The 142,565-nt window shown below is 46.3% G+C and overlaps 3 protein-coding genes and 3 long non-coding RNA genes across 11 annotated transcripts; 4 read left to right on the forward strand and 2 right to left on the reverse strand.

Annotated features, from left to right (window-relative positions):
- Positions 1-1,432: 1,432 nt before the first annotated feature.
- On the reverse strand, positions 1,433-44,302 carry Stx6 (syntaxin 6). 4 transcript variants are annotated; one of them, XM_005319734.5, is made up of 8 exons: positions 44,016-44,301; positions 35,394-35,563; positions 32,282-32,376; positions 24,822-24,884; positions 21,132-21,257; positions 19,612-19,718; positions 15,100-15,194; positions 1,433-7,000 (listed from the first exon to the last, which is right to left on the reverse strand). In XM_005319734.5, exons 1-8 carry the CDS (start codon positions 44,048-44,050, stop codon positions 6,924-6,926), a joined length of 768 nt encoding a protein of 255 aa, XP_005319791.2. In that variant the 5' UTR covers positions 44,051-44,301; the 3' UTR covers positions 1,433-6,923. The 4 variants fall into 4 exon arrangements, with proteins under 4 accessions (XP_005319791.2, XP_021578268.2, XP_077878557.1 ...); XM_021722593.3 differs by lacking the exon at positions 1,433-7,000 and adding an exon at positions 7,007-7,998; XM_078022431.1 differs by lacking the exon at positions 1,433-7,000 and adding an exon at positions 8,008-8,765 and having other exon boundaries at positions 44,016-44,302.
- A 13,922-nt stretch (positions 44,303-58,224) lies between these two features.
- Positions 58,225-80,076, forward strand: LOC101972633 (major histocompatibility complex class I-related gene protein). 2 transcript variants are annotated; one of them, XM_078022433.1, is made up of 6 exons: positions 58,225-58,383; positions 69,942-70,122; positions 70,864-71,139; positions 73,723-73,998; positions 74,648-74,752; positions 75,978-80,076. In XM_078022433.1, the coding sequence occupies exons 2-6, from the start codon at positions 70,020-70,022 to the stop codon at positions 76,034-76,036; spliced, it is 819 nt and encodes a 272-aa protein (XP_077878559.1). In that variant the 5' UTR covers positions 58,225-58,383; positions 69,942-70,019; the 3' UTR covers positions 76,037-80,076. The 2 variants fall into 2 exon arrangements, with proteins under 2 accessions (XP_077878559.1, XP_005319790.2); XM_005319733.5 differs by lacking the exon at positions 58,225-58,383 and having other exon boundaries at positions 69,942-70,202.
- Positions 80,077-85,083: 5,007 nt separating this feature from the next.
- On the reverse strand, positions 85,084-91,707 carry LOC144367134 (uncharacterized). Its single transcript, XR_013426418.1, has 2 exons — positions 87,346-91,707; positions 85,084-86,771 (listed from the first exon to the last, which is right to left on the reverse strand). It is a non-coding gene; the product is annotated as an uncharacterized LOC144367134 (long non-coding RNA).
- A 9,189-nt stretch (positions 91,708-100,896) lies between these two features.
- Positions 100,897-103,022, forward strand: Ier5 (immediate early response 5). Its single transcript, XM_021722592.3, has one exon. The coding sequence runs from the start codon at positions 101,127-101,129 to the stop codon at positions 102,057-102,059; it is 933 nt and encodes a 310-aa protein (XP_021578267.2). The 5' UTR covers positions 100,897-101,126; the 3' UTR covers positions 102,060-103,022.
- A 13,223-nt stretch (positions 103,023-116,245) lies between these two features.
- Positions 116,246-125,989, forward strand: LOC120887416 (uncharacterized). 2 transcript variants are annotated; one of them, XR_013426420.1, is made up of 3 exons: positions 116,264-117,380; positions 117,503-123,907; positions 124,370-125,989. It is a non-coding gene; the product is annotated as an uncharacterized LOC120887416 (long non-coding RNA). The 2 variants fall into 2 exon arrangements; XR_013426419.1 differs by having other exon boundaries at positions 116,246-123,907.
- A 1,392-nt stretch (positions 125,990-127,381) lies between these two features.
- Positions 127,382-131,269, forward strand: LOC144367136 (uncharacterized). The gene is made up of 2 exons (XR_013426421.1): positions 127,382-127,675; positions 128,872-131,269. It is a non-coding gene; the product is annotated as an uncharacterized LOC144367136 (long non-coding RNA).
- Positions 131,270-142,565: the final 11,296 nt, after the last annotated feature.

A 142,565-nucleotide genomic window follows, 5' to 3' on the forward strand; every position in this document is an offset into this window, starting at 1 on the left:
CCTGAGGAAGGGGCTGCTGGGACTGGCTCGGATACTCAGCCTGTAAAGCCAGGGCTTAACAGCTGCCTGCCAGTCCTGGAGGGTATTGCCGGCTGTCCTGTGGATGCCTGGCCACCCGCTGAGCCTGCCTTTGTCTCAGCCTTCTGCAACCTGGGCTCAGGCCCCTACCCACAATGTGGAACTGCCCTGAGGGCTCTGGCCTGGTGCCAGGCCTGGGGAGCGGACTGCTTTGCTCTGGGGTGCCCGCATCCCCAGCTACAGCTGTGAGAAAAAGGCAAGCCGGCATGCCCCAGGCCACAATGGAGGCACCAAGGCAGGAGGCCCCATTCTACTGGGGACAGAAAGGCTTCCCTGGAGAGCCAGCTCCATGCCCTGTGGCCCCCAAGCTCACCAGCCTCCCCCTGCTCCAGAGTTAACTAGGAACAAGGAATGCTGGCAGGAGCCGAGCTTCTGGCAGCCTTCAGATGCCAGTTTTGGTTCTCATCCTGGGCACCCAAGACGTCTCTAGGCTTTTCTGGGTTTATACAATAGAGTTTGGCTCACTTATTTTGCTTAAATCTAGCCAAATAAATAAAAGCTTCAAAACGTGTTATCAGTTAGGATGACTTGCCCAAGATCCTGGACCAGGTCAGCAGATTTCCTGACTCTACAATGGGCTTAAAAAAATTGAGACATGGTCAAGTCCAAGGTAACTGGTATCCATGCTATATCCCGGCACTGCTGAGTTCTACGCCTTAATCCTCCACTAATGTGCACAGCAGCTTTGATGCCTCCTCCCCCTCGGCTCTGTGCAACCACTGCTCAAGTTAGAAGGATGGCTGAGAACCGCCCCCACCACTGAAATCAGTCTCAAGGAGGAAAAGGTCAGACCTGGGTTCCAAGTCTCTCTTGTGCTTACTGTTGTTTCGGAGTTACTTCACACCTTACTTTTCAGGTGTAAAACAGGTCTCCACAGTTGTGTACCTCATAGGTTGTGAGAATTAAGGGGAAACTATAGCCTTGCTGAAAAGACCTGCCAGGCCACCAAGTGCCACCCAGAGGTACTAGCTCTTTAGATAGAAAATCTGAGAAACTAGCTCCTAAAAAAGACTGACGAGCTCCTCCCAGAGGCCAGCAGTCCAGTAAGGGGGAAAGGGGACCTGAGTCTCTTTTGTTCTAGTCTCTGTGCTCCCCACACTTTGTCCTACAGAAACCCCATTCTGGCACATCTTGAATGTGTGGTGTGGCTGGAGTCCCAAGCTTGGCCAGAGGAAGCAGAGTTCCTACTTCCCATCTTCCTGCAGCTGCCCACTGCCTGACCCCGCAGACAAGTGGGAGTTCATCAATGGGGGCAGGAGAACAGGGGCCTGTGCTTGGATATGCAAAAAAAAAAAAAAAAAAAACAAAACTAAGAACAAAAATGAGAAACAACGACAGAACACCTGAGACAAAGTTTAAGGTCTCTCCATTTTTCTTTAATACTGAACAGTATTTTTCATACAGTTGTAACATGATCTCAAGAGAAGTAAGAAATATTACCGATAGACTTCGGGGTGTAAAAATATCACTCTTAAGGGTGGCTAGTTGAGTTTTTGTTTTGTTTTACCCAAGTATATTTTTTCAAGTTTTCAAGTTTGCAGTGTCATAAATTTTAGGATTACAATCAAAGCTGTAGATGTTTTATTTTGCAGGGATGCTTTCCTGTAGCCTGAAGTCCGAGATCCTGTGGCAGTGGTTCTCAAACTCAAGCATGCACTGGAACCCTCTGGACAGCTTGTTAAGACAGTACTGACCTCCAGACTTGCCGATTCAGCAGGTCAGAGAGGGGTCTGGGAATGTGCATTCTAACAAGTTCCTGGGTGATGCTGTAGCCACCCTGGTCCCATACCACCTCAGAGGGCCACATATAAAGGAAACAAATCTAGCTGTGGTCAAGGCTGGGTAAACTTCCAGCCTCTGGCTCTGGCCCCTTCTCACCATCTCAAGGGAAGCTGCTCAGGTGTCTGCAGTTCTAACCTGACCCCATTCCCTTAGTGTGCACCTTCCAGTTACTTAAAATTAAAATGCTGCAAGGTTATTTATGCGTGGATAATATATAATGATTGATTTCTGCTGAGCTTTGCCTATCTCTAAATCATACTTATTTCTAATAACAAATAAGCCAAGGAAAAGCCCATTTCCACTTATAAACTTGGAACCCTTCATCATTTAGAGCTGGGGTCCCTTGGTCCTCCCCTCAGTGGCTTCTCGGCCCCCTCACCCTGGGTACTCTCTCAAGTCTGTCCGTGGAGAGCTGGGCCCACTCTTGGCCAGTTACAAAGTCATCGCAGGAGCTTAAAAGCAGTTCCAAAAGCTTCTCTGGGGTCCTGGCTGTCCTCCCCTCATCCCAGAGGACAGGATACGCACTGTTTGCTGGGGATAGAGACATTGGCCTCTCCCAAGCTGGACCTCAGCTCGGGGACACACCTCCCACTCACAAACGGCATCTCAGCGGGATCTACATTCTGTGGAGCTGGGCAAACAGCCCTGGGCTTGATCCCACCCCAGGGCTGCAGCTGCCACCGAGGCCAAGGAGCAGGGCCTGAGAGCAAACAAGGAAGCTGACTGGCCTTATTTTAACATCCCCTGAATAACCAATGTCTCGGAGTCTGACAGCTCGTGACCTTAAAAGAAAATCTAATACCATGCACTGTTCTCAGGAAGGTCTGGCTACAGTCGGCAAACCAGGGCCAGGAGACGTTCACGTGAAGCCCAAGCAACAGGCAGGCGTTCAGGACAACGCGGTCTCAGCACAGTGAACATCTACGCAGCCACAGGGAGGGCATCTCTGGACAAAGGTCACATCCAGAGGAAAAGAGCACCACATGTTAGTTTATGGCAGAGGGAAAACAAGTTTTTTCCTCTCCAACCACTTCCCCAACAGCTGAATTAGTGAAGAGACCGCAGTATACAAAGAGCTCCCAAATATGTCTAGGTCACTACAACCTAGCCTCGGTGCCACTGGAACTTTCAGAGCTTCTGTATTCAAAAGGAGAAAAAAAATCACATAGTCTACAGCGAAGTGATGTGCACAAGTCAGTATCCAATGACCTCTGTCACCAAAGTCCACCTCAAGTGCCGTAACTTGTTCCACAAGCTGTGCGGGCGCCCGGTGGCCAAGTCCAGAATGCAGTGCACCCCCATGCACACTGGGGTGAGCTGTTATTGTTCATCTGCAACAAGATCACACTCAGTGATCCCGGGTCCCTCTGAGTTGACCCTCTAGAGGGTACAAGGCAGGTCTGCTCTGTTGGCATTTCTCTGCCTGAGTCACCAAGCACCAGGCACAAGGCTCACTCAGAGCTGCCTGGGGCTGAGGGGCAGCTCTACTCCCTATAACACTCTTGCTTTTTGGACCCAACACCAGAGGCAGTTCCCAGTGAGCATTGCCAACAAAACAGGTGACAGTGGCGCCCATGTTTACAAACAGCTGACCAATGTGGCCACACCAGAATCAGACCATTGAAGCATATTTTCTGAAGGGCAACTGGACGTTAAAAGACCACCTCCTCTTACCAGGCTATCCGGGGATTCAACTTGCCCGACTGGGAAGGAAGGCCCAGGAGGAGCAAGGTGCCTGGCAAGGCCTCTCATCGGGTCCCATCTTTAGTGCCCCCTCCACGGCAATGGAGGGGGAGATACATCTGAGAGGCCTTTGGTTCACCTTCTCTCTAGGCAAAGAACATTCCTTTGGGAAAAAAATATTCTTGAAAACTTGGGAGGGAAAGAAATGCCGGTGAGAAAAAGAGAACTACAGGCTGCACATGCCATGTTTTAGCGCGTGGTTTCCAGACAGCCACTTGTTTTGCTTACAAATTCACCTTGTGGTACCAGGTGGAGCTGAGCAGTGCACCATCCACACAGCTGAAATGCAACTCAGGGTCGTCATTTGATTTCTTGATCTTCATATGCTCCAAATTCTTCAAAAAAGTAACAGGCAATAGATGTCCCTCTGGTCTCACTTTATAGCCAGGGAAATTACCAAAAGAAAAATCTTGGCTCCACCACCTTTACTTACAGAAGGTAAAATACTTAACAGAGACAGATTTCTGTTGGAGTTAGACTCGATTTCTTTTCACAGCCCTTAATCTCACGAGGTGAGAAGGCATGGAAGTTGCCAAGTTGTTGGCTACCAGACCCATCAGTCTGTTTAACTCTGGCTAAGAGCAGAGAATAATGGGCAAGTTACCAAGTTTCCCCCCTTCAGCTCTGGTGTGAATTCTGAAGTTGTGCAAGATCCTCATGTAACACACACACACACACACAGACACACACACACACACCACTGCAATTCCATTTGCCACACAGTCCAAAGCAAACGTAGCACTGTGATTTTTCACAGTCCTCACAAAGACAGGAACACAAATTAGAGGACTAGAAACTGAAGGTGTTTTGGTTTTCCAGCTGGACTCACCCTCGGGCCAACTCTCGGTGGTCCATTCCCACCTGGCCTCCAGACCGCTCACGTAAATGTTCTTCTCACAAACATAGATGTTTATGAGCTCTCTGAGCTCCTTCGTGTGGAGGCTGAAGGGAAAGAGCCCGGGCTGCCAGCAGGAGGCACTCACAAGCAGTGAGGGTGTCCCTATCGCTCCCTTCCCCCGCCTCCCGACCCTGGGACAGAGTGAAGGGAACACTCTGCCCTTCACTGCCAGTGCAGGGGTCTGTGTGGGGGCCCTTCCAAGGAAGGCTGTTCTGCGGGGACTCTCAGCCCGCACAGCAGGGTCAGGCTGGCTCTAGGTCAGTCTAAGGTGGGGGTGGGAGTGCCCTGCAGGGGGAACCTGTATTTAAGTTGATTCTCCCTCTCCACGTTCCCTACTCAGCTTCACCCCAACACATCTCAGCCACCGTTCGGCAATCACCTTCCAACAGCGAGATCAAAATGCCAATGCAAAAGAATGGAACAACATGCTGCCCGGGGCCACCACGCTTGGCCCTAAACTAACGGGAGTGTCTTACTCATTAAATGACCAGGCGTGTTCTACACAGGCCTTACTGTACTGACCAGGGTCTGGTGACAGCAGGAGAATAGCAAGGCTTTTGAACAGGGGACCTTGTCATTCTCTGAGGTGCTACTTCTCATAATGAGGAGTGAGCAGAACGGTGCTTAAACAAGGTCCCACTTATTTTTAACACAAGACTTCTTAATGCAAACCTAAGGACCATCCCTGGTCTAAGTTTATAGAAGACTATCTGAATAAGTCTTAAAACTTTTAAAACATAAATAACCAGATATCCTACCTTTGAAGCCCTTTGTAACAGTCTCTTTTTTTCCTAATTTAAAAAGAAATAACTTATTTATATATCAAAATTTGAGTTGAGTGTAAACATGGATGCCAACCACCCTTTCAGTTTTATAAATTTGCTTTTAGCTTTCATTAACAGGCAGATTTCCTTACCTACCATGCTCCTAAACAAGATAGAATATCCTTCTTTAAAAATTGTTACAAATATTTATTAAAAAGTGCAATTCAAAAGTTAGCTGGGCAAGCGCACTTGTTGCAAAAAATCACAAAAAAGGGGAACCTCCCCCCCCAAAACCAATCCACAAGAAATACACACAAAACAAGAAAAGTAAGAAAAAAGTTAGGGTGCCGAGGAAAGCACAAAAAGACAAGGAAAGGAGGAGGCCAGGCTTCAACTCTGCCCGGGTGCTACTGCTCTTTCCAAGTGCAAAGGCAGCGGCGCCCAGAGGCCAGCAGCCCCTGGGGCCCAGCTGCAGCTCTGGGTCCAGCTGTTACTGGAACATCAGCTTATGCATCGGGGAAGCTATAAAAAATATCCTATATACATGTGCGCATTCGAGGCTTTTAAAGCCATCAGAAGCTTGAAGTGTAGTGTCTCAGCAGCTTCAGCTACTTAAGCTCAATTAAAGCATCTATCATTACATTTGGATTGGCTCAGTTATTAGAATGGATGATCCAGTCAAGCTGACATCTTCAGGAAGAAAAGAGTCAGGTTCACTTACCCGTCTCGCCATTACTCACAGGGTAAGGGAAATCTGGCCCAGAAATAGCCTTTTTGGGTCAAGATGGTTTCTGCGTAAATGTAATAAATGTACTAACCACTCCAACCCCATCCCCCAATGGAGAGTGCCACCAGAATAAAATAAGTGTCAGTGAGGACAAGCCAGCATCCTAATCCATTTGAGTGCGTTTCTGCACTGTTCAGCAATGATGTATTCAAGGGTTCCCCTAAAAATGTAAGTTGCACCTCTGGGAAGAAGCCCCGGGACAGCAGTGTGCGAAGAGCAGGTCTGGCCCCCCCACTGGAGACACCGTCACCCCTTCCCTGGGCTGCGCCAGAACAGGTCCTGCTGCGCCTTTTAATTGCTCTTGTCCATTAAAGCCAAAGGCTGTTAGCAACCCCAAGCCTCAGGGTGTCTCACTGTTTCCATTAGTTTTCCCACCACACAAAAAAAGCACCTGGAAAAGCAATTTTATCTCAGCTCTGATCCCTGAAAAATGAAACACGGCATTTGCACTCACAAACTGCTTCTGAGCCTTCTGTCCTCGTCAACAACCAGCTCTCGGGGAGTGAGAAGTGCTCTAGCGATGAGAAACAGCCCGCCCAGGCCACCTCCTCGACAGGGATCTTTTGATGGACAGCAGAAGGAAGGAGCTGCCAGAGACGGGCGAAACGGGCTCTGCCGACCCTTCCCGGCAACTCAGTCCCTCCTCAGGGAGTGGGGTCCAGCAAGGCAAAGCAGTGGCTAGTGGCCCCCAAACAGGACGGGCAGCAGGGGTGTCGTCCGACAGGAGTGCAGTCCCTCTTCCTCTTCTCGCCAGTCCTGCCAGCGCGGAAGGGAGGGGCGTCTGGCGGTGGAGTCGGGAGGAGTGTGTGCCCAGGGCACTGCCCCTGCCCCGGCTCCCAAGCAGGAGGAACCTGGGCCACGGGCGCCACCATCACAGCACCAAGAAGAGGATCAGCACGACCAGCAGGATGGCGAAGAGGACAGCGATGGCACACCACTGGCGCCGATCTGAAAGGCAGGGCAGGAGGATTAGCCCTCCTAGGGCTCTGTGGCCCCAGACACGGGTGCAGGGATTAAGGCAACGGGGCAGAGGACCTGGACCCTGCCTGGGTGCCTGGGATGCTAATAGTGCTCTGGCCTTGGGCTGCGCTTAAGGCTCGTCCACAGCTTTGCCAGTCCCCTGAACATGGGCCTGGTAATAAGTACGTGCTCTGAGTCCAAGTCTTTAATTAAAATCCGTGGCTCTTAGCTTTTTTCTGGGGGTTAGTACATCCCTGGAAAAGGTGCTGGAGTTGGCATTACAGATCAAAGCCTGTCTGCTTTAATCTCTCACCAAAGTCAAGTCATTTAATTCAACAATGATCATGCTCTTTTCTCAATGAGAGGGTGGAAGGGAGATGAAAGCTACTGCTGGTCACTTCAGGAAATGAACAGCTGAAAAAGCTGCTCTCCAGTGAGAGAGTAGGATTAATTTCACACCATACCAGTCAAGGAAGACGTAAGATTACTTACCAGTGACTGTGATAAAGTAATTTATATGGCTCATCTGCAAGTTCAAGTGGAATGCCTTTTCTGAAACCTTCTACACTGCCAACAGGTTAGAACTGCAGGCACAGAACACGGACCCGAGTCCCTCTCAGTGGCCGAGAGCAGGGAGGGAGCAGGCCAGAAGAACCCGGGCCGCCTGTGGTCCATAACTCTACACCAACTGTAGCTACAAGGGGACAGTCACACAGTGCGCAAGCACGGAACACAGGAGATGCCATCATCATCAGGAGGCTTCCTTACCAGGGGAGAACCAGCTGGCCCTCATAGGTGAGCCCTGCTACCTTCCACAAAGGGTCTGACTGATGGAGAAGAATTTCATTAGGCATGAAGAGGCAGCTCAATCACAGGAGTAAGAGTTCCATCTGAGCAGCAGGATAAGGTACATGGATTCAGTAAGTTTACTGGAAAGCCCACAGGCCTTAGCACACCAGAGACCTAGGCTGCAATGAGGGCTGGATCTAGGAAAACAGATGGCAAATGGCAAACATCACCACAAAGCAAAACATGCACTTAAAGTCATTTTAAATGTCATAGATATAAAAGTCTTAGAACTGGCCAAGAGAACTGCCAAAGACACTAGGTAAACACTAGTAAGACACTGGTATTGTCTTAGTGTGCACACCCTGTCTACCTCAGCCGTGCCAGGACCCACTAAGTAACCCTGGGATCAGGACCAAGATCCCAGGTCACCCACGTCTGTGCTGAAGACATGCTGCTCCAAAGGACGTGGGAGCAGGTTCAGCCTCCCACAGCCTGTCAGTGTGCTCAACTAACACATCCATGGTCAGGAAGGCTTATGTATCCACTTTCTTTCTTCTCTCTAGAGAGTTGAACTTCCAGTTTCCAGTCCAGCATGGAGGGAGCTTAGAAGTTAGCACTTTGTCCCATCAAGTAAAAAGCCGAACTGAAAACTGAGTAACTGCCTAGATCCATCAGACAAATAAGGCCACAGGGTAGAAGGCTGCCTCCAACACTGAGAAATCTACGGTAAACACAGAAAATCACAACAGAACAGAAATCCTCCAGCAGCAGCCTCCACTGGAACTGGTGCTCCGAGGGAAAGCTGAACTCCCATGGTCAACACTCGAAGCTCGGGGTTGCTAAGTCGCAGATGGAAGAGCCCCAGGGAGTCTCCTGAAAGGGACCTCCGCACTCCTCTGAGTTTTACCTCCTGAAGCTCAACCAGATTCTCACAGAAAATGTGGAGAAAAATCTCTTCTTGCTTCTGAAAGATGAAGGGGTAAAAAACCATTTAGCAATAAGCCAGAGAATCCTGTTCTTCACAGGACCATTCCATTTTTTCTGCACAAACTGTTTTACCAGAGCCTAACCTGTTGCGGTTTATCAGAACCTAATTACCAGGGAGATGGGAAATGACCAACTCCAATTCTAACCTAGGCTTCCTCAGAGCCTAACTATGATTTTCCTGTGTCACCTGGATAACTCCAAGTGTGGAAATGACTTAAGTTACAACAGCAAAGATGCTATCCATGAAAGAAAGAATTGATATCGGGACTTCACTAAAATTAAAAACTTCTGCTCTGTGAAAGACACTGTCAAGAGAACGAGACAAGCCACAGACTTGGGATAAAAAATTTGCATAAGACACATCTGGTAAAGGATTGTTATCCAAAATGCACAAAGAGGGCTGGGGTTGTGGCTCAGCAGTAGAACACTCACCTAGCACATGTGAGGCCCTGGGTTCGATCCTTAGCACCACATAAAAATAAATAAATAAAATAAAGGTACTGTGTCCAACTACAACTAAAAAATAAAAATTAAAAAATGCACAAAGAACTTCTAAAATTCAACAATAAGGAAACAGTCTGGTTTAAAAAAAAAAAAAAAAAGCAATAGATCTCAAGAGGTACTTCACCAAAGAAGATAACTAGATGTCTTTTCATTCAGCATCAGCTGTTACAAGGCAACATGGCAAATCTAGACAACAATGAGAAACCGCAACCCCATGTCAGAATGGCCAAAACCAAAACATGAGAATATCAAATGCTGGTGAGGCTGCAAAGCAACAGGAGTGCCTGGTGGAAACGCAAACTCGGCCGCCACTCTGGAAGACAGTTCACTGACTTCCCACAAAACCAAACATACTCCTGCCATAACCATGAAGCAGTGGTGCTCCCTGTTATTTACTCAATGAACTACAAGTCCCTACAAAAATCTGCTTATAGCAGCTGTATTCATAATTGCCAAACTTCGAAGTAAACGACGTCCTACAGCAGGTGATGCCTAAGTCAAATTAGTGCCCCATTATCCATAGTTTTGCTTTCCACAAATTCAGTTACCTCAAGTCAACTGTGGCCTGACAACCTTAAATGGAAAATTAAAGACATGAACAATTCATAAGTTTTAAATTACTTCCAGGTACAGTGGCACACTCCTGAAATATCTCAAGGACATGGGAGGCTGAGGCAAAAGGATTCCAAGTTTGAGGGTAGCCACAGCAATTTAGTGAGACCCCAACTCAAAATAAAAAATAAAAAGGACTAAGGACACAACTCAGTGATAAAGCAAAGAGTTCAATCTCTAGTATCAAAAACAAAAACAAACAGTTTTAAATCCCACTGTTCTGATTTCATGATGAAACCTCATGCCATCCTGCTGTATATCTTGCCCAGGGAAATGCATTACTCCTTTGTCCATCATATCCACACTGTATATGCGACCCTCCTTTAGTCACGTAATAGCCATTTTGGTTATCAGAACTGTAGTATCTCAGTACTTGTGTTCAGATAACCCTCCTTGTAGCAGTCTCATGTTATGTAACATTGCCTGGGTCACCCACCTCACTTCATCAATCATATAGGCCCGTATCATCTCACATCACTGTAAAAATGGTGAAAACCATACAGAAAATTTTAAGAGACCACAGTCATACAACTATTATTATAGTATATTTTGTAATGATTCTACTTTATTATTGATTATTGCTGTTAATCTCTCCAGTGCTTGATTTGAAAACTGAACTTCATCACAGGTGTTACATACAAGGGTAAACAGTGTATATGGGGGTTAGTACCATCCACGGTTAGAGGACCCCTGGGGGTCTGGGAACCTATTAAGGCAGGAATGACCTGTAAACTGTGGTACATCCAGACAACAGAAAACTATTCAGTGCTAAAAGAGAAATGAACTATCAAGCCATGAAAAGGCATAGAGAAAACTTAAACGCTATTACTAAGAGTGAGAAGCCGATCTGAAAACGCTCTGCACATCTGACTCCAACTGTATGCACATCTGACTCCAACTGTATGCACACTGGAAAAGGCAAAACCATGAAGACACTAAAAGGATCAGTGATTGCCAGGGGTTAAGGAGGAGGGAAGGATGAACAGGAATCAAAAATCAAACCACATGAGCTTCCACCTCACCAATGACAATGGCTATTATAAAAAAGACAACAATGACAAATGGTGGCAAGGAGAAAAGGGGAGCACTCACCTACTGCAGGGAATGTGAATCAGCACAGCAAATGTGCAAATGGGAAGGAGGTTCCTCAAAAAAATTAAAAATAGAGCTACCTTGCAACCCCGCAGCCTCCCCTCTGGGTCTATGCCCAAAGGAGATGAAATCACCATGTTGAAAACACAGCCGCACGCCCAGGGCACTGCAGCGCTATCCACAACAGCCAGACGGAGAATCAACCTAAACGTCCATCAACAAACAGAGATAAAGAAGATGTGGTACACCTGCGAGATCCAACACTCTTCAGCATGAGATCCTGCCTCTTTGGACCTGCAGGACACTATGTTGACTGAATAAGTTAGGTTCAGAAAAATAAACACTACATCACCTCACTCATATGTGAAATCTAAAAAAGATCTCATCACAGTAGAGAGTAGAACAGTGGTCACCAGAGAAAGAGTGGGAGATGGGAGAGGTTGGCCAACACGGACAAGGTTGTACTGTTTGGCAGGAGAACTAAGTTCTAGGGTTCTACAGCACAGAGGGTGAATAGAATTAACAACAGTGCATCACACAGCTCAAGAGAGTCAGGAGAGAGGATTGTGAATGTACCCACCATAAAGAAATAACACAACTTCAAGGTGATGGACATGCTAAGCACTGAGGGGACTCACTACCCCAGGCATATGACAATCAAAACATCACACTGTACCTTGTAATATGCACAAATATTATGTATCAATCAAAAGTTAAAAGAAAAAAGAAATTTTAGGGTACTGAAACTTCTGTATACGATGGTAGATACAAGTCATATTTCTGTCAAAATCTGCAGAATGAACACCAAAAATCACCCTAATGTAAACTATGGATTCTGGGGGTGATAATGATATCTCAATGTAGGTTCGTGGATTTTAACCAATGTAGAACTGTGGTATCAGAAGTCAAGAGAAGCTTGGTGGAGGGAGGAGGGGTTATAGGGGAAATCTTTGTATTTTCCTTTTCATTTTGCTGTGAACATAAAACTGCTTTAAAATATAAAGATTATTGATTAAAAAAGAGAAACAAATATTTTCAACAATTTAAAACCACTCCCGTTAAATGGTTAGTTCATACTCTCACTGGGCAAAAACACAGAAGGTAACTGCTTCCCCTGCCCCAATCTCCACACACCTCCTGTGCGCGGGGTGGGTGGGCAGCACCAAGCCATCCTTGGTGCGTGATTCCCAGAACCAACTCAGATTCCCAGTTTCTGGCTTCACATTAGCCTCTAGCCAGATTCCTACCCTCCCCAGTCACTTTCTTTTCTACAACCACATTAAATAGGGTTTTCCTCAAGTGAAAACACAGAGCACAAGAGCTAGCACAGCCAGGCCTGCTCTTTTAAAGCCATTTTCCTTTGAAGTGGTTAAGCTGCTTCTCTGAGGCATGAACTAGGTAACTCCAGGGAGCTGCTGCCCTAGCGGACTCCTCCCAGCGCTTCTTGCAAGGCTTCAAGCACAGAAGGAAGGGGCAGAAATCACAGGGGCTTTTGTGACCTCAAGTGAAAAGTTTAACCTGTGTTTTCTTCTTTCTTCTTCTTTTTTTTTTTTTTGTTGTTCATGTTACGCCCACACCCACACTGTACCCCTGAACTCTACCCCCAGCCCTCAATCCGCCTTGCAAGCACAGGGCCTGGTAGACAAAGGGGAATGAAGAGAAGGGAGGGGAGACGGACAGGGAAAGACAGCAGAGTGAACGGGACATCACTTTCCCGTGTTCATATGTGAATACACGACCAGTGAAACTCCACAACATGTACCACCACAGGAAGGGGAAGTCATGCTCCATGTGTGTGTAATAATCAGAATATATCCTACTGTCACGTGTAACTAAAAGGAACAAATTAAAAATTAAAAAAAAAAAATTAAGAGGGGAACAAAGGGAACTCCAAAGGTAGTTGTTCTGGCTTCCTCTCTTGCTCTCCAAACACTTTCCTCTGTTAAACAGAAAAGATGAACGACAGAATGTTGGGAAGTAAGGTGAGTGGGGGGGGATTCTCAGTGTCACTTAAGAATATTCTTCTCTGGCAGAAAAACGATAAAAGTTAGTGTTTCTCTTGAGTCATTCAAATAAGTGAGTGTAGGCTCTGGGCTGACTTCTTCGTGAGCAGGGGTGAGAGCTCGGCCTTGAGCACTGTGAAGGTGTGTGCAGGGCTGCCTCATCACACTCTGGTGAGTAGATTTGATTTAAAAGCAGTGAGCGTCATCAAAAGTTAGAGGGGAATAGAGGCAAGTACAAACTGCCTGCTCCACAAATTGGAGCAGACCCACCTGCAGGAGGCGGCCCTGGAGTGTTTCTCTTGGTAGTGAGCAAAAGTGAAAGGAAACAGGGGCGACCCATCCAAAGTGAAGAGCTTTCAGGACAACTGCTGTTTCTGGGCTCTTTTTCTTGTGCAAATATAATCAAAGTTCTCACTCTGCTTCCCAAACTTCCCCTTTGGAAGAAGACAGAATCAAGCACAAGCAAGACCAGTGCTGTTCGTACCCACAGAGGCGCTGACCACAGGGCGCTATTCAGACCAGGAAGGCTGGGGACAAAGACAGTGCATCTTTGTTCACTTGCCCTTCCCAACAGGGCTGGCGCTGAAGTAGCTACTTGACTTCACAACTAACACATAACACTGGTGAGGAGCCACTGTTTAATCTGCTTGTATACTTCATTAAAACTTTTTTTTGTTTTAAGTGGAGGGTGGGAGAGGAGAGAACAGAGGGAATAAAAAAGAAGACGCTGCCAGCCTTTCTCTAGGCATGTGACCGATGCATGAAGCTGGTCCTGCTGCCGTTTATACACAGCTGCAGACAAGGAAAAGCCTGCTCTAAGCAGAAAAATACTTGCCCCTGGAGAGAAAGAAGGAAATAACTAGATTTCCCTTTGTTTTGGATTTGACAGGTCCTCTGCTTCCTAGGACCATCTGGTGCCTTAGGTAATTTTTAAAGTTTTCATAAGTACTAATATGTAGTAGACAATGTTAAACACTTCTATATTATTAAATTTCACTTAATCCTCACAAGTACTTAAGAGGTAGGAATGAACCCTTTTTGGGGTGGGGGGCAGGCTGCTGAGAATCAAACCCGGGGCCTTGCACATGCTAGTCAAGTGCTCTGCCACTAAGCTGCATCTCCTGCCCTCAGCCTATTTGCAAAGATAAAAACTGAACCCAGAGAGCCATTATGTAACCTGGCTATGCCTTAAACTGCTGCAAAGTAAATGCGCATGTGTACTTAGGGCTTATGTGTCACATGCACCTCATAGCAAGAAATTAAAGAAGAATGAGGTGTCAAGAAACAGGAGCTCGGGGCTGGGGATACAGCTCAGGTGGTAGAATGCTTGCTTCGCATGCACAAGGCCCTGGGTTGGATCCCCAGCACCACAAAGAAAAAAAAAAGAAAGAAAAAGAAACAGGAACTTCTAATGGGTTCTGTGATCCACAAACACTAAAATTACCTCAGGGAGTCTCTCCAACCACCAAGCCACCTCTACCAGATAAAGATGATGTTGGAGATTTTTATTGTTTGTTTGTTAAATATATTACTTCCCAGATAATAGGGGAGGTGGTTTCTAGTAGTCAAAAAATATAAAGCATCATTGGAATATATCTTCCTATCCAGTAACCGATTTGAAAACTGTTACTCCTTCGTCCTCATCCTCTGGTATAAATTTGCTAGGACATTTCATTGTGAATTTAAATACAACAATTTAAATTAAATCTACAAGGCCATCTTACTCTGACATAGTAGACATTTTTCTATCAGTGAAAGAAAGTTCCTAGAAAATAACTGGCTTATTTATTGCTTTAAATAAGTTCCCTATTTTGGCAAGGAAATAGGAAAAAAAAAAAAAAAGGATTTCATAATTACAAAGAAAGTTGCCCCACTAAAAGAAACATCACCAAACGTCGCAGGGAGGGTCACAAGGCCCTTTTCCCAAATTAGGGGTACAAGCAGAAGCTGAGGCCTCTGTATTCCTGTCTTTTATTCTCTGATCCTAAGGCACCTCAAACAAATGTTCCACAGGAAAGGGGTCTTCGTGGACATACCTGTGAGGGGACCCCAGAGCACTTCGGAATTAAATATGGATTCATGAGATTTAAACATACATACCACTGGTCATGTGAGACACTTTTGCAAGTTTCTTCATCACATTGTCTAGCCGAGACTGAGTGCTCTCCAACTCGTGAGAGAAATCATCCAACATGCTAGAAAGAGGAGGCAGAAGGTTGGTGATATGCACAAAACTCCGCAAGGCACCAACCATGGAATTACATCAGGATCTAGGTTCCATTTCAGCCAACTTAAAACAGGCCACATTGGGATTCAGTACCCAGTCTATTATTCAAAAATCCTTGGGACAAGACATGCTTCTTTTGATTTTGGAATTCTGGGAGTTTATAAAAAGATAAGTTATATATGTACTATTAGTCAACACCCCCAGCCTGGTCTGAGGCATGCCCCCCACCCCCATAATCAACACATTTCTTTCTTTTTTTTTTTCATTTTTTTGTAGTTGTAGATGGACAGTGTGCCTTTACTTTATTTATTTATTTTACGTGGTGTGAGGATCAGATCCAGTGCCCTACACATGCCAGGCAAGCACTCTGCCACTGAGCTACAGCCCCAGCCAACACATTTATACTCTGTGGAGAAAACTATGAAAATTCACAGGTGTAGTCAATTCAGACGAGGTTTTCTGTAAGATGAGCATGCTGCATATTAAAAAAGAGAAGCTTGATTTTTAGAGCTTTCTAGATTTCAGAACAGCAGGTACGGCAGCGTGGACCTGACTGCACAATACTACAAACTTACTGGCAGGGCCACAGGGCAGAATGCAACTCTGAGAAGTCAGATAGCCAGGCTCTGTCCTTCCACCTTGGTCAAGGTACCCTACAACTTTGGGGGGACTGTTTTCTCACTTGTAAAATTGGGTGATCCTATCTCATGGGGTACTTGTGAAAACCACATAAAATAAATACAAAAGCGCTGTGTGTCAACAAGGGTTAAGGAACGTACTTTAATGAGATATATTCTCCCTTAAATCCCTCTTTGCTTGATCATAATCAGAAAGCGTTGGCACCAACATCCCTGAGGGGCATCACCCCTCCCCTACTCAGGGAGCCACAGTTTCCTCCAGGAAAACCAGCTCCAGGAGACACTTTCCCTATTTGCTGGCCAATGTGCAGCAGGGAAAGCAAACACCAAAATCCGGTCCTCTTACTCCAGCAGCGCTTCCTCCATCGATCACCACACATTCCAGACCTCTCAGCTGTTGATTAGCCCATGATTATTCTGAGGCTAGAATTAACACACCAATTAGTACCAGGGGCCTGACTACAAAGGCCTTCTTAACTCTGACAGTGTCACTGGCAGCTAGAAACTGTTGGTCTTGGTGTGTGCCCAGAAAGGACACATGACAGTCCTGCAGGATTGAGACCATCAACTCCTCATTAAGTCAATTACTAAATAAACTCCACATCAACAACTAAATAAATTTGTGTTCCTTACCTGAATTCTCAAACTACAACATTTTTAGCTCCTCTTAGAGCCTGGCAGCACTGCAGCTCTGCAGCTGGCAGGCCTCTGTGGGCAGGGCCCAATGCTGAAAAACAAGAGCTACCTTTGTGTGCTGGGTACCACTTCTCTCACTGAGACAAAGCAGGCATGTCGTTAACCTTTAGCCAAGGACACCCACGGGCCAAGCGTCCAGTCCTGCTCTAACTCAACGCCTGCCAGCCGAAGGGCACTGTGGCACACATGACATTTTACAATTTCCAGGAGCCATGTTTAAAAAATAAAAACTGCTGAAATTAAGGGGCTGGGGTTGTGGTTCAGAGATAGAGCGCTCACCTAGCATGCACAAGGCACTGGGTTTGATCATCAGCACCACATAAAGTGAAATAAAAATATTGTGTCCACCTAAAACTAAAATATAAATTTTTAAAAAACTGCTGAAATTAACTAATAATCTTCTCTGTCTATTCCAATATGTGTAAAATATTACCATTTCAACATATCATTAATGCAAAAATTACTAATAAATTATTTTATACTTTTTTCACCTCAAAATCCACTGTGCACTTGACTCCTAGAGCACACCTCCATCTGACTGCTCACACTTCACCTGCTCAACAAGCACATGTGGGTGTGACTCGTGCTATTTTACTGGCACCATCAGCCAAGATTCATGTTTTTTCCTTTTAATTTACTTATTTTTACCAGAGTTACATACATACCTAGTTTAAAGAGATAAATGGTCCAAAAGCCTTTTTACAAACACCATGGTTGTTTTCTGTTCCCCAGGGCAGGTGCTTCCACCCCCTCACAGTCTTCTCTTGGTACATTCTCTATTTTTGGAAGTAACATCCTTGTACCCCAGGACCCTGACTTTTATTTTTATCTTCAGACTCTACCTGTTGGCTCAGCACTACCATAGAAATTAGCTCTCTTCCTATCTGACCTCACCTCTGCATCCTCCCCACTTCCCTCTGATTGTACAGTCACAGTTTGATTAGATCAATATTCAGCATTTACATTAGGACTACTGAATAAATGCTACCCATGGCTGGGGGCTGTGTGGTGGGACTCGGAGCTCAGCAGTGGTCACCTCTGGCTGAGGGTTCACCCTTCTCTGGCCTGCCAAGTCTATAACCAGCCTCTGCCTGCTTTCTAGGATCTAAACTGTTATGACTGTTTTATTTCATATTTTATGACCCCAATAAGTTTTAAGCCTTAAAAGAATTCCTTTGCTATTGTTCTAGTGGATTTAGTGGGAATAGAGAGGGGTGTGCTCAATTCACATCTTTAACTGGGAGTCTCAGGTTTTTTCTATTGTCTGTTTGCTTCACCAACAGACTACCTCAGGTCATTAATTCCTTCCCATCTCAACAAAGGAATTTAGAGTCTAATCTGTGTTTGACAGGAAGCAAAGTCTAGATTCCTGCTATTCCAACTGCCTAGCTGGTCTCCCTGCCTGGATCCACCCTGGGACACCACCTAAATCACACAGCAGCTAAGCCTCTCCAATACCTGATCCCACCTCACTCCCAAAGCCACCTCTCTGGTCTCCCAGCAAGCCCAACCCGAGAAGTCCTGCCTCCTTACCACCCAGACAGGCCTTTCCTGCTCCTGTCTGCCTCCCTATCTGGACTTCAGCCACTCCCTCTGATGCCCATGCTACAGACACGGAACCTCTCACTCCATTCACTCTCTGCCTCCAGATCTTTACAGGCAGGTGTTCTTTCTTCCTCCTGGTGCACGCCCCCTCACTGCCTTCTGGCACAAGCACGAGTCCCACCTCACCCGGCTATCTTCTGCCCAGTCTGCAGGTTTCAATTAAACCCTTCTTTCTCAGAGAATTTCAGCTAAGTCAGAGCACTCTAGGCAGCAGCGCTAGACCAGTCACAGGGAACTTCCTACTTCACTGTCAACACTTACCATACTGACTTCATTTAAACAATGTCCATTTCACTCAGGAAGTGGCCAACTCTCTGAATGGCAGACACAGTGTCTCTTCTGTTTGTGCTATGTACCCAGGGCCTGGCGTAGAACAGGTGTCCAGTAAGAATCTATAATGGATGCTTGTGTAATCTAAGACTGAGATAGGAGAGTTTTGAAATATCTTGATGGACTGTCTTGTTTCCCAGAAGAAAATTTGTAAAATGGTAAAAGTACTGCATGGTGGCATTTAAGAAGGTTGTTTTCGCTGGTCATGGTGGCACACACCTTTAATCCGAGTGACTTGGAAGGCTGAGATAGGAGGATTATAAATTCCTAGGCCAGTCTTGGCTATAAGCAAGACTCTGTCACAAAATAAAACCTAAAAGAGCTAGGATGTAGCACAGAAGTAAAGTTTGCTTGAAGTCAATCCTCAGTTAAAAAAAAAAATTTTTTTTTTTTTGCTATCATACTTTATAATGTAAAAGAGATTGGCCATTTAAAAAGTTATGTTTCCTTGGTCTGGGGCTATAACTCAGTGGCAGAGTGCTTGTCTCTCATGTGTGAGGCACTGGGTTTGATCCTTAGCATCGTATATAAAAAAACTAAACAAATGAAAGCATGCTGTCCATCTACAACTAGAAAAAAATAAAATTAAAAAAAAGTTATGTTTCCTTGATTTTTTGTTTTGTTTCTGAGAGGAAAATTTCCTTGCTAAATATAGAGTTAAATTTCTTAGTTTTTCTATTAAATTATGATTTAAGTTAAAGCAAAGTCCTGTCAATGCAGCAGTAGCCACGAGAAGACGGAGTGGCAGAGCTCCTAATGCCACCTGCACAGGCCTCCCTTTACACTGTCCATCCCCTTTGGAACAAAAATCTCCAGAGGTTACATCCCTGTTCACATTTGCATTCATAATCATGCTTCAAACATTTTCTCAAAGAAATTTGTTATCTGTTTTTGGCGGTGTTTAAAAATAATAACGATGCCTAAACCCTGCTGTAGATTTTATCTAAAGAGTTGCTTCTTTAGGGGAGGCTAGTCTACAACAGAATAAAAATGCAGCTATAAATAAAACAGCTTTTGGTTTTACAGTCACATAACTGCCAGGCCTTTGGGAGGTCTGTCCTATGAGATGGCTTTTTCTTCGGTCTCACTACAATGACGGGGTGCCTCGATACTCACACTGCCTGTTCCTCCAGCTCCCCTCCAATGCGCTGGGACATGTTCTTCAGCACCCCGATGCTGCCAGAGACCAGCTCCAACTGCTCATCCTGCTGTTCCACAATCAACTGGTGCCAGAGAAACGGGAAATAAGCAATTAAAATCCATCTTACCTGGTTCCAAGCCCAGCACTCTAGCAGCTGCTAGTTTCTCTGCCAGCTTGGGACAATTCACATTCAGAAGCAAAGCCCAGAAATCAAAGGACCAGACCGTCGCCTCTGAGAACACGCTGCTCAAAAGGCTGGATTGTCAAGCTACTGATATCTCCTGCTGATCCAACTTGTGAACAGTCAGCAGGGCTTGAAACCACCAAGAGAGATTTACTCTGGTTGGCTGAAGTCCAATAAAGGGACAGACAATGGCTGAAAACACACATGCAGATGACCACTGAGTCACGGGTATGATGGGAAGAGGAAGTCCACGGCCAGGATCAAGGTCTCCAACCACAACATACTGCCAGCTTAAATGCAAGAGAAACTGTCAAATCTCGGGATGTGGGAAAACTACAGTGTTTTTCTTCCTCCTCAAACACAATCTAGAGGAAGCCATATGGAAATGTTATCTCAAGGACAACTACTGAATGACAAATTAATGTTGACTTTTAATTGTGCTTTATACCCTCTCTTTCTATTAAAAAATGGCTGCTTGGAGGGAAGATACAGCTCAGTTGGTAGAGTGCTTGCCTTGCATGCACGAAGCCTTGGGTTCTATCCCCAGCTCCACAAAACAAAACCAGTTTATGTCTGGCTAAAAAATGGTTGCTTGGTTAACAGCAACTTGAGTAAACTACTAGTTAAGGAGACATACTAATGGAAACAAAAGAACACATAACCTACACATACACAAAAAACACAGAATTTAAGAGTCAATAGTTTTAATAGACCTGATCATCCAACCCCTAGATAGCTTTCTTTTAATAATCACAAATTAGAAGCACAGCATACATACAGTCACTTTCTCCTCCTCAACTTCCATCAAAGCAATTATTTTTCCTTGTAATAGAACACATTAATAATTTTCAGTGAAAATACAAAAACTCAATCTTTCTGAAAGGGTCTTCATTGACATGAACAAAAAAAAATGAGTGTATAAATAAGAGGTTGGGGAAAAGGTTTTATTTTATTTTTAAAAATCCTTGGCCTTGTCTTCCAGGGTTTTGTTTGTTGAAGTGCTGGAAGTCGAACTCAGGGCCTTGCGTGCACTAGGCAAGTGCTCTAGCCACCACGCTGCACCCCTGCCTTTCAGTTTTCATGTCTGTCTGCTTTCTATGAGACTCCTCAAGCGCGCTTCTCTGAATACTGTGCTCTAAAGGCTTTAAAACCCCTCGTGTATGTGATCATTACACAGTGGCACAGTCAACCGCGGGGCAAGCTCTGCTCAAACCTGCCTATCAGTAAGCAGTGTGGCCCCCTGGCTGGCGGAGGAGCCCGGGGAGGTATCCCACCTGCCACCTCCCCTCCTGGCGGCTGTTCTCAGGGTACCTGCTGCTGCGCCTGCTGCTCCTCGATGAAGTGGGAATTGGCTAAGTGCAGCTCTCGATCCAGGCGCCCGTACTGATCTGTGGTTCCTGTGCTCCAGGTCTGGCTGCCACTGTCTCCTAGCAGTGCCTGTGTGAACGGGGTGATCAGAGTGAGGAACAGCAAACAGGTACCATCTCTGAACAGTGAGGCATCAGGGTGACAAAGAGCTCTCACATTTCTCATTACCTGGGCCACACTTCTATGGGTGCCTGTGTGGTACAACTTCGGGACTGCCCTGAAGGGCCTTCTGTCTTCAAGCCCTCCCTAGGTCTGTCCCATTAAAATGCAAATAAGTGTCCACACTAACCCAACAAACAAATCTGTACATTGTAAATTGCCTCACAATTTAACAGCACTCAGTCCCTTACAACAGCTCTTCCAAGGACCCAGAGTTTCCAGTCAAACTGGTTTACAAATCTGGAGTCTGTTATTGAAGGAGGATCCAGGAAGCCTGGGGGCCTTGGGGGATGGGGATTTCCCAGGATGACGAGAAGGTCAACAATAGCCCCTCATACACAGAAGGCACAGAACCATCCATCTGCTGAACTCAGTCTCTGAATAAAACCCGACACTTCACTGGAACTGAAAGCTAGACTTCCCAGAGGATGCGGGGTTGCTCCCCAGGCAGCAGGACCACAAGGAGTCCTTGACACGGTGTTCTCCTCCAGGGTTTCTGGAGGCCAGGGATAGCTTTCCCCAGGATGAACTCAAAGGAGTTTATAACCAGAAATGGTTAAGTCTGAGAATATCTCGCTTATGTGAGAGGTCAGGAGGGAATGTGAGACCCCTTCCGACTGCTCACACCAGGACTGCTCTAAGACTCAGAAGATGCTGGTGACTGCAATCATTCCTCCTTGTGGAGTGGCCAAAGCTTTGTACTAGGTACTTTTTACCTCTGGCACTACTAAAAGCCTAACCAGTTACTTGATTCTCCCTCTGAAAGCCCCACCCACGCCTCTCTCCATTGGTCACTGACCTCCTCCTGACTTTCAGAAGTGAAGTCTACTAACAGGATACAGGGGCCAGGAGCGGGCAAAGTTCGGGATGCAGAACACCAACCTCTGAGGCTGTTAACAGAGGAGCGCCTGAGATACTTACTATGGAAGTTCTTGTTGAGATCTTTGAGGCTCAGGGTATCAGTCCAGTCAAGAGGCTGGATGTGACTGTCTCTGGAGTAAAGCAGACCTATGGCCTTTGGTGGTGGCTCTGCCCTGACCTGTTCTTAGGGATGTCAAGATTTAAAAGATCCGGCTCATTCTAATCCCAAACTCTAAGGACCTCTGTGGAGGACACTGGGGTCTCATGACAATTTTTTCAGTGTCAGAAAAAGGGTAGAGTGCACCACTGAGCTTTAGGCAGGGACCTGGGGCTCCGTAGGGCTGTGTACCACAGCCAGGGCTATGTTGTCCTCCAGTGTCCGTGGTCTACCCTTGGTGAGACATACATCATGTTGTTCAGAGTCATGTAGGTTTTATCGTGAAATAGCTTAGAGTTCATCAGTCTGATCCCCGGGAGTCTCATTCAATGGGAAAGAAGATGGAGGAGGCCGCAGCACTGAGCGATGAGCTTGCGGAGAGGTGGAGGCAATGCTGGTGAGGCTGCGAGTGGCACAGCACCTGGTACCTGGCACAAAGACCGACTGCCCACATGATGCCTGGAGAACCCTGGCCCCGCTGTTCCTCGAAAATAAGAGGCCCTGTGACCTGTCACTCAGACTAAAACAAGATTCCAAGTCGTGCTTGGAAAGGAATGTATGAATTCTCACTTCATTCACATTACTTCACCTAAACTACCCAGAGAATAAACACGTTAAGGACAGGCGTTACCTACTTCACTGTCACGACTACTTCAGGTATCGTCATTTAACTTTCCTATATGCTCATGTGCAAATGACAAAGGAATTCCCAAACTAGCCAGCTGTGGTCATTTATTAGCTTCTTTCTAGAGTTAGAGCCAGGTGGAATGAGCTAGCTAATGACTATTCCTGCCTGTACAAGAAGAAGGAGGAGGAGGAGGAGGGGGGGGAAGAGGGAGAGGGGGAGGAGGGGGAGGGGGAGGAGGGGGAGGGGAGGGGGAGGAGGGGGAGGGGGGAGGGGGAGGGGGGAGGAGGGGGAGGGGGGAGGAGAGGGAGAGGAGGGGAGAGGAGGGGGAGGAAGGGAGGAGGGGGGGAGGAGGAGGGGGAGGAGGGGGAGGGGAGGGGGAGGAAGAGGGGGAGGGGGAGGGGAGGAGGAGGGGGAGGAGGAGGGGGAGGAGGGGGAGGAGGAGGAGGAGGGGGAGGAGGAGGAGGAGGAGGGGAAGGAAGAGGAGGAAGAAGAAGGAAAAAAAGGGAGGTTGATAAAAACAAATCAAAACCCCCAAACAAACAAGACTTCAAACAGGAGGTCAGGTGATACTTGTTTTCAAAATCAAGTGTCTCAGCATACACCTACTAGGTATAAAGATTTATGTTATAAACTACCAATTCCTAATTAGTAATAACAGTGAGGTAATCCCAAGCTACAGGCTTCTAAATGGATTACTGGTAACTTTCTGGACTCTGAATAGTCATTCAAAGCAAATAATATCACTCTGAACAACCTTGTGATTTTCCATGAAATCTTTCTTACTCCTAAAGCAAAACAGATATTCACAATTTATAAAAACAATTTGTCAATAAAAATCATCTACCAGCTTACCAACAGGTTAAGGAACATTCTAACCACTGAAGGAATGTAAATCAAACCTGAATTTAAGTTCTAGGTGATGACTGTATATTTTTAAAAGGATCATATTTTAACAATTGGAAATGAGTTTCTTTCATACACCATGAGTAATTTCTTATCACCACTTAAAGAGATATTTAACTTAACACACATTTAAAGTTCTTCAAACGTCTTTCCATTAAATTTTAATCATTAAGTGTCTAGTGAGTTCTATGGGTAGGCAGGTAGTAGCAGCTAGAGATAAAAAACTCAAAACAACAATTTTCATCTCAAGGAGCTTGGGGTCCAGCAGAAAGAAAGAGAACAAGTAACTGAGGTCCTTAGAGGAAGCTGGTGTAGGGTGTGTTCAACAGGTGCAGAATAAACCCTGAATAAAGAGCTCTGTGGTTGAGTGCTGAAGGCGGATAAGCAGAGAGGAGCGGGGCTGGAGGTGGGAAGCCAACAGCCATGTTGGAGCAGCTGACTGGATGCCATGGTTAGACCATGTGTTAAACTCAGTCCCCAGGCCCCTGGCACTGCTGGGAAGTGGCAGAACCTTTAAGAGGTGGAACCTAGAGGCAGGTCTTCTGGTCACTGAGGAAATGCCCTTGAAGAGGATAGTGGAACCCCACCCCCTTCCTCTTTCATGTCCCAACCATGAGGTGAACAGACATGGCATGCTACCACCATGGCTGCCTTACCATAGGCCCAAAACCAAGGGAGTCAATGATTATAGACTCAAATTCCAAAACTGTGAGATAGAACAGACCTTTTCTCTTTATGAGCTGATCATCTCAGACATTTGTTATAGTAACAGAAATACAGACTGGTACACTAGACTTCCCCGAAATCTCCCCGTGTCACTCCAGGGTCTTGCTCTTTGTTATGTGATATAGAGACTGTCTGCATTTAAAACTCCTATGTCTAATCAAGTATTTTCTTTGACACTTAGATTTTGATGTCTTCTCACCTGCCTATTTTTCCTTTCAGCTAACGCCTGCACAGATGAAGTTGACATCTGATCCTTCATGTCCTAATGAGACAAAGAGAAGAACAAAAAGTGAATGAAAAATACTTTTAGCAAAATACATATAGTTCATTATTATGTTTTTTTTAAACAAAAACCTTTTATTTTCAGCCTCAACAATAAAGGAAATAAAGAGACATTCCCTTAAAAAGAGGTAACCTGAAAAATAAACTTAAATAGGAGCAAAGAGGAAGGGAACTAACTTTTACTGGGTTCCTACAACAGGCCAGAAGCAGCTCTCACTGAATTTTCTCAACAACCCTGTGAAGCAGGTGTTATCACCACTTTCAGGTTGAGGAGACCCAGATCTAGAAAGACACGTGCAACTCTGAAAAGCTGCACAGCCAGTGAATGGTGTCTCTGAGGCACACAAACACCTGTGCTCAAGGACTAGCACCCTTTAAAAAAAAAAAAAAAACATAAAAAATCATGAAGAATATTTATTGTTTTCAAACACAGAACATTTTCATATTCACATTTCTTTTCTTTCTTTTTTTGGTCCTGGGGACTGAATGCAGGGGCATTCACCACTGAGCTGCCTCCCCACCCCCTTTTAGGTTGAGGCATAGTCATGCTAGGTTGCTGAGGCTGACCTCGAACTTGCAGACCTCCTGCCTCAGTGCCTCTGCAGCTGGCATTGCAGGCATGCTCGCTTACCCAGCTCACTTATTTCTGAGTTAAAAGGAAGTACAGACTATTTCTAACCAGAATGAGTTTCCACAGTGGCATCAAAAGTAATTTTGTATGGAAAGAAAAATAAATGTATTATTAAATCTGGAGCAAAATACTTTATTAAATATAAACCATTTTGCTTTTCACACTTAACCATTACCTGATATACAATAAAATGATTTAAAATAGGATGACTACAATTTTCTTTTTTTAAAAAGGCTGTCATGATACATTATACTTTCTGTTGGCAAGTAGATTATTTTTGTAGATTATTTTTATAGATGCACATGTTAAGGTATTGATTTTTTTTTTTTTTTTTTGGTACTAGGGATTGAACTCAGAGGCACTCGGCCACTGAGTCACATCCCCAGCCTTATTTTGTATTTTATTTAGAGACAGGGTCTCACTGAGTTGCTTAGCACTTCACTTTTGCTGAGGCTGGCTTTGAACTCGCGATCCTCCTATCTCAGCCTCCTGAGCCACTGCGCCTAGTAAGGTATTTGATTTTGATGGAAACTTCTTCCATGACCCACGGTAAGTGAATGGTAGACGAGATGGTACCATGGCTTTTATGATTCCTACTACGGTAAAACTGCCTTCTTTCAACTTTCAAAGCTCATACTCAATTCATTCTCAAATATGCATGCCTCTGATACACGCCAGGCATACAGCAGTGAATGACACAGTGAGGCCCCGTTCTGTTTCCGTGGAGCCGCATGGTGACTTCCCTGAGTCAGACACCTCAGGTGCTGTTAAAAATGCAGTTCTCTAAGGCCCCACCCACCCAGACCTACCAAGTCAGACTCTTCAGGGTGAGGTCTAAACTGGCCCCTGTGGTCTACACAAAAGCTAGATGCCTCAAAGTGAGAGGATCAGACAAACTAGTATCTCCTGGATACCCTCTCAATTTATCAATTAAATGAACAGTTTAAGATAACATTCTGGTATCCAAACAAAAAATTCCATTCATTTACTATACATTAGTAACTATTAAAAAAATATCTGAGAAGTTCACTAGGGAGATAATACAAGCTTTTTAAAATGTGCCCAATGCATTGTACCATACTTTCTTAAAAAAAAAAAAATGTGTGTGTAAAAAGTAGTATCTGAGTCTCTGAACGCCGCATATGGAATGTACTCTTGCTGTCAGAGGTCAGGAGGCAAGGGGACGTGGCGACGGTACTGGAGCACCAGGCAGCTGCCGGGGTGCTGGCAGCCCTGAGACGCTCTGGGTACTGCTCAACAGATTCACCAAGCTGTACACGTAGGTACCTGAACTTTTCCTGTTATATTTTAATTAAAATGTCTTTTTAAAATATACTGCTCCCAAACAATGACGGTAAACAGGACCAACTCTTTAAAAATAAAATTTTCACTTTGTTTGAAGAGCCCCAAAACAGTCACTGCCTTGACTCACAAATTCCACTAACAGAAATGTACTTTAAGGAAATAACATCAAATATATACCAAAAGAGACGTGCAAAAACGTGTGATGCTATGTTATTTATAATATAGAGCTAGAACTAAGCAGCATATCCAAATAAGGGAACAGCAACTTATACTATATAGTATCATATACTAGACAGTATGCTTATGAAGAGTCCTGGAACGAGACAGCACACAAATGACCAAACATGAGAAAAGAACCACTTCTAATCTAAGGGCAACCAGAGATACATTCCCTAATTCCAGGAGGAAAGAAGAAAAAGCCTAGTAATACTTAGTGTTGGTGAAATATGGAAGCTGGGGGCAGGGGCACATGCCTGTAATCCCAGTAGCTTAGGAGGCTGACACAGGAGGATCCAAAAGCCAAAGCCAGCCTCAGCAAAAGCAAGGCACTAAGTAACTCTGTGAGACCCTGTCTCTGAATACAATACAAACTAGGGCTTGGAATGTGGCTCGGTGATAGAGTGCCCCGAGTGCCCCAATACCCCGGCCCAAAAAAAGGAAAAATGGAGCTAGGCATAGTGGCCGGTAATCCCAGCCGCTCAGAAGGCTGAGGCAGGAGGATCACAAATTTAAAGCCAGCCTTAGGAACTCAGTGAGACCCTGTCTCAAAATAGAAATAAAAAGGGCTAGGGATGTGGCTCAGTGGTAAAGTACCTCTGGATTCAATCCCCAGTACCTCAAAATAAAGAAATAAAGTCTTCTGAATTGGGAGCGTAGCTCAGTGCTTGCTCAGCATGCACAAGGCCCGAGGTTCATTCTCCCTCCTATGAAGTCTTACTGTAGATACCAAAAAAATATTAACCAAATACTAACCACATTTAAAATGTGTCTTCTCATTGAATTCCTTACTACTTAAACAAATATCTAGGTTATGCTCACAGAGATAGTTACTGAAGTAAGGTTTGCAACTGTTAAAGATTAACAATTAAAGTATCTACTGGTGGGTCAATAGTTAAATAAATCATAACAGAACCAGATTAGAGAAGAGGTTAGCAGCAGGGTCTTTCATGCCCAAAACTTAGGTTCAAAAACTGGTAATGCAGAGAATATCATGCTAAGAGAAATAAGCCTAAAACCAAGAGCCAAATGTGTTCTCTGATAAGTGAATGCTGGTCCATAGTGGGGTGGGGGGATAAGGAAGAATAAAGGAACTTTGGTTTGTGTAGAAGGGAGTCAGGGGAGGGGTGGGGTTGTGGGGATGGGAAGAACAGTAGAAAGACACACATTATTACCCTGTATACATGGATGATTACACTAGTGGAGTGACTGAACCATGTACAGCCAAGGAAATTGAAATCGTGCTCCATTTGTATTCTATATGTCAAAATGCATTCTATTATTACAAATTAATTTTTAAATAAAGATAATAGCTGTGCTAAATTGGGCAAATTTCTCAATTTCTCTCTTTCTTTTCCATTAATGGAATAATATCATTTTATACAATCACTGTGGGAATTAATAAAGACATGAAGGATGATTAATAACAGTGGTCAAAAATCTAGTAAACACTCAAGTAAATACTATCATGTAAAAGGGAACAACCATGAAAGGGGGTTATCTAAATCTGCAGCCACTGAGCCCTGAAATGGAGGCAGTAAAATTGAGAAATTAAAATGGATTTATTTTAATTAACTAGAACTTAAATTCAGTTACTGGAAAACTTCTATTCATGTTTGGAAAAAACTGGGTTTGTGACTCTCACTGTAAATTTTATAGATGCTCTCTACAGATGAAGTTCTTCCAATGAAAATCTCACATCTGAATTGACATGTGCTTAAGTGTAAGATACACACCAGATTAAGCAGTCGTGGTATAAAAAGTTTAAAAGACTTCAATCTCTCATTAATGTTTCTTAAGATTGATTACATGTTCAAATGAAACCTTCTTGATAATAGGTTAAGTAAAATATACTTTACTTGTTTCTTTTCCTTTTTCATGTGGCTACTAGAAATGAAAATGCTTAACACTGAATAATAAGGTCACAACTACGAGAAACACTGCCAGCCAGCACTGAGGAAAGTGACTGACGTGCTGTTAGTTATCATTTCACATTTCAGTTTCTTTTTCTATTTTATCCTCTTGCAAAATTGTTCTAATTCTTTAATGAACATGCATTACTTTAATGAAATACATATTTTAAAGGTGCAATTCTAAAGTTTTCTGCTTAATAAAAACCTGTGATTGTGTTTGTGTGTGTGTGTGTGTGTGTGTGTGTGTGTGTGTGTGTGTGTGGCCACGGCTGCCGGTAAAGGGCTAAGTTTTAAGGACAGCACTTTATGTAGGTTAGAGTTGCCAGATACCACATTACGGACCACCTTCACACTGGGATGTGGAATTCTCAGCTATGTTACTAAACAGTTTTCAACATTTGGTAACAACCTATCATGCCAAAAACATAATTACTCATCTTCTTCCTAACACATGAAGTTTAGAACCAGCAGTCAAAAGCGGTTATTCCCAATAAAATATGGTTCATTTGCCAAAAGAACAACCAATGTCCTGATCATGTTCCTGATTCCCTCCACGCTGTCTTCCAAGCAGAACCAGAGGCCGCATGAGTCCCAGTGCTCCCCACTCCTGGGCCTCCCGACCCAACATCATGTGCACACAGACATCTTATGCTTTCTGATTAACCAATGTCACTTCTTCTTGACTTACAACTGTAAACTAAACATTTCTTGGGTTGGAATAGATATTGGGGAGGGAGGTGGAAAGAGCAGGGCAATCTGAATCCCTTTGAAAGTTAAAGTTGGAGAAATTAGTGAGGCTCATTTCATTATTAAAACTGAGATCCAAAGAGACTGACTGATTTACTCTGTTTAAAATTTATTAACATCACAACTTAACCTAGAACTTAGATTCCCTGACCACTTATTCATTATTGTTCTGCCATATACTGCAAAATTCACTACTAAACTGGAGTCAATTCTGGAATATATTTTCAAAACACAAAAATTTCACATGTGAAATCTCATATATATAGATGACTCCACAAATAAAAAATGATTACATCAAATATATAAAGCCTATTTACATAAAACTAGAATATTTTGCTTTCTTCTTTTTTATTTCTATTTTTTGTGTGGCGCTGGGGAGTGAACCCAGTACTCTATCACTAAACTACAGCCCCAGCCCAAGTACTTTATTTTCTTCAGTAAAAGCTGCCACCAAAATTTAATAAAGACTTCACAATAGGCTGGGGTTGAGGCTCACGGGTAGAGTGCTTGCCTAGCATGCACGAGGCACTGGGTTCAATCCTCAGCACCACATAAATGTAAAATAAAGATATTGTGTCCACCTAAAACTTAAGAAAAAATATTTTTAAAAAAACTTCACAATCTTAAATGATGTGTGGAAGAACATTCGCAACAAGACTTTTTAAACAAACACTGTTTAGCTGAGTATGTTTCTTGTTTTTGTTTTTACTCCCATTAGCATTGTTGCTGCTTCCTTTTCCTACAGATTTTCAAAATCAAATATTGACTTTAAAATCAAATCAGCAGAAGCTCAGTTAGGTACTGTTACCCCACCACTGGCAAATACTGACACTTCAGCCAGGCACTGTGGCAGGCAGCTGTAATCTCAGCTGCTCGGGAGGCTGAGACAAGAGGAGTGCAAACTCAAGGCCAACTTGGACAATTCAGTGAGAGCCTTCCACAGGATAAATTTTCTGTTTTTTTGTTTTAAGGGCTGGGATATAGCTCCGAGGCAAAATGCTCCTGGGTTCAATCCCTGGGGGGGCGGGGGGGGGGGGAATCCAAACTAACAGCTTCTCCAAAATTAAAATTAAATTTTAAATTTAATATATTAAAACAAGAACCATTAAAAACCTAAAGCAGTCAGTTAGATCACATAGTTGAGGGTGATTTAGATCTCAACTCCAGAAGGACAGCAACATTTTGAACTACTGATGTGATTTATAAGACTAAGATTAGACTTTTAAAAAACTTCGAATATTAGAAAATGAACTTTGGATTCTACTTCCAATTATACCAACTACCTTAACTTTCAAAATATGAACCAATGAATTCCAATTTTCAAAATTCACAGTAATATCTCTCAGAAATAAAAATATAATATCCAAGTAGAGATCATACACTTCATTTCGAGGCACCATTTAATATTACAGATGTGGTCCATGGAAAACAGAAAAGAAGAAAGACAAAAAGAAAGAAAAGAATGCTGTATTTATTTTTAAAAACTGAGGAACTGTATAAAAAGATACATCACTTAACAACAGGGCTTCCTTATCAGAATATTATTTCAAACTGGCTAGAAATTAGGAGTGTCTAATCCAAACCTTCATTCTCTAAAGGAGACACTTGAAGTCCAGACACACTTCTGCCCCTTTAAAATATGGACTTGTTTACAAGCAATTTAGGTTTAAGTATATGGAAAGACAACTACTGAATAAAACAAAAAACAATATCCAAAGTTCAGTGATAACCTCCCATTTGATAACATGAAGAGGAAATCACGTGGCAGAGAGTCCTTGGCAAATGTGTACCAGGTTCTTGCCATATGTTAGCACTGGTCTGATCCCAAGTCTTTTTATTCAAGGAAGCTGCTTTCTAGTACATATGTTAAAGACAGCTGGTTCTCTTACATCTAGTTATGCTAATCAAATGGCTTAGCCATATAGTTTCAAGATACAAAACCTATCTTAATGATGCAAGACTTAAACCACATTCTCTTATTGATTCTTTAATAATGGGTATTATTCTTAATAACTTGGGGATAAAGATTTGACCACTTGACTGGTTCTTTTTACATGCTGAGACACTTGCTTGCCCTGGATAGCTCTGGGAAGTCTGTCAAGCAGTGTGTAAGGTAATGTCAATAACATGGGTTCCAAGAGTTCCAGAAGTAATTCGGACAGTGGGACAGGCTGCCACTCAAACCCAGGAAGAACCACTCTTGAGCAATGCAAGCCAATACTGTTCAGGCAAGAAACCAAAACGGCTTGTGCAAAAGTAATCCTTCCTTTTGTCCAGAAAGAATGTACAAAGAAATAGAAAGGAAAAATTAAAGGTGCAGACTGTAGGATCATACTACTAATCTTTTCAAAGCCAGCAGCTTATTGTTTCATTTTTGCTCTAATAACCATGACAATGTTAAAAACAGAATTTTCTTCTTTATTCAAAGAAGCTATATGTGGGAACTGGCATTTAAGTTATACCAAAAAGTGGTCCAGAGTCAACGTTAGTTTACAATTAATGGAAACATTTCTACAGTTTAGCTGTTTCTTACAAAGACAGCAACAGTAAGAACATACTCCTTACCCTGACAACTTGCCGAGTACTTGTAATGAAGGCTTTTCTTATACTCAACTCGGTAGCATCAAGGTTGAATTTTCTAGGATTTGCTTCAACTATGCGTGGGTCAAAAAGTTAAGGTAAAGCCATTTCACCATCGAAAACCTAACAAACATTTTGTTAAACTGCAGAATCCCTCACATACAAGCAGAAAAACCCAGCCCAAGCCTTCTGTAAACAGTCATCTTGATGCTAAGCATTTTCAAACTTTCTCTGCTTATAGCTATACAAATGCCCTTCTGCTCCAGGATGACCTGCCAGATCAACCCCTGCTAATTGGGCTCACTGAAAATCCATGGCCATCTTGACCACAGCTGGGCCTTGCTCCCAGTCAGCCTGTCTCTGTCCACCTCTTCCCACTGCCACTGTGTCCTCCATGCCGTGGTTTTGTGTGACCCCCAGAGCCTTCTTCTCTGCCCTTGGGACCCTAGAGTATCACCCCAGGGTCCCAGGTCCAGGCCCAGAGAGGCCCACTCGACAGCGCCCAGCATGGCTGCTGGTGAGTATCGGGCAGAATCTTCTTGTTGCTTACCAACACTTTAACCCCTCCTTTTTTGACTTCTGATTTCTTTTCCCATGACAGCTTTTACAAGCCTTTCTCAATTTGGCATTCCAAACCACTTCCCCTTATGCTAAGATTCTAAACCTCCCTCTTAATCTAGCAGGATCAAGCCTTCAGGGAAGCTGCCCTTGACTCCTTGCCCTCCAGCCAGGTACAACTGCGTAAGGTCAGACACTGGGATAGCTCAGTACTTCTTTCTCATAGCCTGCCGTTATGTATTTGTGCTGTTATTTGATTAATATCTGTTTCACCGGCACTCTTAAGTTCCATGAGGGCTGGTACACTGGCTTACTTATTAATCCAATCTCAATAACCAATAAAATGCCTGGTCCATAGTATACTCAAGAAATGTTTCCTGAACTGGGGATGCAGCTCAGTGGTACAGCACTTGCCTAGGGCCCTGGATTCAATCCTCAGCACCTGCCAAAATAAAAGTTTGCTGAATGAATGACGAAAATCTTTCAAAACTTGTCCTCTTTATCTCACAATTTATCTCCCTCAATCTTTTTTCCTTTCCTTCTGTCTCAAGGAAAGAAGTATCTCCCTGTATCTATGGTTTTGATTCTGTCCCCTCCCATTTTATTTTAGGGAACACAGTTGACCCCTTTTTTTTTGTAGTTGTACACAATAACTTTTATTTATTTTTATGTGGTGCTGAGGATCGAACCAGGGCCTTGCTCATGCGAGGCGAGCACTCTACCGCTGAGCCATAACCCCAGCCCCGATATTTGACTTTTAATAATTTAAATGGTATCCAGGGTCATTATTAAAGGAATCATGCACTGAACATTTTAACTACACATGAACCTGTGCTAACTAGTGAGTGATTTTTTACAAAAGCTGGTTTCCTTGATGTTTTTAATCTTGCTTAAAACTCAGAAATGCAACTAGCAGATCTTCTATCTAAAGTTTTCATAAACAGGATTTCCAATTGAAAAAAGCCACATAATTCAGCTTCTCCAGTTCTCTAGATTGTCAACCAGATCAGTGGACTTAATAAACATCAATAGTATTAAATGATATAACTAGTTCTGCATTTACTAAACACAATTTCATGGTACAAGATAACTCTCCAATGGATAGTGGCATTTTAACATCACTTCTTAAAAGGAAGAAGTCTAGAAGAAAATTTTCTTTTAATAACACTAGTATGTATATACCTCTCTGTAACAAGAACTACTAATACTTTTTTTTTTTTTACAATATTGGGGACTGAACCCAGGTTCCTGCATGCTAAGCAAGAACTCTTACCACTGACCTACACCTCCAGACCAACCACCAATACTGTCTAGATGCTTACTATGTGCCAGGCCCCATTCTAAGCTCTTTTCATGGGTAACCTTCTTGACAATCCTATGAGCTCGGTACTCTTGTTGTCCTTTCTACTGAAGAGAAAACTGAAGCACTGAGAAGTTTTACAACATGCCCAATGTGCCCAATGTTACTGTTTGTTAGTAACTGCTTGTGATACTGAAATATCATAAGTGTATACCTGGTCTCTGCTCCTGGTATACAGCTCCTAAAACACTTGGGATCTCTGGAGTAATAAAGGTCATTGTGTATGTTAATGAGGTGACTGATAACTGGGAGCTCCTAGATAACCTTGGGAAGAGGGCTGGTCACCAGGGAACAAACTGATCAGAGAGTAGGAGCTTTCAGCGCCATCTGTCCCCCACCATCTCTGGGAAGTGGAAAAGAGCTAAAGATTGAGTTGATCACCAATGATCAATGATGTAATCAATCATAATGTAATGAAGCTTCCACAAACTCCACACGGCCAGGATCTGGGAACTTCCAGGTAGCTAAACATGTGGAGATTCCTAGAGGGCAGTGCCTCTACACACTTCACCCTACAAATTTCTCCCACCTCACTATTCATCTATGTATTTTTAAATATCCTTTATAATAAATGGGTGAGCATAAAGTGTTTTCCTGAGTTCTGTGATCTGCTCTGGAAAATTAACTGAACCTCTGTGGAAGTGGGGATCGGAAGCACAGGTCAGAACCTGGGGCTTGTGGGTGGCACCTGAGGCAGGGATAGTCTTGGGGGCAGAACTCTTGATCTGTGGGATCTGATGCAGTCTGCAGGTAAACAGTGTCTGGGCTGAAGTGAAGTGCAGTAACCCTGCTGGTGTGTTCTGGTTCAGGGTGCTGGGAAAAACTCCCATCTGTGTGATGACAGAAACATTTTACTGACTGTGAAAGTGGAAAGAAAAAACTGTTTCCACTTTTACGCTGGTAGAGCCACAGCCTGAACACCCGCATCTCACTCCAGGGTCCAAAGTCACAACCACTGCACTATGCTGCCTTTATATTGCGGAATTTGTCATGTGCTGTAGAATAGGGCTGCTTACTTGGCTGACCGGGCAATTATTTTAAATGTGTCATACTACAAATAAGAGCCACACCAAGGACTATAACAGGAAACGTCTCATCGAGGTACTTGAAACATCTGGATAAAAACCTGCCCGTTTGTCGGTTCACTGCCAACAGCACAGACACCATAGAAAAGGATATTGATGGTCTCGTCAAGGTCCTCCAGATCCCACTCTATGCTCCGGAGGTTGTTTCTCAGCTCGTTGGTGGTCCAGTCGATCTCTTCCCTGGTTACTGCAGAGGGGTCCTGCAGAAGCTCTGTCCATCTCTGAAACAATCCCTGGGCAGTGTTGACTGCTTTCTGTACCTCTCTGTAATCAAGATGAAGGGAAAGGAAAAGTCACAAACAAGTTCCCGGGTGTCTGAAGTTAGCATGGAGCACCAAAGGCCACCCTCGGCAACCACCATTCCCACAGAAGGAGGCTCTTCAGACGCAAATACCAAAGTTGAATCACACAAGCTCAGTATTATGTTCTCAGCTGATGCTCAGAATAAAATAGCCATTATTCAAGCAGCTACAATTCCAAGTTGTTTGAGAGGGACACATTTAATTTTTCTCTGAAAAGATTACACTTAAAAGTCACACAAAGATGCAATCCTGCCAATAAACTAAAGGGTCACTAATATCCCCACTCGCTTCCATGTGGGTGACAGTAATTTATATTCAGATGAAAAAGTCCTTGTACAGGCTTTCTTCTCTTGGGGTGGGAAGCGGGGGAGGAGGGTCTCTCTTGATGGCTTGTATGGTAGAGGTTAACTATTTTAGTCTGAGACATTTTTAAACCAAAGATTTCATGAGAAGATTTCCAAATATTATTACCTTTAAATATATCTATTTTCCTGGATTAAGAAATGTTACATAACAGATTAGCATTTTTCTTATTTGGAGTGTGAGATGAGGCTAGTAAGTGCTATATCTATATCTAAATGCTTTTAGGTTAGATATTGTTGCAAGATTTAAGAACTATCCTCCCCATGGGCCAGTACCCACCATTTAAATGTTATATTCTAACACTACTGCATTAAAAACCAAAGAGAATCATTTTAGAATCTCATGGTTTCTCATGCACAATCATTATAATCTCATTGCTTCCCAACTAAGAGAACTGCTTTGATCCTCCCACAACTTCTCCACCAATTCCTCTGGAACAAACAGCACAAAAATGTGTTCTAGCTGATCAGGGTGTCTGTTGTCTATGACTTTACAACAGAATTTGCATACATCCTCTTCCCTCTGACATTTCAAACACCGGAAAAATCAAAGCACTCATAAAAATAAAGAAAAGCATCTTATAATATTTAGGTCTATAGGGTACTTATGAAGCTGAAAGGCTGAACATTAAAGAAGAGCTAGTGGACCTGGACAGAGTAAATCAGTGCACCCACCAAGGAGGTCCACATCTTGTTCATGGGCTAGGCAGTCCTATCAACTGTTCCTCTCATGTCAGCCTTCAGACTTTCAGTACTAACGATAAACTCCATATAAGATAAAATGGGAGAGAATTAAGTAAGATGTAAATCTACTATCTTTACTCTTCATTAAAGTTTCTGGTCAGTTTGGTAGAAAATGAGGATGGTATCCTATATGTAAAGTAGTTGGCTTATTTTTAAGTATTTAGTATTATCTATGATAATGAAAAACAAAGAGTTAAAAAGTATCTATAAAGACATCTCATTTTAAAGAATATAAAATTTCTCCATTCTGTAAATATGAATTCCTTTTTAAGAACTAAAAGCCTCAAACCTAGAAACCTTGCTGGGCGTCCCATACTCTCCACAACAGCAGGCAATTTATGACAATGCTGGAATTAAACTCCAATCGCAGTGTCCTGAGGCTTGGCCCTGATGCTCATCAGCACTCACAGGTTCAAAGCACTTCCTTTAGGCTGATGACTATCTGACCACATTTCTAACCCTAACCCCTCACCCAGGATTAATTCCTGTATTTCCATTCCATTAGGAACATTCTATTTGTCTTAAATCAAACTAATCACAGCCTGCCTACAAAAAAAAATCAGGTATTTAAACAAGCAAACAAAGCCAAAATTAAAAACAAGAGGGAAATCTGCTTCTCTTTCTACCAGTACCATTTCCCAAATCCCAAAACTCATCTAGACCAGAGCTGCTTTGCCTCCTCCTTTCACTTCTCACCTTGCACAACCTCCACTTGAGTTCAATCACTAGATTTTTAGATCTGGAAGGAACTTTCAAGATAATCTAGTCTGGACTCACTGAACAAATAAGAGAGCTGGGGCTCAGACAGCTTGGCTGCTTGCCTCAAGTTCTTCTGACCCTGAGTGTGAGACACATTCCACTATTAAGGCCTATTTAATCCCATTTTGCAAAGCCTCCAGACAAATCTATTTTCTTTGTGGAATCAGAGGATCTGGGTCTGAGTCCTTGAAAGGAGCCTGTAAGCCAAACACCTGCCTCCAGCAGGGCAGAGCTGTGAACGCTTGGGATTCTGAGTCAGCTGCCAGGTCTTCCTCCCATCCCTTCCTTGCTCACTGTGGCTCTGGCCTGCTTGGATGCGACCCCAGCATAGGAAAGCAAATGAAAAGCAGAAAGTCCCTTAAAGGCCCAGTTTGAGGCCTAATTCCTTTATTAAGATATCTTTCCCCAACATTCCCACTGTGGGCCCTTCCTTTTTTCAACTATTCCAGAATCTTGCACACAATGTATCTTTCACGTATCCTGGCACAGCGTTCTCCGAACTGGACTACTTATTATAGTAAGTGCCTGAAAAGTTGTTTCGACAATAAAACATCTGATTCTATTGGACCAATTCTGTCAATACAAGTTTTCTTAACAGTGAATGAAATGCACGATGCTTGCCCTCATGTGGCTTATAATTCAGCATTAGGAAAGCAAGATATTCAGAAAAGAGAGACAATACAACAAACACCATCTTCCTTAACTGCTCATTTACATCATTATTTCAACACCAGTCCACAGCTAAGAACCCAGAAACAATACTGTTCTTGTCAGGAACACAAAATCCCCAAAGCAGAAAAATGTCAAGGAGCCACACAACCATGATTTTTCCTTCTTTTTAAATATTTCTAGTTGTAGATGGACACAACACCTATATTTTATTTATTTATTTATATGCGGTGCTGAGGATCAAACCCAGTGCCTCACAATTGCAAGGTAAGCTCTACCACTGAGTCACCACCCCAGCCCACATCAGTGCCTTTTACCAAAAGGACAGACTCACTAGGCATAACACACAGTCATGTACCCATACGATACTCTGGATTAAGAACAGATGGCACATGTGACAGTGGTCCTGCAATCATGGCCTGGTGATGTCACAGACACCTTGGTTTACTGAAGTACATCTATGATGTCTGCACGACAGTGAGCCATTTCTCAGAATGTATCCCCTTTGTGAAGCAACTCGTGGCTTAACTCTTGTATCTGAACAAGCTCAATTATGTGGTTTTTCTTAGTGGCTTGTTATTAGAAATTGCAAATTCTCAAAGGCTAAATGTTAAAAAGTTACAAGACCAAAAACTCATCAAACACTGAATAGTTCTTACTGAACATAAGGACTCTTAGTGAACATAAAGATGAAAACAAAATTCAAATATGGTATTTTTCACTCATCAGTTTCTTTAAAAAGAAAATTTTAAGTACAGATTTACTAAAAATGAGAATCTGGGGCTGGGGTTGTGGCTCAGAGGTAGAGCGCTTGCCTAGCATGTGTGAGGCACTGGGTTCAATCCTCAGCACCACATAAAAATAAAATAAGAGTATTCTGTGCACTAAAATAAATATTAAAAAAAAATGACAACCTTGTACTGGCAAAGAATTAAGAGAAATAGTCCCCTTTAACAGTATGAGGGGGAAGGGAGGGTGTGTTTCAGATGGCAATTTGGTGATATGCATCTAAAGTTTTGTTCTGTATACCCTCTGAATGAGCAATTATACTCTAGGAAAATAGATTATGAAAATAATCAGAAGCAGCAATAAAGACCTATAACAAATGGATCACCACCATATTAATTGTTAATAATGAAAAATTAGAAGCAAAAATGTCCATACTAAGAGATAAATTATATTTATGTCAAAATATAACACAGTAGTTAAAAGTCCCCTCCAAGATTGTCTAAGGATATAAAGAAATACAAATGAAAAGATCATGAAGTGATATATAATGTATAATCCCAATTTCTAAACTATTAGTAACACACACACACACACACACACACACACACACACACACACAACATATCCTAGCCTTTCTACTTAAACTCTTATAAACTTGAAGAAGTTATTTATTTTTTTTACTAAGTGTAACTTTCCCCATTATAAAATGATAATAGTAGTGGTACCCATATCATAAGGATGATAAAGCAATACTGACTTAAGAATGGAGCTCAATAGTAGAGTACATACCTGGCATGTGTGATTTCCAGACACCATACACATACACATACACACACATACACACATACACACACACACACACACACATACACACACACACACACACACCAATCCCTATTTTGAGATTTTGCTCTGAACAAGGCATTGAAAATGTCAAAACCTCTCAAAAGGAGCTTTAAACACTCAGGGGCTAAACGCTGCATATTTAAATTATAACAGCTATCTCCTTTTTCATTTTCCCAATTTTACATTCTTAAAACCCTAATTTCATGTCATTTCCCTGCTCCAAAAATCTCTACTGGCCTCAAGATGAGGTTCTCCTCAGGACAACATAGCTTGGCCCTATTCTAACCGTACTGTGAAGTTATTAACAGTTTGAGTGGAATTGGGCTACTCATATGTGACTCCTAGGTCCACTTAGCTGTGTGACCCTGGGCCAACAAGCTAACCCCAGTACACTTTCTCAGGCAGCTCCTCCTCTCTAAAACGGTGCGAGTATCCTATCAAAGTGAAAACCCACACAAAGTGCTTCTTTCACACACAATGCCTGGCCCAGAGATGTAGCCTTTAAACCTTAGATATTATTCTTACTTTTCCCCCCAAAAATGCATACTGCACTGGACCGCCCCTCATGGCCTCTGCTGGTGGTGTCCCCACCCATGAAGCAATACTCCTTCACCACCACCACAAACAAAGAGTACACACTCAACACTATACAGTCAAGGTGCCAGGCTGGAAATACAGGAAAAGCAAACAGTCCCAATGCTCAGAGCTCACAGTCTAATAATGAAAGGCAGCCAAAGAGAGGTGCAATGTGTCGCGGGTGCCAAGGGAAGCCCTTCCTGGAGGCAGTGGAGATACGCTGAATCCTGAAAGCTGAGTGGGTGAATCAGGCAGTGGGTGAGTGTGGAGTAAGAGCACCCAGCATGGCAGGCACAGTCACTGAACGGAGCCAGGCACTGCTGGAACACCAAGGCTGAGAGCAGGCAGAAGGAGTGGAGGCTGGAGAAGAGGTGGCTTCAGGAAAGTCACTGCACATTCTTCTGTAGGCAACAGGCTGCCACTAAATGACATTAAGTAGGGTGTGGCTGCTTGGGCTGAGAAGGCTACTTTGTGCTGTCCAACACTGAAGCCATAAAATAATGACTGATTAAAAAGTAGCTGGCGAGACTGAGGAACTAAAATTTAATTCTAATCTATTTAAATTTAAAAACTGACATGCAATTCAGTTGGTAGAAAACTACGGTGTATGTTTGGAACAATTAGGGAATATGAATTTACCTTTTCAACTGTAACTAATGAACGCTAAATACAGATCAAGTTTTTTGGGGTTGGTTTGTTTGGTACCAGGGATTGAACTCAGGGGCACTTAACCACTGAACCACATCCCCAGCCCTTTTTTACTTTTTATTTAGAGACAGAGTTTCCTCTAAGTTACTTAGGGCCTTGCTGAAGTTCCTGAGGCTGACTTTGAACTTGTGATCCTCCGGGCTCAGCCTCCTGCACTGTTGGAATTTCAGGCATATGCCACCATGCCAGGCCAGATCAAGTATTTCTGATGAAAATTTAACATCCAAACTGAAATGAGATGTAAATGTACAGTAACACGACAGATTTCAAAGAGAGTATAAAAAGTAAAATATTTCATTAATAATCTTATACTAATCATATGTTGAAATAATATTTTGAAAATATTAAAGAAGTCATTAACATTAATTTCACCTGTTTCTTTTTACTTTTTTTTTTTTCCCTTAAAAATTCCTGCCCATATTGGGCAGGAATTAAACAATCCTTGTGTGTCAGGCTCCTGAGGGGCTGGGATTACAAACACACTGCTTCTTTTTTTTTTTTTTTTGTAGTTGTAGTTGAACAGCATGCCTTTATTTTATTTGTTTATTTTTATGTGGTACTGAGGATCGAACCCAGTGCCTCACAAGTGTTAGGCAAGCGCTCTGCCACTGAGCTATGGCCCCAGCCCCTTCTTTTTACTCTTTAATGTAGCTACTAGAAAATATAAAACGACACATAGCTTGCATTATATTTCTACTAGACAAGACTGATCAAATAGATCCAAGGGGCTCAGCACAGTGGCACAAGCCTGTAATCCCACTGGCTCAGGAGGCTGAAGCAGGAGGATCACAAATTCAAAGCCAGTCTCAGCAACTTAAAACAAAACAAAAACAGGCTGGGGATGTGGTTCAGTGGTTAAGCACCCCTGGGTTCATCCTTGGTGCAAAAAATTTTTAAAAAATCCAAAGGCAGAGGAAAGAGACTTGAAGCAGGAAGACCAATAATAAATCCTTTCATGAGTGTCCAGGTAAGAAAAACAAGCCTGAGTTACCTAAATTCTGCCCACCTTCAAAACCTAACTCAAGACCTACTACAATTCCAAAAGTGCCTCCCATCATAACCATTCCTAAGGAGCTGCCTTTCTCTGAATTCTTGGGATGTTTATCATCTGTAGTATTCACTACTTCCTTAATCATTTACCACCTGTCATTTTTACCTAATTTTGGGGTGATCTGTTTCTCAGATTAGACTAGAAGCTCCTAGTCCAAGGACCATAATTTAGATATCATTAATATCTCCACATTGTGTAAAGCATTTCAATACATTTCCTAAACAGAAGCAGCACAGGGCTCCCCAAATATGCCATCACACAAACATCTGGAGACAACCTTGTGACTGACTTTACCTTCCCACAACAGAAAATAGTGAGAATCTCTTTTCCTTCAGGCATTTTAAGATGATATAAATGTCAACCAAAAAACCAAGCCTGTGTTCCACTAAAGCAGTGATGTCTAATAATCATTGATCGATTATATCGGATACTATTAGGAAACTGTCAAGATGACAGTGCAATTAGGGTTTTCACAAATTGCAAAGTCAAAAAACAAAAATTCTGATTGTCTTCAATCTCAATCTCTACCGCCAAAGATAACCTTTGCATCCTAAGCATTAAGAATTTTCAACACTCATCTTTAAATTTTAAAACTTAACCCCCAAACTAGTTCTAATAAATAACACTTCCCAGGGAGGGAACTATATATTACTAGTAAATCTACATCTTGCCATTTTCCCATCTAAATTAAAGTAAGGTGAAGGGGGGAAAAATATGTTTTTAGTGAAATGTTAAGAAATAGTTGGAATATATTTTACTGTATCATGAATAATAAAGTAGTTCATCTATAGTACCACTGAAATTTTGAGGGAACCCTTAAATACAAAACATATTTGACAGCATACAACTTAATTGGTCAGATTTTACCAGTACAGATATAGGAAGGTAGTAGCAACTAATTGAAAATGAGGGACACTTTATGGTTATTAGTAATCCTCTTCTTGGATTGTAACAACTTTGCAGCTGTCAGGTTTTTTAGGTTTGTTTAACATTCAAAACACAAAGCTGAAGAGTTATTAGAAATAAGAAATGAGAACCGATCTTTCTTGAATTTGTTTAATGGCTACAAAGTTGTTACAACCAAGTGCAAATGAAGTTTCTATCTCCAAACAACCCTGCAATCAAAGATGGGAGTCAGGACAGCTCCCAGGGAAAAATAAGGTTGTTCAATCCCATAAAGCAGAATAAGAGGTGGGGGAAACCTGTCAAATGGTCTGGACAAAATCAAGGAGTTAAAATGAAACACTCATTTCCTTTAGCACTGTGGGAAAATCCCGGTTGCTCATAGAAAGCTGAGGAAAGTTTAGTTTGGCTGGTGTCATTTTGTTTTCCTTCCAACATCAGCACCGAGTCTGCAGGACTGCTTTCCTCCCCTCACATTACTCAGTGAAAACTCCCCCACTGAACTGAGCCGTCTTCCGGTGCAGTGCTCCCCAGCCTCCCCGGCCAACACCCGCCCCCGCCGGGCTCCCAGCAAACGTGCTCAGACGCCTCTGGGCACGTTGTGGTCTCGCCGGTCTGCGGGCGAGCGCTCCAAACTCAATGGACAATGGAGCTCACCTCCGTCCACGAGAACTACAAAGCTCGGGAGGGCCATTTCCCTTTTCCTGCCCAGATGCTGTTTTCCCTCCTTCGGAGCTGGATCGGGGCTCGACGACAGTCCCCAGTCCTCTTTCCACACCTGCAGAGCTCCACAATCTCTCGATCCCCAAATAAGTTACACCGCAGCGCACAGCCCCAAAGGGGACCCCCTGAGTGCTCGGTTGGGGACCCGGGTTCCACAATCCAGGTAGGACGGGAAGGGGATGTCTCTGGACGCTTGGTCATGGCCTTCAAGGCTACCCTTCCCTGTCCCCTCTCCAGCCTCAACTTATCTCCCCTCTCCCTACAGCAAGAAGACCGGGGAGGCATGGGTGGCCAGCAGCTCCACCGCCACCGCCTCCTCCAGTGGAGCCCTCGCCAACACTCACCCTTTCACCACAAAGAAGGGGTCCTCCATGGACATGGCGTCCCGGCCCCCTCCGCCACTCCACGCACAGGGCGCCCGCGCCCTTCTGGACTCCCTCCGCCCACCCACGGGCCTCCAGGAGTTGTCGGCGCCTCGGCCTGGGGTACCCTGAGCAGCGGGCGCGCGCGCAGAGCCTGGGGCGCCCGGGCCGTCGCTGGTCCAGCCCTGGATCGGCACGGCGGGTCGAATCCCGGACTCCGGCGCCAGCCCCCGCTGCAGCCTCCTCCCCCGGCTCCTCCTGGCTGGTCTGTAGGCCTGACCCCGCCCCTAGACCTTTAGCCGCAGCCAATCACGAACGCGGCCCCAGCTCCACTTCCGCACCCGCGCTCACGTGACCAACGCAGGCCCGGCCCCCAGTCGGCGGCCGGGGGGCAAGCGTCACGCGGTTCTGGGGGCGGGGCTCGAGGGTAGTGGGGCGGTCTTTTCCCGCCTCTCTGCTCCAGCTTCAGCGAGTAGGCTCTGCCCGATCCCTCAGACTGAGGCGTTCAGGTTTTCTGGAAAGCCTTTGCTGTGCCTGATTTGCATAATCCTTTTGCCTTTCCTCTATTTCTAGTACTTGATTTAGATCATAGGTGATTTATAAGTCCATGTCATCCTCGTCTTCTAATAAAGCACTCTAATACACACTGTCTGACCATGATAAGGCTGCACAACTCTTATGTAGGTCGAGCAGTGTGCTGAAAGGTTTTATATGCATTATCTCAATACTCTGTGAGGAAGGTATTATTATTTTCATTTTGCAGGTGAGCAAGTAAGTTCAGAGAGGTTTCAAGATCTGTGGTCACACAGGACCACAGAGTCTGTGCATTTTCCACCAGATGAGGTATGTGTTCTTTGCAGTGCATTACAGCTTGAGTAACTTTTTCATACAGCCTGTGGTATTTCCCAGGAGAGAGCACCTTTGAGAGACAAAGAAGGGTATAATAGCTGCCTCTCAGCTATGAGTCAAGGCGCTCTAGGAAGCATTTTGTCCAGAATGATAAGTCAATTCATAAGTTAGATGTGAGTTTGTGGGTGGGGGGATGGGAACTTGAATTGCTGAAAATCACCAAGCACTTTACATTTTGCATTTGGCAGGGTTCTAAGTGTTATCCTGTTACTCTCACCATGAGGTAATTATTGTTATTTATTATCTGCATTTTATGAATGAGGAATTTGAGACTGGAAGATTAAGTGTCTTGCCCAAGGTCAGCAATCTCTTTGGAGCTTACAGAATAATTACACAAACACCATTGGAACCTGCACTCTATTGCTCAATTCCTCATCTTTAAAATGTAACAATAATAGATAGCTCATTGATTATAATAAAGGTTCAATTTAAAATGCATGTAAATGTCAAGGTCCTAGAGGAGGAAGGTAGTGAAGTCAAGGACACCAGTCCAGAAGCTGCTGTGGTCATTTGGCCTGAAATGATAAGGGTCAGACCAGGATGATAGCAGATGAGAACGGAGGAAAAGGAGTGAATCTGAAATATGTTTCCAAAGAAAAACAAAACAAAGCACCTAGACATGATGAAGGAATGAAGAGTTGGGGAGCAAAGAAAAGAAAAGAGATGAAAGTCAAAGAGTTCAGGTTTCTTTAAGACCTTGGAGGAGCAGGGGAGGGTAGATGTGGGCAAAGGAAGCTCTTGGGAAGGAATCGCTTAATTTGGCTATGGATATAGGGAGGGGTGAAAAGAGGTGATCATTCATTCAATAAACACATGTACATTGAGGGGCAGATGAGTACAGAGATTAAGAGTCCACTTGGAACCTGGTGGTTTGAATTTAAATCCCAGTTCTGCAGTTTCCTGTTATATCTTGGGAAATCTGCTTAATCTCTCGCTTTCCTGGACAGTGAAATGGACACCCACAGTCACAACACCTTCCCCATAGGAGGTCATGTGTTGTGCTCCTACACTGTTCCAGGCACTGAGGACACAGAAATGAGTAAGGCTAGGTCCCTGACTTTAAGGGACTCTCAGACCACCGGGAGAGACCATAGTTAAACACAGTGAGAGAAGGGCACTGTTGTCATAGAAACAAAATCACAGATACTGGGATGCAAGAGACAAGGTACACGTTTATTTGGCATGTATAATGGCTGAGGGGTTCCTAAACAATGGCTAGAAGAAGCCATCCGAAGAGGTTCATGATGCAGGAGAGCTGTGGCAGAGGGCATTGCTGGAGTAAATGGAACAGGCAGCCAGAACTAAGGCTGGGAGGTAGGCAGGGTAGGAGTTCTGGGATCCTTTGTTTGTGATGTGAGGCACTGGGGGCACTCTCCTGTAGATCATGTGGACTGAGGGAATTGGCTGGGTCAGACTGTGGCAGCTGGAAGGTCATGGTCAAGAGAAAGTGTCCTGAGCCAGGTTCACAGCAACCAAGATGGAGAGGAGGGGTGCATTAGAGAACTTTGATAGAGGCAAGATCTGTAGAATTGATTGATTGGTCCAGTGTGCACCGAGGTTAGTGAAGGAAGAAGGAAGGCTTGCAGGGTTCTGTGGTTGCAATGGGGTAGTTGGGTTCTAGTCACCAAGAAAGGAATCACAGGGGGGAGATTTGATTTGGGTGGCTCTAACTTAATTCCTAACATGTTGGTCTTACCACCAAACTTAACTCCCAGAGGGACTAGATACAATGTTAGTACTATCTGCACCTCAAGGCCTAGCACAGCCTCTTATAATCTGATCCATGAACTTATTAATTGGACCACAAGTAAGAGATCAGTTTTATAAGCAGAAACAGAGAGTAGAGAACAGAGGCTTGAAAAATTCTCATAATTAGAGACTTGGGAAAAGAACCAACAATAGGGAGGTAGTAGAAGACTGAGATATGAACTATGTGGGGGTCTGGGAGTGTGCCTTTATTAAATGTGTCATTTTCCTTCACCCTCTCTCAGACTAGACCTCGCCCTGCCCTGTCCCAGGAAAGGGAAGCTTTAGCTAAAATGCAAGGAGAAACAAAGGAAGTTATTTGTTGCTTTTGTTTCCCCATTTAATAGGTCCCAGGTCCCAGCATAAACAATGGCTTGAAGTGAATACTCAGCAAAAAGCCATCTCCCCACACCCCTACCCTCACCACTCAGATTTCTGATGGAATAAAATATCCAAGTAGTGGTTGCCTTGAGGAGGAGAGTATTGACTGGGAAGGCAGACCTTCTGGGGAGATAGAAATGCTCTGCATCTTAACAGGGTGTGGGTCACACCGGTGCACACTTGCCAGAACTCGTCCAACCGTGACATTGAAATTCTGTTCAGGTTGCTGAAGGAGGCTGAGGCGCCAACTCTGACTTTTCTGTTGAGTCCTGAGAGGGCATCTAGCAGTACCTCTGGTACCTGAGTGAGTCTCCGAATGAGATAGAAATTGGAGAATAGAGAGAGAGATACTGAGGCTCAAAGGGAATGACCGTAAATCACTGTAATGCAGGAAACACCCATGAACCATTGAAACGCAAAAAGCAAACATGAACAATTGTACTCTTGACCCATGCCCTTGTAAAATGAGGGCAGTGTGCAAGGGCAGGAAAAGCCAGCATGAAATTGTATAGCTCCATCCAGCCTCCATCTCTAGTCCATCTCTAGCACCATTCCTCTATAAATATTAACACCACACATCAATGGATTGCTAGCTCTCCCTCTAGAGATAGCCTACTAGAATTCTCCCTTGAATATTATTCCTTGCTTTACCCAGAAGGCATCTCTCTCTTGAGATTGCCCCTTTTCTCCCTCAAATATACATCTACTTTCCTAAATAAACCTCTGTCTATGTCTTTGACTGGCACTTGCTGAAATTCTTTTTCATCACGCATGGCAAGACCCCCACTGGTCCCAAGTTCAGTTTCCCCTTCTCTCTGGGAACTCCTCAGACCCATCCTTAGAGATATCTGTTCCTCTCTGACACCAAGTTAGGAGAATAAATGATAGAAGGAACTTCCTGGGGTCCAGCAAGGCATCTTGTGATGAAATAAGGAGCTAATGATGTGGACAATAGGGTCCAGGTGGCCAGGCCACAGAGTGGGACTGTTTGTATGATTTGCTTATTTCACTTAGCATAATGTCCTCCAGGTTCATTCATATTGTAGCTTCTTGCAGAATTTCTCTTTTAAGGCAGAATGATATTCCATTGCAGATACACAGGACTTCGCTTGTCCATGCATCCTTCAGTGGACACTTGGGTTGCTTTCATCTTTGGGCTGTAATGAAAAATGGGACTATGAACACAGTTGCATAAATTTCTTCAAAAAAAGCTTTTAACTATTTTGAATACATGCAATACATCAGTGGAATTGCTGAATTATAGGGTAATTCCTTTTTTAATTTTTTGAATAACTCTTTTACATAGTGGCTGCACTATTTTACATTTCTACTAAAAAATTTGGCAACCTTTTACAATGAAATATTTTCTTGAATAATCAGGAATACAAAAGTAAAAAAAGAAGAAGAAGAAAAGAAGCATTCATAAAGGAGAAGTGAGTCAATCAAGTGGTCACATGTCAAAAAATAACAGAAGTTTTAAATCTTTTTTGGAATAAGGCAAGTTAGGTATAAGGTCTATAAGGTCTTTGCTTAGTATCTGGATGGCCATCTTAAGTGACACCCACCATTTTTAGGAAAAAGTTTTGCTTTCCCATCCAAGGGCCTTTCTGAGAAAGGCTCACCACTCCCTCATACCAACCCAAACCCTAACCATGCACATTAGGACCCGCCCAGCTCTGATTCCTGAGCCTGCCCCATAGAAGTCCCAGAATCCAAGCCTGTTTTGCCTCTCTCCACTATAGAGAGATGGCCTTTATTTGTCAGCTCTGACTAATAAACTCTCACGTGTATCTTTGCCTGGTCTCCATCTTTCTCACTTACCTGTTTCTCCTTCCTCGCTTTCCCTTCATTTTGGTGCTGAAATTTAGGAACAGGTTCCCCTGAGTGCCCTCTCCCCTCTTCAAGGGTCACTGAGCATCCCTGGGCTCCAAACTGAATTCTATCGTGGGACCAGGCCCTCCATTCTGCTGAACACCCTCTCTGCACCCACCACTGAATATTCCAGGTAAGACCCCTGTCTCCAGTTGACCTAAACCACCTACAGGTCCTGAGAAATGTTCAGCACTCCCAGGGTCACCGCATGGTCGGAGGCACCCCCAGCCACAGCTTTCACAACTACGGCTGATCCCTATCAACTGGGTCAATAGATGGTCTTTTATTTGGGTCCTGGGTTTTGAGAAAAAAAAACACTGAGTTGATTGGGAGTTGTTCCTGGTGAGACCACAGCCTTGGGTTAATCTCTATGGGTTTCTGTCCCTTCTATAGGTTTCTGCCTCTACTACTAGTTCTGGCCAAGTGTCCAAGTACCTCTATGGGCTTCTGCCCCAACACTTACCCAGAGGTGGTGATGAGCCCCTGAGCATAACCATCCTTTCAACTAGGAGATATTAGAGACTGTGGGATACCCCACCTCTAAACTCAACTCAGCTCACCATGGGCGGCTCCTCATCCATCCTTCCCATAGTCCCCTAGGCTGCCTCCTGGCTAACACAGGGTCTCTCTCACCCCAGACCTAACCCCACCCCCAAAACATATCTGCTTGTGCAATCAGATCTGACCTCAATTTTCTTTGGATAACAACTCTAAACGGCCACTTAACGGCACTCTAGATCCCAATGTTATCAGGGATCTTTTCAACTATAGTGTTCCAGAAAATGGAAAGAGATATCATACGTTCAGGCCTTCTCCTCTCTACAACTTCTCCTCTCTGCAACTCTTGTTCTCCTGCACAAGTCCTCTTAGCTCTCACCTCCCCTATGCCTGCTTCCAAAGGGACAGACAATCCTACCCAGGACTCCTTTTCCTTCGACCCAGCGGATGAGCCTCCACCATACCATAATTCTCTTTCTAATGAAGCCTCCTCAGCAGCTGTCCCCTCGGCCCCTCAGCCCTTCTCTCCTCCTGCCACACTCTCACAGGCTATTGCTGTCCAACTTGCATCTCTGTGTCCTCTACATGAGGTGGCTGGGTAGATGATGTAACCCAGGGTCATGTGCCTTTCTCTTTGTCAGATCTTTCACAGATAGAAAAGCGGCTTGGGTCCTACACTTCAAGTCCCACCACATATATCAAAGAGCTTCAATATCTGACTCAATCATATGATTTGACCTTCCATGATGTCCACATGATCTTGTCTGACACCCTCCTGCCAAGGAGCGAAGGTGAGTTTGGGAGCAAGCTAGGCATCATGCTGATGAGGTACATCCCCTGCCCACCTGATTGGCACTGAAGCAGTCCCTGATTGGGACCCCAATTGGGATTATAATTCGCCTAGAGGAGTAACCTGTAGAAACCAATTCATGACTTGCCTCATGGCAGGACTTAGAAAGGCAGCCCATAGGCTATCAATTATGAAAGGCTCCAGGAAGTCTTCCAAGATAAGAATGAAAACCCTTCAACATTTTTAGACTGCGTGACCAAGGCTTCATTACAATGTACTAATCTGGACCCTGAGGCTCCAGATGGGAGACAACTACTAATGACCTACTTTTTCTCCCAGAGTTTCCTCGATATTAAGGCCAAACTAAGGTGCCCTGAGAGGGGGCCCCTAACTCCCCAAGCTGAGGTTCTGGGAGTGGCCTTTAAGGTGTATAACAGGAGACACAAGAGGGGAAGCAGAAATATCAGATGCTCATTCGTCCAGCCTCAGCATCTGTCCCTCATTCCACTGGCCTGTGGAAGGGTCCCTCAGAACTGCCTGGACCCTGTTTTAAATGTGGTCAGAGGGTCACTGGGCTCCTACATGTTCCAAGCCTTGCAAACCTCCATGCCCTTGTCCTAAATGCCATCAGGAGGTGCCGGGTTTCTGTTCTCATGACTAAAAGGCTCAGGGGTCACTCTAGTTAAACTGGGCTGCACGAAATAACCACACAAGAGACACAAATACCTTTTTCTTTGGGGTTGCTGTGACGGCTCCTCTGACCTTAAGGGTCTGCAGAAAGAGAGAGCGAGAGCACGCGCTGACCCCTTTTATTGAGGAGAAGCTATTCAAATGAGGCAAGGGGTCAGGTTTCAGGGAGCTGTGTCTATCTTCATGATGTCCACTGTCAGCAGGTTGACTGACACCTGGGTAGGCCACACTCAAGGGCACAGTAAGAGGAGGGGACACACACAAGGCACTTCCATGGAAGATTCTATCCTAAACAGGGCAAGGGGTTAGATTACAAAGGAACAGGTGAGCATAGCTTCACCATGGGGCTGTAGCGAGACACACCCATTTTTGTGACTGAGCACCTCAGCACCCAGCTGGGGAGTGTAACTCAGTCACCCATAAGGTTGGCCTCCCACAAGGAGGAACACTGGGCCATCAATTGTCCCTGAGCTTATAGCAGCCCCTGGCCATCTGGCCCTTCAGGTTCCCCTTCCCAGCTATTCAGACTAGCTGCAGAGGACTGAGGGGGCCCAGGTCCCCACCACCCGACCACTACCATCACTCCACGGGGACCCAGGGTAACTCTGCAGATTTCAGGCAGGCCTGTCTCCTTCCTCCTAGACACCGGGGCCACATACTCAGTCCTCAAGGAGTTCTGGGGGCCTACTACTTGTTCTGTGACCTCTATTGTCGGGGTAGAGGGTGAACATTACCAACCTTACAGACCCTAACCTTGTTTGTGCTTTTGACTCTCTAATTTTTACCCCTTCATTTTGGTCATTCCACAGTGCCCTGTTCCCCTTCTGGGAAGGGACATCCTCACAAAGTTGGGGGCTATGCTCTCCTTCTCCCCTCATATACACATCCATCCAGACTCGCCTGCTGCTCCCCTGATCCTCCTTAGGACCATCCTTACCTTAGGACCATCCCCTATTCCGTCTGCCAATGCCTTCCCATTACCCACCTCCAAGGTAGACCCTACTGTCTGAGATGTTTCGAGTCCTTTTGTCACCTCACACCACAAGCCCATTCACATCTGTCTCAAAGACCCCCTCCATTTTCTGGCCCAATCACAATACCCGCTCTCCTGACAGAAACTCCTAGGCTTACAGCCTATCATTCAAGTCCTCTTGTGAAAGGGATTCCTTAGACTCTAAATATGCTTTCCGCATACTTCTCTCCCCCTCTGCTACTGGAGGGAGTGCGGATTCCTTACCACCAAGGGAACCTCAATTACTAATGCCCCCTTTATCTCCGATCTCCTTCAGGCCTCAAAGCTTCCCACTGCCGTTGGAATCTCACACTGTAAATCCCACCCGACAGACACTGCCTTTGTGACACTTGGCAACAACGAGGCAGACTCTGAGGCGAGGGCCACCGCCCACCCACAGCCTCCTCCACCTGCGGTCCTCTGCCTTGCTAGTCCCCCCGTGGACTCTTCCCCACCTGACACTCAACAGATGCTTACCTTCATCACAACCTCTTTCACCCTAACTCCACATCTTTAAAACAATTTCTCACTCCCCACCTTAAACTCTCTCCAGAGGACCTACAATTTCTCTCTACCCTCTCTGCCTCCTGTGAAATCTGCCAAAAAACCAATCCCACCTCCACTCTCCACCCACCTGCCTTCCCTTTACACCCTGCAAGAGGACGTCTGCTCTGATTGGCAGCTGGATTCACCTATATGCCCCCTGGTTAAGCGATACTAATTTCTCTTGGTACTCGTGGACACCTTCCCGGAATGGGTCGAGGCTTTTGCTACCACAATAAACGTGCCCCCACGGTGGCCAGCATCCTCTCTGAACACATTCTTCCCCGATTCAGCCTCCCCTCTCACTCTAGTCCGATAATGGTCCTGAATTTACTTCCCATGTTTCACGGTCTGTAGCTAAGGCTCTCAACATCTCCTGGCATTTTCACATCCCCTACCATCCCCAGTCCTCTGGCAAGGAGGATCGTACCAACTGGACCTTGAAAAACATTCTCCCTAAACTATCCCTTGAATTACATTTAGAATGGACTAAACCCCTTCCTTGGGCTCTTAGATTACAAGCCTTCCCCAAAGAAGCCACTCAACATCTCCCCTTTTGAGCCTCCAAATGGACGGCCCGTCTCCCTGCTCAGCTCACCACCCTCTGATTCTCCACTATCCTTGCTCCTCATCTTTCCTGGACCCTTTATGCATACATTAGTTGGTCATTCTTGTCACTCCCTAAGCGTCCTGCCTTGAGGGCATCCCATATTGAGTTTATAACTCCCATTTAAAACAATTTTCTCCACCCTTTTTTTCTAAAGAGAGAATTTTTTAATATTTAGTTTTCAGTTTTTGGTGGACACAGTGCCCCACACAAGCCAGGCGAGTGCGTCACCGCTTGAGCCACATCCCCAGCCCTCCACCCTTTTATACAGTGACACCCACAGTCCCTCTCAAGCTGCGTTTCTCCAAGGCCAGAACCCCCAATCTCCCTTTGGTCTCTGAGGACCACGAGGACACTGCAGAACCCTGAGTACCATCCTTTCCCTTTTCATTTTTGCCCTCCCCCCTTATTCTGCACTCACCTCCCAGGGGTACTATTACCAGAAATTGCCATTCCAATTTCTAGGAGACTTACAGCAACTTGCTCAAACCACACTAACCATACAGTCCCAACTTGATTCTTTAGCTGCTGTGGTTCTGCAGAATTAAAGGGGCCTTGATCTTCTAACAGCTGAAAAAGGTGGACTTTGTCCCTCCCTACAGGAGGAATGCTATTTTTATGTCAATCAATCTGGTATAGTAAAGGACAAGGTAAAACAACCCCAACAGGACCTTGAACATCAAAAGCAACAGCTCTCCTCTACTGAAGGATGGCAGCTAAGTAACCCCCTTCTCCAGTGGGCACCTCGTTTCCTGACCCTGTTGAACCCTGATGCAAAGACCACCAAATTCAATTTTATATCAAATTAAAGCAAGTTATATTGTGTACACAAAAAAGAGCTGATCAGCAGCTGTCTCTCCCAATCCGGGCTAGAGATCAGCACCCCAGCTTTCCAGGAACATGCCTCCTGCATCATTAGATTGGTTCAAGACCAGATCCAAAAAAAATCTCTAACCAAACTGTAAACCAGCTTTTGCCACAGGGGACAGCGTTCCACCACCACTCAACCTCCATCATCTTTCCAATGACATCCCACACCCATAATGAGGGACTCAAATGCTGCCCCTTCCCAGCAGGAAGCAGTTACGGAAGACTGACCTACATCCCTGTTTCCTAAGGGCCCCAATAAAAATACAAAAAAAGGGGAAGATTATAAGATCCTTGCTTAGCATCTGGAAGGCCATCGTAAGTGACAGCCACCATTTTTAGGAAAAAGTTTTGCTTTCCCACCCAAGGGCCTTTCTGAGAAGAGCTCACCACTCCCTCATACCAACCCAAACCCTAATCATGAACATTAGGACCCGCCCAGCTCTGATTCCTGAGCCTGTCCCATAGAAGTCCCGGAACCCAAGCCTGTTTTGCCTCTCTCCACTATAGAGAGATGGCCTTTATTTGCCAGCTCTGACAAACAAACTCTCATGTGTATCTCTGCCTGGTCTTCGTCTTTTATTTCTCACCCATCTCTCGTTCCTCACTTTTCCTTCATTAGGAATAATGACTGAATTGATTTGATATTGGTGAGTATTAAAAAGTAAAAATGTGCTTTGAGAATTCAGTGTCTCCCTCGACATGAAAGTGAATTTGAACATTTGCAGGAAGGGGAGTTATAGCCTTGACCTCGACAATCCTTTATGCATTTGTCCATACAGAAGAAAGGAAAACCACAACTCAATCCTTGAATAACACAGATAGTAATACTGATGCTGGCATTTAATTTCTAGCAGTGGGCATTCTAAGCACCAAGTGATGCATTTGCATTATCTTCAAAAGTGGCTCCAGAATTTCTAGGTGTAGTAGGTTCTAGATTGTAATTTGGTTGCATAGCAGGGCTGGGGGCTTGGATTGAGGTTGCAGACAGAACCACTGGTTTTTCTTAGATTATAGGTTTATTTAGTATGGCTCCAGAGAACTGACCACAATTATGTATGTGTAGTAATCAGCTCTAAAGACCCAACAGGTGACAAGTCTTCTCTTGGTTCTACCACAACTGATTTCCTTGAATCTTCAAGACAACCTTGTCAGGGAGATACTGTTACTTCCCCATTTTCTACAGGAGAAATCCAAATGCAAGGTTAATAGCTTGCCTGCAGTTACATAGGTGGAAAATGGCAGAGCCTCGTTTGAATAAAAGCTTGTGTAACACCTGAGCCCACGTCCTTTGATACAGCATTCCATTACCTGCTTCTACAAGGCTATCTGGGCCTTGGCCAAAAACTGGCAAAGGGATTTTACCTACACCCAGAGAATGGCATGAATCAAACTTCACACACAGATTTCTAGTTATTTTTAATAATATATAACCAAGAGGAAACTACTTATTGAATGTGATAAGTTACATTATATTGAAAATGACATTATTTAACAAATATGATCCACTTACTAACTCAATAGCTTTGTCTTCTGTTTTTGGAAGAGTTTTTCCATTTGCAAGTGAGAGTGATGCCTCAGGAGGCTTTACAATATATATAACAAATCAGGTATTAAAAAGCTAAAGACAGCTGGGGGTGTGGCTCAGTGGTAGAGCACTTGCCTGGCAAGTGTGAGGCCCTGGGTTCAATCTTCAGGACCACAAAAAATAAATAGGTAAATAAAAAATTTAAAAAAGATCTACTGACAACTAAAGAATATTAAAAAAAAAAAGCCAAAGACATAAAGGGATTTGTAGTTAATAAGGTAAGACAGGCTGCTTTGAAAAATGCAGCCTAGAATTCAAGGACAGAAGTAGGGCTTGTTTTTCCCAGAGGATGCCAAGGACGTTAACTGCCCCCCCACCCTGGCCCCCCGCCAGGCTCCCAGCTTAGTGAGGCAGTCTTGTCCTTTAAGATCTTGGTCCTAATTAAATCTACTTATTTAAAAAATTTAAGGAAGAGTAAAGCTATACCATAAAAGCACATATTCATAATAGAAAATATCAATTTGAAAAAGAATTTACAAAATAATATTATTATTTGAAACCCCTCTTTGGGAATAATGAACTCCAAAATTTGTGCATATATACACACCTATATATTCACAGCAAAAGCACTGAAAAGACACACACTAAAACATACCAACAATGGATTTATCTGAGCGACTGACTCTGATTTTTTTGGTGTATTTTCCGGATTTAATTTATTAATTAGAAATTAGAATAAAATGACTAAATGAAAGACATAATCACCATACCTTTTTCTTTCTTTCTTTCTTTTTTTCTTTTTGCAATACTGGGGACTGAACCCTAGGCTGCATGCATACTATACAAGTGCTGTACCACTGAGTTACGTCCCCAGGGCCCATATCTTCTTTTAAATAGTACAATATGCATTTTGGGGGACAAGATATTAACAGAAATTGAAAGGGAAAATAGGCTTACATAGAACTCTAGCCCTATGGAGAGACATCTGGAGGTCTCTCAAAGGGGCACATGGGTGCCCATATGTGTGAGGGAGGCTCAAAGGAAGACAGAAATACTGATGGAGGGGAAGTGCAAGAGGGTAGTTAGAGGATGCCAAATGTTAATTTCATTATTATGGTTTCTTTTTGTCTTTTGGAAAAAGGAAGACTCTAGTTTCCTCTTACTGCTATTTTTAAAAAAATCACACAAAGTAGTGACCTAAAACAACACATTTACTCTCTTTTTTTAAAAAAAAAAAAAAAAACAAAAAAAAAACATTGTTTTATTTATTTTTTTATGTGGTGCTGAAGATCAAACCCAGTGCCTCACACTCAGGAGCTCTACTCCTGACCCACACCCCCAGCCCCACATTTATTCTTTTACAGTTCTGGAGGCCAGAGTTCTGCAACTGCAGTACTAAAATTGAAATGTTGGCGGCTGCATTCCCACTGAGGCTCCTGGGGAGAATCTTTTCCTTGTGATGTCCAGTTCTCCAGGCCGGCTGCATTGCTTGGTTCACGCCCCCGTTTCAGTATTGGCATCCCTCCAACCTCTGCTTCCAACCTCACATATCCACTGACTGACCCTCTTGCCTCCCTCCCTTGTGGTTACACCAGGGCCCCCAGATAATCCAGGATAATCTCCCCATCCCAAGATCCTTAATTTAATCACAGCTGCAAAGTCCCTTTTGCCATGTAAGGGAGCACATTCACAGGTTCTGGGACTAGGGTGGGACATCTTTGGGGCAGTGCATCACTCAGCCTGCAGAAGGGATCTGCTGTGTGCGGTTCCAGCACTTCTCAAGTACATTGCAAACAGAACCTTCCTGTGAAATACATGCTGGGATTTGCTTTTCAAGTTGAAGACACCTGGAGCTGGGGATGTGGCTCAAGCGGTATCGCAATCGCCTGGCATGCGTGCGGCCCGGGTTCGATCCTCAGCACCACATATAAACAAAGATGTTATGTCTGCCGAAAATTAAAAACTAAAAAATAAAAAGTTGAAGACACCAAGCAATTTGGGATACTGCCCCAAATCCAAGAGCTGGGATGCAAACCCGGGTCCCCGAGCCCTGGCTCGAGTCTGGCCTGCCTCATGGCCTTGCCTCCATTCTTCCCTCCCATTCACCTCTACTTCCTCTTTCCAGTCTGGGCCTGTCCCCCAGCTTCTTGGACAAGCTCCAGCTGTTGTTTTCCGACTTGTCATGTGCTCCTGATGACAGTGTAGTCACAGCTTGATCTTGGGGGGTGGCTGATGGAGCAAGCTGAGTGGCCGCCCTTTGGAGTCATCTCTAAGGCCTTTTTCTTGCCCTTTTCCAAAAGGATTTCTGGGGCCTACTGTGCCCGGTTCAACAGCATCAGGGAACACAGCCTTAAGCTAAAAACTACAGGACACTTTGAGTGGCACATGCTTTCTCAGACATAAGGACTATAGCATTGCAGGCAGTTAGAGAAGGAGTCCCAAACTCTGGGAACTTGTGACTTTCTCATTGGTACAATTTAAACTCCAGGGAAGTGGCCAAGGCAGCAACTTGAGCTCCCTGAGTGACCATGTATTATTAACCTTTGTTTCCTAGGCCTTGGGCAAACCTGGGCTTAATAAATATTTAAAAGTTGGGAAGAAGGTGAAGACGGGCAAGCCACAGGAGCAGCGTCTCAAACACACAAAGGGTTAAAAGTCAATGCATTGACTTGCCTGCCTCTATTCTACCTAGCAGCTGATGATGCTCAACGTTTTCCCCTGTTGTTATTGGAAGAGGACCCTGTGTCCTGCCCCTGTTGCTAAATTACTCAACACAGTCTGCAGTTTAGGTTCTCAAATAGATCAACAGGGACCCGAATCAATCGGAAAGCACAGGACTTTGCTGGGGGCTGATGGTGCTCCTGGTACCTCTAATCACTGTATTCATGGTGAAGCTCAGTCATGCCCGTGAGTACCCAAGTCTTCTGAGAGGGGAGAGGAACAACAGCCTTGCTTCCTAAAACTTGTGGTGAAAAATGAAACCAGGGCCAGAAACGTGGGTGCATTTCACCCAGGACTTGAAGGGGCAGTGGATGAGCGGAACAGTTGTCTGGCAAACGTTTTAGGGTTTTGAGGTCACCACCTTCTGAGGGGTTGGCAGCCATTCTGGAAAGACCTTCCTGGTAGCTTCCTCCTCCCTCTCCTGGGAGCTGCGTCCTTTCTTTTCTGCTCCCATCCTTGCCCTTAACTTTGCTTCTCCTCTTCTCTAACTCAGCAAATCTCACGGGGTTGCAGTCGCGTTCCAGGGGCACTGGACAGTGGACAGGACCCATTGTCCACAGGTATTGTTTTTCGTCCTCACCACAAGCCCTGCCTGTAACTAGAGATCCAAGACAGATAAAAACGGGGCTCTGGGCTTGTTTACTGGACCTAAGAAACTTTAATCCACTGATCGATAGTAGGAAGAGGTTTTCATTGTTTAGGGGGCTCGTGTCACCGGGAAGCAGAAGCCTTCTGTTGCCCCCAGTACAGGAGAGGCCCTTGGGGGACAGGAAGCACCAGCCTTCCTCTGCCCTAAGCAACCACTCTCCAGGCTGAGGGGGGTACTTCCGGGGGAGGGAGGCGGAAGGGGAGCCAGAACTCAGACGTGGCCCTACCCCAGCTAGTGACTGATGAACATGTCAGGAAGGAGCTCTTTCAAGTCATCTATGTATGACTTCTACAAATACTGATTGATGGCCTACTGTGTGCTAGGCACGCAGTAGGATATGACAGCGAATAAGATAGACAGTCTCTGCTTCTGTGAAAATGTAACCCCGGAAATCTTGTCATTTAAGTCAGAAATGGGAAACACTGGGGATAAGGGTAAGAGGCAGAAGACAGCAAGAGGAAGGGAGAGGGGAGTTAAAGGGTAATATTTCTAGAAATTAAGAAGTTGATACATTACCTACGTCCGTGCCTCAAGGAACTCTCCAATAACATAGAACAATGTCCCTTAGACTTATTATCCACTCCAGTGTTCTCGTGTGTCCTTTTGATACTCTAAGAAAATATTCCCCATTTAAAGATAAGGGCCTGGTGCCGTGGTGCCTGCCTCCCAGCTACTTGGGAGGCTGAGGCAGAAGGACTCACAAGTTCAAGGACGACCTGGGCAACTTAGTCAAAGCGGGGAGCCGGGGGAAAGGTCTTGTTTTTTTCTGTAGGCCTGGAAGGATGGACTAAACTTACGTAGTGAGCAGTCTGAATTGTAGGCAGATCTTCTTTCAGTCCAGAGCTTTCCCAAAATACTATGGTGCCCCTGGATGTGAATACGTGGCCCTCGGGTACTTGGTGGAAAGGGAACTGAAATAAATGAGTTATGAAGGGTGGGGGAGGTCCCTTTGTGCTGCTTAGTCTCCTTTTGACTCCTTAGATTCCTTCCTTCCCTGTCCTGCTGTGTCCCCAAGGCCAATTGCTACAGACTGCATGGTCACCCGGCTCTCTTACAGATTTCGGGGTGGGGAGGGTCACCCAGTGCAAGACGCAGAGAGGAGAGACCAGAGAGTGAGAGGAAAGAGAGGGCGAGATGCGTCTTTCTCACACCTTCCCTTCTGCAACGCCTCTGGCTGCAGCCGGGTCCCTCCCCAGTTCTCACTCCCACTGGGCTGAGGTAACTCTGTTTGCTGTTCTGATTTCTTCAACTCCAGAGGTGATAATGGCTTCCCATTGCTGCTAACCTCTGGGTGCCCCAATCCTTGTTTGTTCCCTAGCCTTGTCCCTGCGTATGCAAGGTGTCCCTTCATTAAGGACCCTGGGTGGGATCTGTCTGGGGTGAAGGCCATTTCCTGCCAGGGTCCTGGCTGAACATTCCTGAGCCTTAAGTGTTATTAACAGGGAGAGACATGGGGTTACGAGAGGGACTTGGTCCACCTGACATTTGTGTCTACTGCTGGCCCCGGATAAATGCTACTATACCGTGATAGACAGGAAACACAAGGAGGAGATACCACCGTGTGTGGGGTCACAACCCCAGGAAGGATCAAAATAACTCCATTATCACTTCAGTGTTACTCTTAGCAACTCCATAGCCTTCGAGTGGCCATTTCTTGCTTTATGTTTTTCTAGCTCCTGTTCCCAGTTCTATGATTTTTCTATTTCTAAATTCTCCCTTGTGAGGCTGTCCTTAAAGCAGCAAGAGAGAGCCTCACTTTTCTCTTATTCCCCTGGCCCTACCTAATGTCCAGTAGACACTTAATAAATGCTCCAGAGTGAAGTTATGTTAAAAAAAAAAAAGTCTCTAAGAAATTGAAGTTATCTGACTATGAACCGTAGAGAGGTTGGGCAACAATAATGACTGCAAATTCAAACCAGTGGTTTGCTATGTTTGCAGAATTGGTATTTTAAAAAGCTATTTCAACCAGGCATGGTGGTGTACTCCTGTAATATGAGTGGTTCGGGAGGCTGAGGCAGGAGGATCTCAAGTTCAAAGCCAGCCTCAGCAAAAGCAAGGCACTAAGCTACTCAGTGAGACCGTTTCTAAATAAAATACAAAATAGGGCTGGGGATGTGGCTCAGTGGCTGAGTGCCCCTGAGCTCAATCCCCAGTACTCCCCTCCCACCAAAAAGGGTATTTCATGCTTTTAAGATTCATCTTGTTGTTCTTTTCAGCCTGTGTGAAACTGTGAACTCGTGGCAATGTGGGTGGACATAATCAGGCTGGGGACATGTACAAGATTTCTCTTGTGTAGCCATGTGGTTTGTTGTGTTCATCTTGACATAACCAACGTCGGCCTCTTGATATTACTCAAAAATTCATGGATGTATTAATCTAATATGTCCATGCATTTCATGAATGATGGAGTCCTTCAGATACGAGGACTGATAATGGAGAAGCCCCCTAAGCTGCCCACTGAGCTAGTGTCAGAAGACAGGCTTGCATATTATCTGCTTAGAAATGACCTTGAGTTCAAAGAGTTAACATGAGAAAATATGGGCATTTGCTATAGACTTTATTAGACTTCAGTCTGTTTCCATGGAGCTGTTGCCAAGGTACATGCAATAGAAATGTCTCCAAGACAATACTTCCCTCCCCTAAGGCCCTCTTCTTGGTTGAAATGGAATCTATCTAAATCTGAGAAATTTGACTAATTCACAGATTTTTCCCTTTCACTAGTTGAAATATCTATTTATTCTCACTTGACCTCAATCCTCTTATTCCAGGGGATTGTCAAGAACTAGAGGAGGGAACCCAGATGAAAGGTCAAACATACAACTCTTTAAACACTTCTCTCTTATGAAGCCTAAAGTGAGACAGATTACAACGTGCATTCTTTCTGACACCTGAATTTATATTTATTAGGGAAAACTTTTCAAGAGCATACACAACAAATCACATTTTGTTACAACTTCAATGGATCACTTAAAAAGCATAAGTTTCATAAAATTGGGATTCTTTTGGGAAATAGGAGATGTATGGTCATCATCATATCCAGAGGGTACAGAAAAAACCACAGAGCTCATTCATTTATTCTCCAAAGCTCTACGGGGCCCCACAGTGTCCCTCCAATGTGCAAAGCACACACCTTCCTCAAGGACTTGGGCTTACTGTGCCGTCTGGAAGGTTCTTCTCGCATGGCTCCCTCCTTCACTCTATGCACATATCTGCTCAGATATTACCTGCTCAGAGAGACCTCTCCTGGTCTTCTATCTAAGCTATCAACCTTCCCCACACTCTCTTGTCTGCTTTATTTTCTTTTGAGTTTTTTATCACCACCTGACCTTATATTCTATATTTGTATATTTCCAATATTCTTTGTAGAAATTAGCACAGAGGGCTGGGACTTTGATTTGTTCATTGCTGTGTCCTTAACAGCTAGACCTGGGCTTCCCAGAAATTCAGAAAATAATAAAATGATGTGCTGGTAACCTTCAAAAGAGTAGCCGCAGGCCAGGCGTGGGGGAGCACTCCTGTAACCGCAGTTCCTGGGAGGATAGAGCAGGAGGATCGTGAGTTCAAGGCCAGCCTGGGCAACTAAGTGAGACTCTGTCTCAAAATAAAAACACAGAAGAGCTGGGGGTGTCGTTCAGTAGTGATAGAGCACCGGAGGCCCTGGGTTTGCTCCCCAGTTCTAAAAAAATAAAGACCAAACCAACAACAGTAGCCTCCAAAGAGTAACTAAGAAGCCAAGCTGTCCCATTTAGCACTTACAGCATCCCATTAAATTCCTGTCATTAGACAAGTTGTTAGGAGAGGGGACTGGCAGTTCCTGCTGCACGGAGCCATCCACATGGCTGCATTACTCGAGAAGTGTCCAGAGATCCTCTTAACTAAAAATATCGCCTTCCACTTCTCCCCCTCATTCCCGCGATGCCTGGAATTCCAGCAGAGCTCCCAGGAATCATAATCATTTTGACCTTATTAAGGCATTGGTCTACTTGGGAGGGATAACAAATAAATTGAGTCAGGACTCTGGGCCACCTACAGGAAAGCCTGGAGCCTGGGCCCCAGGGACTGGGGGAGCAGAGACAGTGAGTCCTCCTTGACACCAGGAGGCGGGAGAGAGCAGTTGATGTTTCAGGGACAGAAGCCTGAAGGAGGCTGGGCTGGGGAAACACCCCTCCTCTGATGAGGGTTGGGTGGTCTAAGGTAGAGAGAGCAGATGGTGACTTCCTGTTCCTTCATTTATGGACTCTGAGGATGATCTCGGGCAATTTACTGAATCTCTCTGCACATATTTTCCATCTGTGGAATGGAGTCTTGACCTCAAAAGGTTATGGTAGAGAGTCAATGCAACCCATGCTCATGGAGGGCCTGGAATGCTACCTGACACGTGGTACTTGCTCAATAAATACATAGAGTTCTGATGGTTATGATTAAGATGCGGCTGCCCTTGGTGACTCATTGAAGGCCACCTGATCTGCCACCTCCTCCTGGGAGCATTTCCCTGTGGTCATAGGGGAGCAGGGTCTCTGCCCTCTGAGCCCTGGGAGCACTCCAAGGTACCTCTCTGTGCTGGGTGTTTTACTGCATTGCATTTATTTCTGTTACGCGTTTAGTTCCCCAACAACACCATGAATTCCTGGAGGAAAGAGCTGGTATCTGATCTGTTTTCACACGCCTCACCTGGTAGATAGTCAATAAATGTAAATTGCCCCTGGGGACAAATACCTGATAACACATAATCAGTTATCTTATAATCCAGTGATTTTTGCACAGATTTCTGTAAAAATGGCCCAATTGGCTAATTCACAAATTCAAGGGACATAATTTAGGAGTATAAATTGGAGTCGCACCTGCTGTGGGAGCTGTTTGGTTGTGTTGGTCCGGCTCTCTAGCAATGTCTATCAGAGGCTAACGGGACAGGGCAGCAAATGCCCTTTGAGAAGCGACTTGGCTGGCTGGACGGAAGACCAAACTAAATCAGAGATTTTAGCCCATATATGGAGGGTGATGCTAATAATATGCTCACGAAAAGGGAGCGATAAACCCAATTTCCCTAAGTGTCCGATCAAGAAGAGAAAATCAGAAGATTAGACCTAATTGTATGAAATTGCCATTTCTGTGGGGTCATCTTAGTCTGTTCAAGTGATTCAACCTTAATAATGATGTTAGAAATTTGAACATCCAGGCAACGTGTCCTCGTAGGATGTCCATTATCACAAGGTCTAACATACAGGGAGAGAGAGGGTACCATGGACTTTCCCCTATCTTTTCTGCTCTGGGTTGATGACTTCACATCTGTCAAACTGACATCACATCACGGCAAACATTTTGAAAGTCAAACTAAGAGCAAGTGTGACTTGTACCTGTGGCGCCACCAGATGGTAACAGGGCCCATGACTATGATGTCCTAGAGCGGCGTCACACAGGTTGGGTGTGAGAGAGATAGACAGGCAGCCTGGCAGATGGAATCCAGCCTCTAGGGGCTGAGCAGCCTTTGAAGTCAAGGCTGGCTGGTGGGGAACGACTGCTCCCAAACCAGGAATTGAACTGAGATTGGGGCTAAAAAAAGGTTGGTGTAACGAACTTACTTCTATCTGCCTTGTTTAATTCTACATAATGCAAACATTTATGAATTTATATTTTTATAAGAAACTAAGTGTGGGCTGGGGTTGTGGTTCAGTGGTAGATCACTCGCCTAGCACATGTGAGGCCCTGGGTTCAATCCTCAGCACCACATAAAAATCAATAAGTAGGGCTGGGGATGTGGCTCAAGAGGTAGCGCGCTCGCCTGGCATGCATGCGGCCCGGGTTCGATCCTCAGCACCACATACCAACAAAGATGTTGTGTCCGCCAAAAACTAAAAAATAAATATTAAAAAATTTCTTTCTCTCTCTCTTTAAAAACAATAAAAAATAAATAAGTAAAGGTATTGTGTTCAACTACAAGTAAATATACATAAAAAAAGAAGAAACTAAGTGCTATAGTTTGGATCCTGAATGTCCCCCACACACACACCCATTGTTAAAGACTTGGTTTCCAGTGCTAGTAGAAGACAGTGGAACTTTTAAGATCTTGGATCTAGTGGGAGGTCTTCATGTCATTGAGGACATTCCCCCCAAAAAGGGATTGTGGGACCCCAGCCCTTCCCTCACTTTTTGTTCCTTGGCTGTTGATGTAAGCAGGTTTTCTTTAGGAACTCCTTCCATGATATAATGCCTCCTCCCAGGCCCAAAACAACAGCATAATATGCCATGGACTGAAACCTCCCAAACTGTGACCCAATTAAACCTTTTTCTCTTTGTAAGTTATCTCAGGTATTTTGTTATAGTAATAGAAAGCTAACATAGTAACATTATTTAAATTGTAAACATTGTATTGGGAGAAGAAGTTAGGAGACCTAGAATAAATCTTCCTATCATGAAAATAATACCCCAAGTTGTTAGTACTTCTTTTTGCTTATTGGTATCTACCAGGAATGTAGACCCAGATATCATTATGGGAGTTCCAGAGTCCAGGAGAAGTTCTACAACAGCCCAACTGAGCTTGGTAACGCAGCTTTTAGAAATTTTTTTTCTTCCTTCTTCCTTCTCCTTTCTCCATTCTTTCCCTGTAATCTGCTTTCTTCCTGTTCCCAGAACAGGCCAGGCTGCTCTTTCCCGTGGTCCTTTGATGGTCCCTCCTGCCTGGACTGCTGTTTCCAGATACCAGGCAGCCTTCCTCATTCCCTAAGGGCACATGCACAGAAGTCACCTTTGGGAGGAGAACTTCCTGTCTCAAATTGTGTTGCCCTTTCTCTCTCTCTCTCTCTCTCTCTCTCTCTCTCTCTCTCCCCCTCTCTCTCATTCTGTCTCTCTCTCTCTCTCTGTCTCTCTCTCTCTCTATATATAGATAGATAGATAATATTATATATTATATATCTATATATTATATATATATATTTATATTTGTATATATATTTATTTATATTTGAATCTGTCTATCTTTCTTTCAGTTATACTGTCTGTCTTTCTTCTCTTCCACCCACCAGACTCTAGCTGACATTTTCTAGCTCTTGTGTTGCTCAGAGCTAGAAGAGTTGCCAGGCACTCACTGAAGGTATAAATGGATGTTAAGAAAGTGTAGAGCTAATGCTCATGACTTGTTCTCCCTTTGGCCTCCAACTTGGAACAGTCGCACTTCCAGAATAACTACAGACCCTCTCCAGATATGGAGAAACAGAGCTGCTTCAAAAGCAGTAGCAGGCCCCAGCATATCCACCCTTGGCAGATTCTAGATCAGATGTAAACTGGATTTTGACTCTGTTCCCTGTGTGCCAGGCTTCCCTTGAATGAAAAGTATTTTGAAACTGTAATTCCAGGATAAATAGATCCATATTCATTTTTGCATACTTCATTATTCCAAGGCAGAAAAATAAAGTGCTTCACCAACAGTTTGATCCTCCAAGTATTTACCAGCTTCCTACTTTGTTCCAAGCTCCCTGTGCTAGACCTTGCAGGAAATGCAAAGGAAAAGAGCTAAGTCCCAGTTCTTAAGTGCCTTAGGATAGAGAAGTAGGCATAAGATAAGCAAAGGTAAGCAGCATTGAAGCCGACTATGGTAACTGTTGGTTCTGTGATAGGACTCCTGCTTCTGCTTCAATCTCTGGCTCTGGTTCTTTAAGAGCCAACATTTTTATGTGAGAGCCTAGAGGTTTCTGCTGTCTTCCCTCCCAACCCCAGCTCCATCCACCACAGGGGGAGAAAGGGGCAAGTAAGAGGTCAAACAGTATAAAGGATCACTGGAGCTCTTATACTGCCCAAGCCTCGAGGAAGACCAGCTTCCATCTTGCTCAGAACTGCTGCTGACCTGTAGGATTGAGGCCTTTGGGGAGGGGGATCAAACAATCTGGTCCACCAAATAGCTACCAACTGCCCATTCCAGCTTGAATAGGAGAGAGAGAGAGAGAGAGAGAGAGAGAGAGAGAGAGAGAGAGAGACTGCCTTTATAGAACTGGTACAATCAGGCAGAAGGACCCCGGGAAGGAGCATCCCCACTCTAGGTAAAGGTGCTCTTGCCTGTGGTTTGTTGGTGCTCAGACATGATATGCACATTATAATTTCTTTCATAAACAGAGTGTTGGTCAGCTTTCCTTCACTATGACAAAATCCTGAGATAATCAAAATATAAAGATAAAAGGTTTATTGTGTCAAGTGTCCCAACATCTCCTTCAAGGACGTGCCCCCAATGACCTAAGACCTCCCACTAGACCCCACTTCTTAAAGACATACTGGGGACCAACCCTTTAATGCAGGGGCCTTTTGGGAACATGTCAGATCCAGACTATAGCAGGCAGTTGAGAGAAAACAAAATTAAAAACCAAATTGCTCACATAGAAACGAACCCAACCATTTTGGGAGCTGATTTTTTTTAAAAGTCTGAATTTTTTTTCTTAACTATGTGCTTATAAATGAAGAAGAAGGAATGAGCATTGTTAGGTGTCGTCAGCCTGGGGACTAGGAGGCTGACCTTGGCAGCAGGTTCTCTGTAGTGAGGAAGACCCCATCAGAAGACCCGAGTGAGTTCCCAAAGCAGCTGGCAAGTTGGGGTTGAGCAATCTGGAAAGACTCTGGGGAAGTGGTGTCTAGTGCAGCCATCAGACACAGGCTGCGGGGAGCTGCTGCCCCCCATCTGTGCCCCTCCCTCCAGCCACACTCCGTGTATCCAGAACCTAGAGTTCCCGTCTGGTCACTCAGGGCTGTGTGGCCTCCTCACTTGTCCATGGCCTGAAGGATGGAGTGTGCTGCTTGTGAGGCCCTGCTGGACCTGAGGGGTGGCCAGAAAGCTGCATTGTGGACAGAGCCTGAGCGAGAGTTCAGGGGTATTTAAACATGTGCACAGGCCCTTGGCAGGCCCAGAAGTGGGAAGAGAAGAGGTGGGTCCCAGGTCGAGGGCCAGGGGCTGAAGGACACAGGTCAGCTTTCTCTGTCTGTGTCGCTACATTCAGGTCTGGAACTTCACAAAGTCTGAGATTTTAAAATTTGGATTTGTCCATCAGGGTCATATGGAGAGCTATCCCTAAATGTCAGAGTATAGGACGCGTTTAACAGTTTGCTGGATTTATTCTTCTTACATATATGGATCTCTGGGCATGTGGCCCTCCATTCAGCCTTTCCACTTAGCCATGTAATTGTCAGAGCTGGTTCCAAGAGTGTCTTTGGAGATGGGTTTTGATCCTGGGAAGGATTTATTTATTTCATTTCACTTTTTTTTTTTTTTTTTTTGGTATGAGGGATAAACCCAGGGGGTACTTAACCACTGAGCCATATCCCCAGCCCTTTAAAAAGATGTCTATTTATTTAGCTGTAGATGAACACACAGTGTCTTTATTTATTTTTATGTGGTGCTGAGGATTGAACCCAGTACCTTACACCTGCGAGGCAAGCGCTTTAAAGCTACAGCCTCAGCCCCGCTCAGCCCTTTTTATTTTTTATTTTGAGACAGGGTCTTGCTGAGTTGCTTAGGGCCTCACTAAGTTGCTGAGGGTGGACTTGAACTCTTGTTCCTCCTGCCTTGGCCTCCCTAGTCACTGGGATTACAGGTGTGTGCCAGCGTGCCCGGCTCTGGGAAGGACTTAGATGGGGCAGAATGGCAGGAGGTAGCAAGAGGAGAGGTTGAGGTGGGTGTCTCCTGACAACAGCAAGCAGAGCCACGTGCCTTCTGTCTGCCGGCTCTTTGGCATGGCGCGGCACGGAGGGCCTTGGCCTTCTCAGCCTGGGCTCTGCGTACCTCCCAGGTGTCATCGTCCCAGTCCCCTCTGTGATGCTGTGCACAGCTCTCCGAGGCTGATTCCCAGAGCACAGCTCTCAGACTTCCTGGCACACGCATGCCTTCCCCTGCTCCCACTCTTCTCCCTCCTGTCCCCTCCCTGTCCCTTCGCCTGCTCACCTCCTACCTGTCCCAAGATATCCCTTAAGACTGTGACTTCTCTGGAAAGTCTCCCCTGAGGTTGCACCAGCAGGACTGTGCCACTTTGAACCACCTTGTCTGACTCCACTAGACCCTGAGCTGAGGCCGGTGGGAGGGACAGAGACCAAACCCTTGCTTCATTTCAGTTGACTTTTAGCCCTTACTCATAATTGCAATCCTTACAGTGACATTTATCCAGAAGAAAAACTAGAAAAAAAATAAGAAAGTGGATAATGAGGGTGGTTTGGTATAAAACCAGGAAAAGCACATTGTTTTAAAAAATTTATTTTTTCCCTCAGAAGGCCTAAGTCCTTGGAGGTTTTCACTCTGCCTGACCTGATGTGTGTGTGTGTATGTGTGAGTGTGTGTGAGTGTATGTGTGAGTGTGTGTGTGTGTGAGTGTGTGAGTGAGTGTGTGTGTGAGTGTGTGTGTGAGAGTGTGTGTGTGTGAGTGTGTGTGAGTGTGTGTGAGAGTGTGTGTGTGAGTGTGTGTGAGTGTGTGTGTGAGTGCGTGTGTGAGTGTGTGTGAGTGTGTGTGAGTGTGTGTGTGTGAGTGTGTGTGAGTGTGTGTGTGTGTGAGTGTGTGTGTGTGTGTGCATGCGTGTGTGTGGAGTGGGGGGTCCTTGTCTATCCACCTGGGGCTTGGTTGGTAAAACGAGGGAATTGGGGTATCATGGTTTTCTGACCTTCTCGGAGCTCCCTCAAGCGCAGCCCTGGGAACCCCAATGAGTGGTTTGGGGCATTCCCCCCCAAGGCTAGAGCAGCATGTTATACTTTGCTTACAAGTTTGGTTACTTAAAAAACTTCACCCTAGGGGCTGGGTCTGTGGCTCAGTGGTAGAGCGCTCACCTAGCATGTGTGAGGCCCTGGGTTCCATCCTCAGCACCACATGAGAATAAATAAAATAAAGATTAAAAAAAAAAACAACTTCACCTTAAGATTCAGACATGAAAAGTTCCCAAGTCATGGCTAGAGCCCTAAAGGGCTTTCCAGGTTCTAATTCCCAGAGTTCTAGAATTCTGTAAGAGGAAATAGCATCTGGGACCCCTAAGTCACAGTGCCACTGAGTGTGGAGCCCGGTGGGGAGTCATTGAAACGTACAGTGTGGCTTCGTGCCGTCTGGGACTCTCACTGTCTCCCTTCTTGCCTCCTGCCCAGGAACACACTCTCTGAGATACTTTCGCCTGGGCGTTTCGGATCCTGGCCACGGGGTTCCTGAATTTGTCTCCGTTGGGTATGTGGACTCCCACCCTATCACCATATATGACAGTGTCACCCGGCAGAAGGAGCCGCGGGCCCCGTGGATGGCGGAGAACCTGGCACCTGATCATTGGGAGAGGTACACTCAGCTGCTCAGGGGCTGGCAGCAGATGTTCAAGGTGGAGCTGAGGCACCTGCAGAGGCACTACAATCACTCAGGTGTGACTGCGAGGGGATGAACGAGTCCCTCACGGTCCCTTTCTAGCAGAGTCCCTGGGCTGACGGTGGCCAATGTGAGCATTCGCTGACTTGCATTCTCCATGGCTTTTGGCAAATCTGCTTGATGGAGTTCAATGCCTACCATCTGTCCTATGCACCTTCCAAATTGTCCTTCTCTTCCCCAGCAACCTTTTGTCATCTGACCCCCCAATCCCCATCTCATTGCCATCTCGCCTTCTGATGTGTGTCTCCCTTCTAAATTTGCCCACTGGGTCTCATTCCCTGGTGGCCAGGCTCAGCCATGTGCTTGCTTATGCATGACTGACTACCTTAACTTTCCAGGGGATATTTCTGGCTCCTGCATCTCTTTCTCCTCCACTGCACTCATAATAGCCACAAAGTTTATCAATTAATCGCTCCCGAGACAGGCTAACTCTGCAGGGCAAGAGTTATCACACTGCTTGGGCATGCAGTAGATATTCCCCAAATATCTGTTGATGGGTGGGCTTATGTAACAGCAACCTCCTGAAGACCCAGCAGTGTCTTGCCGGCCTGTGGGGTCCCATAAACTACAGCAGAGGATGCTTCCAGCCATGCCCCGGTCATGTCACCTGAGAGCCCCCTCTGCCCTGCGCCTGCCCTTTCATGCTTCTGTGTCCAGGGCTTCACACTTACCAGAGAATGATTGGCTGTGAATTGCTGGGGGACGGAAGCACCACGGGATTTCTCCAATATGCATATGACGGACAGGATTTCATCGTCTTCAATAAAGACACCCTGTCCTGGATGGCAGTAGATAATGTGGCCCACATCACCAAACGGGCATGGGAAGCCAATCAGCATGAGTTACAATATCAAAAGAATTGGCTGGAAAAAGAATGCATTGCCTGGCTGAAGAGATTCCTAGAGTACGGGAAAGATACCCTGCTAAGAACAGGTAACAAGAGAGAATTCCCAGCAAAATTGGTTTTATATATAACTTCTTCCTGTGTAGGTGACATTCACCCTATACTGAGATCCGTCACCAGAGCTGCACTGTTGAGATTTGGAACTCCCTCGGATAACTTTCCCTGGTTATTTTTTTAGCAGCAGCTTGATAAAATTTAGCAGCTCCATTTGTCATGACAGACTGGAGTACCTCCAAGGACACCTTGACTTGGGGGATCCAGTGAGGCAAATCTTTCCATCTCCCGTCACGGATAAGTTGGAAGATACTTTCGGAGGTGGGATGATTTTTACAAATTGTTCAAGAGCTAAGGGCTCCGACAATCCCATTTTGAGTAAAAATATCTGGGTTTATGAAGAAGACAAACTGAAGGTCTTTGCTTCGCTGGCAGATGAATGCTGTAATTCCATCGGTTGGCTTCTAGTTAATACAGAATTTTTCATGTATGAGCTTATTCAAGGTAAATCGCGTCAGACCGGTGCTGCAGGAAACTCCTAGACTCGATGCACTCACTCCCACAGGAGTAATCTCCAGTGGAGGGACTTTCCTGGAGTTCCAAGGAGGAGGTGTCTAGGCCACAGTTAAGAATCAGTGCTTCCGTCTAAAAAAAGCACAGGTCTTGGAGGTGGACGAGGGGAGTTTGACTTTGACTCTCCCCTTTGTAAGCTGAGTGACAAACTTATTCAAAGTGGCTCAAAGAGGGAAGCTATCCGAAGGCAGGAATCAGGAGTCAGAACGGATGAATGGCCTTCTCCACGGAGGTGGGGCCGCCAGTGCACAGCTCATATCCCATGGCTTCCCCATTTCAGAAGAACGGGCCACTCTCTCTCAGCATTAGCTACTTAAATAAATAGACAAAGCAAAGGAGCACTTAGAGGCCCCTGGTGCACTGGGCAGGGGCCGGGTCACAACCAGCAAAGAGAAACTGACCAGTACCTGCAGTTTAGACAATGCTGGGGAGGGAATTTAGTTTGGTACTTGCTGGAGGAGTGTACAATCATCTTCCAAAATATGTTGTTGTTTAGCGGTTCATAATGTCAGAAAAGGGATGAGGCTAATCGATGCCAGACAAACAAAGCAATAATTTTGAGTAAAATAAATAGCATAATTTTGTCTATCTCACAGAAACGGGTGTGGAATAATGTATGTGAAACACTTTGTAAGCTGTGGAGCTCTGTTCACATCCTCAGTGTTGTTATTGTTGCCTGACTGAAGACTGTCTGACAGCTTAGGATGTGGTTGACATCTGTGGCCACATTGGGGTTTATACAGGATGCTTCATCACTAAGATATTTTCTGCTGAGCCTAGGCAGTAGGAAGAGGGGCAATGTGGGACACTTCCCGGCCTTGATCTGTGACCTTCTTAGCCTTTGTCTGCAAACACAGAGAACCTTCACTTGCCAGGCCTGCTACACTGTGGGAAAGGTGGGGAAGCCTGAGTGCGGTTGCTGTGAATTGGGATGGTTCATCCTAACCCTGTTGATTCTGTCTGATATGAGGAGCTCCTTGGAGACACAAGGGGGGCGCTAGGTGGTATGGAAAGTTCAACCTCAAGGAACTGCTTCCCACTCCAAGCCTCCTCTCAGTCTACTATCAATGACCTAATGGGGTCTCAACCCATATGGTCAGTGCCTAGGAAAAGATTTCAGATTAATTTCTTACAGCCACTGTCAATAAGAATTCCCTCCTAATGGCATTTATATTTTATTTCTAATGTTTGAAAGCCTTTTTCTACATCTAAATGTCACGCCTCAGGAAAGACAAGGAAGGCATTGTTGAGGTGAAGGCTCTTCCCTGTATCAGTAATGGCAGATAATAAGTTGCGAGTGAGGAGGTGAATTTTGGAGTTGAGCAGCAAATGGGTCCTCCAGTTGGTATGGGTGGTCTCTGTATGGATCTATGACCCCATTTCAGCCAGAAATGTTAAGGACGAACCATCTGGAAAATTAGAAGTAGTTACAAGAAAGCACAAAGTCACAAATGGACAATTCCTTGTTGTCACTGCTGAAGCCCTTCTATGATATGGATTTCTGTAGCCCTTTTGGGGACACAAGTATGACATAATCTAATACATATGTTTATATCTGATAATAAGTCATTAAGGTGTCAACCTGAGCACACAGGCATTTTGGAGCCAGAGTTGAGCTGAGATGCTGTGTCATTCATTGCCATCAAATATGGAATTGAGATCAAGGAATACTGATTTCTAATCTCCAATATCTCACAGAATTATTTATCAGAAATAATCACTTACCCATATTATGGCTCAGTTTTTCTTGATACATAAAGGTATTCCAAAGGTTAACTGTAAATAATCCCAACAATTTTCCAAATACTCAAAGCTGTGTAGACAGACTATGGCTTAACTCCACCTTTTTCATTTCCTAGCACACCACCCTAGCAGAAGTATACAATAAATAACTTTGTTATTGATGAACCTGGGTTCTGGGTCATTCTTGGTTTTAGATGTTTCCTGCAATGAAGAAAATTATTTGGAAAACCCAGTTGCCAAGTTTTAATGTTGTTTGCTCAGTATTCAAGACATTTCTATTAAACTGTAGTTCTTCCTCCTAGAGCCCCCACTGGTCAGAATAAGTCGCAAAGAATTTTTTCCGGGGATTACAACTCTCTTCTGCAGAGCTCATGGATTTTACCCTCCAGAAATTTCCATAATATGGAAGAAAAATGGGGAAGAACTTGTCCAAGAAGTGGATTATGCAGACATTCTTCCCAGCGGGGATGGAACCTATCAGACGTGGGTGTCCGTTGAACTGGATCCACAGAGCAGGGACATTTACTCCTGCCATGTGGAACATTGTGGCCTCCACATGGTTCTTCAGGGCCATCAGGGTAAGGATTAGGTGGTGGCTATCTGGAGAGTGAGAATGTGAAAGAAGATGAGCAGGAAGCCATGCCAGCTGTCAAGGAGGGGAGGGTGGATCACTGCCCAACTCAGGTGCTTTAGAATGGGTCTTTCAAGTCAGTGGGGTTCTCACACTGTTTGGTCCCAAAGCTCTTTTTTACTCTTACAAATCATTGCAGACCCCAGAGTTTTATTTATGTAGATGATACCTATTGCTATTTACTACATTACAAATTAAAACTTTTTAAAAAATGAAACACCAGAAAATACACACACATAGTCTATTAGCCATCATATTGATGAGAAATGACAGTAAGAAAAGTAGTGTTGGGCAGGGCATAGTGGTGCACACCTGTAGTCCCAGAAACTTGAGAGGCTGAGGCAGGAGGATCACAGGTTCAAAGCCAGCCTTGGCAACTTAGTGGGACCCTGTCTCCAAATGAAAAATAGAAAGGGCTGGGGATGTAGCTCCATGGTAGAGTGCTCCTGTACTGTACTGTACAATCCCCCGTACCATAAAAGAAGAAGAAGAAGAAAAACAGTGTTGGATTTCCTGATGATTACAGGGACAAAAGTCCCTGAAGTTATCAGGAGGGAAAGGACACTTGTGCATTTTCTTCATCTGCTTGCTTCCAGAATCGGAATCCATCCTTCTGGTTATGAAAGCGGTCTTTGGGGCCATTGCCCTCACCCTTGTCCTCACTGGAGTTGGATTTCTGGCCTGGAGAAGAAGGCCCCGAGGTGAGAGGTAGAGGGAAGAATTCTAGGGAGCTGGAGATAGCCTCTTGCCTTTAGCTCCTGAGGATTTTGTTTTCTGTATCTGCCACTCTGAGCTCCGTGGAGAAATGGGTCCACCCTAGTTCTGGGGACTGTAGAGGACCTGGGACAACTCTTCCACTACAAAGGGAACGCTCACTCTAAATAACGCTGGCAAGGGGAGTGGTCTGTTCTCCTAAGTCAGTGATCTGGTGATCTTGATCTGTCTTTTGCCAGGCCATATCCTTATTAATAATTACCATGGACTTCTGTGGGAACACTGCACTTTGTTTCAAAACTACAGTCATTTGTAGTTTTGACTTTGACAGTGATTTCTCTTTCCCAATCAAATGAAAATCCTTTTCCTTCTAAAGTCATTTTTCAAAACATGAAATGTGTAAGAGTGGATACCTTTGGAAAATGGGATGTGGGATAAGGAAAAGGGGAAGGAGGAAAAGGCGATTTGTAAGACCTTGACATTGTGGAAAAAAATACGCTCATTCCTTGAGTATGCATGAAATTCCTGCTGTGTTCAAGGAACTGTACTGGCAGCTGGGAGAGACAATGAAAAAAGACAGACAGGATCCCTGCTGTCATCCAGCCTCCACCGAAACTCACGGGAAGGGCACCTCGATACATCACAAAATGGCCTTGCTTGTTCACCTTCTTCTATGAGAGTGATTATCATGTCTCGTAAGGTCATTTGCTGCCTCTGGTTGTACTAGTTGCTCCAGCGGATCACAGCCAATCTTGATCAAACCCCGTTCATGACTTAGAACCCAGTTGGGTCAAGAGCTTGGCTTTGCTTCATAGCCACAAACTTGAACCCAATTAGGTGTTGCTGTACAAAAGTATGTTAGTAGATCTGGTACAAGCAACCCCTTTACTAGAAAATCAACTCAGCGGGTCATTACTATTTCTTTTATAAATAAAGTACAGCACTAATCTCAATAAAGGATAGTCGCTGAAGAAAAAAACATTTTTTTGTTAACAATTACATACCTCTATCAGGAATGATGCAGACTGAGTCCCTGTCTTTTATCTTTTATGAATTTGAGTTGAAATTTATGAAGTACTAAGACAATCTTAACTATGCAGGCTATATAAACTGTCTATGCCTGCTTCTCAGGTTTTGCTGAACATTGGACACTTTATTTTTGAGTGTGAGGAAATATATGCGTATCTGAACAAAAACTTCTTTTCCTTTCAGAGCAAAATGGAGTCATTTACCCTTCCACATGCATCCGTGAATGCAGTTCTCGCTCCTAGGAACTACACAGTCTATTCTGTTTCTCCTGCTCTCAAGTCCAGTGACTGAGGATCACGACCACAGCTACAACATGCCTTGGCATTACAGGATTGAGTAATTATGGCAGAAAGATGGGAACCACGACATTTTCTTTGCTCTTTGGCTCCACAAGGACTGTCAGCATTCAGTCTCTTTTGGTGGACTCTTTTATCACATGTGGCTTTAAGTACAGCTTCTCTCATGACATGGCACTTTCCTACATCCCATTTCTCAGTGATGATTCTCCAACCTTGGAGAATCTCAGAGCTGGAGGGAACCTTTTCATCCAGGACAGGAAATGATCTTTTACGATGCCTTAGACTCCAATCCAGTCTCCACTTAAACACCATGTGATGGGCACCTCAATATATCACAAAATTTCCCTTCTTGTCCCTCTTCTTTCTTGAGAATTTTCACTGTGCAAGAACATTGAATATCACGGGCACCTTGATTGTGACCTGACCCTAGGTAATACAACCTCACGAGTGGCCAGAAGTTTTTACAAGAGCCTGTGAATGGCCTGATCATTTTACACATAGCCTAGCCTGAGAGAAAGCAAAAGTCCCCTGTTCTTCATGGCTTCTCTGCCTGGTAGTTTGGAATCTTTAAAATTATGGCCTGGTTGGATCTGTGGAGGTGGCTTCACCTTTCCTGTCTTTTGGAAATTAAAACCAATACTTATCAAACCTATTGTCACCTCCAGTGGAACTATGGAGATCTAGACCTAACTGCAATGTTTAAATGTAAAAATGATAGTGTGCATATGCCTCAAAAGAAGGTTCAATTCTTTCTTTTATTCTTTTTTTTTTTTTCATGCTGAGGATCAAACTCAGGACCTTGCACATGCTAGGCACACACTATTGAGCATACACCCTTATCTCCAGAAGGTCCAATTCTTATTTATATCTCTTCTATACTGGTTTATTATAACTGGGCTTGACTCACCTTCATACTTATGTGCTGGGAATAAAGGGAAGTCCCCTTGTGAGAATTAATCATTGATTCTCCTTACTCTTCCCAACCCCCAAAGTCCTTACCTTATTTACCTCCTGTCCTGCTGTGTGTAGCCACTGGCTCAGGAGTTGCCAGTCACATACTTGTCTGTCCTACTTCTCTGACCCTGTTCGACTGCATGTGTCAGACCTGATACTTATTATCATGGCCCCAACTTTGACAAGTGGCTTTGAACATGCACCTTAGGCTTCATCTCTGCTCTCCATTGGCCCGGACTGTAACTTCAAGCGTCAGAGCCAGAGATAAAAACACTCAGTGTGGCAGCCTCCACTGTCCCCACCTAATTCCGTGGATTAACCTCCCACTGTACATTGCTCTTTCCCAGGGCCTGTTGAGTTGTATATGAGGACAGTTGTGTTTGTTTTGTTTTTAGTGTTGCCATGGGCAATTTTCATACCATCTTTTAGCCTTACACTTGCACTGAAAAGAGAATATGTATGAGTTTATTTCTGGAAGAATGGTTTCTTACAATTCGATTAGTTAGGATGTAGCATATTTTTGGTTGGGCACTTAAAGTGATACAGGTGACATAACTGTGTAGCTGTCTGACTCTCCAGCTTCATGGTGCTTTCAACAAAGACAGAATATCTGAAAGCCTCTTTGTCCACCCCAGGCTGTGCCCTAGGTCTAAAACAATAATAGACCCAAATGGATGAAGGGGTGGAGGGCAAAAAGAATGTCTGCAGTTGCAGCATTTCTGTATCTCCCCAGGGGATTTTATAATACAAAAAGTTGTAAAGAGGTGACTTTTTTTTTTTCAGTACTAGAGAGCCAATCCAGGGCCTCACACATGCCAGGCAAGTGGCCCATCACTCAGCACATCCCCAGACCTATAAAGAGGTGATTTTGTTAAATGTCTAAAATTTAGGGCTGGGATGTAACTCAGCAGCAAAGTACTTGCCTATCTAGGCCCCAGATTTGATCTTCAGCACTGAAAAAAAATAATAAAAAAATAAAATTTTAAAATTTCATCTTACTATCAATGGTTCAAATTATACATACTACTTTTTAATAACTTTAGACTTGTCACTTCATTAGTTCATATTTGCTGGTTGTAGATGCTCAGTAATCAGAATGTATAAAATATTTGGTATTATAATCTAAATATGAGAAAACGAAGAACTGTGTTATCATCACACTCTTTTATCATCACACAATTTTGTCTTTAAATTGTCTTTACTGAATATTTTTGATCAAGAACATTAGATGAAGAACTTGTTTACGTCTGTTCTTTCTTTTTTAAAAACTACGATATATTTACTGTTTTCTTTTTAAGCACACAAGACCACAAGACCAAAACACCGTGTGCTGAGTGGCCGAAAGTGGTTTGAAGAGCAGCTTGGTTCTCCTGGCCACACTCCCCCGGCCTCTGCTTCTGTCTTGTTCCCACAACTTCCACGTTCCGACTCTCTCCTTACTTCCGAGGAACTTCTTGGTTTTTCCTCTTCTATTTTTGGTCAGGCGACAGTGTTTGCACTTGTGGTCGTGAGAAACAGCCATCCACTGGGGAAGCCAGCTGGCCATTTTCTGGCAGAGTCTGACAGAGTGCTCACACTTTATTTTGATCTCCACTGTCTGGGGTCTTTGTCCTCCTGTGTTCAGGTCAAGCGTCCCCTTGGGTGATCAGATGGATACAGAAAGTGGAGTGCCAATGTATTAAGGTGCTGTCAGGAAAACAACTGCCCAGTGGGCCAAGCGGGATTTGTGCCAGCGGGACAGTCTACCTAAGAAACACCGACTCACAGCTGGAAGAGTGCTTGGTGACCCTAGAATTGGGGCAGGGGGATTCATTTTTGCTTTTTAGTTCCTCTTTTCTGGGGTTTGCTATTTTTTCACCCACAGTTTATTCATTCACAGAATGTAATCCAGGGAGGAGAAGGGATTTTTCCCAAAGTCACACGCAATGGGCAGCAAAGCTGGAGGGGGCAAAGGTCACCCATCTCTAGCCAGGTATTTTCCAGATGACCACATTGCCATTCTTAGAGGATGATTCTCCACCGCCCTTTCTGAAATGCCTTCACCTCCTTTCTTTCTTAGGACATTCAATCATTTACCCTGATCTCTCTGCATCTCCCTTTCACTCTGGGCTCTCTTTCTCTAACACCCTTCTAGCCTCTGCTTCTCCCAAGGCCTTCTGACCGTGTAACAAATCCCCAAACACAGTGATTTCAATAATCATTTCATTATCTTTCACAGTTTCTGCAGGTCAGGAGTCTGAGCAGGGCTTGGGTAGACAAAGCTGGCTTGTGGCCTGTCAGTGGATTTGCAGGCAAAGAGGTGGCCGGAAGGAAAGTAGTGTATACAGGACTAGGGCAGCTGAGGTCCTGGCCAGGCGTCTCTCTCCATATTCAGTCTCTCTCTGTAGGTTCCTTTGGGCTTCCTTACATCATGGTGGCCTCAGGACAGTCAGACTGCTTACAAGGCATCCAGCTTCCTCAGAGCCAGTTTCCCAAGAAATCAAAGCAGAAATGCATAGCACTCACATAGTGTCACTCCTGCCGTCTCTAATTGGTCAAGGAAATCACATTCGGCTCAGCTTCAGGAGGACTGTTGACGGTTCAACGGGGAAGATGGCTGAAGTCACACTGTGAGAGGAGTTGTAGATGGGAGCCCCTCTTTGCCCTCTTAGCTCTGCCTCTGGAGCCCAGGACTTCTGATGCCATCTTTGATCCTCAACAAGAAGGTCAAGTTCCACCCAAGGGCAGATGCTGATGTCTTTCAGCTCAGACCCTGGGATCCTGAGGTGCCCTAGACGGAAGACTGGTGGGAAGACTGAGGGCGAAGCCTAAACTGAGGCTCCAGGGGCGTCGCTGAGGCTTCACTGCGGCCTCTTTCTTCACTAAGGTCCCTCTTGCTTCCCCACAGCTGGTGTGGCTGAATACAGAGAATACCAAATGCAGCCACATACCCGAGGGCTGACCATACAGAAAGATGAAGCCCTAGGTGCCACTCAGTGGAGCTTCTTTGTGAATCTTGTTTGATTACAATATTAAATTCTGACCATTTATTTTGTTTCCAGCTTGTGAACCAACCGAGGGCATGAGCAGGGGCACAGCTAATCCATCATGAAGGACGTTTGCGGGTGAACAGGGTCCCAGGCCAGGTCACATAGCTTGGCCAGTAGCACATATAGTGAATTTTGACCAGGGTTGCCCCCTCGGTGGGTTATGGAGGGCATAACCCAACATGGTAGCTCTAACCAAACCGTTAGAAAATAGATGGAAATTGGCTGTATGCTGTACACTAAAATGAATGAATTATTTTGGAAGAGAGGGGAAATAGAGGGAAAACAAACAAACAGGTCAGTTCATCCAAAATGGCAGAATTAGAGCCCCATATAGTCTATATAAAGAGTTAAAATTATCTAAAAGGCCTTACATAATCCTATCACAGTGTTTATTTATGGCGATCTATTTTAAAAATGTTTATGTAATATTACACAATCTGCGTGATGCCTTGTATGTCGTAGAAACTCACTGAATACTTCTTGAATGAACCAGTACTGTATTTTAATTAGTAAGTCTTCATGTACCAGTGCAGAAGAACAGTGTCATCTTACCAGTGAAGTCATGGAAGGGAAATAGCCCACCGGGATCATGTGTCATTCCGGGTGCCCAGGATGAACCGTTCACAGACTAAGCTGAATTCTCCAAAGTTTTCAGCAGTATTAACATTTTTTTTTTGAGATGTGGATGGACCTTTATGTTATTTATTTATTTTTATGTGGTGCTGAGAATTGAACCCAGGGCCTCACACATGCTAGGCAAGTGCTCTACCACTGAGCCACATCCCCAGCCCAGCATTAACATTTTTGTTTAATAAACTTTATATGTCATTGTAGGGTCTGTGTGTGATTAAGCACCCCAAACATTCTAGGGACCTCCCACCCCACCCCCCACATATTAAGGACAAGTATATAATTCACAGATTCTTGTATGAGGCACCACTACTCTTGAGAGCTGTAAGAAGAGGTGCTGAGATATGAATTCTCAGCCATCTTGGGGGGGGGGGATCCAAATATCTGGTACTTATGTTTGTTATTCCCAAGGCCAACAGAGCTATATAGTGCAGTCTGGGTTTTCTTTTCTGTCATTGGAGTCTTTGGTTAATGAAAGTTCTTTGAATACAAATTTTACTAATTCTTATCAATCCACTTAAGCTAGGAGGTCTATGAAGTGGCTTCTTCCAGGAAGAATTGGTTCTGTATGCTTTTCCTATTTCTGTGTTTGTTTGTTTACAGTTTTTCACTCCTTTGCCTGGACCTAACAAGGGCTTCTGCCTTTGTCTCCTGTCTGGGGTTGGGTGTGGGATGTTTGGAGGCAGAAAGTTGGGTCCCTTGGTGCTGAGCTGAGTGGCAGCTGGAAGGCCTGGAGTCCCTGGCCAGGGGAGGCCAACCTGGGCCTGAGGCAAGAAGCAGAGCAGGTCCAGGGAGGGGAACTGAGGAGAAGGAACTCCTGAGGGAACAGCCTCACCTCCAAAACTCAGTCAAGGGGAGGGGCTCCAAGGACGTCCTGGGAGGCCACCCCAGGGGAGAGGGAAGTGAGAGCAAGGGAGAAATGAGACAGCACCCGAGGCTGAAGCTGACTCTGCTGGGTTTTTTTTTTTTTCTTCCTGGGGTGCCAGAGCAGATCCTAAGGATACCTGAGCTCAGTGAAAAGTTCTATATTTTTCCTTGGGGAAATGGAGAATTCCGGGAACACTGTGAGAAGACACAGGCTCTAAAAGGTGACAATCCCAGGGATGTGTGAAAGCCTGGAATATTAAAAAGGGCAACATTTGGAGTCCTGTGAGCTGCTGAAATAGAAACCTCTCGTGGACTAAAGCAAAAAAACACCCAGAAGCATGTACTCTGCATGTTTTGCACAGAACAGCTACAAATACACAATCTGCGCATGACACTGGGCAGGAAGTTCCAAACCAGACCTAACCCCCAGGGGCTGCACGGCTGGCTGCCTTCCACCCTACTTTCAAAAAACGGAATCAGTCACTGATCCCTGAGCATCGGGGAAGAGCAAAGGCGAGCTGCTTTAATTCAACTCTGGCCTTCGCCACTGAAATCCAGATCACATTTCAAAGGTCTGTAAACTAGCCCTGCTTCATAGACTTGAAATCGGTCTACAAGATGACCTGTTTATAGAGCCAATGATGACGTCTTCAGTCTGCCTCCTGCCACAAGGAATTAGCAGTTTCTCTGCGTGGCATGACATACGTTCGATTTTCATTAAAGCCGCAAAGCGTGTTTACTCTGATTTTTTATTAATGATAGGCGATAGCTATTGATATTCAAATTAAGTTCTTATGGCCTTTATGAGTTAATCAACCATTTGTCAAACGCATGTTCCACGAGGTCTGAGACTGCAGAGTCTCGTGCATGGAGGATGTTCAACACGTGTGCATATCAACTGAATGAACCCCGTGACACCTACCAGGAGCAGGCTGTAGAGGCACAGAGCCCAGAGGCGTTCTGAAAGTGAACAAGGGCAAAAATGGCCCAGACAGAGGCTCACATCTGAGAAAATCAATTTAGAGAAGGCAATCTAGAATATATTTCAATAAAATAAACCCTGGGTTTTGTGTTAGCAGAAGAAATAACAGTTCTGGCAGTGAGCTTTAGTGGTCATGCTAAAAAAAAAAAACAAAAAAAACAAACAAAAAAAAAAACCAAAAAACAGAGATTGATAGAGCTTTAGAGTGAAATGAGAGAGCCTGCAGGCAAATATGCCACCAATCAAAGAGAGGGTGTGTGAAGAGCTGAGCGCTGTGCCCCTCCCTGCAGCAGCTGGGCTGGGCTTCCAGGACCAACAGGCAGCTGCAGTGGTGACAGCGAGGAACTCAAAGTTGTTCTGCAAAACAGTGAGCTCTAATCCTCTGTTTCCTTTTGCGCCTCCCCACCGGCAACTGCCTGATTTTCAAGAATAACTCCTTCGCTGAACTCCTAAATGCTTTTTGGCTCTGTGCCTAACTGACTTTGGCTACTCTGTGTGGTTATTCATCTGTTTCTGCGCAGCTTACCTCTGGCTAGGCTGGGAACGTCTGAAGGGCGCAGCTTGAATTCCATCTCCTTCACTTAGTATCAGGGTGATCTTAAGTTATTCCATTCTCTGAACCTCAGTTTTATCAAAACAGGACGAGTAGGTGCCTGTCTCCCAAAGTTCATGGGGAACTCAGAGTGTTTGTGTGGGGAAGCACTTTGCACAGCCGCCAGTTATTGAGTGCTCACTGTGAACTACGCACTTCACATACATCATCACTATTGCTCATGACAACTTTGCCAGTGGATATTACTATCCCCATATTGCAGAATTGGGTTTCTTAACAAGGTCACACAGCATCATGGTTCGCATGCTGTCTGTCCCCTAGAAGATTCATGTGTTGGGAGCTTGTTCCCACCAAGCTGGGAGGCGGTGTAGAACTTTTAAGAGCCTGGGCCTAGCGGGAGGTTCTTTAGATCCATGGATGATGTATCCTTGGAAGGATTAAGGCATTTCTGATAGAGTCCTTGCTAGCTCTGGGGAGAGGGTTGTTACAGAAACTTGAGCCTGTCCTCATCCAGCCTCTCTGGCTCCCTGTTTGGCAATGTAATTCCTTGCTTCTATACATGCACCCACCGTGACACCATGAGGTCTCCCTAGAGCCATGCTATGGGCATCAGCACCATGCCCTTGAACCTCCAGAACTAAATATACCTCTTTTCTTCAAAAGCAGCTTGCCTCAACTATTTCATTATAGTAATGACAAATGATCTAGCACACACAGTTAATAAGTGGCCCAAGCATGAATTAAGTCCAATTTTCTCCCTGTTTACAACTATGCTCTTCACAGAACACCATCTTATCTGTGCACAGTAGGCATCCAGTTGATGCTCAACCAAAATTTTGAGGTATCCACTCAAAATTATGCTCGATAGTGAACCTTGGGAACAAAGGAATTCAAATGTCTTTTCAATGAATCAGAAAATTAATAAAGTCCCTTATAATTTGTGAAAGACTTTTGCTTAGGCTGGAATGATGTGACCTGAATGCTAAATACAGCCTGGAGGGCCAAATGAAGTTACCCCACATTTCCTGGAAATGTCAGTGGAGCTCCTGGATAAGATTCATGGCTTGTCAATTCTCAGCAGATGAGGATAACTGAGGTACAAAGGCAAAACTGAAAACTTCTCATCTTGCAAACAAATTCTCTCTGGGTAGATCCATGGGTACATAGAGCTATAGAGCTGCAGAGCCCATTATTTATCCCATACAGCTCAGTTTTCTTATTAAACACATGAGAATATTGAGGCTTGCAGGGAGTAAAATGACTTGCCAAGAGAAGCCCCGAAACCAACTGTTGTGGTTTAGATGTGAGGTGTCCCCCAAAAGCTCAGGCATGAGACAATGCGAGAACTTTCCGAAGTGAAATGATTAGATTCTGAGATCTGTAACCTAATCAGTGGGTTAATCAACTACTTAGTTGATTAATCAATTAATGTGGCTGGAAGAGGTATGTTGCTGGGGGTGTGCCTTTGGGGACTATATTTTGTTCCTGGTGAGTGGAGCTCTCTCTGCTTCCTGCTTCCTGTTTCCATGTCCTGAGCTGCTTCCCTCCACTGCTCCCTTCTGCCCTGACCTTCTGCTTCACTAACGCCCAGAGCAATGGAAACTACGGACAGAGACTTCTGTAACTGGGAGGGCCAAATAAACCTTCCCTCCTCTGTGTTGTTCCTGTCGGGTCTTTTGATTGCAGCAGTGAAGAAGCTGACTAAAACACCGACCATAAACTTCATAACTTGACATAGATATTTGCAATATTACTAGTCATTAGGGAAATGAAAACTAAGACCACAATGAGGGATAGTTACACATTTATAAAAAAAAGCTAAAGGTAAAAAATTTAAAATAAAAGTGACCACACCAAATATGGGCAAAGACATAGAGAAATTCAATCTTTCATTTATTGTTTGTTTTGCTTTTTTTTGTGTGTGTGGGAGGTGGGATACTGGCAATTGAACCTAGGTGCACTCAAACAGTGAGCCTTTTACTTTTAATTTTTATCTTTTTATTTTTTAAATTTTGAGACAGGATCTTGCTAAGTTTCTTGGGGCCTCTCTAAGTTCCTGAGGCTGGCCTAGAACTTGCCATCCTCCTCCCTCAGCCTCCCAGGTTGCTGGGATTACAGGTGTGTTCACCACACCTGCCTATACATTGTTGATGGGAATGTAAAATGGTGCAGCCACTCCACAGTTTGGTCATTAAAAACAACAACAACAAAAAAAAAACTCAATATATATTTAATTAACAATTTCACACCTGGGCATTTATTCTAAAGAAATGAAAACTTATGTCTATATAAGAATATGTACACAGTAGCTTTATTTCTAATAGCTCCAAACCGGAAACACCCGGTTGATAGGTGGTGAAGGCTTAAACAATAGTACACATTCTACCTCCTATCTCTTTGGGCTTGACTCTTCTAGGCACCCCATGTGGAATCACATGGCATTTGTCTTTCTGTCCACTTAGCATCGCGTTCTCAAGGTTCATCCTGTTGCACCGTAATCATGAGCAAGTTTTAAAAGTATCTTCAAACTCCAGTTTCCTCACATATAAGTCCCCTGCCTCCCCAAGAGTAGTTAGGGGGATTAAATACCCTGGGAATTCAGCGTGAATCGATTCCCCTCTCCCCTCCCTGGGGCCTTCCTGTGCCCAAAGACTCCTTGGGCTCTTGTCCTTTAACAAATCTCTCTCAACTTTCAGGACCTCCCAAGTTCATGAATTTCTCTCTCTACCAGAGGGCTTTCCCCATCTCCACAGTCACAGTTCTTAAGGGCAAGTTGTCTGATATCTGTCTGTCTCTCCTCACTTCCCCATCACTCTTCAATGCTCTGCAGAGATTACGGGAAACTCCCAAGTGCCCAATCTATTTCTCAGTCTGACTTCACTTGCCCCCTCCTGCAAGAGACGCTGTGAATGAGCATCACTGAATAGTCCTTTGTTGAGATGCCCTTCCTCAGCTTCTGACGGCTCTGTAGCATTTGAAACTGGTCAAAAAGACAGTTTAAAGATGGGCATGTAGCGCACCCTTGTAAGCCCAGTTGTTCAGGAGGCTGAGGAAAGAGGACGGCAAGTTTAAGGCCAGACTCAGCAGTTAAGTGGAACCCAAGCAACGAAGTAAGACCCTGTCTCAAAATAAAAAGGGCTGGGGGTGTAGCTCAGCAGTTAAGCACCCCTGGGGTCAATCTCTAGAACCAAGAAGAAAGGAAGAAAAAGAAAGAAAAAGGAAAAAAGGCAGTTCAAGGATAAGGAACAGAAGCTGTATGCCAATGTAGGATTTTTATTCATCCATTCAACAAATATCTTGGGAAGCTTATTTATTTATTTATTTATTTATTTATGGTACTGGGATTGGACCCAGGGGCACTTTACCACTGAGCCACATCCCAAGTCCTTCTTATTTTGATACAGTCTGTGTAAGTTGCCCAGGCTGGCCTGAACTTGGGATCCTCCTGCCCCAGCCACCCGCATCACTGGGATTTTAGGCATGTGTCACCATGCCTGGTTTGGAGCACTGTTCTGTCAGCCGATGTCCTAGGTGCTAAAGAAACTTCAGTCAGTCTGGGGCTGGGGATGTGGCTCAAGCGGTAGCGCGCTCGCCTGGCATGCGTGCGGCCCGGGTTAGATCCTCAGCACCACATACCAACAAAGATGTTGTGTCCACCAATAACTAAAAAATAAATATTAAAAAAAAAAAAAGAAACTTCAGTCAACAACTGAGCAAATGTGGTGCCCTAAGCACATTTAGGGGGACAGAGGAGATTCATCAAGATTTGGAGGCGATGGGACCTCACCCTACCTTTCTATAGTTTCTTCTTCTGCAGCTAGAAGAAAAATAACTCACGCCTCTTTCTTTAACACTATGAGCTGTGGCCCCAATTCCCCTCACCCCACGGCCAGTATCACTAGAGTTTTCCCTGCCAGCGTGTGTGTGTGTGTGTGTGTGTGTGTGTGTGTGTGTGTGTGTGTGTGTGTTTTGCTGGGGGTTTGAACCCAGGGCCTCACATGCAAGGCAAGCACTCTAACACCGAGCAACATCCTCAGCCCTTCTTATTTTGAGGCAGGGTCTCACTAAGTTGCCAGGCTGGCCTCAAACTTGCTATCCTCCTGCCTCAGGCTCCAAGCAGCTGGATTATAAGTGTACACCATGGTGCCTAACTTCCTTTTCCACTTTCATCTCACCCTGGTCCTGCACATAGTCCCACTGAAGAACTGATCGCAATGCATTTGTGTTGTATTCTTACCTTTCTGTCTCCTTTAGAAGGTGAGCTTCACGTCGGCCTCAGTGGGTGGAACCGTGCTCCTCCTGGTATTTCCAGGGACTGGTATAGGGCCCAGCACATGAAAAGCAATCACTGAGTCTTCATTGGATGAGTGAATGACTCATTTTTAAAGTTAATTAAGTTGTGATGGACCTTTTGTCCCCTTGTATTTTGTTGGTTGAGACTCTGAACTTCAGAGATTATAATAAGCACCAGAAACACTTAGGAAGCAGCTCCTTTTTCCTTTAAATATCCATCCCACTACTTCAAAGGAGGCAAGGAACCATGATGATGCCCAGACAAACCACAGGTTTTCTAAGCAGGGAAGAAAGAACCAATTAAATGTTCCCGATGCATACTGTCAATCTAATTTGGCAAATAAAGTTGGACTATTCAAGGTCTTCTCCATTGGCCTTTTTTCCTAGTACATTGAACTGGGAGGAACTGGATGAACATCCTCACTTCACAGAGTAAGAACCTGAGGACCCTAAAGTGCCCTGGCTTTGCACAGGGTCATACCTGACTGGCAGCAGAACCCCTTTCTAGAATCTTCTTTCTACTACCCACTACTATAACTCAAATCTTCAAAGCAACAAACGTCATATGGTAGCATGAATTCCACTGGAGAGACAGATGTTGAAAAAGAGGTTCCTACCTGGAATCGTTTTATAATCTAGTGAGGAAGGAAGATTTGCCTGCAGAACATTACAGAAATACATGCAAAAAATAAGGTGCATGCAAAATCCACACAGCCATGAGCTTTGACTCCAAGGACTGGCAGATGGCTTTGGAGTGTGAAGGTGACATCTTAGCTGCAGGTCTCCCCTTTTCCTCTGGGAGAGTGGTGGTAAATGTGTGGAGATGGGGGCTCACATCTCCTGTTCCCAGGGGGCATTTCCAGCACACCTGGCGGGGTGGATTGCTGACTGCTCACTTCTCCCCCTGTGCTTATGGGAGAGGTGAGGAACCATGATGTCCAGACCAGTCCCAAGTTTTCTGAGCAGAGAAGAAAGAACCAACCTAAATATTTCAGACACATATTTACAACCTGTCTTTTCTTAACCTAAAATCTTCCTGAACAAGGACCTCTGAGCCAAGAATCTCAGTTTGCAATTCTAGTCAATGTGACTTGATTTTGTAAAACCACCTCCAGGATATTAAGTGATCCGGGACTGCAGAGAACAGTCAGTAGAATCAATGTGTTAATGAGGTACTAACACAGCTTTGCTTGGGATTAACACATTCAGGAGCCAACCAATTAGCTGCCCTTTCTGATACCTTCTAGGCATTTTCTGTGTTCGGAACTTGGTAAGGCTGCAGGCCTATGGAAATCTCAACTCTCCTATACTCTTTTTTTTTTTTTTTTTGCAGGACGGGAGGACTGGAGGAGAGTTGAAGAATATCCTTAAATCTAGATGAAGGCTGGGGGTATAGTTCACATAGAGCACTGGCCTAACAGGTGTGAGGCCCTGGGTTTAATCCCAGGGGCAGAGCGGAGACGGGGGCAGGGGGAAGTCAGCTGAATGACAAATTCCAGCCTGAGCTATCTTGTCCTTCGACTAAATGTTGACCATATACATGCACAATCATGTGTCTGCTTAGAGTCACCCAAGTCCTTCACGGAGCCGCCCCCCGCCTCCCGGCCCCTACCCCCTCTCATTGAGGTTGCAACAGAAGCAGCGATGTCCAGGCTGCAAGTGGTCTATTTTGCCTACTGTTCTTCCTCCCTGATGAATATCCTTGGTCGTACAGAGTCTTTGCCAAATAAAAAGAATACAAGTCTCTCTGGATCTCAACACCAAACAGCTGAGTCGGCACAGACTTCTGCATAGGAGGGGACTTTGGGAATGCCACATCACATTCTCCTGGCAGTAAGAGTTCTTCCAACTCTTCCCAAATAGCCCTTCTCTTCCTGAGGTTTTCTCTTCTATTAGATGTTCCTCAGAACAAGGCTGGAGAAACACTGTCATAAAATGCTATAGATTGGCACCACTGCATACTGCCCCTTCTTTCTCCTCCCAGGAAATCTTTTCCTCAAAGGAGAATTACTGTTTTTTTTTTTTTTCTCCTGTAACTCGGTGTATATTATCTATAGCACTAGATGCTGAAGAGGATATGTGAGGAGCAAGTCTTGCTGGAACACCAAAGTTAATCATATCATTTCTCTATTATTTCTTCTGCCCCGTCAGAAGAAAGTTTGGCAATTATATATTCCCTTTTCTAGACAATTGAGAGAAAGAGATGATTTAGAATATTCCAAATGTCCTCCTCTGCCATCTATTCATCCACCCATTCACCCACCTCCTACCCATCCACCCATCTATCCATTCATCCATCCATCCACCATCCATCCATTTATCCATCCATCCATCCGTCCATCTGTCCATCCATCCATCCATCCGTCCATCCATCCACTCACCTTAACACTTTAAAAGCCCTTCCAACATTTGATAGCCTCCTTTGGACCAAGTGTTGGGCAGGGAACTGAGGACATACCAACTGAACCAGACCTGCCCTTTGCCCTCAGCGAAGTCCCAGTCCAGAGGGCTGCTGTCATATGATCAGACCGGGAACTAGAATGTCACTGCTAGAGTGGGAGCATGTTCCTGGTGCCAAGGAATCAAGTCCATGGTTTGGACAGCTAAGGCTGATTGTGAGCTAATTCGTGGAACATTTTTTTTTTCTTTTGCTGATTGCTTTAATTCCCCTTGAGTATATTTTCAAGGAATTTTAAAAACAGCAAAATCTAGAATCCAATTTGAGATGTATAATCTTTCAATCCCTTGGGGGCACATTTTGGTCCCTGCATTTCTCTACCTTCCTGCTTATCTCCAGGCTCCTGACATTCTGGAAGGCAAGCTGCTGTCGGATCCCTTTGTTCAGCTCCACATGCGCCTTCCCTTCCCAGGCACTGCCCCACTCGTGACAGGAGACATTTCAGGACCCCAGAGAGCCTGGGAGGGCAGAACACATTGACATGTGGGACTGTGAGAGGCAGCTATCGGAGAAAATGAAGAGGAAGAGGTAAAAGTGGCAGTCACAGAGAGCAGGACGCGGGAGCAAGGGGAATGAGAAAGGTTGATGCAGAGAAGGCAGGAGGAGGAGAAGGAGGAGCACACTGGCTCTAATCCGACCTCTAGGAGACCTGGCGCTGAGCAATGGCTGTGACTGGGAATTAGGTTCAGGGAAGGGCTGGCTGTGACAGTCCTTCCAAATATGGGGTGAGGCAGAGCAGAATTTCAGGAATACCAGACGACCTGGGTCATCCACTGAGCCACGTCTTGAAGAGTGATTTCGCTTCAAAATAAACTGGGGGTGTCATGGGGGGAGACAACCCTCCCAACATCCATCATGTATTGCTTTTGAAAATTATTATTTTGGAGCACAAGCTGTTTCCTGTCTTTAAAGCCTATTATCTATTTCCCTTCCAGGTGGAGCCTGGGCTGCCTGCTAATTTAATCCCCTGGGTTTCCTCTCTGCCTTCAAGATCTCACAGACATTCAGGCTTCATAAAGAGAGCACCTTTGTGTCCTCCTCCCCTGAACGCCCCCATCCACCCTGGCAGCAGAGGAGATGCTATTTTGGGAAACAGCAGCTGAGTAGGGAGGGTTGTTAATTGTTTGTCAAACCCTTCCAGTCCAGTTAGATCCCTTGGAAAAAGCGGGGAAAGCAGAGCAGACCATGGGTGAGCCTTCGCTGCTTCACTCCCCCACCTGTGACAGGGTGGGGGAAAGGGCTCCTTGGCCTCCTCACACAGAGACGCAGGCGCTCATTTTTCAAATAATAAACCTAATTCTTCTACCCAATTAGAAACACACAAACAAACATAGCGCAGGTCCAGGAACCAATCAAAATAGTTTAAAAATCACTCATAAGACTCAAAAAAACCAAGCAAAACAGAAACAGAAACAACCTCACAAAATACCCTGTCATGTCTGAAAGGAGACACCAGGGGCTCTGGCATCCATTCTGGCCACAGTGTGTACTTAAACCACTGGGTTCCAACCTGTGAGCAGACCCCAGGCCCTGCCACACCACCCCAGGGACACACGGGAGAACAGACCTGCCCAGGCACATCCCCTGGAACCCTCGTGGTGACACATCTGCTTGTCATGGCCTGGACCAACTCAAAGCAAACGGAAGATGACCCAGACTGAGAAGAAGCTGCAGGGTCTTTGACCCAGGGCCTCCTTGCGACTCTGAAACTTTCTAAGCATGAGGTCAGCTTGTGAAGGGAAGGGGGAGGGGACTGGGAACCAACACATTCTTTTTCTTAAAAGGGCAACACGGCCCATCATAACCAGTCATAACCAGTCAGTCCTTTCTTGACCAATTCTCCTATGAATGAATGTCTAGTCCCACTTGCTTTTAAAGGACACTGTTTTTATTTCTGTCATTGTTGTAAATATATATATACATATATATGTATATATTATTATTATTATTATTATTATTTTGGTATTTTCAGGGAACACTAAAATGAATTCTCTTATTAACAGAGAAGTTGAATTCAGAGAGCTTATAAGCGACCCTGGTGAAGGGAAGGACGTGAGAGTCCTGTCTACTTTATAATCGTTCTTTCCTCAATGGAGCTCAGGCTGCCTCCTAAACACAGGTTTCCTAATCCACACCCTCGCTCTGGCTAGACAGCAGATCTGAAACTCCCTTTCACACTGAGGGAAGTTCTTATAAATACTCATTCAGAATCTGCTTAGTCAAAATGAACACGAGATGGGTTAGTGATTGATTTTTTTTGGGGGGGGAGGGAGTACCGGGGATTGAACTCAGGGACACTCAACCACTGAGTCACATCCCCAGCCCGATTTTGTTATTTAGAGACAGGGTCTTACTGAGTTGCTTAGTGCCTCCCCGTCCCTGAGGCTGGCTTTGAACTGGCCATCTTCCTGCCTCAGCCTCCTGAGCTGCTGGGATCACAGGCTTGTGCCTCGGTGCCCTGCATGACTTGGGATTTTTGAGCTGATGAGCATTCATGTTAGAATTGAGAGCCACTGCACTGATCTAGAGTGGACTTGATCGGTGAGTTAGGACATGTTTTATCAGCTATGGCAGCTAGAATGAGAGAGAAAGAGGCACCAGATTTTCTTATTGGTTAGAGGTGTGTGGTTTGCCCTTGGATGAGGTGTTTATACTCAGTGGGGTTTTCAGAAAAGGGTAGGTAAGCCATGACGTTCTCAGTAATAAAGTCATACGTTTGTAAACAGCTTGGTAGAAAAAGCAAACTGTCTAAAATCAACTTATTTTATATGGAAAGTAACTTTTATAGGGATATGATACAGCTTAGAGTCATGACTAATTATGAGGCAGGGTAAAATAAAATGTATTTGTGGTGATAGTTTGGTTAGTACACTACTAGAATAATTTATGTAATGTACTCTTTTTTTATTCCCTAGTTGGCTGTGTTTGAATGGATTAGTTTCAAATTTGGGGAACCCATTAATTAATTTATCAAGTGGTTATTTGTTGATACCCACATAGCTGAGAATAAGAGAGGCGGGATGGGAGAAAAGGCCAAGTTGCCCTTCCCGGGACTTTATAACGTTTCTGGGAAGTAAGAAATACATCCACACAAAAGTGAAGTTATATGTGAGGAAATAGAATACAAAAAAGAAATGTGAAAGATGTGGTGGGATGGTGAGTGACCTTGTAGTTTTAAATAACAATTGACTGTTGGATTAAGAGAGTGTGCATGTGTGCGGTGAGCAGACTCAAACACCAGTGGGCACAGAGGCTTCCGGAAGAAGTGATGTGCAGAGCTGGGGCAGGAAGTGAGAAGGTATTTGTTGAGGAAACAGGAGATGAGATGTATGTATACTTTGTTTCGTTTTTGTTTTCTCATAGTGGGGAACCCAGGGCCTCATGCACGCAGAGCTACAACCTTAGCCCTAGGAGATAGACTTTTTGTTTCTCCACATTTTGTATTGGTGCATTATAGTTGTACATAATATTAGTTATATGTATGTAGTGGATTACATACCAATAGTACATGCACATGGCATGGCAATATAATGTGACCATTATCCATCCCTAGCACTTCCTCACCATCTCCCTGGTCCCTTTCCTCTATTTCATAAGGTCACCCCCCACACACACCTTTCTTTTCCTTTTTCCTTATAGGTATACTTTTGATGAGACCTGCCTAGCTGGGAAAGAGGTGAAGCATTTATGTTCCCCATAGTAGTCATAGACAAGGTGGAAAAGTTTGCTTAGAGTCAAAGAATAATGGAATTTTAGACCTAAAATAATTCCCACCTAGTTGGGCCACTGGTTCTCAAACACGGCTGCATGGTGTAATCACCTGTGGGGCTATTAAAAATTCTGATGCCTGAGTCTCACCCCAGAGACTCTAGGTGATCTGGTCAGGCCTGGGTGTCTGTATATTTAACGGCTCCCCAGCCAATTCCATAATTTGAGGATTACTGATTTAGTCTAACTCCCCAAATTTACAAATAAAGACCACCTCCTGGTTTGCCCCTAGCCAGCTAGTGAGAGTGGCCAGGATGCCCACCGAGCACCTGCTCTGTTCAAGCTCCCAGCAGTCTGTCTTCCACAGTGTATTGTGTGGTACTCTGGAGAAGAGGCCAGAGATTTGGATTTTTGCCATAAAGGTCATGGGAAGCCATTGAAGATACTTTTGTGTGCAAGAACATGGCACATTGAGGGGCTGGGGATGTGGCTCAAGCGGTAGCGCGCTCGCCTGGCATGCGTGCGGCCCGGGTTTGATCCTCAGCACCACATACAAATAAAGATGCTGTGTCTGCCAAAAACTGAAAAATAAATACTGAAATTCTCTCTCTCTCTCTGTCTCTCTCTCTCTCTCAATCTCTTAAAAAAAAAAAAAAAAAAAAAAAGAACATGGCACATTGAAAACAAACAGTCCTGTAACTTCCAGTTGGACATCAGAATTGACAAGAGTAACTGAACTCTAACAATCCGGGAGAAAGATGTCATCCAAGGAAGTATTCTCTCTGAAATGGTTTGTATGTTAGTATTTTGAATTAAGATATAATATTATGATGATTTCTGTGTCATTGGATCCAGATAAGTAGAATGGTGTTTTGTTTTATTTTTAGCTTTGTGGTGACTCAGTTCTAGAAAGAACTTTCTTCTGTCCAATTAGTTTTTTACATTTTTCTTTGATTTTCTCCTTAACTCTACAATTAAGTATAAATTATTATTTTTATTTTGCATTTTACTTTCTGTTTACTATATCTTTCCTGTCCTTCCTCTCTTCTTCAATCAAGGACATTTGTTAATTGCCCACAATATGCTCATGCATATTTATATGTCTACACCTCCCTATTCCTTTATTGTCCCTTGAGCAGTGTTGCCCAATAGAAATATAATTTGAGTCACATATATAAAAAGAAACTGCTAAGTTAATTTCATTCAGTATATCTCAAATTACATCATTTTAATACATAAAATGATTAAGGAAATACATTACATTCTCTTTTTAATACTAAGTCTTTGAAACCTGGTATGTATTTTATACTTTTAAGCACAGATCAACTGGGACTTCAAAGATATGACCATAAAGTTGGCTTCAGGAAGCACATTTATCCTGTTCCAATTTTTAGTTTAAATTGAAGTTAAGTAAAATTAAAAGCTGAGTTCCTCATTTGTACTAGCCATATTCTTCATGTGCTAGATAGCCACAAGGGGCTAGTGGCCACCTTATTGAACAAGCAGGTCTAGTGTGTGTTTTTTTTTTTTTTTTAATTTTTATTTTGCAGTATTGGAATTGAACCCAGGGCCTATACATATGCTAGGCAAGCACTCTTCCACTGAGCTACAGCCACCATTTTTATTTTGAGAAAGTTGTCAGGCTGGCCTTGAACTTGAGATCCTCGACCCTCAGCCTCCAGAGTAGCTGGGACTACAGGCATATGCCACAATCCCCAGGTGGGCCTGGGGTTTTATGTGGGGGCGTTTTTTCATTCTACAGCTTTAGAAGATACTGGGCTCATTGTAATGAGTTTGATTGCTCATTTAATTGAGGAATCTGTTTTCTCTGGGAGTTTTTAAGAAATCAGGGTAAAAAAAAAAAGATGATCATTAAAAAAAACAATTTGAGGTTTTCCAAGCAAAGATATAAAATTTAGGGCAAGAATGAGGCTGGGGCTGTAAGTAAAGGAAATATGGAAGAGGGAAAAGAGTTGTGGTGCCCATCCCAAGTCAAACACTATTTGAATATAAAGAAATTCTAGAGAAGTCAAACAACCAGAAAAAGATGAAAAATATTTCAGAATAGTGAGAGAGAAAAGGGATGAATTAAAACTGGACTTGTCTTTTAGAAGAGAAAGAAGATTATTACTTACATAAAGTATGTGTATGTGTATATATGTAGATATATATATATGTGTGTGTATTATGTATATTTTCTTTATTTGGTGATACTGGGAATTGAATCCAGGAATGCTCTACCACTGTGATACATCCCCAGTCCTTTTATATTTTTAGATTTGAGAGAGGTCTCATTAGGTTGCTCAGGCTGGCTTTGAACTTGGGATCCTCTTGCCTCAATCCCCTGAGTCACTAGGAATACAGGCATCTAATAATATATTTTTTAAAAATATTTTTAGTTGTAGATGGACACAATACTTTTATTTTATTTATTTATTTTTTATGTGGTGCTTCTGATTGAACCCAGTGCCTCACACATGCCTGACTCTACCACTCAACTACACCTCCAGCTCCTAATAATGTATTCTTATAGAGCTTTTCCCTTAAGGAATATGGATGTCATATAAATGGTTATTTGATTGCACAAGGAACCTTGGCAAATAAATAAAATTAAAACTCCAAATGTCATCACATTAAAAAATAGAGACAGTGCCTATAGCTTTTCTCATGCACCCTCTTCACACTAACTGCAGCATCTCACGTAGCTATTATGTCTCTATCTGTAGTGGGTTTGCATTGCTCTTCTATAGACTAGACTCAATTGAAGGCAATATAAATTGCTTTATCAACTGATAATGATACTTGGCTTTCAATTACTTGTATAAACAGGGTGGGCAAGAAATAAAGTCAACGACAGTGGACAGACAGACTGGCCCTGTGCTGATAGGAATCCTGAGGCCCAAGCCCAGATAGTGTTTAAGTGCTTCAGATATTTGTGGGGACAGTGGGGCTGACACTCCCAGTACTAACCTTTCTGTGCCAGGTGGAGGAAACTGGGGCAAGTCCCTGCTACTTCTGATCCTGCTACCAATTTTTTTTTTAGTTGTAGTTGGCCACAATACCTTTATTTCACTTATTTATTTTTATGTGGTGCTGAGGATCAAACCCAAGGTCTCGCACATGCAAGGCAAGCGCTCTACCTCTGAGCCACAACCCCAGCCCTACCAGTTTTTTTTTTAACTGAAAAAAAATCTCAAAGATTGGTTACAGCAAATTGGTTACAGCTTGCTTATCTGTTGCTAAAGTTTTGAAGAATCTTCTTTCTATCTTCCCGCTCTGGTAGTGGAGGTAAAGTTTTCTGATCATAAGAGCCCAGGGTCTCCAGAGATGAATTCTAAAAATTCCATTTTATTGGCTCAGAATTAGGGGAAACCCTGATTATAATTGTGGTTATTAATAATTTCAAATCAGCAGACATTTATTAGGCACCCACTATGTGGTATATTAGGAAAAGCATTCCAAATTCAACAAGTACTGACATGTACTTACCACATGTCCAGTAAGTACTGTGCTAGGCTGTGGAGTAATAATAACCACATTCATAACAACAACAAAAACAACAACAAAGACTTAGTGAGGTGCTTAGATGGTGATAGGGACTGTATAAGCAATTTAGTATATTTATCATTTCTATCTTACACAGTAGACTGAGGCACAGGGGGGTTAAATAATCTACCCATGTCACAAAACTAGGACACAGTTTTCTCATTTTACCTAGAGATGAAATAACTTTCTACAGATCTCACAGTAAGAAATGGAGCCAGGCAATATAACCAAGGGCCCCAAACTTAAGCTTTAAATAAGTTTAGAATTGAATCCTACCCTCTCCATGACTTTGGGAGACTGGGAGACTCACTTAACCTCTCGGGATCCTAGTTCGCTTACCTGTAAATGAAGGTATTGAGACCTCCTCCTTTCAGAACTTCATAGGATGCTGAATAATACATGTGAAGTGACCAGCCTGGTGCTTGGTAGACACCGTCGTCACTAGGGATCCACCAATCCCAGTGCATTATCACTCCTGTTGTTAAAACATTAAAGTGCTTCCATGCCTGTTGGCAGAACTTCTTTCCCCAGCCCCTTGAATGCTCCTGTTCCTGCCTTCCAGTCCCTTCTGCAGGAACCCTGCACGATCCCTGGCACTGTACCCCGCTTTGATGGTTAGTACCCAAACATGCCATATTTTCACTGTCTCCTGGTTGCCTTTGATGAGTGTGTGGTCTAGAAGGGCCCCTGGGAAGAACAGGAGAAAGTGACGAGGGCAGTGATGGGTGGTGAGAAAGGGGCCATCAAGGCAAGAGTGTGTCAATAACCTGCTTCCCAGAGTGAGTGTGTGTATGTGTGTGTGTTGGGGGTGAGGGGGGGGAGTCCCTGTTCATCACTAAAGTTCTTTTTGTCTCTTGGTTTTTTCATTCTTACTTCCTCCAACTAGTTCAGGCCTCATGACACTTTGCCTAAATGCTCAGAAGAGCTTTCAAATTTCAGCATTCTGAATACCAATTGTTCTAGAATCCATTCTGTGTTCTTTCGATCAACAACCTTCAGTAGGTCCCTGTAGCCCTATCTCCTCCCTGAGTTATCAACAATCCACATCGGCAGTCCCAAGCTAAGTGCCTTGCTTACTTTTTGGTGCATGCCCACCACACCCGCAAAATGAGATATTCCCTGCAAAATGAGGTAGATGTTCCCTGTACCAGATCCTTGTCCACTTCTTAAAACTTGTGGAACCTCCCTCAGGGGTTTCCAACACCTCCTCAAATATACTTTCTTTGATAAAACTTTCCCTCATCTGTGTTTCTTCCTTTTCTGGTCTCCTCTCCCATCTCAAGTACATGCATAGGATAACATGTTATAATAAGTAATATATATTGATCACTTACTACATGCCAGGTGCTGTTCTAAGAGTTTTGAATGTGTTACCTTGTTTGTTCTTCACAAAAACTCTTAAGAGGTAGGTACTATTATTTCTGTGTTCAAACAAGACTGGAACAAATCTCCAAAACAGCACACAGCAAGAAAAAGGCAGAGCTGAGATTCCAACCCAGGAAGCTGGTGTTCTTAAGCATTGTTTTATAGGGAATCAAACCTAAAGAAAGAAAAAACGAAAGAAAAGAATTCTCATGTGTTATGGTTTGGATCTTGAATGTCCTCTGAAAAGCTCTTGTTTTAATTAATGCAGGAATGATCAGAGGTGTAACCTCATTAGCAGATTCATCTATTTGATAGCTTAATGAATGGTCTACTGGGTGGTAACTGTATGTGGGTGGGGAGTGGCTAAAGGAAGTAGGTCACTGGGGGTGTGCCCTCCGACTACATCTCGTCCTTGGTTCCTCTCCACCTCCTGGCTGCCAAGAGCTCACAGCTTTCCTCCACCAGGCCCTTTTGCCATGACGTTCTGCCTCACCTCAGGCCTAGAGCAACAGAGTCGGCCAACCATGGACTAAGACCTCTAAACTGTGAGACCCAAATAAACTTTTCCTCTTCTAATTCGCTCTTGTTAGGTATTTTGGGCACAAAGATGAACAGCTGACTAGCACATCATGTTATTGCTCAACATATGCTGCCAGGTTTTGTAATTATTTATCTCCTTCTTTATGTGGACTGAAAATTCCTAGAGCACCTCTGCTAGGTCTCATGGTCTGTGTCTCAGTTACCAGCAATAAATTGTGAGCAAAAATAAGATTATGGTGGGGCTTGGTGGCACATACCTACAATGCCAGCCACTTGGGAAGCTGAGCCAAGAAGATTGAAAGTTAAGAGGCCATCCTCGGCAACTTAGCCAGACCCTATCTCAAAAAAAAAAAAAAAAAAAAAGTGACATTATGGAGGCATCAAGTCCTCTGGAAGCATCCTGATTGTGAACTGGCCGTGTTAAAGTCCACCTGTCATTAGTATTTCTCCTAAAGAAACTCACAGCTTGGTCAAATCCTGATGCAGGATCAGGCCAATTGTTAGTATTCCAACAAAGTTATTTTTATTCAGATTGTAGCTGAGAGTTATCTTTTGTCTTCTCCATATTAAGGTAGACATATAAGCGACATCTCAGACATCTTAGAGTTTAAGAAACTCAAAGGTCCTCAGGTTATTACACAGACTCATAAGGCAGGTCTGCCATGGAGCTTAGGTGGGTCTAACTAGGACTGACTCTTCACCTTCCCACTTCAGGACCCTGTTATAACTCTGTGGTGATTTTAACCTTATGCCATGGACTTGTAAGAATCAGTAGATGGAGTCTCCTGCAATTCCAGTGACCCAGTGGCTGAGTCAGGAGGATCCCAAGTTCAAGGCCAGTCTCAACAACTCTGAGCCCTCAGCAACTTTGTGAGACCCTGTTTCAAAATAAAGAGGGCTGGGAATGCAGCTCTGTTGATAAAGTACCCCTGGGTCTAATCCCCAGGGCCTAAAAAGTAAAAATAAAAAATAAATCAGTAGACAGATTTTTGTTGACTGGCCAAAAAATTTTAGAACACCCTTCCTCCACACAAATAAAAATATGACATCATTATGGGAACCCAGAGCTTCTCTATTTGTATTTTTAGAACTTGCTAGATTTTCCCAAGGGCAGATTAGTCAGTTCTTGCTTCGAAGAAAAATCGCTGTGGAGAAACGTGTAACATCTTCCATTTAACTGGCAACTGGATTTGTTCTACATTCTAGGGAACAAGTGATAGATGCTGGCTTTAGTGGAGAACCAATAACTTTGGACCTCGACAGAATTCCTTGATAAGAGGCCAGAAAGTTGAGAACTTCTAGAATCCCCCTTCTCTTTGAGGTTAGAATCATTAGCTCCTAAGAGTGTGTGACTCCACTGGGCAAGGGGCTCTCCCACAAATATCTGCCAAATGCCCTGTGGTAACACCGTTTCGTGTCTCCTGCCGTGTATTGACATCATCTCCATTTTTGTCAGAGTGGCCTAGGTTTACGGTGTGTATAGCTGGAAATGGTGGCAAGGCGGGGAGGGCACCGTTGACCTGGGAAGGATCAGGACTTTATGGTGGAGCAGAGTCCACCACCATACTCAGATGAAAGTTCAAAGGTTCCATTCGCTTTGGTTCTGGCTAGCCAGCACACAACTACAGACACCACTGCGCGCCCCCAAGCCCCAGCACCGCCGTCGATTCCAGGGCCCACCGACACTGCTTGGTGGCCGCCAGCCGTCGCCCCCTTTAAGAGCCTGCTCCGCGGGACTAACGTTCGAACCGGCCCTGACGCTCCTCCTCCGCCTCCGATTGGCAGCGCGCGGCGCACGAGGGCGCGCAGGCCAGCCCAGAGCGGTTGGCGGCGCTTCGTGATTGGCGTTCGCGGAGTCTATATAAACCGCGGGGCGGCCCGGCAGTCTCAGTTTAGCGACCGGACCCGAAACTAGATGGTGGTTAGGTGAGGAGAGGGTAAGAGGGCAGCGCGCGTCCCCGGAGTGGTTTCTCTTTGGAGCCCTAAATTATCGAGGCTGTACCCCCCGGGGCGGGCTTGTTTACGCTTCCCGACCCTCTCCCAGTTCTGAACCTGAGCCGGGGCTCACCCCCGACCCCTCGGTGCCCGCCCAGTGCAGGGGAGGCAGGATGGAGTTCAAGCTGGAGGCTCACCGCATCGTCAGCATCTCCCTGGGCAAGATCTACAACTCGCGGGTCCAGCGCGGCGGCATCAAGCTGCACAAGAACCTCCTGGTCTCGCTGGTGCTGCGCAGCGCCCGCCAGGTCTACCTGAGTGACCCGTGTCCCGGCTTCTACCTGGCCGGTTCCACCGAGACCCCAGTGCCGCCGCCGCAGCAGCCCGGGGAGCCGGCGGCCGGGCCCCCTGCCGGCTGGGGGGAGCCGCCTCCGCCCACCGCCCTGGCCGCCTGGCGGGAGACCCAGCCGGAGCGCCCAGCCGTCCCAGACGCGCCGCGGGCGGGAGACGCGGAACCAGCGGGAGCGGTGGCCGGAGCTGGGGACGCTCCTCCGGGCCGAGAGGCTGACGCGACGGAGGCTACCTGGGGCCGCGTGGCAGCGGCCGGGGGAGTCTCGGACTTTCTCCCGGAGAGGCTGCGCGCTGCGCGACGCCCCTGCGGCTGCCCCGCGGGAGAGGAGGACCAGCCGGGCGCGTCCCCCGGCGCCGACTGCTGCTGCGCGCCGCAGCCGGTCGAGGAGGAGCCCCCCGCGCCGCCGGTGGTGTGCCCCAGGAAGCGCGGCGCGGCGCGGGCAGGCGGCGGCCACGCGGGCTGCCCGGCGCCGGACTCGACCCCGCTGAAGAAGCCGCGCCGGAACTTGGAGGAGCAGCCGAGCGCGGGCGAGCAGGACGGCGAGGAGGAGATGGAGACCGGGAACGTGGCGAACCTCATTAGCATCTTCGGTTCCAGCTTCTCGGGACTCTTGCGGAAAAGCCCCGGGGGCGGCCGGGAGAAAGAAGAGGCCGAGGAGAGCGGTGCGGAAGCCGCCGAGCCCGGGCAGATCTGCTGCGATAAGCCGGTGCTGAGAGACATTAACCCTTGGAGCACAGCCATCGTGGCCTTCTGAGCCCCGGCCCCGCGCGGAGTGAGGTTGAACCGCGGCGACCCCAAAGCGAGCGCCGGGCCCGCGAGGACGCCCCAGGGACCGCAGGCGCTGAGCGCGTCGGGGAGACTGCTGCTGCCGGGCAGCGCGCACTGTCCCCGGCTGGGCAGCCGGGCTGTGCCGACACTCCGAGTCTCATCCTGAGACCTGGAGTTGGAGGCTTATTGGAAGAGGACGATCGTTAATTTTTGTGTCTGTGTATGTCCGTGTGTCTGTAAGTTTGTCTTGTTGAATTGAGACTTGTTTTGTCCTGGAATGCACCACCCCTTCCCCGGGGCTTGTGACTTTGGGGGCAGACAGGGACTTTCCTCTGCCGGCAGCACGGAGAAGGAAGCGGCTGCGAGGCTCGCGGCCGGGGAGTTCCCCACTGGTTCTCCGGGGAGGGAGGGACTTTACACACACCCCTCTCACGAAAGCTAGGACCATACCAGGGCCAGGAGTGGCGTTTCCTCCCAGGACTTCCTCAGACTAGAGGGACTTGGTCTGGAGCGGAAACCTGTAGTACTTCTCTTCTCCCCACCATTCTCCAGCACAGAAGAAACGTTTACACCCTGTGATCGCTCTGGGAAAGGGGACTTTTAAGGGACCTTTGCTTCCCCACAGGGGGAGAAAGCTTGACGAACTTCACGAAAGAGTTCAAGCTTGGAAATATGGAGTTTATAAAGAAGAGATATATTTTTAAAAGCTCTAGCTCAGAACTACTACCCAGTGCTTTTAAAAAGTGTTTAATGAAACAAAGTTTACAGACAAAAGCCCTAAGTGGAAAGACCTTATGGTTTTGTAGATATGGTGACTCCAGTCTTTGTTGTATAAAGGTTGGGGGAGCTGATAAGGTTTTTGTACAGTATTTTCTCCTTCGTTGTATTGATTTTTGTATAAAAAAATGTAACTTTACGTGTCTAACACGTATTAAATATTTTGAAGCAACTTCACTGCCTCCTTTTCTAATCACCTGGGTTTTGTGGTAAGCTAAGGCCTGGGCTAGAAAATTTAAGGTGTGGTTCCTCACTATCAGTCATTCACAGACTGAGGACATTGTTTACTTGCTTCACTGAGTATCAAAAGGGACAACCTTAAAGTTTTACCCCTCAACATCCTAGGACTGCTATTAGATATCAGCATCAGTGACAGCCAGTGGCTTGAAACCTGCCACTACAGCTGCCTTTTCTCAAGTTGATTTAGGTCAATTTGATTTTCTACAGCCCAATCTGACAGGGTCTAATATTAAGTAAGTGCTAACTTTTGAACCCCTTCCTAACCACATTCCATAAAAATTCTTCTAGTTTCCTGTTGCTAATGCCATGGATCATCTTTTAGATTTGTGTTGAAAGGGGGGAAAAGTTAGTAGCTTTCTTTAAAAGCCCATTAGAACCTCACAACCTCACAAAAGGCTGATGAGGCTGACTTGTCCAAATGGCCAGATCCATCTCAGCATTCCACTAGATGCCAGGATGGAAATTCTTTTTTTTTCTTCCCTTTTACTGGTATAGCTGTAGAAAGTAAATGAATTAGTGAAAGTGAAATTGAAATTGCATGTGTCAAACCGGAAAAGGAAGGAGGCCAAGGAAGACTAGGTAAATTCTCATTTAGCAAAACTTGATTTGCTTTTGTCATCTAGACAATGACATCAGCATTTGGGTCATGATCAACACTGAAGTGATGACAGCCAAGTCATTTTACTAAGATTACTACTTTTAAGGGAACTTTGTGTCTAAAGCAAAATGTTCAATATCTGAAAGGTATTCAGTAATCTCAGAAGCTAACCATTTAGCGAGTGATGTTTTAAAACATGGTTCCCAGAATTTTAAAAGATGGTACTGATTTTCTGAGTAAATAGTGTTAAGAAATGGGAGAAAAAGAGAAAAGAGACTTTAAATAAAGGTTTTGACCTTTAAGCAAATAGAGCATATATGGATGATGCTTTGACCTTAGCTAAAGTCCCAATTATAAGAATGTCTATCATAGCTGAGTGGGCTATCCCTTTGATATTTTGGCAAATCTTATTAGTGGTTCCTTAAGCATAGGGGAACTTTTACTTTATGCTCCATCAGTATGCACAGAATAAAATTGTCTAATTAGGGTCTTGTTAAATTGACTTGTTTTTCTTTCAGAGATTAGCTACTTAAGTTCTGTAATAGCCACCCAAGATCAATTGAGTGCTTACTGCTTAAACTGAAGTTGTCAGATATTTCCTGTTGCTAGAAAGTAATTATTATGCTTGAACAGCTATCTCTGTATTTTTATATTTGAAAGGGGGTAACATTTGGTGTGTTAAAGAGAGCTGTATGTTTTGGATGAGTCTAAAGTTCCTGTTGATCCTTGGTATCACATTAAGATGAACCATGGGACCATGTGTCTGCTTAATTTAGAGAATGCAAATTGGCATATTTGATAGGGGAATAAATCTGTGCAGGAAATTTGAAAAAAAAATTTTTTTATTGCAGAAGCAGTATAGTATAATGGTTAGAGCGTGAGCTCTGGAGCCTGGCTGCCTAGATTTTTGTATTTCAACTCCAAAACCCTGGACAAGTTGCTCCATCTCTGTGCCTCAGTTTTTTCAAATGTGAAATTGAAATGATTGTACCTACCTCATAGGGTTGTGAAAATTAATGAGTTAATGGTCTGAGAAAAGGACCTCATACATAGTAAGCACTCAATTGTTAATGTAAAAGTGAATTCTGTGTAGGAAAGGAGGGGAAGGGAAGATCTATTTTTAAATTCTATCCAGTGCTAGGTTCTTTAATTCTGTTTTGCTCTGGACACTTGGCAGTCATGAACCTTTGTTCTAGCAGCGTAATTTTGTTGCTATGTATGTCTCAGACCAACCCTGTGACTCCTGGATTGTATCAAACAACTCTATTTTCAGGGAGGAGTAAGCAGGAATGAAAACTCCCAAGGAGCAAAGTTCTTGTTGACATACAAATGTGGATGAGTAAAGAAAAAAATAGCTCACAGCTATTTTTTTAGCCTGAATTTCTTGGGCATAGAATGTTTCATAAGCCACGCTTACTGATAGGTCCTGGAAAAGTGCCTTCCTGATGTCAAGATAGGGTATCACAAAACTAAATTAGATGCAGTGTGACTAGAAACAAAGCCACAGATTTTTTTGTTTTTGTTTTTTTTAGTGGGTTTTTTTTGTTGTTGTTTGTTTTGCTTTTTCTTTGCTCGTGTACTATTTTATTAGAGCTTTATAGTTATATGTGGTAATTGGGTTCATCCGACAAAAAAAGCCATAGTTTTAACATCCATTTTTGGATCACTCTGGGAATACCTGGTCTTGATCAAATTAACCATAGCTCTGGTCTGGAAAAAAATTATTTTGTGGTTCTGGACATCAAACACAAGACCTTACAAATATTAGGCAAGCTCTCTATCCCTGAACTACTTCTTCAGCCTGAGGGAAAATAATTTTTTTGGCCTGCCACATAAAAGCCAGATGTTTAATGTGCTTTTTGACAAATATTCAAGATCATATTAGTAGAAAATAAAGGTGATAGATTTTAGTATAGCATTTCTCAACCATGTGGCTTTAAACCTGTCTTCCATTTCAGAAATCATCAATTGTATTTGGGAAAAAGAACTTTTTAAGTATTGAAAGTTTGAACCGCCCATCCAAAGCGACTGGGTCTTCTCTGTGGCACCTAATAACCCTGCCATTCCCCCTGTCCATCAATGATTTGATTTGGGGAGGAGGTGGGAGGCAGGGGGTCATTGAACAACTTCTGCAGTTGATACTGACAATGAAGTTAATGATGACAAAACAGCTCCCTGGTAGCATTGGGCTACTCTAAGTCTCTTCAACTCCCTGGGCATGACAACCTGGCTTAGAGCCTGTAAGACCAAGTCTAAAGGCTGATACTCACTGTGACATGGAGTTTGATGGACCTTTATTTCCTACACTTTTTTTTTTTTTCAGCAGAGTTAGTTCAGTTCACTGAATAACCAAAGGATTTCTGATCTCTTGCCCTAAATATTTTATTCTTGTCCTGTTTGTGAATTTTTTATTCGCCTAGGCTCCCTTTTATCCCAGCAGTTCCTGAAAGAAGATGGCAATGAAAAGAAATGCTGATCCAACCTTCCCGTGACTCTGAAAGAAACCCTTACTATGAGGTGCAGTGCTCTGGTGGGGAGTGAGGTCGGCTTCCCAGGATTTCTGGCACTCTTTCCAGTAATGAGCAGTTTGTCTCTCAGCCTTTGAACCATTGTTCACATTCAAAATTCTACCCAGTGCAAAGTCTTAGGAGGAAAAAAAGTGGTAGGAGCAGAGTTGATGTTAGGAATTGCTGCAATCTAAACTCATGCCCTTAAGAGTTTTTCAGTAACAATTCTTGAGGGTACCATGGAGAATGAGTATGAAAGAAAAGAAAATGTAAAATACGGCTATTGAATGCCTCCTTCCTGATCCAAACAGACCTTCTGAACGCCAGCCACCACCACCACCCTCCCCCAGTGGGGATGAAGTTTTTAAAAATAAAATCTCTGTAGAAATTTCTCTCTCCCAGAGGAATATAGCCCAAAGCGACTTTGCTGGACTTCAGCCTGGGTTTTGTCTCAGGCCTTTGGAATCCTGCAGGCAGGGAGGCAGAAGCCTCCAGGGACTGCATTCTTGAACTGGCCTTTCCCTCTCCCCTACCCTGCAGTTCCACAGCAGCCTCCACTGCTGGATACTGCTCACTTATGGGCAGGTGAGAACGATAATTAGCTACCAGCTTTTGGAAACTGCAGGAAGAAGAGCTGGTTGCTACCACTGCCACTGAGCATCTCCAGCAGGTGACTGTGTTGGGGGACTGACAGAGTATGCCTATGATGCTTGTTGGCAAATCTACTTAGTTTTATATAATGAAGTGTTCTGGGACCTAGTCATAAGAAGCCCCTAGGCCTGTGATAAGCCATATCCCTAAGGGACAGGATGGAGGTGAGAATCAGTGGCCTCTTTCCTACCCACTTAGCACAAAGTCAGCCCCGGCCCAAGCCCTCTGCTTTTTCCCTATGAACTGGGCCTCTGCCAGGTTTCCCCAGCCTGTCATTCCACCAGATGCCAAGGCAAGGCTTCTTTCCGTTTTTCTAGAACTCAGGTATGCTGAAAGCCATGTGTTCCTACTGCTTATTCTTCAACCCATTCTACCTCTTAAGCCTCGAGGCAGGGCAGCAGCTGGTAAACAAAAACAAAAACAACAAAAATCCTGTTCCCTCTGCCAGTCTTGTTCCTTCTGCTCGGAGCACAGAAGTCTGAGGCACAGAGTTTCCTGAGCAGCTCTCCCCACTCAATTCCCTTCCTAAACCCATCAGAGTGTTTCTCTGAGTTGATCCACGAGTCCTTGCTATTTCTAGTACCCCCTAGCCTTTGTAGGATAGGTGTTCCATCTGTACTCTGGCTGTTTTGTCTCTCCATTTCTGTCTGGAGATTTCTGCTTGTTTGGGGGTAGTACTGGGGATTAATCCTAGGACCCAGCACATGCGAGGCAAGTGCTTTACTCCTGAGCTATGTAACTGGTATTTATTTATTTTTCTTTCTCACTAAAGTATCCATGCCAGCTTTGAACTTGCAGTCCTCCTGCCTCAGCCTCCTGACTGGCTGGGATGGCAGGTGTTCTCTGGGTTGGGCCTAAGTTTCCTTTCCACCTTCTGAGAATTACTACTACTGTTCATGGCTTGCCTGGGGGAGAGTCTGATGGTGAGGGAAAGAGCTATAGTTGGGCATAGGACAGCCCCTGAAAGGGAGCGGAGATTAAGATTTTCCTGATCATGAGACTTGCAGAGTCTCCAGACACTCTGAACCTCAAAGATCAAGCCACAACTGTGGTAGCTTCAAGTCATCCTCTCCCTGTGCCTCCTCAGACCCCCAATTCCATGATAATGGGGCGGGCAGGGGAGGATACATACTAGAAACATGAGCAGCAGCTGGAAGCTGGCTTGGCTGGTGGCCAGATGCGGGAAGGGAGAGGCAAAGCCAGGGGAGCCCGAATGTGGGCTACACAGTATTTCTGCTCCTCCCTTCTTCACAGAACTGCATGTCCCCCTTTCTAGAACAGATAATGAATCACAGAACCACTCAAATGGAGAAATCCAAAAGTGCCTCTTTGCCTTCCTGCTCTAGCCTGTGATTAATAGAGACTTACTCCAGTGAGTTACTAGAAGTGGGAGAAGGGAGCAGCTCTTTGACATTGCACAACAGAGATGACCAACAGGAGGTGAGCTGAGGTCTGAGCGGGTGGGGGAGGTCATCAGAAGGACCTGCCACTGCAGCAAGCGCTCCAGGTCAGCCCTGGGCCAAGTGCACGGAAGGGAGGACACCCCACCCACTGTTTTCTCCCCAGCTTTTCTTAAGCTGCATCTCTCGTTTTCTTCAGGCAATTTCCAAGTTTTATTTTTGGTTTGGAAAGGGGTGAAAGTGCCTTGGCATCTGCATTTATCAGCTCGCACTCTCTCCCTCTCGCTCTCTCTCCCCCTCCCTGTGTGACCTACTTTAGAGACTAGAGTGGCTTTCATTTTTATGGCCTTTGGAGAAATCACTGAAAGCAAAGATTCCGTTTCAGAAGCTGAAGTTGAGGTACACGGGACGCTGTGCTGGGGTGGTTATTGCTCTATAATTTCTGTGGCTTTCTCCCCGCACCCTGCTCTGTCTTCAAAATGTCTTTTAAAAGGCGCTCCTCGTCAGCACCGCTGAGAGCAGCTGTAAAGATGTGGTGTGGGGGCGATTCTGGGGCCGGCCCAGCTGTCTGCCTCCCAACCTTCCAGTCACCTCAGTGCCAGGCTCTGGCCCCCTAGCGCGGAGCTTAGGGCTCCTTAGGGCTCCTGAATGCCCTCATGAGGGGAGTCAGGGGAGTCGCCTACTTCTCACAGCAAGAGTCCAAGAGGTCCAGAGCCTGAGGGGTGGATCACCTAGAGGAGGCCTGCAGAGTCGCCCCTCACCTGCTTCCTTGAGACCCCTCTGAGCAAGGAGCTGTGAACTCAAATCTGAATATGTGGCTCATCACCTGGAAAGTCACTCATCTTACTTGGTTTATTTCTTTTCTCTTTTCTTTTTTTTTTTCCCCCAAGTATTTACTTGCCTCACAATTGTGATGAGAAGATAAAGTGTAGGTAAATCAAAGCATAAAAATAAACTGTAAACAGCTCCGCCCCCGGTCCCATTAATTATTTACAGGCACACTCAGCAGGAACTCATTAATGGAAAATACAAAGATCCAGAGGACAGAATCCTGGCCCTCAAGGCGGTTATATTCCAGAGGAGATGCAAAAACAAGACAGAAACCCCCAGAAAATCTGATGGTAGATGAAATGGAGTCGAGTCCCCTGCCTCTCAAAGTATGGTACATCACCATCTGGGAGCTTATCAGAAATACAGAATCTCAGGCCCTACTCCAGACAAGATCTCTGGATGATTGGTATATACGTTAAAGTTTAGAGAGAAGATATTTCCACCTGTCTCAGGACGTCTGAGTGTGAATATCTCAGCTTTAGGTCACTGGAGGCCTAAGTCTCTCTTGACATTCCTTTTCTGTCGGCTTCTGGGCCTTTCCATATGTTCCACTGATGAGTTCAGCCGTGAGAATAAATATCCCTCCAGGGGAGAGACAGAGGGCAGGAAGCTGAGACCTAGTGATAGGGAGACCAGGTTGGGGCTGGAGTAGGAACAGTGTGTGGGAAGGCAGGAGTCCAGCCAGGTCATCGCCAAGGGACTTAGCTGAAAAGTCAAGGAAACCGAGAACAAAATGTCACGAGCAAGGAAAGAAGGATGTGGAGGCTCTAACTATACCCCCTTCCCCAAGAAATCTGGTGTGAAGAGAATCAAGATGACAGCTAGAAAGGCTCTTGGGTCAGTTGAAAGGACCGCACACATCTTAAGACAGAATCAATGGGTGCAGGAACAGCTATAATGAGGGCGAATGGGGTTTGAATATATATATCTCAACTCCTAAGTATGTGACTCTTATCAGGAGAAATATACACTTTCTTTTCCTTCTTCTGTCAAATAAAAGGAGACCAGAGACACTAATAAATTACTCCAGGGACCTTGTTAGTTTCAGCAGCCTGCAATCTCTTCCTCACTCCCAGCCCACAAAGACCCTCGCAGCTTAAACTCCAACATACCAGTTGGCAAGGTAACAAACTGCTAGAGGATCCTGGAGAATAAAAGGATCACTCCCTGAAACCCTAGTGCTGCCGCTCACTCATCTTAAGATGGAGATTTCTGATGCTTCATCCCTTTTACATATTAGGAGTTTGAAACATATAGGATTGCAGGCATGTGCTATGAGGATAGCAGGATCTGGTGTTCTTGTAAGCAGAAAAAAAACAACAACAACACGTGTGCATGTGTGTGTGCACACACACTTGTTGTCTGTGCTCATTTGGAAAGCCAGTTATGAATGAGCATGGTTTCCTGGATAAAAAAAATTTCTCTTCTTTCCCTTCCCACCAAGTCTGACCTCATCTGTCTTTTTCAGTGTTATGGAGGATTAATCTGAGGCTGAAAACAGGTTGAGACACGTCCAACAAAGAGGCCGGATACAGAGAGTAGAAGGAGAGCAGCCAAGCAGTTTTAGGTCTCTTAAGGCAAATGGAGAGAGGATAAGGAGATGGAAGTAGGAGTAGGAGACAGCGGGTGGACTGAGGGGGAAGACAAGAGAGACAGATGTCTGTGAGGACTTAAAGAGAAACAGAAGACTAAAATAAACTCAGAGTCAGAAAACAGGAAGAATGTGAGAAGCAGCAAAAGGTACTGGACTGGGAACTGCAGAGTATTTGATAAAACACAGCCCAGACCAGATGGAGAAACAGCATTACCCCCAGCAACGTCCCATGGAACATGGGAGAAAATGCAGAAGAATTAATACGCCACTCGGCTGGGGATGATTTCATGTTCAACTATGACAGTGATTTATAAACCCACATCATCAGTGGGCCTTTGTCACACTTTTCTAAAAGGATAAGGTGAGGCCCTAACTTGCTGGTCTTTGCATGCCTAGACCATCCAGACACAAAACTCAGCCCAGAGCTCCAAATTCCTCCAGTCTGTTTTCCTCCAGCTTTCGGTTCTAATTAGCCGAAGCTATTTCTGAAAACAAACAGATCATCTCTCTCCATGTTCCCTAGCAGGCCTTTCCATATTCCCATCTGCACGCAGGGCCTTCTCCTGACGGTGGTCTGGTCCTCCGGCTTTCACTCCGCAGCACCAGCACCGGGGCTGCACATCTTGGCTTCACCTCTCCCCTCCCCCACAGCCCTCTTGCCAACACATCCCAAATTCTTGTTAAACTTGCAGCATTGCCTAGCTCATTTCCATTCTGCTCTTCAGCTTTCACTGTTATTGTCTTTGTTCTTGAGTCATGCGTGAGTCTCTTCTCCCCTTTGCCTCTCCTCTCCTCTGCCCCAGTCCTACCTTATAAAGTAAGGTCACTCATCTGACAGTACAGTTTTGGTTTTGTTATCAGTTTCTGACTCAAAAGCCTCTAATGGGGCTGGGGGTGTAGCTCAGTGGCATAGCACTTGCCTAGCATGCATGAGGCCCCGGGTTGGATCTCTAATGATTTCCCATATTCTGCCTGCCTAGTCAAGGTTTCATTCAACCATCCTTTGTCTACTGTGTTCTAAGCACTGGGTACAAGGGTAAGTAAGAAACTTGATGTCTAGAAAGTAGAGGCATGGGAAACCAATCTAACCAGGGTTAATACCATGGTGATATAGGAATATTGACAAGGGGTATTTAACCCAGAGAGGTTACTAGGGTCCTAAGATAAGGAGACTATTTCTAGACTGAGTTCCATTTGGAGTTGGTCAAGTTTGGAATCTGGGGGAAATCGTTCCAGATGGATAGAGCTGCTTGTGCAAAGACCCTGAAGCCAAAGAGTGAGTAGTAACTAGATATCTCAAACAACGTCCACATTATGGAATGGGGCATGGCCCTAGAATGAAGAGGGGTCAGACTGCAAAAGGCTAGGCATGCTGTGCTGAGGTGTTTGGCTTTATCTTTAAAGATGTGGGATGGTTGGGGGCGCAGCTCAGTGTGGCTGTAGCTGAAGGCCCTGTGTTCTATCTCCAGGACTAGAAAAAAATGTGGGAGAGCCAAGGAAAGCTTTTAAGAAATGGTGGGATCCAATCAGATTTGAATTTACATTTATCACTGGCTTAAGTACAGGACTAAGGGTGAGAGAAGAGGAAAGACTGGGGGCGAGGACAAGATGAGCAGTCAGAAGGTTAGTCAATAAACCAAGTGAAGAATTCCTGGGGCCAATAGCAGCAGGGGACTCCGGAGCCATCTACCTTATGCTGCCTCGCATGGTTATTTATGTCCATGTTGCTTAACTCCCTGAAATTACTTACCTCTGCCTTCCCCACTGAACTGCAAACTCTTTGAAGATAAGCCCAGGACCTTAATCTTATCTACATAGAGGCCTTTCCGTGCCGGAATCTGCATTGATGTCAGCAGAACCAGAGAAAGTGAAAAACCCGGGGACTAGCCTAGGAGCGGTAGCAGGAGGCAGCTCCAAGCCAGAGGAGGCAGGAATGGGAGGTTTCTTCCACCCGACCCCACACTTCCTGCAGCCCAGCTGGGTTCCCGCTCCAGTTTCTAAGAAGCAAATTCTGAGTCACCTCGATCTTGCTAAGCTCCCCACAGCAGGATTTGAGGGCTTAGGGTTTTGGAGCACCATCTCATTCCTTCTCCCTTCTCCCAATATAGGCAAAGCCAAGAAGAGTCTGGCCAGAATATCACTGCCTGCCTCTCACCCTGGGACCGGGCGCCACCGGGGATGGAATTTCACCTGGAAAGTGGGCAGGGGGAGGTGAAACCAGCCCCTGAGAAGCTGGATGGGAGGAGGGCTTGAGGGAAGGCAGACGTCCTCTCTCGGGCAGGGAGTGGATCAAATGATTTAAGCCCCTTCTCCGGTTACCCGCTCGGCTCTCTTGATAATTGCTTGTTTACTCACTTCCGGGTCCTCAGAAGCTGCTGGACTCCTGCTGCTCTGGGAGTGGTGGGTTTACCCGATCCCCTCCTCTCCCTCCTCCTCCCCCTGTGCAGAACCCGCTGGGAAGGAACAAAGACCAGAGTTCAAGTCCTAATGAGGTCTCCAGTGAGGTAGAGGTGATAGTCTTCATTCAGTCCCAGGCAGCGGGAAGCTGAAATCCCCAAGCCAGCCCTTAAATTGGCTGTTGGCCTGGTGCTCAGAATGAGTACCCTTGGGCCGTGGGGGTGTCTCTGGAACCTGGTTTCTGGGAGAGGGACTTTAAGAGCAAGTAGCCCTGTTGGACTTGATTCTTCCCTTTCTCCAGAGGGGGTGTTGGAGTGAGTGATTTAACAAATCCCTGAAAGTCGGAATGGGTTAAAGATGTGATAAACACAGGTATGCAAATTGTACCCACAAAGAAAGCAGCAGAGGTGCATCCTTGTATCTGACTGTGACTGATAGGAGTTTGTATTCATGCTCTCAAAGGAGGACAGCTGTTAGTCCCTTCATTAATTAAGGTCCTTATCAGCATTCCCATTGAAAGGGATGAACACGTATTTGTTTCAAGGAAGACTTTGTGCCTCTGGAGACCAGCGTCTCTGTGAAAACACTGGCTAGGGGTAGGACCTTGCTAGGAAAAGCCCTAAGTATGTGATTCACATCTTCTAATTAGAGCACATTATCACTTACTTACCAATGGTTAGGGCTGTAATAAACTAACCCTTAGGAGACCCCAGGTCAAACAAAGGTAATTTACTAAAGAAATGTCAACATGAACCTAAGTGAAGTGGTTACTGTTGTTTTCCTTAGGCACATCGGGTCCCTAAGGACTCAGCCTTGATCTCTGAGTTCTCCCCTTTGGGCCAGGGCCTGGGGGAGGCCATCAAGAGTCCTTGGCAGGGGGAGGCCTAGTCATATCTCCAATGGTGTCAGGGCATCTCTGCCCCTTCCTTTTATCCTCTGAACCCTAACTTCAGCAATGCCTGTGGCTGCCCCCAAAGCCATGTTTCCCCACCTTTCCTCCGCCTGGACTGCTCTCCCTGCTGAGCCAACCTTCTGCAGTCATTCCTCCACAGTTCCTTCTCCTGACCAGACTGTGCCCTCTCCACCTGGAAATCACATTTCATCTTCCTATTCCCATAACCTAGCCCAAAATCTGGTGCTGGCTAAGGATAAGCTGTTGTCTGGGGAGACTCAAGTCCTGGTTCAGTTATTCACAGTCTGTATGACTTTCAGCAAATCATTTCATCTTTTGGAGTCCTAGCTTTTTCATTTTAAAATAAATCGTGCCGATTCCAACTCACACAGTTACGAATTAAAAATGAGACAACTGTGGAAGTGCTGAACAAAACGCCAGGTGGTGGAGGTGGTAGGAGGGGCGCTTAGCTCCAAGGGAAGACATATTTGTCTTAGTTTGCTGGAACTGCCATAATGAAATAAACTATGTGGTTTAAGCAACAGAACTTTTATTTTCTCACAGTTCTAGAGATTGGAAGTCTGAGATCAGGGTACCAGAATGGTGGGGTTCTAATCAGAGCTCTCTTCCTCACTTCTCACTACTCTCTTAGCAGATCTCTCTAACTCTCTCTCTTATAAGGCCACAGTTCTATCAGATTAGGGCCCCACCTTTGTGACCTCACTTAATAGTCATATTCTAAAGACTATATCTCCAGATATAGTCACGTGAGGTGTTAGAGCTTCAACATGTGAATTTGCAGGGGAGCACAGTTTAATACATAGCAAGCACTATTAAAGGACATTCATTAGCACATAGAACACTTCTGCCCTGGCCCCACTTGCCCTAACTTGCAGATCTGGAACCCTCTTCCCTCTCCAGTTTGTAGCTACAGTGTATGAATCATGACTTGTCCACCAATTTATAGACGTCCCAGTAACTAAAGTATTTGTATGACATATCATATAGCTTATGAAGAACATTTCTTTCATACACAATCTCACCTTATCATCATTTCACAGACTAGGAAACTAAGGCCTAACTGGCCCAGCCCAGACTTACTCCTAAGGGTTCTGTTTATTTCCAAACTCTTCCATCATACCAACACAGGGCTCTAGGAATGGTAAAATCGAAGCTCTTTAAATCCCTCCACTATGGCTCTATGCCAGCTGTTGAGAAGCTTCACTTTTAATTTGCCCTCATATGAATCCTTTCTTCCTGCTTAGAACTTATACAGTTTTAAGTCAAAAATATATAAGGAACGAGGTAACATTCTTAGAATAACTGTGTAAATACACAGTCCTAATATTTTATTATGCTTGTTTGAGGCTGAATTTAAGGCACACCGCACACTAAGCTTATTCTTTTAGGAAGTCCTGCCCATCCAGGACAACTGAATGAGGCACGTTCTCATTTTAATTGTACCCATTCACTAAACTTTAACTTCGTTTACAATCTTCCATGTGTCAGAGCTTTAGCCGTGCAGGAGGTCACATTCCAAATGTCAGGTGTAGACTGCCCCTGGAGAAGGAGGGTATAAATCGAATTCTCTCTGGTCGGCTTCATGCTTCCTGCTCCCTGACGCCAAAGAAGTCAATTCTGGTCGACACCCTGGGAGCTGGAGACCCTCTTTTCGGGAATCTGCAATACTCTTTCCTCAACCAAACCAAACCTACACAAGGAAACGCGCGAGGGCCAGGCATGGTGGAAACCTTCCTCCCAGGGTGGGGGTCATCGCAGCAGAGAGACACAGGGAGCTGTGTTCACGGGGTCATTGCACGGGGCGGGAGGACTAAGGGTCCCTGGAAAGCACGACCCCGGATCCCGAGAGCGATTCCTCCCGCACTTCTTCCCTCTGGCCCAGCGCCGCCTGGCCCCCGGCCCTCAAGCAGAAGGAGGTTTTATTTCCCTGGTCCCTCTTTTATCCGGCCACGCAGGCTGGGGACCCTCGGCCAAGGTCTCCTCCCATCCCTAGAGGAAGGGCGGGTGATCCGGGGAGGATTCAAAGGGGCCCGGAGGTCAGCCGGGGCCGGGAGAGGCTGCGCACAGCGCCCGGGCCGCAGCCGGGTCTCCGCTGGGCTTCCTCCCGGCTCCCGCCTTTCCGGGCCGGGCGCGGGGGGAGGGGAAGCTCCAGGCCCGCGGGCCCCGGGGCCGCCCCGCCCCAGCGCAGGCCGAGGCCGGGCCGAGCCGGGCGCGCCGCGGGCGGGCGGCAGGGGCGGGGCCGGGGCCGCGGTCGGAGTCGCCTCCCGCGCGCCGCAGCCGCCGTTGCCAGGGTTACCGGGGCGCTCGGGGCGGGGGCGGGAGTCGCTGCCTCGTCGCCATGGGAACGGCGCAGTTATTTCCAACCCCCGGGCCGTGCCAGTGGCGCGGTGCCAGGGTGCGAGGGTATTGTAGGACAGCGGCAATCTGCTGCGGCCGGGGACGTAACAATGCGCCGCTTCTGCAGCGCGGGCCCCGCCGGCAAGAGGTCCCGGCTAATCGGAGGGGCCGCGGCCGCCCCCGCGCGCCGAGCCTCCTCCCGGGCGCTCCGCGGCGGGGAGCTGGCGGCCCGGGGCGCTCCCGGCTGCACGTGCTGCCCCCGCCGCCGCCCTCGCCAGACAAAGCGGGGCCCTCCCGGGCGCGCTTCCTAGGCCCCCTTCCCTCGGCGAACCCTTTGATTCTTCCCGGCTCCGGTCTTCATCTCGCACTTGGTCCCACCCCTCTCAACTGCTTCCTGGAGTGCCTCCTTTGTGCTCGCCACCTCAACTTTGGCCTTCCTTCCAAGGCTCTGCCTTTAAAAGCGACTCCATCTGACCCCTCCCCCACTCGTCTCCTTTGGCAGCTCAGTCCATTTGTTGTAAGGGCGACCGCTCCCTGCTCTTGGGCATTTTTCAGCTCCACGCTACCTTTTCTATTGTCCTCTCCCCTTCTCTCAGAACCTTCTTTCTGTCCTCAGCCCTTTAAAGACTCTTCCAGAAACTCGCCTGGCATTGTCTCTTTCCCGGGTTGTGGGACAGCTAGAGGGATTGCAAATATCCACCTAGATTGAGTCCCCTTTGTATCTCGCTATCACCACCTTTTCCCCCGTGTCACTCTGAAATCACATTATTGGGCACCATGGTTGGGGATACGGGGGTTCTGCTGCTGTTGTTGTGCCCATTGACCGTCTCCGTTTGTAAATTCAAGTAAAGGAAGCTACTGGGAACTGGCCAGAGACCCTTGAAATGCGACTTGAGTATTAAGCATTCTCTCTTACCCCATCTCTGTGACGCCTTGCTTTGTTTTACACACCACATGCCTCGCCCCATCTCTGGACACCGCCACCCCCAGCAGCCACATTGTTCATCCTTTGGCACCAGCTCTGGAGTAGGAAAGGGCAGGTCCTCCTGTCCAGGAAGGAAGGTGGGGCAGAGTAGCTCCTGCAGGAAGGGAAGGAAAAAGGAGGGAAGGAAGGAAGTGGCCAACAGAAGAAGGTGGAATCCGGTGGGAGGGTTTTTCATTGTTTCAACTTCTTTCCTTTTTAGTTCTGGAAAGTCAAGCCCAAGGCCATCCCCAGAACCGAGGTTCTGCTGCCATCTCCCAGAACCCTGGCATGGACTCCCTGCCTGAGCTTGGAGCAGGCAGAGGTTTTGGTGGGCAGAGTTGAATGTATGTTGCAAATGGTAAGCACTTACATCGTTAATGTATGCATTTCCTTTTTCTTTTCTGTTCAACAAAATCACTTTTATCTTGCTTTTTTCTTAAAAAAGAAAAAGAAAAAAAAAAGGTGCCCCAGGGTTAGAACTATGCTTCAGGTGAGAAAAATGTATCTAACATTTCCTGAGGACCTTTTATGTATCTCTGCTCTTATATTGGTACTACTTCACATTTACATAGGGCTTTGTAGTTTATGCAGAGCTCCCACCTACACTACTTCGTTTCAGCCATTATCATCACTCCTACTTTGGTTCCTTTCAGCCCCTAACTTTATTTTATTTGGTGCTGGAGATTCTACTCAGGGCCTGGAACATGCTGGGCAAGTACTCTATCACTGAGCTACCCACCTCTACCTGTAAGGCCTAGGCCCAGGGCCAAATGCAGACCTCAGAAACACCAGCAAGGAAGTGCTTTGGTCATTCTAGACTTACATAGTGGTATCTTGCATACCCAAATGGGTTGGAAGTTACCAGCTACTTTTCTTTTTTAAGATATTTATTTTTTAGTTGTAGTTGGACACAATACCTTTGTTTTATTTATTTTTATGTAGTGCTGAGGATCAAACCCAGGGCCTCATACACGCCAGGCGAGCGCTCTACTGCTGAGCCACAACTCCAGCCCCTACCAGCTACTTTTCTGACTTTGTTGTCATCTTATTTCTTGAAAGCCCCAGAATGAAAAGGAAAAAAAAAAAAATCTACTTTAAAAGATTTTTGTCTGAAACGTAGTCCAAAGTTAACCAGTTATTTGTCTTCCCACCTTCTGAATTAGTTAACAGAATCCTGAATGCTCAGTGCAGAGGCCTGAGGAAGGTTGTAAAAGCTCACCTTTGTTCTGAGAGAGTGTGACCAACATTTCAAGAGCTGGTGGGGAGGGTGGGAATGAGAATCAAGAAGGGGGACCAACAGCACTAGATCCTTTTATTTTATTTAGTTTTTAATTGCTGATGTGTTGGTTGAAGAAGGTGTGAAGAAATGGACACTGGACTATATGAATTTGGGACAAAAAAGTGCACATAGAGTTATCAGGACTTGGCTTCCCTTCCTTCTGTGATCTTCCCAGTGAACAATTTTGCTTTAAAGGGATTTTGCTACCACCTTCAATCAGCAGGAGGATCTCAAGTTCTAAGCTAGCCTCAGCAATTTAGTGATATCCTTAGCAACCTGCAAGTTAGCTTCTCCTGGACACAAGTCAGGTTGTTGAGTTGAGTATCTCTGGGCACTTGGACTCTACCGGAAAATACAAGCCCTGTGCATGGTTCTGTGGTTATTGTGTGTGGGATGCAGAGGTGGGGAGGGCAGATTTCTGGTAAACGGAAGAGAGGATTTTCTCATAAACAGAAATGTCAACTCTGAGAGGGTTGGGCTTCCTTAGACATTCGTGGTCATGGAGATGACTAAGGGGCCTAGGCTAGAAGCCCACCTGTCAGGCGTTCTGCAGTTTGTGGTCCTGTGCTAGGTGGGTCATGAATTTATGACATCCAGAGTCCCTTCTAACTTTAAGATTCTGTAGTTTTGATTGCTGTGGTGGCACGAACCTATAATCCCAGAAGCTTGGAGAGGCTGAGGCAGGAGGAGCGCAAGTTCTAGGCTAGCGTCAGCAATTTAGTGAGACCCTTAGCAACTTAACAAGTCTCTATCTCAAAAAAAAAAAAAAAAAAAAAAGGTCTGGGGATGTAGCTCAGGGGTAAAGCATCCCTGGGTTCAATCTCCAGTGGGGGGGGGCGCAGATCTGCAGTTTTGAGATATAATAATGATACTAGGCAGCATGCAGTGAATAACTGCAGCTTTACTAGGGATTCCATTCATCAAATATGTATTGAGTGTGTACTTTGTACCATTGTTCTGCGGAATCTGGAAGATTCAGAGATGTGAATAGTGGGGTTTAAGATCTTAAACTCTACTTGGAATAAAGTGATTCAGGAAGGATTCCAGGCCACAACAAGTGGTCCCGTCCCATACTCAGTCAAAGCCCAGAGGGTCAGCATCCTCTCACACCATTTCTCAGTGATTGGTTTCTTCCTGACATGCTGGATTCCGGGAAAGTGTGGCTTTGATCTGTGTGGGAGGGGCCGGAGAGGAATGGTATTCTTAGAGGAAGGGCAGAGTGGCCTGTGTCTGCAAGGAGAACACTGAGTGAAGATAGAACTCACCCTGCCAGGATATGCTGGGATGGGGACAGGAATGAGAACCACGAGGACAATGAGGTGGAAATGAATGGGCGCCTGTGGGAGAGGTAATGAGGTGAATCCGGAAAAAATCTGTCACTGAGATCCAAGAAGAGACGGGAGGGTTAATCTCTCTTGCTGCTTTGAAAAGATGAGCTGAGTTAGTTAGAGGCCTGGACTTATGAAGACAGATCTGTTGTGCTGGCTTCTAGCAGGAGTCTGGGGATGAGTAGGTGGGGGCTTGCCATGCTGCTGTGAAAGATGATAAGATCTGAGCAGCCGGGCAGCCTGAAATCAGCTCCAGGGCCCTTCTCTCTTTTGGCCACCTTTGGTAAGAGGAGTCTGATAAGCCCCAAGAACTCCTGCCCTGGCCAGTGCTCACCACCCCAGCCTCCCCATCAGCAGCCTTCCCAGGAACAGTCCAGGTGTCTGTAGGGACTCTCAGGACTTGTGAGCCAGAGAGAGAGAGGTGAGTGAAGGCGGAGGCGACACTGCAGGGTGGTGATATAATAATGATACTAGGAAGTGGAAAGGCTCCTGAGGATTCAGATTGGCTCTTCTCTTCAGGAGTGTTTCATTGGAGTCTGTAGCAACCTCGGGGATTAAAAAAAAGTTTTTGGTTTTCTGTTCTCTGTGTGTCCTGGAATAACCTCCTTCTTCCACAGTCATAGACACTCAGAATCTTAGGCCTAGAATGTCCTTCAGGGGATCATGTCTACACCTGGAGAAGGGCTTGGGCATGCTTTGAAGGTTTTCTTTGGAGGGGGGCTCTCACACCTCCTGGTTAGCCTGCATGGCACTGGTCTAGGTGCTCTCTACCACTGAACCACATTCCTAGCCCTTTTTATTTTTTTATTTAGAGAACAGGATCTCACTAAGTTGCTGAGATTGGCCTTGAACTTTCAATTTCCTCAGAATCCCAGGTTGCTGGGATTCCTGTATACCACTATGCCCAGTTTTTAATTAAAAAAAAAATTTTTTTTAAGTGCTAGGGATTGAACCCAGGGTGTTGTACATGCTAGACACACTCTCTCTACCTCACCCCATATCCACAGCCCCGGGTTTAGTTGCAGAGCGCCTGTGGATCACTGTCAGCTATACGGAGCAGAAGAGAAGGCATAAAGAGAGCCTCCCGGGTCAGACCAGGAGTCTGAAGGGGAGGGACCTTAGGGCATTTTGATGAGGTGGGGACGGATCCAGGGAGAGCAATCAGATACAAGGTTAGGCCTAGACCCTTCTTCCCTGGTGAGCTGAAGGGCTCTGGAGTTGTCCTCGGTTCTAATTGCAGGCTAGAGGTGTTCAGCCACCTTTGAAGGATGGGACCTGTGGACCTGTGTCGCTTGAGTCATCTGAGAACCTCTGGAGGCAGGTGGGCGTGGAGTGGGATTCATTCTGCCCTGAATTTGAGAAGAAAAGACTGCTTCTGGGAGTTTTGCTCTTGTTTGCATTCAGATCCTCTCAGGGTTCTTTACTTTGAAGAATGAACAGAAGCCAGGGGCTCAGTTTGACAAGGGCTCTGCAGGGGAATGGCGGGACGCGGCTGTGAGCTGCGGGAAGCTCTTCTCCTGCCCGGATGATGGATGTGACAGGCCTCTGCGAGAGAGTCAGCCAGATGCCAGTTGCTTTTCTGGTATTAGCTCTTGCTGGTGGGGTTCAGCTGGAAAGCCCAGGCAGGTACGATATGGACGTCAAAGGAGGGCCAGAGGCAGCTTGTTTGATTCAGGGTCCTCAAGGCCCTGGACACCTGGGAGGCAGCTCTTGGAGTTCTGCCTGTACAGGACCTGGCTATAAAGAGGAGACGCTGAGTTGAGGACTGAAGAGCCGAGGTGCCGATCAATCCAGAGGATCTGATCTTATGCCTGGTGCATCTTATGCCTGGTGCACTAGGCGCAGTGACCAGAGAGAGTCCTTGTGCCCAGTGGGCCTCATCAAGCTTTGAGAGCTTGGACACGTAACCCGGGCAACTCAGGTCTAGCCATTCTCGGATTCTCCAAAGCCACTGGGCCTTCCCTGTGAACCCCCCTGCACTCCCCCTCCCTAGCTGCCAGTCTCTGTGTTCGATTGTTTGGTTTTATCTTCATCCTTGGCTGAGATGTTCGGGAGCTAGCTGGGCTTAGAGGACTAAAAGGCAAAGAGGCTTACCTTCACTTTCAGGATCACATCCAAATCCTCCCGTAGCAGGTGTTCAAGCCTTTGTGTCTGCTCCCTGCCTGCCTTTCCCACCTTGCTTTTTGACAACATCCAGCAGATATGGCACTTCAGTTGTACTTTTCCAGAACATGCCGTGCTCTTGTGCTTTTGTGTCTCTGCCCATGCAGAGCACATCCTTCCCTTCCCCCAATCCAGAGATGCCTGGCTCATCCTTTGAGGCCTTCCAAGCAGTTTGGGCCTCATCTGTTCTGGAGATCCTTTCCTAGCTCTCGAATCTGGAGTAAAATGTACCTTCTCTGTTCTCCCAGAGGAGTGTGCAGGTGCCCCTGTCACCATATTCAGTAGTGGTATTTTGTGCCTTTGTCTTCCCAACAAGGAAACAATTTCTTCTGGGGTTTCCCAAGTTCTCAACATAGTGCCCGATATGGAATCAGTACTTGTTTATTTGTTCAGTTGCTAATCTGTCTATGTCATCCCACCCCCAGTAGAATTTAAGCTTTATGAGAGCCAGGATCTTGTCTTTCGTTTATTGTCCAACTCCAATGTCTAACAAAGTCTCCAATAAATATTTGTTGAATGAATGCATGGAGTCATGGGCTGTGATTCACATTTTGTTTTCCCCTGGCTGCCCCAGTGACCTCATGTGAGCTCCTTGGCATACCTAGCATGGTGTGGTGGGACTGTGTCCAGCACACCACCCTAATGCAGTGCTTCTAGTCTTCGCTGCTGGCATCTTGCTCCTGTGACCAGTTCTCTGCAGGACTCCCAGCCTTGTGCTTGGGCAACTCTCAAGTACAGAGGAGTCAACTGTGGGTAGGTAAGTCTTGGGAAACCAGAACCAATGGATAAATGCTTTTCTCCTTCTTCCCCTGGTTGATCAACCTGAGATCCACTTCAGAGTTTTCCTGTGGCACTGGTTGACCAGCTGACACTTGGTGGTAGACAGCTTCATAGGAATCCCTGGATTGGCTCTCCTCCCCTGCTTCTGCCTCCTGGGATCACATCCTCAAATGTACGACTTGCACAAAAGCCTTTGTCCCAGGCTCTGCTTTGGGGGGAACTCAGGTGATGATGACTAGGTTCCCCTCCTGGCTCTGCCACTTCATAGTCCTGTCTTTGGGTAAAACTCTGTAACCTCAATGCTTCTGTTTCCTCACCTGAAAAGGGAGTATGGAAATACCATGGCACAGGATTCTGTGATGCGGGATAACGTGGTACGTGGTGGGTGAGCGTGTCGGACTCAGTACCTGCGTGTATCATCAGGCTCTCACTAAAGATTTCTTTTCTTCTTGCCTGTTTTTGTAAAAGGCAGGTCGGGGAAGTCTGCTTGGCCTCCTGGCTGGCAAGGCCTGTTGCTGAGCGTGATCTCCACTCTGGTGGGAAAACCAGAGCAGAGGAGCAAAGGGTGACTAGGCCAGATGACTCAGGGATTTGGCAACTGGATCATTCTTCTCTGGAGCATTCTGTAAACATTGGTCAATGGACTCTTGCAACATGCCTGGCAGGTGGAAGCGGGAAGGAGTGAGGGTGTGGAGGATGTGGAGGCCGGGAGAGGCCAAACGCGTTGCTCACAGGGGCCGATGCCGGCGTGTCTGAGATGCTTTTCCAGAACACCAGCAGGAGGCATCTTTGTGGAGGGGGCGGGGCTGGTGATGAGTTCTCAGGTTCTCTTTTTGTCCCCACTTCCTTCCTGTCAACTCTGTAGCCTCTCCCAGATGGCATTCTCTTACTGCAGAGAACAATCCCAGAGTTCTTCATGCTCCGGTGCCCAAAATAGCTGAAGGCCCAAAGCAATGAAAACTTAAGAGAACGGTTTCTGGCCTTACCATAAGGATGGGAGAGGGATCCGGGGGCTGGGCTCCGCCGGGCTCCCCCTGAGCTTATGCACCATATGCCTCCTCAGCCTGCGGGGAAGGTAGGTTCTGGGTGCATTTTGCCCCTTGGCTACTGGGATGCTCTTTGGGAAGTGACTCAGGAGGGATGGGCCAGCTTTCTTAGTGTTTAATCATTACATCTTGGAGCAGAAGCCCTCTGCTTCCCACTCTCCCTGGCAGTCACAGCAGATAGCTGAGAACAGCCATGCTCGTGGATCTGCAGAGGGATTAGACCAGGGGAGATCGGGCCGGGTGATTGGCTGGCCGATACCCCTCCACAGAAGTGGCCCCATCTCTCAGAGCCATCCTCTTCCACCACCCAAGAGTCTAGATTCCTGTCCTCCTGGAAATCTGTAGACATCTGGTCCTGGCTGGCCCCTGCTGAAGGACCTCAGGAAGGAAAAGGGCAACCTTCAGCAAATGATGGCCTTGCTGAAGCCACACTGTTGTGTCTACTGCCCCTCTGCCTCCCTGACCTCACCCCATGCCTTCCTTTCTGACAGCAGGGACCAGAGGCCCAAGCCCCCTGGCCCTCTTGCACCTGGCCAGCGAGTCCTGCTCCCTGAGCATGCTGCACCTGCCTTCAGGCCCCTGTGCCTGGCCATCGGCTGCACTTGGAGACCTACTGCTCACACACACTGCGCTCCCAGTGACCTCCTTTCCTGCTCCCTCGTCAGCTGCTGGCTGTGGAGGTACTAGCAGAGTGAGCCAAAGATATGGGAACTTTCTCTACAGGGAAGTTGCTGCCAGGGGAGGGAAGAGGAAGAGTGAAAACCGGGGAGGATGCAGGCAGTGAGAACTGCCAGCTAAACTGCCAGGGGATTTCATCTGGAGGCTCCTAATTCCCAAATTGCTACACTCATCTGAGGATGAACATAGGAATGGTTACACGGGTCTACGCTGTTTGCACACGCAGAAGCCAGCGTGGGTGGCTGGTCAAACGGGTTCCCAGCCCCAACCCTCCTTTCCAACTTCTGGTCCTGTCTGCACTCCATTCCCACGTGGCCATTGGGTTGGATGAGTCGTCTTTCATCACAGTGGTTCTCAAAGTGTGGTTCCTGGACCAGCAGCATCAGCCTCTCTTGGAACTTGAAATGCAGATTTCATAAATGGAGCCCAGGCCCACGGGATCCAGCTCTCAGGATGCAGCCCAGCCATCTGGGCTTAGCAAGCCCTCTGAGGGATTCTGAGCCACCAGATCTGCTAGAGTTTGAGTAAAGAAATCCTTGTCCAGAGCAGAGAGGCCAAGGCAGAGGTCAGGGCCAGGCTTCCTGGAGAACAAGGCACTGGTGGCACACCCCACCCCAAGCAATGACGACGATGGAGCCACCTAGCACCCAGGGTGCTGAGTGGGCACTTTTCACTGACATTTCTCCTCCCAGGGAAGGGAAACCACAGAGGTAGAAAGGCTTTTCCACCAAGGATGTGGAGAAACTGGGAGAAAGGGGCAGTGAAAAGAGAAAGAGAAGAAAGGAAAGAAGAGGGGAAAATGGTTTCCCTCAGAGGCAGCACTAAAGAAAGCAGCTCAGCATTAAAAGGCAGTGGCAGGTCGGTCATGGTGGCCCATGCCTGTAATCCCAGCTACTCAGGAGGCTGAGGCAGGAGGGTCACAAGTTCAAGGCCAGCCTGGGCAACTTGGCAAGATCCTGTCTCAAAAAAAAAAAAAAATAATAATAATAATAAAAAAAGGGGGGGGGCTGGGGATGTGGCTCAAGTGGTAGCGCGCTCGCCTGGCATGCGTGCGGCCCGGGTTCAATCCTCAGCACCACATACAAACAAAGATGTTGTGTCCGCCGAGAACTAAAAAATAAATAATAAAAAAATTCTCTCTCTCTTTAAAAAAAATTTTAAAAAATGATAAAAAGGGTTGGGGTTGTAGCTGGGTGGTAGAGCATTTTCCTAGCATATGGGAGGCCCTGGGTTCAATCTCCAGCACCAGATTAAAGAGGGAGAAAGAGGAGGAGAAGAAATTTAAGGAGGTATGGAGCACAGCAGAAGGAACCCTGGAGAGAGGTGAGGAAAAATAACTCTTCTCTCACTTTTGACACATTCTTATTGAAACTTGAGGCAACTCTTTCTGGCCTATTTCCTCAACTCTACAATAAAGTTCTCAATTTCATCAATTTGAAAACAATGCTATGTGTATAGGATAAGATCTTAGTAAAAATTTTGAAAAGTGCCGGGCATGGTGGATTATATGCCTGTAATCCCAGCATCTCGAGAGGCTGAGGCAGGAGGAGCCAAGTTCAAAGCCAGCCTTAGCAACCTAGCGAGGCCCTAAGCAATTCAGCGAGACCCTGTCTCTAAATAAAATATAAAAAAGGGTCAGGGATGTGGCTCAGTCGTAAAGTGCTCCTGGGTTAAAACCTTGTTGGAAAAAAAGAGAAAAAACCAGAAAGATCTAAGTGTCAGGCATCTAACAACGTGAGGATTAAAAAAAAAAAAAAAAAAAGAGGCAGGTTGGTATGTTGGAAAGAACAATTGAGTATAAGTTAGGAAGGCTGGGCCCTGATTTCAGTTCTGTTATTAACCAGCAATGCAATCATGGGTCAAGCACCTTCCTCTCTGGGCCTCAATTTCCTTGTCTATGAAATGGGGACATTAGATCATATCTAATGGCATGCTAAGATTTAACAGTCTGTGAATCCATGGCTTTGATTAGTTGGTCCGTAGGGTCTGGATTCCCAGGTGGGCACCGTGGTGTTCTGGCCCTTGCCTCATGGAGAGAGAGGAACCAGAGAAAAGAGGTGGGGCATCCTGTTGTTAGATCCAGGATTCAGTACCAGGGCCTGGAGGAGGGAGACGGAAAGCAGAGTGAGAAGGCTCTCCAAAAGATTGACACACCGCTCACAGGGAGACAAATGTGCTCCAAGTCTGTTTTTCTTTTGTGGTTTTTTTCACCCATGAAGCTCAGGTCAGCGCTCATCACAAGGGAGTTCCCAAGAAAGAGGAGCAGGAGGACTGGCTCAAGACCTCTGTTCTTCCTCCTTGGCTTCATGACACTGGAGATTTGAATTCCCCTTTTCTCTTCCCCACCACAGTTGAAACAGCTGGAGAGTGGAGTCCAGAAGGGAGGTTGCTTGACATTCTCAATTCCTGAGTTAGCCTGGCCTGAGGGAGGCAGCTCAGAAAGGAGGCCAGAGAGCAGACCCCTGGCTTCAGGCAGGAAGAGGAAGAAAGCCAAGCATTCTTTTAACAAGACCAGCTCTCGGGCAGTCCCAGGCATCCTCTGGTTCTACTACTGGATGCCCCTGCTCCCACTCAGGCCAGGGGTGTGTGCCCTGAGCCTCACTCATCTTCTTCCTCTTTGGGGACCACGCATAGCATTGGGGAGCAGCTTAAGTGGCAGAACCGGTATCAGGGCGCCCTGGGGCTCTAGGAGGCTGTAGCTCCTACTCCTGGGAACGGCTGGAGGCTATTTCTACTCCTTAGTCAGCACAGGGTGGGAAGGGTGAGGGCCTGGGAAAGGCCAGTGGCGTGAGCTTCTGTAGCAATTGCTCCTTGGTAAACACAGTAATAGCAGGCCTGGGATGGTGGCTGTCACCCCTGATAATTATCAGCTGCAGCGCCTTCCCCCCCTAGGTGGGCCACCAAGCTCATCACTACACAGGGGTCTGCCGAATAAGCTCCAGACTTCCAGATCGCTTCTTCCGGTTGCTAAGCAACTGGGAGTCTGTGCTGGAAGGGGTGGATCTCATTTAGGAAAATCTCTCCAGGTCTCCCGAATCTCTGAAGTCGAAATCAATTGTGCTGCAAGAGGAGAGGACTGGCTGCTGCCCTGAGGGTCAGAGGCTGGTCCAAAAGCAAAGGTAGTGCAGCCTGGTAATGTGTGAGGGACCCCGCTGGCCCTGGGAAATTGGAGGAGGGGAGTCTGCTCTGGGAGCGACCCTTTTGCTGTCACTCCTTAACTGTTATGTAGGACATGGGGCTGAAAATATCATGCTGGGTCAAGGTTAACGGGATCTGGGGCCAACAGTCCCTGCGGTCTCCTTTAGCTGGTTGGGATAAGAAGCAGCCCACAGGTGTCTGCCTTGTTCTGGACACTGAAGCCCAAGAGGTGAAGAGGGCAGGGAGGCAGGTGAGTGTTAATGGGCTTGTTTTTGGTGGCAAGAACCTGTGTGGGGGAGCAGGCCCTGGTACCGTTTGCTCCTTTGCAGAGCTCCATGGTTCAGTTGTGAGAGCTTGGGGAGGAGAAAGCTCTTGGAGCTGCCTTCATTTCTTGCTGAAGGAGATGTAATTTGGGGGTTGGTGAATCCAGTCTTATCTGCTTGTGAATCTACTGTGTTGGCTTAGGCAAGACTCAGGAATCCACTCCTGAAGTATGTGGTCACTGTGTCATAGGCTGGGACAGGCAGAGTGTGAGGGAGAGGAGAGGGAGGAGGAGAAGGCCGCAGGGTCTATTGGCCCCGGATCCTGTTACCCTTGACCCAGCAAGACGTTTTCCTGTTGAGTTCCAAGGAGTGTGTCCACCTCTGCTTTCCTGGTTGGAGACTCTGGCTTAAAGAGAAACCAAAGACAAAGGATTTTAATAAATCCAACTGATCTTCCTTGACCATGAACTCAGATAGAGGAGGGGCAGGGACCAGGAGGGAAAGGAGGACCTGTGTGACCCAGTTCCTGGTCTCGGGAAGCTCGCAGTCTGGCCCGGGAGGTGTCCCACGTACTCTCACAACTCGAGGTCCTCCTTCTTCCTGGGAATGGGGTTCTCAGAGCCGTCAGAGGTGGAGGCTTTGCGAAGGCGGAGGTAATAAAAACCGGTTTATCTGCCCAGAGCAAGACTTGCCTCAGGGTCCTGCTTGTGGACACCAGGGCTTGGATTGCCTGAGTCAGGGCGCTGGGGAGCACCTCCTAGTCTTTGGAATCTGGCTGAGGTGGGGCAGCTGTGTAGGAGGGAGAGGGGGTGAGGTGCATCCCTCAGGTCGGGGCTGAGGAGGTGGACGTGAAGGGCCCCCTGGGCCGCAGCTGGCTGCCTAGCAATCCTGACCACATCCTCTTTACCTTCAAGAGACAGGAGACAGCGGAGGAAAGAAGAAGCCAGCCACCACTCCTGGTCGTCCATCACGGTCACCGTCAGGTTCAACAAATATCCATGGGGTTCCCACCATGTGCCAGCTAGGGGGCTTGGTGCTTCTTGGTAGCCGTCTTACTCGGTCTACCTTCTCTCAAGAATTCCGTGAAGTAGGTATCAGCTTCACTCCACGCGACAAAACGGAACTTGAGAGGCTGAAAAGACTTCGTGCTGAGTACCCTTCAGATTTGGGCTGAGCTCAGTCTTGCTTGCAAGTTCTAGTATTTCACTCTCATTTTATCTAAAACCAAGTTCACTATCTATTCTTCCCTCCTGGCTTCCCTATCTCAGCCACTGGTCCTGCGGCCTGGGACATGGAGGTGTTCCTGGGCGCCTCCCTTTCTCTCCTTCCCACTTTCTGCACTTGTTTTTCTTAGTATCCAAACTTCTCTTGACTCCGCGCCCTCTTTTCCATTGCTGGGTCATTGGCCTGAACCAGGCGGTGGTCATTTATCAGCCTGTCATCCAGTGGCCTCGAGACTGATCTCCCTGCCTGGAGCCTTCTCACCCTCTCTCATCCAACCTGAAACTGGAAGTGCCTCTCTGTACCTTCAAGATAAATGCAAGCCCATTATTTTCAAGGAAACTCCCTTTCCAGGTGGATCTTGATTGTCTGTAGTGCCCCAGCTCCCTTCACATCTTCACACCCTCTCCTGTCCCCCCGCACACCACCTGCCTTCAGTTCCCAAGTGTGCCACAAGCCCCTCACCCATTTTTGCTCAAGCTGTTCATTCTTTCTGGGCTGCCCTTGCCGTCACTCACCTCCACTCGCCTCCCAACTCCTATCTATGTCTTCTCACCCAGCCCAGGGCTCCCTGGTTTTTGTTAGCATTTCTAAATGCCCCTACAAAATGCCAGCTGTTTCCAGAACAGGGCTTGGGCCTCTGCTGACCAGAAATGGAATTATCTGATGCTTGTTAACAGTAGTTGTTATTTTCACCTGGGGGAGATAGAGCCACATCCCAATTACAAGCCATATGTATATGTGACATAGTTCCTTATTGTGAAGCCATATGTATAGGTGACATAGTTCCTTATTCAAAGGAATGGAGTTAGCTTTTGTCGAAGCCCACTGTGGTCTGAGCTGGGACCTTTGCTGGTGTGATGTCATTTAGTCAGCAGTGCTAGGACTGAGGCAGCTCAGGAAGGGTCTCTAATGGGTTTCCCAACCACAACTACTCAGCAGTGAGGTGTCACATCCAGACTCAGATCCAGGCAAAGGCTCTGCATCCTCCATTGCTGCCTGCTGCCTTTCCTAGTTAGGGGCAGGTTGTGTAGTATGGAGATTTTCTTTGGGCTATTGGAACTGCCACAAGGAAAGGGACAAGGGATAGGGGTCCCAGGACAAGAGGATCAGCAATGGTCAGGTCCCACAACTCGACACCCTCTTTGCATGGCTCTCCTCATTCCCCCTGTCCCGAAGCACAAGTCCCACAGTAGCATTGCCACAAGGCAGCCTGAAGGCTGAGGTCGCTGCAACTCCTGCCAGGATCAGGCATGTCTGGCCCATGCCCAGATGGCCATCATTAGCATGGAGAGAAGAGGAACAGAGCTGGAGTGCGGGGCCTCCCAGGACCCCTGGAGGAAGGCCTGGGCACTGACTGGTCTCTGCTCCAGCAGAGCACCGGGCCCCAGCTGGGCTCAGCACAGGGTTGTTGCATGAATGAAAGAATGATCGGGCACGTTCCAGAATACCACGCTTTCCCGGAAGGAGAAGGGAGTGTTTTCCCACTTTCTTGAGTATACGTCCCTAAGGTCCTGGACATTTCCTCCATGAGACACTCCAAGTGCCCCCTCCACCCTTCTCATCTTCCTTTTATTTTTATATTTTTGTAGTACTGGATATTGAAGTGCTAGAACACTTGCACTGAACTATCTCCTCACCTCCAGCCCCTTTTTTATTTTGAGACGTGCTGAGGGCCATTACCAAGTAGGAATGACCATCGAAATTTCCTTGCCAAGCGTACCCCATGCTGCTTAGAGGACATTTGATGGGACATTGCATGCATGCTTTAATAAGGTGACCTTGCTCAAGGACCAAGGCGGATCCGGGTTTAGAGCTGATCAGGTTTGAGGAAGTAACCGGTTCCTTGAGTTTAAGGCGTTGCCAGTTTAAGATAATGGGTTTTAGGGAAGTTAGAGGTTGAAGATTATTGCTGGGATTAGGGTGTTCCTGCTGCTTGTTCCCGTTGAGTTCTCGTGAGATTAAAATGGGATTTGGAGATAGCCTTGGAGGAGGTGAATTGTGCGGGAGACGGCAGAACGCGATTGTCCCTGGACCTGTGTGGAGGCGGTGTGAGAGCGGGAATAAAGAATTGCTGTTTGAACCTACAAAGGTGTGTGGTGGCTCGTGATTCTGGTGCCAAGCCGAGACATTGGCCTTGGCAGAGACGGGATCTAAGTTGCCAGGTTTGTCTTGAACTTGGGATCCTCCTGCCTCAGCCTCCTGAAGAGCTGCAGTTACAGTTGTGTGCCACTGAGCTTGCCTGCTCTTCTTCTCCCTTCTGAAACCCTTGGGCCTCTTAAGGGGCCACCTGCGTAATTAGTGCCTCCCCCCACCCCCCAGTCCTGGAGGTTGAACCCAGGGCCCCTCACATGCTAGACAAGTGCTCTACCACTGAGCTACATCCTCAGCATATTATTTTTTCCAAGCTTTGTGGTTCCCTTGAGAATGATTTATTCAACATTTTTTGGTGCCTTCTCTGTGCTCAGCAGGGGTGAGGCTCTGTACAGCAGGGCAGCCAGATGGGTCAACAGTTATAGTGGTGTTTGATTGGCGGTGACAGCAGTAAGGGACAGCCAGCATTACTTGGGTGGATGGAGTTCAGGGAGGGCTTCCTGGAGGTGGTAACAGCTGAACCAAGTGCTGGGCTCTTGCACCACCCTGGGAGTGAGGAATGCCTCCTTGGAATCTGGGCATCTACTTTGTTCACCTTAGTCCCAGCCCCGGTTCTGAGAATGGGTGGGGGTTGTAGGAAAGGGGAGGTGGTGATGGAGAGTACCAGGATGTGTATTCCAGGTAAAGGATCTGCCTTCTGCAGAGGGCTGAGGGTGGAGTCCTAAGTCCCTTCATCCTCGTCTCTGGAGCAGGCAGGGTGAGGGTGGTGCCTGAAGCTCATCAGTCATGCCTAGGAGCCAGATTGCTGTCCCCATCTCCCAGTGGTACCAATGCTTTTGTGGAGAGAGGGCAGCACATGGTGACATGGTGTGGGGAATGACAGGCCCTGCAATCTGTCATGGAACTTCTCAACTTTTCCCAGAGCAAAAAATAGCTGACACTTCCCTAGGGCCAGGCACTGTTCTAAGCACTTTACACACGTGAACTGAGGTACTATTACTATCCGCCCACATTCACAGATGGGGAAACCGATGCACAGAGTGGTTGAGCAACTCGTCCAACCGTCTCCGAGCCCACACACCCAACCACGACACTCCTCTTCCTAGTGATGGCTCTCAACAACAGGGACAGTAAATATCCTTTGGGCTGTTTACAGCAACTCCTATAGGTGTGAATTTCATGAAAGACTCACATTTTGTGTTAAAAATTTATGTACATTTTGCATCTCTTGCAAAATAAAATTCCTGTTTAATAAAAACAATGCTTCCCGCCAAATAATCAAGTCAAATTGATGCTTCAGAGAGACAGGCCGGTTTATCCCGAGGTATGGAATATCCTCAGGGACACAGGCTGTAGCAGGAGAAGCCAGCCAGGCCGAGGTTTCCAAACAGGGAGGGCCTGGGGCTGCAGGGAGGGACCCGGTTGTGTTTTCCAGGGGGCGGGGTTGCCTTCCACTCTCTGCCCTCTCACCCTGCCTACACTCCTGTCTCTGAGCTCAGGGTGCATTCTGGGAACATCCGCATGTGAGCCTCCTTCGTGTCTTTTTTTCACCCAGTGGGTCATTACTGACTCCTGCTATGGGCAGATGTTGTTCTAGGCAAGAGGACGACAGGGGGAACATGACCAAAATATCTTGTGAAGCTTACGCTACCCAGCAAAGGCAAGCAAAAGGAACAAAAAAGGGTCACCCAAGAAGTCAATAAGGAGTATGCTTTCAGATAGAAGTGCTGTAAGGAAATAAAACAGGGCATCAGACAAAGTGATAAGAGAAGAGATATCAAGTGCAAAGATCCCGGGGTAGGAAAGAGGAAGGAAAAAGGAGGCCAGCGTGGCCATAGTGTGGTGGCTGAGAGGATGCAAAGTGCCAGATGAGGCGGGAGAGGGACAGGGACCAGATCTCGTCAAGTCTGATATTCCACACACAGTAAGGAGCTGGGTCTTCTTTTCCATGTGTATGACGTGGTCACTCATGAAAAGGTCAGCGCTGGCTGTTGTGAACATGGGTGATGGGACCAAGAAGGGGAACCAGGAGACCAATCAGGAGGCACATGAGTGCCCAGGTGAGTGGCGGTGGGGGCTTGGATGGTGCACCTCTGACAGGGACCACACCGAAGGAGGGAAATAGCTTCAAGACGATCCTAGAGGCAGCCGCGGTGGAGTAGAGAATGCTCTAGTCTGGGACCCAGAAGTCCTGGGATCGAGTCCGGAGCGCGCCACCTGGCAGCTGTGAATGACCTCACATTTCAGTCCCTCATCTGCACAGTGAAGGTAAATGGCACCTGCCTCCCAGTTTCTCAGGACGGGGAGATGAAGAAAGTGCAGTGCCCAGCCCAGGTCACCTGTGAGAAGGAAGGTAGGTTGGGGGGCTGGGGGGGCTCAGCATTGTAGCTCTTCTCTACTAGATGGATGAAGAAGAGAGTCCCCCCAACTTCTGGGAGTGGGGCCACCCTCAAGGTGACTCACGCCAACTCAGTGTCAGCGGGGGGGGGGGGTGGGGGGTGGGGGGGTGGGGGGGGTGGGGGGGTGTGGAGTTGGAGCCATGTGTTGCCTTTCAAAGCAGGGAAGAGGGTTTTGGGGTGCTGGGTGATGCCTAGGCTGGTGGGAGAGGGTGGCCTGAGGGCTGAGGGTGGCCGACCAGGGTGGGAGGGTCACCCCCTGGGTCAAGCCCGTCCCTGTCCTAGGGGCTGGTCTCGGTGCCTTTGGGCGTCTGTGCTTGGGTGTTGAGAGGAGGGAGGCTGGGAACAGCTTGAAGAGGGAGAGGTTTTCAGAAGCCCTGGGCAAGTCTGGCGTTGACCTTTGGTGGAGAATCAGGCCGGTTTCCAGTCCTTTCTATCAAAGTCTGGAGCGCAGAGTCCGGCTCCCGGAAATCCCCGCTCTCTGTTCCTGGTTCCTGTGTTCCTCTGGCCGCCCGCTGGCTGCCTGTGGGTCTGTGCTGGGGCTCTGTGGGAGGTGGTGATGGAGGCACAGGGAACGCCTGGGATTTTATTAAGGCATGAGTCAAAGGTCAGTGGAACAAGAGCAATGTTCCCTTTTGCTCTCTCAAGTGTGGACTCTGGAACCTCAGGCCCAGGGGGAAGTGAGGGGACCCAGTAGGGCACCTGGGTGTGTCCGGCCCTAGGCCAAGCCCCGACGTGTTCACAGCACGCTGGTGAAGAAAACCTCACCTCCATTTTTTTTTATTCTAGGAACCAGAGGCTCTGAGGGATGCCTCAGGTTCCTGCTCCTTTCTGTGATTCCAGAAAGGCGCGTGTACCTCAGAACCTCCAGAGGAGGGGCCTGGAAGAGTGAAGCTTAAAAAGTCCCCCAGGCAGGTGATGGGCCACCAGGGCTGGAGGTGTCTTCCCTGCCCTGAGCAACTTTCCTGCAGGCCTTAGTGGGTTCTGTAGGAGCCCGTTACCTTAGCAGGATTTATGGAATCTTACTGGATGAGAAACCTGTGCTCGCTGGCTCGCCAGCTATGATGCTCGGGGCAAGTCATTTAACCTCTCTGAACCTCGGTTTCTTTGTCTGTAAAATGGGGATCAAAATGCTTACCCTGCAGGACTGTTGAAGGGTTAGGAATATTGCAGTAAGTGACTCAGCGCGGCACCTGGTTCTGCTGTGCACTGGCACAAAGGGGAGCCATTTGCATCCTACATGGTGTCATTCAGTCTTCTTTGTGTGGGGCGAGCTGTGGGATAGCTGCTCCTCTGTGGCTCATGCACCCCTTGCTGAGGCCTCTCCTTGTCACAGCCTGTTCCACCAAAAAAGCAGAGTGCCGGTCACTCCTCTCCACCCTCCTGGAAAGCCCGGGTCCCCGCAGCCATTGGGCATTTGCCCCTGGTGTGCAAGGCCCAGACGCTTGGTGACACCCTCTGCTCTTCAGCTGGCAGCCCTGCCCCTCCCTGGGTTGGCCTGGGCTGGCTGGGCAGGGGAGCTGGCCTCGTGCTGCGGAGGCTGGCCCCGTGCCCTGCTCCTCTGCCAGCTGGGCGGCTGGGCCGGCAGCAGCTTGGATGGCTCCAAGGCCCGGCGGGGGCCGCTGTGGGCGGCAGCCTCCCTGAGCCCCTCTGTTAGCATCGGGCCATCTGGTGCCTCTGTCCCTTTTTGTGTGCCTGGAGGGAGAGGCTGGGCGGCAAAGGGGGAGGACAGGGGTGTCTCAGCTAGCGTTCTTCTGAACTGAGGAAGGAGGAGTGCGAGAGGAGCAGAGCCGGAAAAGGAGGATGGCCCTCCAGACTCGGATGCAGGAGGAAGGACAGAGGGAGCCCGGACAGGCGGGGTGGGCAGAAAGCCAGAGGCTTGCCTGGGAGAGCTGGGAGGAAGGGGACGACAGGGCAGGAGGGAGAAACCAGAAGAGAGAGCTCTGTGGGGGGAGAAAGTGAGTGTGAGAGGGGACAGGTCCTCAGAAGAGCGGACTGGAGGAGCCGGAGGAGCCGGAGGAGCGGCAGAGCGGGCTCCACGTCGGGCACGTCGGCCCCCTCTGTTCCAGGAAAGGGGAAGTGAGAGAGTGTGGGCCGGGTCCTTCCTGTCCTGTCCAGGCGTAGGTGAAGGAGGGCGGCCTGGCTGCAGGTGGCATCCCAGAACCTGGGTCCCGCTGCCCTGCCCAGCCTCTAGCTGCAGACCATCAGGAATATGGAGTTGGTCCCTGGGACTGAGGAGAGCAGGTCCCAGGGACACACGAACCCCTCGATGGGCTTCACTTGGGGTGTAAAGAAGTGCACTCACAGGGCTCCGAGAAGGGCCGCCAGGCATTTCACCTTTGGCATTTTACCGCAGCAAGGCCCAGCCCGAGTGGCAGGACACAGACATAACAACCACAAGGTTGTGCTGCTTCGCGTCTCTCTGGTGCCATCAGGCTTGGGATCCCATTCTGCATTCGCTGAGGTCACAAAGGGCCCCACGGATGGGCTCTTTTCTCCTGGGAGACTATACAAAGTGGCCTTGGGTCGGAAGCATCCCTTCCTCCAAGGATCAGAGGACGCTACCCCGAGCTGAGCTCGCCTCCCTCCTGGGCTTTTCCAGGCAGGGCCCCAGCACTCAGGGCTGTCCCCTGCCCTGAGGTACAGTGAGCCTCTTGCTGTCCCCGAATATCCCCTGTCCTTGGCATAAGGCTTTGTCAGCATCTGTCTTCTGGTCCCATGTGGAAAGCGGCCTCATCACCGTTACTGTCCTTGAAGAAGGACATCCTCACTAAATCCGTGCCTGAGGGTCTGGGAGGGCACCTCGGGCTGCAGCAGAGCCGGTGTGATTGCACCAGTGCCTCAGGTCCGTTCAGCATCAACCAAGTGCCAGGGTGTTTTTTTCTTCCACCATTAAAGTCACTTGAAGAGCTAGGGTTGACAGCTCTGGGAAGCACTTTGCAGCTTGGGTGTGGGGGGGGCCGGCAATGCATCCTGCCCCCAAATGGATGTGCAAGTCAGCTTCAGAGGGGTGTGCCTCGGTCGGGATGGGATCAACGAGGAGGCCGCGGAGTGTTTCCAGCCACAGAGGCACGTTCACCTTGAAGGTCCTCAGGCTGTGGTTCAGAAAGTCCCCAAGGTCACTGGAGGCAGCAGGGCTTGACAGGAGATGTCCATTCAAGTGTGTCTACAGATGCACTGACAGCTGGCTCAGCTGAGCCACTTGAAGAAGGGACAGAGGTGACTTTATTTATTTATTTTCTTTTTTGGTACCAGGGATTGAACTCAGGGACACTCAACCACTGAGCCACATCCCCCAGCCCTTTTTTGTATTTTATTTAGAGACAGGGTCTCACTGAGTTGCTTAGCACCTCGTCCTTGCTGAAGCTGGTCTTGAACTCATGATCCTTCTGCCTCAGCCTCAGCTGGGATTATAGGTATGTGCCACAGTGCCCAGCTCAGAGGTGACTTTAATAAACTGCTATTTATTGAGCACTTAAAATGTGCTGGGCACTGTGCTACAGGTTGTCACGATTAGTACTCTCAGCAACCCTGAAAGGCATGAGCCTATGGCCCAGAGAGGCTGAGGCACTGAACTTGCCATCACATAGCTAGTAAAGGACAATGCCACTGTTTAAACTGTGACCAGGGTACAACAGAGGCTGGGGACTCTCTACTGAGCCATACTGCTAGCTAGGCATTATGGGAATGCAAGGAAGGAGAGGCACTGGTGTTGGGGATGCTGTTGGGGTCAGCAGTGGCTGCCAGGGAAGACCACAAAGAATGAGCAGGATTCTGACATTTGAACGATGCCATTTCTTCCAAATGGAGAACACAGCAGACACAAAAGCACAGGGCTGTTTGGGGATCTGAGCAGAGCACAGAATATGGACCAATGTTTGGAGAGCAGGCCACGGAGGAAAGTGGGGGCCACATTGTGGAGTCTGAATGTCACTGTGGGAGGTTGTATTTTCTTCAATAACCGTGGGGTCCCAAGAAAACTTTGATGAGTGGAGTCACAGGGTCAGGACTATCCTGAAGAGGGTGGTGTGGGGCCAAGGAGGAAGGCCACTGCACAGAGTGGGGGTGGAGAGGAGGGTGAAGGGGCCTGTCTACCCAAGGTCACTTTGTATAGGGACGCTGTGTGAGCAGGGTTGGGGACAAGTGGGTGAGAATTGGGAGAAATAAAAAAAGGACTGACTGTTGGCTGGGAGGATGGCAGGTTATTTATAGAAATGAGGAAGTCACAGAGAGGTGGTGCTTTTGGGGAGGGGAGGGAGCGGAAAGGAGAAGGGGGGAGGGGATTTGGATTGGGAGCCTGTTGAGGGTCAGCTGTTGGCTGGGCAGCAGGGCCAGTGGGGCTCACTGATCCTCAACCCCAATCCCCGTGTGTGTGTGTTTGGCCTTTCTGCTGCTCCCTGGGTGCTGAGCTCACTGTCTGGACCCTCGTCTTACCTCTGAGCCTCACACAGCACCAGAGCTTGGGGCTCTGGGGAGCTGCAGGGCTGGAGTGGCCACTGGTGCTGAGGGTCAGAGGCACCTGTGTGGACCCTGCCTGCTGGGGGCTTAATTACAGTCCCCAATGTGGGTCCCTGGGGCCTTCAGGGAAGTCACATTTTTTAAAAAGATAGATGGACACAATATCTTTATTATTTTTTTTTATGTGGTACTGAGGATCGAACCCAGTGCCTCATGCATGCCAGGCAAGTGCTCAACCACTGAGCCACAACCCAGCCCCAGGGACGTCACATTTAAAGCATTTCCTTCACCAGGACCCAACAGGGCCTACTGGCTCTTCCCCAGGGAAGACCTCGCCCATCCTTCTGCGTGCGGCCTTGCCTGGTGCCAGGGGCCACAGGGGCCCGATACAGAGGCCGGCTGCAGGGAGTGCGGAGACAGTTTGGTGGGGAGACAGTTCTAGAGGCCATGACAAAGGCTGGCTGGGTACGAAGCCCCCATCCTGCCTGGTGATGATTCCTCCTCCCTCTACTCACCCATCCTTGGCCCCGTCTCGAACACTCCACTTGCACAGGGAAAAACCTTTTAAATTCAAATTATAGATTTGGATTAATTCCAAGTCCTAGTGAAAAGATAGAGCTCTAGGAAGAAGCAAACTGTAATGGAAATAAGTTTTTTTTTTTTTTTTAATCTGATTAATACAATAGCTAGGCTCCAATCCCCGCCCCAAGGAGTCAAGAGTCAGGGCAGGGTCCTGTGGGTAAGCAGGCAAGACAGCAGAGGAGGGGCCCATGTCCAGACTTGGGGAACTTGTCCCCACAGAGGCAATGCCTCAACCAAGACGGGGGGTAAGTAGGCAATTGTCCCAGAAAGATGGGGGACAGGGAACAGTTCTGGGATACAGGAACAGCAGGAGAAAGGCCGGGAGAGGGTGCCCTGGTCCACAGAGGCACCAAAACGCCATCCTCCTGAGAGACCAGAAGTTTTACAATGCCTGTCCAGCCGGGCACAGTGGTGCATGCCTGGGATCCTAGCCACTCGAGAGGCTGAGGTGGGAGGATCCCAAGTTTGAGGCCAGCCTTAGTAACATAGCTAGACTCTTGTTTCAAAAGCAAAAGGACCAGGAATGTATCTCAGTGGCAAAAGAACCATGAATTGAATCCCCAGTACAAAAACAACAAAAACAGCCTGCCTATTGGGTCTTGATGTTGTCCATGTCTTAGAATCACCTGGGAGCTTAAAAAATAAAAATAAAACTGCAGCCACCTGGGCCCCACCCCCAGAGCTTGGGATTTACTGGGTCTGGAGAAGGGCTTGGGCCTTGGCATTTTGAAAGCTCTCCAGATGGTTCCAGTGGCTGGGGACGCATAGGCTGTTCTTCAAGGGAGCAAGGACTGGAAGCTGCACAGCAGAGTGGCAAGCGGGGAACAGTGGTCCTTATTTCTATTCTGTGGCACTGGGGATGGGCCCGGGCCTTGCGCCTGCTAGGCGGAACCAGGGTCTTGAAGTTCGCCTGCCTGATGTGGCAGTGGGGTCTTAGGCAATGGCACACACTTAGGCCGGCTTCCCTTCACTTCCTCTCCCTTCCTCCTCTCTATTCCTGCTGCCACCACCCTGTGCTGGCCCCTGTGCCTCTCTAGATTTCTGCAGTGCTCTACAGCATACCCCTGCTGCCTGACTGGCCCTGTGGGAAAGCCAGTGTGACATTTTCCCTAAAGCACAGGGGCCTCCGGTGGTCCCCTCCTTCTCACCCGGTGCTCGGGCTTCACCTCCCCCTTCTCCATCAGGAGAGCCTCTTGTAATGCCCTCCCTGTCTTTGTTTCCCCACCTTCTCCACCTGAGCTCCCTGTAGTTCCTGGGTGGAGGCTTTGCCTTGGCTCCCAGCATTCCCTGAGCCCCTGGCCTGCACTGTGTGGTGCCCACGACTCCAGTAGAACTGAGAGGTGAGACTCCAACAAACTCTGGCCTCTGTTCCCCAGGCCCGATGGCTCTGGCACAGGGTGGGCTCTCAGGGACTCAGCGATGAGTTCATGAGCACAGCTGGGGCGAAGACATGGCCAAGGTTTCTCTCAGAGGGACATGGGATGTGCGCTGCTGCTCTTGATGAGGAGACTGTGGTTTGCTGGATGATGAGAGACTTGTCAAAGTCACTCTGCAAACGACAGAGTCGGCTTAGAGGTCTCAGGTTTGGGAATGCCACCACAAGTATTTTTCTGGCTTCATGTCGAGGAGGGACTTTCATAGTGTAGGAAATTGGGGGGACTGCTGTTTGCTCTTCTACCCCAAATCTTTTCTTCGGTCTGATTTTACCCTAGGTGTTCTGCCTTTGACTTTCATGAGTGTAATTTTAGAGACTCCTGGGAAGGCTCCTGCTTTTGTCATTTCTAAACTGGGCGTGGTGGTGCATGACTGTAATTCCCATCCACTTGAGAAGCTGAGGCAAGAGAATGGAGAATTTGAGGCCAGCCGGGTCAATTTATCAAGACCCTGTCTCAAAATAAAACTGCAGATAAGGCCTGGGGATGCAGCTCAGTGGTAGAGCACTTGCCTAGCCTGTGCGAGGGCCTGTGTGCAGTCCCCAGCACCTAACCAAAGAAACAAGAAAAACATACAAAACACCTGCAGGAGCCGTCCCCGTCAGGAGCCAGTTTCTTCAGCCCTTGGTCTCCTGTCTTGGGGGTCAGGGGGTCACCCAAGGACAGGAGGAGCAAGTCTGCCAGAGGTGTGCTTCTGCCTGTGTCCCTGCATGTCTGCATGTGGCAACAGCCCAGTGTGAGTGAGGGACACATGCCTGGGCATGTCCTGTGGGGTAGGCTGGCTGGGAGCCCAGATGCATGAAGACCAGGCGATCCTTGGAGCAGTGACTGACTGGCTTCTGCAGCAGGCGCTCTGAGGGTCAGGGACGGGAGATCTGCTGGGGAGCAGCGATGGATATTGACAACGGTGGCAGCAGCATTTATTGAACACCCACTCAGTGCCTGGCCCTCTGCTTAGGTCCTTTGTACATACGAGGTCATTTTATCCCCTAGCTTGGTAAGACACCCCCTTTTCAGTTTACATTTTTAGTTCACAGACAAACAAACTGAGTGTCCTGCACCAACCATCTTGGGAGCTCCCATCAGACTGAGCCCTGACCTCGAGAATCCTTCTAGGGACCTCCGGAAATACTGGGTGGGGTTTGACAAGAGGGGCACTAGAGCAGGGGAGGCTCAGAACTTGCCAAATGCAGGTTCTATTATTCTTGCTCTGGGGCTGGAGGGGCTGGGAGATCTCAGGTTACATTCATAGACTTTTAAAAGATGGAATTGTTTTACCCTGGACTTACAAGACAATATTTCTTTCTCTTTTTATTTTTTAGTTGTAGATGGACACAATATCTTCATTTTTATTTTTATGTGGTGCTGAGGATTGAACCCAGTGCCTCATGCATTCGAGACAAGTGCTCTGCCACTGAGCCACAGCCTCAGCCCCAAGACAATATTTCTTTAGCCTTCACTCCTAAGTAGGTCTGGCTTTCTTTAAAAGTGCTTCTCTGGGCCAGTCTACTCTGAGTGAGGACAAAAACAAACAGCTTAAGCCCTTCTGAGCTGAACTACAGGAGAACACACATCCTGGAGTGTCATAGTGGCCACAAGCTGAGCCTGAGTAAGCAGGAGAGATACTGATTTATAAGAAGAAGCTGATGGGTGACAGTGTGGTGTGCAAAAGGGTGGCCCTCCTCCTGGTTGGGTAGGGCAGCTCCACATGCCTTGTGGAGTTATTTATAGTCTCTTGTTAGGAACTGGAGACCCCTACCCTTGCAGAACTCCTGTTTCAAACGAAGGCAGGTCATGAAGCTAGGCTAGAAAAGCCCGTCTATGGCTCAGACCCTCCTGCTTATGATAAAACATGGTGGGAGCGACTCGGACGTGAAGCTCATGTTTCTCATTCCTTTGTTATGACGGGGAAGCGCCCCGCTGGAGGGGCGGGTTGCAGTCATGGCTAGAAACACAGCTTCTTTTAATTTTCAGGTTGTTAGTACTTGGCGAGGCCTCTGCCTCTTTCCACCCCCACCCCTGGTGGATCTTTCTGGAAGGTTCCAGCTCTCCCTTGAATCCTAGGCATGTGCCTGTGCAGACAGGGACTCACACAATACAGACAGGCACGGCAGGACCACACCTCACACAGTTCCAGGCCTCTGTGTGCACATGGCCCCCTCTTGTCCCCATAGTTTGTCTCTGGCTCCCACTATGAGATGCTCTTCCCTTCCTGGACTTCCCTAAAGTCTGAAGTGCAACGACTGCTAGTCCTCCTCCATGATCACCTCCCTTCAGATCCTATCTACCCGATTCCCTGGCCTTCTCTCCATCACCAGCACCTACCATCATTTCTCCAGACAAGGGCAGTAGCCTGCTGGCTTACTCCCCACCCCGGCCCTGTCCCCACTTCCATCTTCCTCACAGGAGCCCGAGTGAGCTCTT

Source organism: Ictidomys tridecemlineatus, chromosome 10 (assembly GCF_052094955.1).
Source record: "Ictidomys tridecemlineatus isolate mIctTri1 chromosome 10, mIctTri1.hap1, whole genome shotgun sequence".
Taxonomy (NCBI): Eukaryota; Metazoa; Chordata; class Mammalia; order Rodentia; family Sciuridae; genus Ictidomys; species Ictidomys tridecemlineatus.

Bases quoted from the DNA above. Each gene is read 5' to 3' on its own strand.
- Stx6 (XM_005319734.5), bottom strand. From the start codon at position 44,050: ATGTCCATGGAGGACCCCTTCTTTGTGGTGAAAGG. The intron at 24,885-32,281 runs GTAAGGAGTATG...TTGTCTCATTAG, and splicing joins GTACTCGGCAAGTTGTCAGG to GACATGAAGGATCAGATGTC. The intron at 7,001-15,099 runs GTATGTATGTTT...CCTGCCTTTCAG, and splicing joins AGTGTCTCACATGACCAGTG to ATCGGCGCCAGTGGTGTGCC.
- LOC101972633 (XM_005319733.5), top strand. From the start codon at position 70,088: ATGGCGGAGAACCTGGCACCTGATCATTGGGAGAGGTACACTCAGCTG. The intron at 70,203-70,863 runs GTGTGACTGCGA...TTCTGTGTCCAG, and splicing joins GAGGCACTACAATCACTCAG to GGCTTCACACTTACCAGAGA. The intron at 71,140-73,722 runs GTAACAAGAGAG...TCTTCCTCCTAG, and splicing joins AGATACCCTGCTAAGAACAG to AGCCCCCACTGGTCAGAATA.
- Ier5 (XM_021722592.3), top strand. From the start codon at position 101,127: ATGGAGTTCAAGCTGGAGGCTCACCGCATCGTCAGCATCTCCCTGGGC.